The sequence below is a fragment of the Clinocottus analis genome, unplaced genomic scaffold (genome assembly GCF_023055335.1).
Source record: "Clinocottus analis isolate CAN_PGR_092001 unplaced genomic scaffold, fCliAna1.0.p SCAF_5, whole genome shotgun sequence".
NCBI lineage: Eukaryota > Metazoa > Chordata > Actinopteri > Perciformes > Cottidae > Clinocottus > Clinocottus analis.
Window position 1 is genome coordinate 15,725,056 of NW_027176207.1, and position 144,179 is coordinate 15,869,234.

General features: G+C 41.4%; 3 protein-coding genes across 6 annotated transcripts in view; 2 read left to right on the forward strand and 1 right to left on the reverse strand.

Moving 5' to 3' along the window:
• The first annotated feature begins 39,167 nt into the window (after positions 1–39,167).
• On the forward strand, positions 39,168–76,259 carry sh3pxd2b (SH3 and PX domains 2B). 4 transcript variants are annotated; one of them, XM_068599978.1, is made up of 15 exons: positions 39,168–39,571; positions 42,308–42,388; positions 51,681–51,756; positions 57,174–57,250; positions 61,249–61,340; positions 65,367–65,392; positions 65,848–65,883; positions 67,553–67,684; positions 67,960–68,061; positions 71,143–71,226; positions 72,006–72,123; positions 72,287–72,495; positions 72,609–72,655; positions 72,768–72,893; positions 73,001–76,259. In XM_068599978.1, exons 1-15 carry the CDS (start codon positions 39,500–39,502, stop codon positions 74,543–74,545), a joined length of 2,823 nt encoding a protein of 940 aa, XP_068456079.1. In that variant the 5' UTR covers positions 39,168–39,499; the 3' UTR covers positions 74,546–76,259. The 4 variants fall into 4 exon arrangements, with proteins under 4 accessions (XP_068456079.1, XP_068456081.1, XP_068456080.1 ...); XM_068599980.1 differs by lacking the exon at positions 71,143–71,226; XM_068599979.1 differs by lacking the exon at positions 65,848–65,883.
• A 659-nt stretch (positions 76,260–76,918) lies between these two features.
• stk10 (serine/threonine kinase 10) lies at positions 76,919–114,193 on the reverse strand. The gene is made up of 20 exons (XM_068600999.1): positions 113,707–114,193; positions 103,540–103,704; positions 98,175–98,223; positions 97,201–97,350; positions 94,874–94,946; positions 93,231–93,425; positions 92,545–92,626; positions 88,293–88,427; positions 85,816–86,154; positions 85,217–85,732; positions 82,693–82,817; positions 81,877–82,000; positions 81,193–81,372; positions 80,925–81,017; positions 80,588–80,717; positions 79,884–80,008; positions 79,439–79,624; positions 79,227–79,352; positions 78,958–79,071; positions 76,919–78,632 (listed from the first exon to the last, which is right to left on the reverse strand). Exons 1-20 carry the CDS (start codon positions 113,863–113,865, stop codon positions 78,492–78,494), a joined length of 3,207 nt encoding a protein of 1,068 aa, XP_068457100.1. The 5' UTR covers positions 113,866–114,193; the 3' UTR covers positions 76,919–78,491.
• A 5,349-nt stretch (positions 114,194–119,542) lies between these two features.
• Positions 119,543–144,179, forward strand: part of stk32a (serine/threonine kinase 32A) — a 55,826-nt gene continuing 31,189 nt past the window's right edge. The window contains exons 1-5 of the mRNA XM_068601360.1: positions 119,543–119,666; positions 120,769–121,236; positions 126,197–126,252; positions 127,760–127,911; positions 140,159–140,332. Of these exons, the coding sequence (XP_068457461.1) occupies positions 121,185–121,236; positions 126,197–126,252; positions 127,760–127,911; positions 140,159–140,332 (434 nt within the window). The 5' untranslated portion in view covers positions 119,543–119,666; positions 120,769–121,184. The remainder of the gene's footprint in view (positions 119,667–120,768; positions 121,237–126,196; positions 126,253–127,759; positions 127,912–140,158; positions 140,333–144,179) is intronic.

The following is a 144,179-nucleotide window of genomic DNA, read 5'->3' on the forward strand; positions in this document are numbered from 1 at the left end:
TTCATAACCAGCTTCAGTCAAAACTCTGTAAATTACTGATGAACATTCCACTATATATATATATATATAAGGTTTCTCTAAATAAGGTATTTTTTTAAATTAATAAAAAAAGATAAATGTTGAGAGGTTCAGAGGTTTTCACTAAAGCTCTCTTTGTGACTGCATGTTTCTCATTGGTATTCTGTCCAAGTCGAGGTGAGGTTTTCAAGATGCAGACAGCGAACATGAAACAGGATTTATGAGAATTTACCATAATTTGCATCACTTGTTTACTCAACTGCTCTCCGGTTATGTAACCGATTGGAGCTTCAGAGAACAGTGTCAGTGTTTTAGCCGAGGGCAACAAATTAGCAGAGAAAAGAAGTGCCTACACAGTTCGTTGACGTCCTGCATGGATGAGTGTTGTTTTATTACTGCAATTTACTTCACAATAAAGAAAACAATAAACAACACAGCACGCTGGGAAATGTGTGCAGAAAAATCATCAGTGACTGAAAAAATGAATGTCAGACAAGATAACTAATAATACAAGCATTTTACTGAAAACCATGGCATTTGATTCTGTGGCGTTATGGGAAAAATCTGTAAATGACAAAAATCATGCGGATTCTTTATTTTTAAACTGCATGTTGTAGATACTAAGAACATAATAAGTGAAACTTTGACCTCTATGTGGTGATAGAGGTCAAGTCACAGAATCACCAAAGTCATTATCATTCATCTTCTGGGCCCCATGAATATCGTGGCAAACGTTTAAAGGTTTTGAAATGATCATAATTCTACATGAATTCAAGTTGAGCCCGACCGAAACAAAATAAATTAATTGTGGGGCATTCATGCGTAATCAGGCAGATGGGTTTACTTCTCCGTAAGGTTCCTCCTGATGCTTTATGCTTATGTCATGCATGCTGGGAAGTTGCTCACAATAATTAAGCATGAGCTCAGTCGAACATTCACTCAAATCATTTCTTGTATAGGTTGTGAATGTTTCCCCAATGAAAGGAAACACAAACGAGAACTTTTTTCATTTTCTAATGATTCACATCTGAAGATTGTAGATTTTATTATGTTTGTACCAGGACAAGGTTAGTTTTTAAACGTTAAAGTTTGCTCCAAATACAAACAAAAGTTATCTCTTAGCTAAATTAGATTTTGTCTCCATTACATTACATATGTCCTCTCCTTATTAGATCAGGACTTACTTTGAGTAGACCATTATTTCAAATGTGTTGCCCAGTGGTGTCCTGCCTTATAGATCTATGGCTTGTTTGTGTTTTCGTCTGCTGGCTTTGTTTGTTGTACATATTCAATGCACGGAGGTGTCCCTCTGTCTCGTATTTTTCGTGGCTGCTGCAAGCCAAGTTTCCTTAGAAGGAATAATAAAGAAAAGTGAAGTTATGTGATGTGAAATTGTTTGCTCACAGGCAAGTAATGACTTTAGATCCACAATGAAATCCCATCTGAAGATGGATAGCTTTGGAGTGTATATCTGATACTTAAATGAGCTATGATCGTGCACATGTGTTATGCCCAGACGTACGCTAACCGAGATTTTCACTTTGTTCATTTGTATGGACGCAGGGTGAATGAGGAGTGGGAGTCATCAAACGGTTCGACCTTTCCTATTAAATGATAAGAAGCCCATCTGCTGACAGGTCTGCATGCTAAGAGACCCGCCATTGACAAATACAAGACGCATTTCTTTCTTCTGCATTGTTCTCCATCAAAGGGAGCCCAGGGGTGAAGGTTATATGGAAGAATGTCTAATGATGTGTGGACCAAATCAATCTATTCCTCCTCCTCAGTGGCTTTTCTCATCACGATGAATGAAAGGAGCTTTCATTTTCCATCTGTACTCCACATGTGTCGTCTTATTGTGTCACGTGAGGTTTGAAATAAGTAAATATCAGAACAGAGTTTGCAGTGTTATCGTGAACTGGTCGCGCTCTACATTGAAATGCACTGCAATTAAACACAACAGTCGTCTTCAGAGAAAAGATTATGAGTCAGTGAGTGAAAAACCCCGAAAACAGAGAGAGTTGCATCATGTTTTACTACTGGTTCTATGGAGCTGAAGCTTTATGCTCATAACTGGGACGCGGATCAAAAAATCAGTTTTTTTGCGCAACTTCCAAAATGATTCGCGTGAGCGGCCGTCCATTCAAACCCCACTGACTCTGACCTCGGTTACAAATGTCACTGCACAAGCCAGCTGTCCTGTCAACAGTACAGCTCTCGCTGAGCTGACAGGACAGCAGGCGGCTGAACTGTTTTTAACTGGCTGACTAATATATCAAATGTAAAAAAGAAAAATCATGTCGCCTTCATTAAAAGTATACGGAACAGAATTTATTTGTTCCCTACTTTTTTAACTGTAGCTCTACATACTTAATGAAACCTTCTCAAACATACAGACAGTATTTTATCTGTATGATTTGAACATCTGCTTGCGGAGATTATTTCACTAAGTGTGCCAGGAGGGCATGTGTGATAATGATACATGTTCAATATGCTTATCTGGTAGCCAGTCTGGATTTTTACATTTAATTTTAGCAGAAGTGTATCTGTTTCACATCTGTCTGCCGACTGACAGATATTTCAAAACAGTAAAGGAACTCTGTTAGATGCACACGGTCACATGATCAGTAAAAGTGTACCATATTCAGGAATATAGAAAATGTACAGTGAACTGCAGTTTATTAAGCAATATGTATGTTTCTTTAAAAGATCCGTTCACATATTACATTCTATATATTTATATTATTACATATTGACATTACATCCTATATATTTCTGTCCAAGACGTCCCATCAAAAGACCAAAACCAACAGTGACTTGATGTTATAGACAAGTGATGTCTCTGTTATCGACACCTGATGTCATTTAGTCTTCTGTACCATAGAGCTCCAATGTTGTCCAAAATCTATCAGAGGAACATGTAATGAGCAACATTTATACACAAGGTGACATGTTCTGGCATTAACATGAAAAATGGGCACTGTAGTATGACCAGCCTTGAGATCCATTCAAATTGCATTTGGGAACAGGACTAATGGACTCTCTGGCTCTGCAGGCAACTGATGTGATTTGACTTATTGATCTGCTTGAAGACAGACGCTTGGTCAGAGCCCCGGAGCTTCAAACTATCTAGTAGTACATCTTGAGTGTCAACACTTTGTTAGGTTTAGGAAAAGCGCATGGTGACGTTTGCTTGACGGACTAACGACTCACGTGACTAGCTAGCGGCAAACATGACTAGCTGACTAGCGACTCACATAAATCACGTGACTCGCGTGATTCACAATTGATGTGACAAAATGTATAGTTTGGCACAGGACACATAATTAAAAGATCCTTTGACTTGTCCACCACTCACCCTGCCTGCGTTCGCTCTTTAAACTACGCGAGTCGCTCTGAAGGACACCTCCTCGCTTTTAAGGTCAGCAGTTGGTCTGTCGGCCTTAATCAGCTTTCACATTAACATGTTGGCACTGCTGGGGATCGATCGCCTGCCCACACTTTCAGCGTGTTTTCTGGCCTTTGTTCACAAACCAACTATAATTTATTTGGCTTACAAGTGGAGGAGACACATAACAACCCAAGCTAATCAGTTTTTCTAAAGAGGCGGTTGGTAAGGAATCGATCTTTTATTCTGCCGTCCAAGGCTCGTCTACAGGGGAGGCAGTGGACCAGCAAATGCAATGCAGTGCAATGCAAATAGAACCATAGCGGCCGTGCTCTTCTGTAACTCAATTTCCTTGAACACAATCTCAAATAAATATCAACTTAGTGCAGCCTTTCTAGATTCATTTAGCTTGTTTAGCATCCAATCATATATTATCAATGATGATTGTTCTGTTGTGACGGTTCCTCTATGAAGCAGGTCAGTTGTTAAGTAAAAGACAAAGATTGTTTTTTTTTTCTGTATGTGTGTGGAGCCCACCCTCCAGTTTCCCCTCAGGAAAGCATTGAAAACACTGTTGCTGCTGTGGGCATTGCTCGTGCTGTTAGCACCAGTAGCTACTAGCCGCCGCCGGCTCAGGTGTTGTTTAGAGCCGTGTGGAGGAAATAGATAGACTGTGGTCTGAATTCTGCACCTTTAAAGTTATTTTAAAAACATGCAGCTAACTGTGAGATTTCCTTGAGAATTAGTACAAACTGTTCTTCTTTACCTCCACAGATTTCTTGGCTTTAAGTTTGACAATCTCAATGTCTTTGAGTCCCCATATGGATGACTCACCATCTGCTGCGTCTCAGCTTTGTAGCTCGGCCTATGTATATATACACCTGTCAAACCTGCGCAGCGTTTTGACAGGCGGCCAAATTTACTTTCATATGGCTTTATTTCTAGAAAATAGCTTTTAAAGTATTAAATAAATGGGTCATATACAATTGAAGGAGTTCTGCAGTAATGACTATAATGAAGATTGCTAGCTGTATGTTGAGTGTAGACCTTTTCTGGGTGTTTGACGATTCCATACAGCATGCCCTTCTCTCCTGAAGTTACATTCCTAAGGTTAAACTCCACATGATATTCAGGTTTTGATTTTAATGGTTCACATAATTACTGTTCTCTCCTTGTGTTTTGCTGTGGTGTGTGTGTGTGTGTGTGTGTGTGTGTGTCTAAGGGCTAATGCCTGTATATATATATATATATATATATATATATATATATATATATATATCTCAAGGCATTGGCCCTTAGCACCAGAGTCCGAGCAGTGTAGAAGGAAAAGATATATGTATATCTTGTGACAATTGACATTATTTAAATGCACTTCAACAAGAAAGTTGGAATGACATCAGCCCCTCTCCTCCTCTTTAAAAGCAGCAGATAAGCAGAGCGGAAAGTCCAGGTGACTTTCTGGTGAATATAAATCCTGCTAACACAAGACTTTTCAGAGGAAATACAGTTTGAGAGCAGTGGCGGCCAATCAATACAGGGGACACATAATACAAGTGAATGAGTATAAAAACGGGTGCAGAAGACAATAGCCAATAAAACAATGTCAAGAGCTCACACAAGGGAGGATGTCCCCTATTGTATTTCTTGTGCTGTCAATAACTGTAATTTATTGTGGCTGGAGAAGCAGAATATGTCAAAGTCAAGTCCATGTTTTTTTGAGTTATAGGAGGAGGGAATGAATGTTCATGTTATTATTTTTATCCATAAAGTCTCAGAGTTGGGATGGATACCGCAGATAGGCAAAGTAGAGAAATGATTTGAATGTCAACAAGTCCTGTTAGGTGTCAGTTGCACAAATATATGTGACACCCAACTGCTCAAAGAAAGTCATTATTGGGATTGAGTAGCATTTTTTAAATTTTTTTTTACCATTAACATCCATAACATGTGCATTCAAAAGAGGTAGCTTTTCTGAGCGTGTGTCAGGTGGTGTGTGTTTGTTTGTTTGTGTGATTAACATTAACTGGCATGCTAGAAGTGATGACAATATGGGAAGCATGAAAGCATCACTGTTCCCTGTAGAGAACTAATTAGCTAAAAGCCTTGGGAATGCTGAGAGCCATACGTTAGCATGCCAGCATGTAACAGACCAAATGTAGCGATGGGGGCCTTACTTTCCCCCCCCCCACACACACACACACACACACACACACACGCACACACACACACACACACACACACACACACACACACACACAAAGAGTACAGAGCAAACGTCACCAGAACATCCGACCCCCCCTCTCCCACAACAAAAAACGGCCAATGGAAAACAGCTTATTGGGAGCCATATTTATGTTTATTGTCCAGCGTTAACGTTCTTAACTTACATAATGTAACTTGAGATATGTAACATACTTACTTATTTTAACCCAAACTAGGATATTTTCTGAAACCTAACCAAGTAGTTTAGTTTCAGCTTTACTTAAAATCGTGTTTAATATTGTGACCTGTGATTGGTTATCTCCAATGCTCATATATATATATATATATTGCTATTGGAGTAATAGGCAAACAACCTATTATATTGTTTAGGTATGAGGAAAGTGTTTGCAAAAACCTACATCCACCCAGGCACACAAGAGAACATATGCATAAGCCATAAACAAATTGTGTGTCAGGGCAATTGTTTTCAAGTGGTGCTCTTCACATCTCTTTATGTTTTGATGTTTGAGGGGTGCTTAAAGTGTCAAAAGCGCTCAAGAATACAAAGCATTCCGCCCTCCAACGATGCGTTAGAAGAAGTGGATCTGAAAGAAGGAAAAACTTTAATAAAGCTTTACTCTTTGCTTCAATATTTCCTCTTGGAGAAAGTCAAGTCTCTGTTATAGGATTATCTTGTGTGTACTTTGGAGACCAAAAGAAAGTTATTTATTTCAAAAGGACAAAGATAACTGCGGTACAAGTTTTACGTTTTGCCTTTTGGATGTGACACGTGTGGTTTTCTCTGCATGGCTGTGAATAAGCGGTCGTCCATCCAGCATCTAACTTTTGCTGCTTGTGTCACATATTTCCTAAATGGGCTATCAATGTTGCCTTTGATCACATTGGCCCATTAAGCCAAAGAAACCTCTGCCATTCTGTGCTTCAGGCAATCTTTCTAAATAATTAATATCACAGGTGCTCTGTTTTAACAAGCAGCTGCCGCTCTGTGTATAGGATTTTCTCTTAAATCCCCCACAATTAAAAATCACTCCAGAGTTCTGTGGATGAAGACACACGTACAAACCCATTTAAGAAAGAAATCCTGTTCACTAATGGTGGTGTAATTGTTTGACAGGCCATTCGTAGAACCAACCCTGCTCTGTATTCAACGCATGCTCAGTTGATTTGCATTGGGCAGGTAATTAGTCAGGCAGGTGGGAAGTCATTAAGGAACATACGCTCAGTTCCATCCAGAGGATAAACCTGAGCAACCGAGGAGAAGTTGACGTTGTGTGGAAGATGTATACAGATTGTAGTCATAATGTGTGTTAGGCCTATGTATTGTTTATCATCTCATGAAATCAAAAGTTGTTTGCAGTGGGGCCATTCATAGATTCTACAATTGTCCAAACGGTACTTTTTATATAAAATACATCTTATCATTCTCAATCTTTCTTTCGTTGGCTTCTGGGATACCAGCACCTTAAAGTTCTTCTGGTGAACAATCCAGAAACAGTTGTCTAGCTATACATTAGGGGACGCAGCCACATTATCATGTATCCAGAGTCAAATTCAAACTAAATATTCATTCTTTTTTCAGCTCAGTTTTGGTCTCCACCAGGTCTTGAGTCAGACCTGACATTGGGTGTCTGCATTGTAAAAACTGAGACAGAAAATTGAGACAGACCGTTATCTGTCTCTGCAGTGGCTTAATGCTCAGCTATGTTCACCAGCTAGTCGCTAATTTTGTCTGTCTGCAGAACACATTGATTAGTTTTGTAACGCAGCCTCAGACTTGAACACAGTAAACGGCTCTCCCCCCACTAGAACAATGCCCTATGTGTGTGTTGTAGGGCACAGTTCAGGTCTGCAATTATGTCTCCTGAATGAGGCATTCGGGACTTTGTGCTTCCTGAATGCCTCTCAGTGGAGGTATCCAATGACCGGAGGGTAAGACCCACATCACTAGAGAGGGATTACATCCTCTGCCTGGCGAGGGAAACCCTCGGGTAGGAGCTGGAGGATGTCCCTGGGGCCATCTGAGCTTCGCTTAGCGCAACACTGATACTATGAAACTAAAAACAACATCTTTATTCATGCACGCTCAGCCATTCAGGCAGAATACAACTGGGATCTTTGCTGGTCATATGTAACACCTGGTAGTTGTTGGTACCAAATGGAGGATTTAAAAAACAGAATTCTAGCACAGTCCATGTGACTTCATACTCCTCTCTGGGCCAACTCGTGTTTCTGTGACTGTGACCAGCTGGACCAGCACTGAATCCTTCGGAGAACCGCACGTACTGTAGAATCTCCAACCCGCAGCCTTGATCCAGCACTGAATGTGAATCAGTTTACCTCAATGACATTTTCCCCCTGTGTGACGTGCTGCAGGCAGTAAAGGAGATAACACTAACTCACATTGATCCTCCATTTCAGTTCTTTTGTTAGCTGATTTCTGGGGAGAATTGTGACCATGGGCTGTTACAACGCAGAGGCCCAATGTCAGGTCAGACTTAAGGCAAGGCAACAGAATGTATTATGGAGAGGGATTTTGAGTGAAGTTAATCTCAGTTGTTTTGCTGGATTTGAAGGACGCTGAAGGCAAATTGCCTCTGAAGGGATATGAATCAACAATTTACACAGAACATTGCGTGAGCATTGTCAGATAACATTTGATGTCTCTGAATTTTTCTGACATTGCCAACAGTAAATATGATCTTGCTTTTAGAACAGAACAAAATAAAAAGGCATATTTTTAGTAAAACGTGATAGCATTCATACTGACACATAGAGTAAGCCCAAAATATGTATGTGTGGATGGTACAACACTCTCGATTGCTGCTAAAAGAAAGATGTATTTATTTTATAACCACCGCTTGTCGAAATGTCTTTTGGCAGAGGTGCTTTGACACAAACTAAAAAGACAGATGGCTGTTGATTCTTTAAAAATATGGAACTATGTGAGAACACTTTTCTCTCATTTTCTACTTAATTGCAGTACTTCCTCAGGTGCCCAGAGCGATGTGCACAGGTGGGACAATAAGTATCTTAAAAGTTAATGGTCTCTGAAATGACTGATGGACTCAGCCATTATTTAATTCTTGAAGACAGAGGAAAAGACATGGTTAATGGTTTAGGTGACCAACTCCAATTTGTCCCACTTTGACATCTCCCCACAGTTAGTTCTGTATAGTGGTGAAACGGAAGCAGCAGGTAATGTGGATCTTCATTCAGTCTGTACCGATCCAATCAACAAGTCAGCTTTTGATGAACTGAAAACGATAGAACGCCAGTAGTTAGTTTTAATTCTCTCAGATGAATAATTGATTCTGTGTTCTCAATTCCAATTTAATATCTGTTTATTAACAACAGATCAAATCATTATGTGTAATATCAATGAAGTCACTCGTAATTACAAACACACAGAGAATCATCCCATCTCTAAAGAGTGTGTTTTGGGAATTTCAACTCCATTGGTGGTGTTTCTCTCTTCATGCCCTCATTAACCCTGTTTTCAGAAATGAAAAGAATAACTGATAAGCCCACTTTACATAATCTACCCAGCCAGCTGACAAACAATGATAAAGACTAACTGAATAACATATTGGAGCATTAACCAGCTTAATGCACATTTTGAAGTGTTGCATTAGAAAAGATGTATGGGAATGAATAATATGTTGGTTTTTTTCTAATTCTGACGTAGTGAACGTTAAACTCATACGCTGTTTCTGCTGGGCGATTGCTTGTTTCTGGACAACATGAAACATACCCAGAGAGAATGCTTAAATGAAATTAATGGGGCAAACCGACTTGTTTTGTTTCCAAATTTACCACCTCTTCTTCCTCTACTGTTTGCTGGTGGAGCACATGCGTAAATCACAGTTTCCAACCTCTGACAAAACGACACAGTAGCCAAGTTGAATTTGCTTCATACCAGTTGATAGAAACATGCCGAGTTAAAAAACTGTCCTGCAACATTTCAAACATTTGCCTAAAATTTGAATAATTTGAATGGAAACACGAATAGTGAATGCTAACTGCTAACACATTTGCTCCATGAAGTTAATAATGTCAATAGTGTGTTTACTGCCCAAGTGGCCAAAATATGTGTTAATTCAAGTTTGAACGGTTTTCAAACGCTCACACTCGTGGTATACGACTCAAAATTGGGTTGAAGAAAATCTACTAAACTGTGAATTCAGCCTGTGAATTATTCTGTCTGTCTTTTCTGCCTCGGGAATCAAATAGGACACAAGGGATTTAGCAAGAGGAGAATGTAATCTTTCAGAGAACCCTCTCAAACTATATCGCTTGACTCTCTTTGTGGGTCAGATAAGTGGATGGAAACTGTGAATTACATTTTGGCATAACTTGTTTTTCTAGGCAGGACAGTTGAATGTCATGTTGCTCGGAGCAGTGTTTCCACTTCATCCCCGCAGAGCTTTCAGACAAACACTCTGCTGACAAAGCAGGTGAAACTCTGATGCCTCAAAGGGGAATCGGTTTTTCATAACACTCAATAGAATTCATGAATAAAAGCTTGCCAAATCCTCAAACTGGTTTTTGTAATATACTTTTTTTGGTCAATGTCCTTCACACACACTCACAGACAGTACAATGGGAAGCACTGCTGCATTTACTGGACTCTAGTTTGCAGTTGTTATGTGTAAATTAGTTGGAATGGACCACAATGGTGCATTTAAATGTTTATCAGTCTGTGGGATGAGTAAGTGTTTCCAAATGAGCGTGGTATTGTTGGTGAATTTCTTTTAAACATCTATTGTGCTAAAACAAATACCAATTTGGATGTTTTTTGTGAAGATATTCCTTTCGCCAGCTTCAGATTTGGCAATAAACGGTATATATATATACCAATTGTTAATTGCATTACAACTAGTTCAAGTGTAAACCTCATCAGTTCCAGTTGCAGACCAATAGCTCTCTTTAGAACAACCTGCTTAGTAAACCAGGTGCTGAATACACACTAAACATCTCAATGTTCGTAGTACATCTGGCAACAAGTGAGTATTACATGTATAATGAGATCCATGTGGTTACGGTGACATATTTCTACATATTTGATGACTGCTTGCTTTTTGCAATTTCACAGCAACCGTATCCAGAGCAGCAATGGAGGAAAGACTGTCTCTTCCTTTTGGCCTTTTTATGCAACCTCACTGTGCCCTTTCAAATGCACAATGTCATGCTGAGCCGTCGTCTCCAGAAGATCTAAAACAGTATGTCAACATTCGGTTTCGGCAATATATTGTCTCCGTAACGCCATCTCTCATTTATACTCTGTATGTTTCCCGTTGAATCGAATTAATGTCAATTTGGCGATTTATCTGCGTACAAACCCACAGTATATGTTGTAAGATGACTGTCAACCGATGTCACATGTCTTGATCCCGATGCGAGTCAATTAGAATCGCTCAAGAGACTCTCCTCGGGCCTTTGTTAAACCCATTTACTATGTCAGAAGCAGTGCTCAATGCAATGCGTCTCTCAAGATGCATCACGACAGCTTCCTCTGTCTGCTCTGGACAATGTTCCCTGTGATATGAGACTGAAGGAGGTGGAGAGGTGCCAGGTTAAAGGAGCAGCGAGAGAGAGAGAGATGATGTGAGACAACAGATACAGAGAGACAGAGATGGATTTTTTCTCAGTTCTCTATCTGTTAAAAATACATGCGACGCCACCAGTCGATATGTCACACGGGCAATACACTTCGAGGCAGAAAGAAGTCTTGGGCAAAGGGACATTTTTCTTGCCCTTGGGGAGAAGAAGTTTATGGTCTTTGTGTTTGACTGCAATTTCATTTGAGGAAATTGGTGAGATATTGGACTCTCCATCATGCGATCAATCTTACGTTGCTGGTTAAAGCTTTCTGCCTCCCACTTGGGAGATGTAACAAAAATACAGAAGCACACATGCGCTCTTAAGGAACATTCTAATAAAGAAGCAAAAGGAAGAAGAAGCTAAAGTAAATTTGAAATTGATTAAAAATCAAATTAAAACGGCGGATGCTCAAGAAATTCTTCTAATTCCTCTTACTCCAAATTCAGAGTGCACAACAATGGCCTGACCTGTAAAACATGGGATGTCTAGAATAAAAATAAATGTCAAGCAGTCATTTTCTTAATCAGTGTATTGCAGTAGTTCATAGTGGAAGACAATCCAAGCAATATCTTGGATGTCTCTCTCCACTAACGTTGACCCACGGGAGCACAGAGTGCTCTTTACACACAGCTGTAAATGTGGCAAAGCACATTGATGCATCGTTTTACTGTTCGATAATTAATAATTTAGCAACATTACAGTCTTTTTCATCATGTGGCACGCTGCCATTTATTGTATTAAACTGTATCTCTCAAAAATAAATGCTAAAGTCACCCATGAAAAGGTCAAACTGTGATGACATTGTGGAGGATATATGCAGAATTACAGCATACATACATACAATTGTGAAATGGGAACAGATTTGTAATTTAGGGATTATAGGGCGAAGCAGGAAAGAGAGTGAGAAAGAGGTCAAAGAGAGAGAAAGATAAGAAATAAGGGTTGTTAAAGAGAAAAAACTGATGTTGTCGCATGACTGAGCGGAAAAGCGGAGCAGAAAGGTGATAGGAGAAAGATATATTGGGATGAAGGTGCGAGTGACCAAATAAGTGTGTAAACTAAGACACTAAGAAAATAAAGGGAGCCAAATCCCTCGAGCTCCGCGTCCTCAGCAAGTGATGAAAGTCATTTCAATTTTACAGCCATGATGACATGTCCCCAACGTCCACTGTCAAATCGATCAAATTGTGCGCGGGAGCACAAGCTTCTGGTCATGTGCGAATGCAACCCATTTGCGGTTTGCGAGCGTACGGATGGAGTATTGGTGGCTGTGATTCTGCACCGTGAGTGTAAAAACGCGTATGTGTGTTTGCATCCTTCATTTTTTTTTTTTTGTTGGATGACTCATTGTCATCGTTAATACGACACGTACAATGAAGAAGTTCCATCTAAAAATAGAAAAATCCTCACGTCAAAATATTTGACTGATGTTCGAGTCTCACGTCTTTTAAGATTATTGTAATTGCTCATTGCCAACTGTAGCCATGTGTCGCCCTCATGCCTATGGGAAGTTAATCCCTGGTGTTGGATTAGAAAATGAAGGCAGTTGATGAAAGTGAAATGCTTGTCTAATAAAAGCCGGTGACCACCTTTGTCATGTGTCTCTTTGAGTGCCATCTGTGTGTCTATCAGTGTATCCCTTTGAGTGTGTCTGTGAGTGTGTGCATTGAGTTTGTACCCTTCTATCTTTTTTCATCCCCTTTCTAGGACGTGTGAATGGACTTGTCGTGCTCCAGGCAGCCTCCAGTGAGCAGGCTAAGGCGAGGGTTCCCTGTCTCCTTGTGTTTAGCCTATTTTTTTTCGTCTTCGCCTTTGATCTGCTCCACTGTCTGGCGAAAGGGGGTGACATGAGCTGTCACTCTCCTTCCACCACCCCCCCTCTCCTCCCTCCCCATTGCTGCACACACTCCTCCGGAAGAGCTCACAAACACCTCAAGGATCACAGAGTCACAAAGAGGGACGCACACACACACAGCGCAAGGATGCACATTTGGAGCCGCAGACACTCACACGTGATGCAATGCGAGCGGACACGCTTGACAGGGGTGCGTGTGAGGGTGTGTGCAGACACCCGCGCACTTACTAAACACGGCAGGGGACAGAATCAGAAGGTAGGCGGACGTCGAGGTCGCTGACTGACAGGCTGCCTCGCTGACGGCTGGCTCCATCGAGACATTCGTGGGACTCAAACGCAGGCTTGTTTTGACTAGGGAGCGTCTGTGGCGTATCCACTCACTCGGTTCATGATGAATGTGAAGCAGGGTGTTACTGGAAAAGAGCAAGAAGAGAGCTCAGCTGACTTTTCCTGGACACGAGTGACGATCATTACACCAAACGTCTTTCTTTTCTTTTTTTTTTTGAAAAACCCACACTGTCAGGTCGAAGCATGTCCAAAAAATGATGTTTCACCCTCCAGCATGTCCTCTCTTGTACCCTTCCTGCCTTGCACAGGCCAAATCCAAAAGGGAGGAAACAACTGGACTCACCTTGATATGGCAGCTGTTAATGACGCCATCGTCAAATGGGGTGAAATGTCTGAGGTTCATAAGTCTACATTCATCTCTATTAAGTTGTAACGTCTCCTCCTGAGTCTTTTGTTTGTCTTTTGTAGTCTTTTGCCTTCTGTTTATCTCAATGCACTTCATTTTGCCTTTCAATTTTTCTCATGATTTAAATTTTAAAAAATCTGCCGTTCAACATATCAATCAAAACGTTTGAATTCAGGGTTTTAGTGTGAGCATTGAGCAATTACCAATATGTTTTATTAATCAATAAATCAATTTCACTTTTCAAAATGATGAGAATTTCTTTGCCAATTTCCCTTTCAAACTGTATTGGCCCTTCATATCTGTACCTATTTGATCAGAAAACATCTGCTCATTATACTTACATGGTGCAGAAACTGACATGGACATCAGCCCCACCAGAAGGAGGATGCAGTCACCATAATGTTCCATCAGTATTCTGCTTACAACTCTAATGACACAAATGCGTTATATCATAGGCATCGAACGTGCCGTAACCCCGTTACGTCGTCGAAACGAAGAAAAAGAGCGATTAGGAGTCCTTTGGGTCTTTGTGTTCAGCCTCAACCCACTCACACACTACACTTAATTGAGCTGATGCTTTTATCCAAAGAGACTTACAATGAGTGCATTCAACCATGAGCACAAAGTCAGAACAGCAAGAATCAAGAAAGTATCATTTCTTCAAGAAAGCAAAAGTACAAAGTGCTATAAGTAAGTGCCATTTAAGTGCTACTCAAGTGCTGCTTTCTTTATTCAAGGTATAGTTGGAAAAGATGAGTTTTTAGTTTGCGGCGGAAGATGTCGACACTTTCTGCTGTTCTGATGTCAATGGGGAGCTCATTCAATGCGGAGCTCATTCTACCATTGATTTGCTCGTGGTGACGGCGCTGCGAGCCGATCAGCGGAAGCCGAGCGGAGTGAACGAGCCAGGGTGTAAGGTTTTAACATGTCCTGGATGTAGATTGGACAAAGTCATGCTATGTAGAGGTCTCCATGAAGCTGAACCGCACTCCACACCTAACCGCCTGCCTCACTTTAGACCTCCTCATTACAGTACATTACATCACATGTCATTTAGCTGTTGCTTTTATCCAAAGCGACTTACAATAAGTGAAATTCAACCGTAAGTACGAAGTAGGAACAACAAGAATCAAGACAGAACAATTTCTCAAATAAAGTCAAACTGCTAAGTGCTATCAGTAGGAGCCATCGAAGTGCTGCCTAAGTGCTTCCGTCATTTCCTTTATTTAAAAGGTATAGTCGAAAAAGGTGAGTTTTTAGTTTGCGGCAGAAGATGTAAACTGCTGTCCTGATGTCGGTGGGGAGCTCATTCCACCATCGAGGAGCCAGCACTGCAAACAATCGTGATTTTGTACATACCGCGTATGTACACAGCGCTCAGGCTCAGATGAAAGAGTGACAGAGAGAGGGGCAAACAGCTGTGATTTAGCCTTTCGGAAGCCATGTCATGTTAAATCGTTACATTTTATTTTCATGAATGGAGAAAAACTGCCGACTACAGTTTATTGACCACCAAACTCCGTCACTGCAGAGTGATTCTGTATGCACAACAAACCACAAGTTACAGTGTTCTTTGTTGGTCGTGGTGCTTTTTCATGTGATCCAAAATGCACACAGCTGTTAAATAGTACTAAAACCTTAAAAAAAGAGTCACATTTTAACCCTAAAATGATATTGTGTAAAGATCTTTAACCACACAATGCAATTCATACAAGGACACACCCACTCACCGCTCTGCTGTCAGTTACATCAACATTCAAGCATAAAAATACATTGTTTCTGTGGGACCAGGACAAACCTCCCAATAACAAACACACATGAAGATTAAATTATCAAAAGAGCATTAAAAATTAAACGCACACTGACGAGAAACACAGTACATGATGTTCAGATGTTTAGAGAGCTGCAGTCAAACCGCCCTGTTGCCTGGGAGCTTATTTAGATACTGTTGACTCTCACCCTAAAGCGCTAAGCCATCCTCCTCACCCTGAAGTAAAACTAACAAACACACAAGAAAGAAAAGGAAGAAATGATCCTTTATTAATCCCCTTGGGGAAATCATTCTGTGCATTAAACCCATCCTAAGTAATAAAGGAGCAATTTACTGACTTTCCCTGAAGGAAACTGATGCAAATGCATGCAGACAAAAAGCCAGTAGTTTGTGAATGTGGCCCCTGGAGTACAGCAATAGAACCAGCATCAAGACTGAGCTATAATGATAAGAACTATAATGAGGGGATGGGCTGTGGGGACCGTAGTGTCCAGCTTGTGAATCCCAAACAGCTCTTTTTGGCGAGAGATATTTGGTCACATCAATTCCTCCAATGAGAACATGCTTCCTGTTCTGCTGGTTGTTTAAAGCTCTGAAATATGGACTTAGAGAACTCTTTAAGTGTGTCATATAGAGGCCGTTCCACATTTAGAAAACATGTCTTGAGCTGCAATTCACGAACTGGCCAATACTCAACCTAGTATTGAAAAACTTGTCTGTGCATGGCTTCATAACTGTATAGGTGGAACAGACGCGTTGTTGAAGTAGGTAAATATTTGAACATTCAGACATCCAGACTCACGTGTTGCTTCCTGTCAGACAGGAAGTCTGTGATCTGAAGTCCACAAACAGGATCCTGGCATAGCTTCCTGGGGAGTCCAGATGCTGGAGGATGAAATGGAGGGCCGTGTTAACAGCGTCATCTACAGAGCTGTTGGCTCTGTAGCTGAACTGCAGGAGGTCCATGAGGGAGTCAGTGAGGGTTTTCAGGTGGGACAGGACGAGCCATTCAAAGGACTTCATGACCACAGAGGTCAGGGCGACGGGCCTGTAGTCATTGAGTCCTGTGATCCTAGTTTTTTTGAGGAACAGGGATGATGGTGGAAGTCTTGAAGCAGGCTGTTACGTGACATGTCTCCAGGGAGGTGTTGAAGACGTCTGTAAACACCGGAGACAGCTGATGAGCACAATGTTTCAGGGTGGAAGGGGAGGCAGAGGCCGGGCCGGCTGCTTGGCGCGATGCAACACAACCATGCGTTTTATTTATAGCATTATTTGGTTATTCATCGATTTTGACACAAAACTAAAGCTTGAACAGCTATTGTGCCGGGAGCTGGGAGCAAGTCTCCAACTGTGTGTGTATTGACTGTTCCCTGAGCTACTTTGTGTAGAATAAACATGCAGATCCTGATACCTGGTGTGAATGCTGTTCTCCCGTTTTAGAGCGACCATCTTGCAGCTGTTACAAAGACAGGTTATGGGTCACACTCATACTCATGAATAATGCTGTTGTCAGCAATTGCATTGCACCAACACGTTTACCAATTTCATGTTTGCTTTGGCAATATCCCACTAAATCATTTTCCATAAGATAATTGCACTCACTGTGTGCATTTAGTGCACGGCACCATATATGACCACTTTTATTTGGCGACAAGGATTTACGGTCAATAATTCCCATCTTGCTTCTCTGAATGGTGAGGTCACTGAATAAAAAAGCCTCATGAAGTTGTTTCGGCTGTTGTGAGTAATCCAGGTGAAACGGGACAATTTGCATATATCTAACCTTTGATGTAGCAAATCCTTTGAGAGGCTGTAGCAAGTAGACTAAAGGGCCTCTTACAACAAGTCTCCTTTTCACCTCTTTCACCTCCATCATCTCTCTGCTGCTTCCGGGAATACATATGAGGTGTTCACCTATCAAGCGTGTGCAACCGGGTGCTGAGTTTACTACAAACTGTACAAGTTTACTCAGAGCAGGCTTTTCTCCATTTCCAATTTTCTAAAATTATTTAAACATGAAGATGGAAAATAAAGCATTACAGTGACAATATAAAAGAAATCCCTCTATGCAATATCCAGATTGTATGAATTGTACTTTGCAAAGTGTACCAGCCGCACTGTAAAGCTTTTGTTCCATACAGGCTTACGGACCCCGAGGAATATCGAGCCCAGAGGGCTCCACAGAGCCGGAGAGCAGCCAAAACTAAACATAGACGCAGAACTGCAGCATATAGTTTCACCACTTGGGACGAAACCTAAAAGCTACAACCTCTATTTATGAAACTGCTTCCTCTCAGTAGCTCGCTCACCTTATGCAACGGCTTCTCACAGAAACCCACGACCTCTTATCAGCGCATTATGTGGTGTCATTGAAGTTGCACTTGACTAAAGTATTTCACATATAATCTAAAGTGTAGTAGGAGTAGTTGGTTCTCATTCTACGTCAGGAGTCAGAGGAGCAGGCAACAAAAAAAGGAATGTTACATTTCTACTATCTTGAAGTAGGTCACGTACACAGTGCTGCATTTGTCAAAAGTGACAGCTCTATTAATCATGGAAGGGGCAGTGTCGATGCCCAATAGCTTCGCTCTGCAGGTGGGTTGTCCCTCCGGATGCCAGAGCTCCAACCTTGGTGTTCTCGCCATGTTCCTTCTCTTCTAATCCCTCAGTGCTTTGCTGCCCTTAGATGGCTCTCCTTCCATGCCCTCCTTGTACATCCGACTCAAACCGCTTTCCTTTTCCAACTCCAACACCCTCTTTCCCTGCCCATGGAATATTTCTCTCTATTCCACCAAATTGGGAAAAGTCAGTCCTGCACGGACTTCAAGTCAAAAGTTGAAAAGCCGTGTCTCTTGCCTCTCTCAAAGTCCGAGACATCTCAGGTCTGTCTGACTCTTTCCTCTTATCAGTGTGTCTCTCTTCCTTGTCCCCCTCTCTGCCATTACAGTCTTCTTCCACCCGATTTCTCCTCCTCTTTTCCCCAGACAGTAGCTCATTGTTCCACTCACACACCCCCGTCTCCTCATTCCATCTCCTCCTTTCTGTGTAGAGAGTTGTTAGTACACCCTGTAGGGAGAAGGATGTTGAAGGGAAATGCCTGTGTAACTGTCCGTTCCATTGGTTGTCTGTACATACTAATGTATGCATGAACATGGTGAAATGCTAAGAAAGGTATCACGACGTTTTGGTACTTCTGTGTTTCTTAGTCCTTCATGCCCTTCAACTGGCATGCATTATATTTGCAATTTAGAATGATAACAGTACATATTGGTTCACACAACAGAATATCACAAAAATCACACGGGACTGCAAAGATAAAGTACCGTCAGACAGATTTATACCATCCCATTATCGTTTACATCCATTCCATCCGTTTGGTCTTTTCACAGTTTTGTGGAGGGACTGATTGGGTTGACGAGCACCTATCCCAATTTTGGTTAAGTTTGTTTCCTGTTTTATTTGGAAGCTCCCGGCCTCTTGTGTACTTGCCCCTGATTGAATCCTTATTTGTGGAATCAGTGCACCCCCCCCCGGCGTATTTAACCTCTGTGTTCTCTGTGTCGGTTCGTCTGCTACGTTCCTGTTAATCTCCCTTCTTCTGTTTTACCTGGTCCAGTGTTGTGTCGTTTTGCTTGTTGAATTTTCAATTACTCATTTTTGGACTCCCCTGCTTCGGCAGTTTTGCTTTGGATTTTTGTTAATTAATATCACTGTCTATCATCCTTCTGTTCCCCTTGTCTCCCTGCATTTGGGTCCTTTCCCCACCGTTTTACCCCGCCTTGCTTTGACCAAAAGAAGAGAAATGTGACTCCCAGTAACTCCAAAGTTATTTCACATACAGTATCTGACATATTTCTGGTATACTCTTTGATAAGCCTACAATCTAGACTCATCCCCCTTAAAGCTAGAGGGTATGTGAACCCTAGAGCTTCACTTTGAGGTCAAGACTTCTGGATGATGGGTTGGGTTTAGATTTAGCCGGTGATGGTCATGGAATGCCAACAAGACATAGGTTACAAAATGCATGTCTTGCTTTCTATTTCTACATGTACTTTAGTGCTAGAGAGAATTCTGAAGAGTTTAGGGATCTTTTGACAGAGCTGTGCAGAGTAACACAAGTAAAGAAACAAGTAGTATCACTACTTTTGCTGTTGAGTAAGACATACATGAGTAATTGATAACATTATACAAGTAAGTTACCCAACTGACAATGGCTCTATTAAGACAAGCAGCACATGGCGACCATGAAGATCATCAATGTATTCTGTGGCACTTTGGTTAACCGTGTGTGTGTGTGTGTGTGTGTGTGACAGGTGTGCTCATCACCGCTGCTGATAGTGTTACATATTTCAGTCAGATCCCACGGTCATACATCTGGGTGCATTTGAGACCCTAGATAAGGAGGGATTTATGAAGGCAGCCCTCTGCTAAGTCAAGGTGAACACCAGTGATATGATGCTTCTGCGTGTTGCAGACTGTGTGTGTGTGTGTGTGTGTATGTGTGTGTGGGGCAAAGTCTACAAATGTATGATAGAATTTGACCGTGATGTGCATGCACCATACCCATGCATGTCTGAATGAGCGTGTTTCTGCGTGTGTGCTCACCACTGATGTAGTCGTCTCAACTGTGGAGGATTTGATGTCTTATGGTGCTTGAAATCCATTTTTTCGATACCTCAATATCTTTTCCTTTTCTTCATTCATGCTTTTTCCCCCAACTAACTTAATCCTTGTCACGGCCACATGGCCAGAAGCCTATCCCGAAAAGCATTAGGCAGGTTGCAGGAAGATGGACGAGGGACAGGGACACACTAGTGTCTCTTTGCTTTTCACCCAATATGAATGCAATAAGTCTTATAATTGAATCTATATATCATTTAATGTTAGCATATTTTATCTTAAACCTGATATCAATGTGTCTGTTTATATTTTAATATGGGGAAAAATGATTTAGGTTAAATGAGCACTAAGAAGTCATAGTGCTAGTATCCAGAGGCATTTAACAATTCATTTACTATGTCTTCAAAATTGAACGGATCTCTTAATCTTGTTGTGAAAGCTGTAATGTAACCTCTTGTTTGTGCAGCAAGAAGGCTAAAATCATGTGCTTCAGAACTAAAGCTGGTGGGGAGGATTGGAAAAGGCCTTAAACGTTTGCTTGTGTGCCACAACTGGAGTGAGCTGCGTGTCCCTGAAAAGCCCTTTTTAATTGTTAGCACCATCTATTTGCTCGCTGAGGTAACATTAATGAAGCGTTGATGTTCCATCTGGCATTTCTTATTAGGAGATGGAGGGATCATTAGACAGTGTATTACTGCTAACTTTTTTTTTTCTTCCTTTTTAATGAGTCTGTTGCCAACTTCCATTCATTTGCCTTCAAACAAGCTCCACCTTCTCTCAGCATTCACTACAATCATGGAGGGATTATTGTGACCAGGTCACGACCGGGAGTGGTGGAGCAATGACTCGGGAGCAGAGGAGACGACAGGAGGCGCAGTAAGGCAAAATCAAAAAGCTAATTTACTAATTCAAAGGAAAAGGAAAAGACTAGCACAGGAAAGAAACACAAGAAAACTACAGCTCGAAGGCGCCGCAAACTCACGGGTATACAAAGGACAAAATCTCACAACTGACCAGGGAAAGACACTGATGAAATACACAGGGGAACTCAGGTAACGAGGCACAGGTGGAAACAATGAGGGCGGGGCTTCACAATCAAAGAGGAAGGCACATGAGGAGGGAGGAGTCTGAAACATGAAGGGAATACACAACCAGGAAACATTGGGAAGACACACACAGAATACAAAGGGTGTTGCAAACCGGATCATTTACCAACTTTGTAAAGCCATAATATGTCCATGTTGCACTAACAGCAAGTCACAATGCCCTCAGTAGGGCTCCAAAATCTAAATGACGGCAGGTTTAAAGACAAGGGCGCTTTGCCTGCACGGGCACTTTCCCAGTTCAGTCGTCCGTGCGTACAGCAATTCAAACTTTGATGCGTTTGAACTTTGATAGCTTGTGTTTGCGTGGAGAGGTGGTATTTGAAGTGATTGAGTAGAGTTGTAATGCATTTTAATAGGTCATGTAGGTTTTGAGAGCAGTTCAATCAATGCTCAAGGTAACCGTAGTCCTCGGAGTCGGGGTGACTTTATTTTTTCGGAAAGTTGGATCGGTAACAGCAAAAAAGTAAGTTTCGGAGAACGAGATAGGAGGCATAGCTGCAGAGGAGAGCGGTGTTGGGTGATGTGTGTCACTCCCTATTGGAAGTCTCTCTCACCACGGCACCCCGTCCGCTGGCACACTCCTAAGTGAAGAGGATCACGCTGCTGCACAACACACAGCGACTCCTGCCCCTTCGCATTTTGTTATTTCATCACAGAGTTTTCTTTTTGGACTTTTCTTTCAGGTCTCTGATCCCCCTTGTCTTCCCTGTCACATACTGTTCTTCTCTGTCTCTTTGAACTTTTGTCCCCTCAGAAAGAACTCTAAAGCCTTTATCTACTTCATCGTACACTCAATCATCACAAACACAGATACATTAAAAAAAAGGGTCTTTTTGAGGGCGATAGCAAACGTGTAACTCAATTGTTCTACTACACTTTTGGTACGTCTTCCAAATGCACAAGAGGTGGCTGTAAGTTGGGTTGTTCTCATGAAGTAAGCCACATGATGTGTACATTAAGCAAAAACTGCTTGCACAGTTCATAAATCATTATCAACCTTTTTTCATTTTTTTCGTAGAAACTCTCAGGCCTTGTGATAATGTGAGCACTGGACTGACAGATCATTTTGTCTTCTGTCACTGCACTTTGTAATTATGTTTGATTATACTTCGGGTCAGTCAAGTGACACCCGCAGAAAGTAAGTCCACCAAATAATAATTCCTTCAAATATGTTGTATTCATTGTTATTCATGTTTGCTACAATATCTAAGACAGCAGTTGACTGTATGCTAATTTTATTATTTATTTATCAGAAAAACTAAATTATATCCAAAACAGATTGCAAAGTGATTGGTTGAAATACAGAAATATGAGACGGTAGCACTCCATGAGAACAATATTGTCCCTTAAGTGTCCCCATGAGTAGAGACCGTGTCTGGCTGCAGGTCTTTAATTAACAGCACTTCCTGTGTCTCTCCACGTCTGTGACATTGACATCGAGGCGGTGTTTACAGTATATTTGTGTATCCCATAACGGATTGTTTCCATCACACTGTACTATGCTGGAAAACCTTCAAAACACAGGTGGTTTTTGTGACAAAAGACCATTTTCCTACATGTGGATAAGAAAAGAACATTGCCACTATGGGAATACAGCATAATTGGAATACATTCTCTCTCTCACACACACACACACACACACACACACACACACACACACACACACACAGCTTCTTCACCAAGTCGGCTAAATAGGAGAAAAAAAGGCACCCCTGTGCAATCTTTATATTAGTTATGTGACTGAGGTGACACTAATGACTCCTGTTAACAATGTCCATACTTCCAGCTCCTATTGACTTTAGGCCCATTAGAACACATTGTACCTCTCTCTATTCCTAGCTCTGCAGTTATTTTAACATTGTTTTCTTTCTAGGAAACAGCGTCTACACAGACACAGAAATGTACGTATCACCACAGATACAAATCACCACATACACAAAATGACATGACCGCATAGAATCACCTCCACACATCTTTCACATTCCATTTGTTCTTTTAGATTGTTGTACTTGTTTGATTTGCCGCAAATGTAAACATATTTTCCCGAGTTTATGTAGACACAATGTAGACACACGCTCTCTTGGCCTTTATGAACATGTTTCATAATTACTGGAAAATGCCAATACCAAGTGAGAATTTCCTTGCAGCAGTTTCCCGCTACACAAAACTCAGGAGTTAGCGATTGTTTTGACTGCTATAAATCTTGTAAAGTACATTGCAGTATTTTGTTCTCCTACCTGTCGATGGCCCTGCAATGGTAAAGTGCATCATATCGATCAGTCAATACATATATCACAACCTCTCTGAAACTGTATTTTGAAACGAGAAGCTGCATATCCCCTGATTCATTGTTGTCTCAGTTGTTTTTTAGCAAAGCGTCGATGATTTTTAGTGACATTTAAGTTATTGAATAATCTTTACTTTTATGCAACAAGATAAAAGCCGCCTGAAATCTTTAAACTATATGTGCTCGGCTAAAATCTTGTATTTTGAAAGTCAAGATTTGTTAAAGACACCAGATCAATACTGAATCTATGTGACCCTGTAGGTTTGCTGCATGTCCATCACTCCATTGCAAAGTTTGTTTGGTTTTCTTGAGCAATTTTGGCAAAAGGGCATGTTTTGAGTCATTTGCTGCTCGCAAAGACTGAATCCATAGAGGCGGAGAACTCTGTGGAGTGAGTTCTATCAAGCAATCACATGGTTTTATAAAAAGATTCACCAGGAGAGCTGCTAAGATTTCATCCACCAGCAGACTTCTCTAGCTCAGCGCGGAGTTTGCTATTCATGAAGCCGCCATCTTAGAGTGAAATGGTTTCATCTGCTGGCATTTCACAGAAAAACTGTGTGGGAGCAGTAAAGGTCAGATAGATAACTGAAACCAAAACCAATCCCTTTAACAAACAAGTATATAGTTAAAATCGCCCCCCACTCATGTCTGACCTTAACCTTAAATGTTGGCTTAGGTTTATTTGCTGAGTTATTTATTGACCCTACTTTACATCTTCAAGAAATATTGACGAATTACACTGGATAAGCATTTTTAAATAGGCGTAAACTGCAGCGCGTCATGTTATTGCCAAATAAAAATCACTTGTGAAGAATTTTACCTTGCAAAACGATGGATCCATCCCAACGCAACTGATTGACGTCAGCCGCCCGTGTCATTCTCGTCATATTCAGTCTTGCAGTTGAACTCAAATTAAATTAGTTCACTTTATCTAATCAAGCAACCCTGAAAGTACCACTCTTCTCAATGACCCGCACAGCTAATCATCACTAATAGCCATTGCCACTGCCATCCAGTTAACTTCCCTCTAACCAGCTGCTTCCAGCACAAAAACGCCAACAACCTCAAACAGAAGCCTTCCCCTACCAGCTCCAGCCAAACCTGAAAAACAAGACAAACACATCCTCTAAAATACTCAGTGTTTTTCACAAATAATGGAAATATATTATTCATTGCTGTACATTATCTTCAAGTCAACCACATGAAATCTTATGTGTGTGGGTGTGTACACGTGTGTATGTCAACACCTATTAAAGATTTATATCCTTAATAAATCATTCTGCTTTAACTGGCCCACCTGTCATTGTGCAGACAGCAGTAGAACAAGAGGTAATAGACACTGTAATGACACAATGAGATGGTGTGTGCAGATTATTAGCAAGCAAACGCAGTGACACAATTATTAGCAAGCAAAGCAAAATATGTTTCTCTCTACTTGCCTTCTCTCTCACACAAAATTTTTCCTTCTTATCTCTTTCTACCAATCTCTGTCTGTGCTTCTATCCAGTTAGATACTCTTTGAATGATCACATTTCCTGACATGAGAGTGCTACGTAATTAACCTACGAGATTCTTGCCGGTGCAGCGTGCCTCCTGTCTGCCTCGGTGGCTTCCTCGGGTGGTTTATTACTGCCATCTTCTGGCCAAAAAAAAAATAATCCTGAGTATCCCAAGTGAGAGAAAACGTGACAGAGGAAGCTGGTGACATTTTCACTCCAAGGTATTCATTTGACGAATGCTGCCTCCCGCCCAGTCAAGTCGTAGACAGGTGATCATGCAACATGTCTCTCTCTGTCTTCAGAAGGGTGATTAAGACCTGAAAAGGACATTCTGAACTTTCAACAAGTTGAAGCCTGGGGTTGTATAAATGATACAACATGGTTCCTTTCCTATTATCAACAAATCCAATGAAAACACCAAAACCAACATTGATTCAATTATGCTAAAGTTGCCTGTAGACAAGGCCTACTTATCTATATTATGTCTAGTCATCTAGCTAAATTAGCAAACTGTTAATGTTATTATTAGATCACCAGAGCAAGCGAGCATCCACTTGTGAATGCCTCATAAAGTAAAACACCTGCAAACGTCCCGTCCTTAGGTTACAGCTCAGTTGCTGCTCCACCCTCAGCACCAGCGTGTTTTTTTTTGTTATCTTCACTTCTTCCATTTCACTTATGTGGCAGCCGGAAGGAAAACTTCTCATGTTGCATGTCAGGATTATAAACAAACAGAAAAGCCTCAGTGGGTAGGTAGACCAAAGTGAAACGGGGCTCTTTTAGGGAGGTGGGCAGGTTTGTATCATTATAGCACAGACTTTACAAATGCTATTCATCTGCAGCTGCCTGTGGAGTCACATCAGTCATTATTTGGAAGTCCCCGCAATTCGTTGAGGCTCCAAGACAGTGTCAAGCCTTGATTATCCATGAAATGCAAAAATCTCGGCGACTTCTTTCTTCGGCTGTTCTTACTTCACCGAAACATGACAGATATGCCCGTTTTTTTTCTCCACGCCTCTGTATTCAGCAGAGTAATATCCCAGCAGGGGATCAAATTATAATTCAGTTAAACAATAATCCTCGCTGTGAAAAGGTTTATTTTGTGTCTTTGTAGATCCCACTTTTATTCTCTTCTTGGTTGACAGGTGTATTAGTATCAATTTCTCTCTCATTATGTGTGTGGTAGGTTCTTACGAAGGCTAATTATACATTGAAGCCGCATCGAAGGAGTTTTTACTCGGAAGCGTGATGTAAAAACACAGTAATTATAGATAATGTGGGTGTAATTAGGTACTTCTTAATGAACAGACTTTAAATGAGAGGTTGCTTGGATGTGAGCAGGAGTTTGAGAGACTTTCTGAACTTACTCCTAATGTATTGTCCCGACTTACGGAGGTCTGTTTCTTCTATATGAGCGCACAACAACAATCTTTGATGTGAAAATGGGTTGGCGTCTGTGTGGTTCACTCATCAATGCACCCCCACACTGCGGGCTGATCGATCCAACGCCTGCTTTAGTCTGCGCTTCGCCACATTTAACGCTTGGGATGAGCTTCGTGACCACCGGAAAAAAAACCTCGGTCTCGTTTCACCTTCTGCAGATAAATCCATGGCATTATTCTGCACCCTCGTGGGATTTTGCGGTCCATGTACTTGCAAGGTTGAGTTTGAATCCTGGGCTCGTAAATGCTCGGCGAAAGGAGTGAACCTAAATCAAACTCTTTCTTCTAAGAAAGCAGCAGAATGAGAAAGGCCCTTCTCTCCCTTCCTTTGCCCCCTAGCTGGGATCAGATACGAGTGAGGGTGACAAGGCGGACTGCAATGGGGTTTTTTTCAGAAGTGGCTTTGCTCTCTTAATTCATTTTATTCCCCTGCTCCACCTCATCTACCGCTTCCTATACTTCTGCCTTCTTCCTCATCAAAGAGAAAGGATGTGATTTAACCACCCTCTCCGCTGTGTTTGATATTCTCGCTCTCTCCTACGCACTGATCCATCAGTCATGAAACCGTGCTTTGATCCGTACCCGATCGTCCGTGACGTGCATGCGTGACATTTATTGTCTTGGCCTCTCACATTCACCGATGTCCACTGCGGCAGTTCAAAGGCTTTTGGTCCTTCGAGAATTTAAGCTCTCCTTCGCTCTCTCCAATGAAGCAGCATTACTTTGTCATATTTTCTTCCCTTCACCTCTGTATTTCTTGTCTCGTGGGCTCTGTTAATCCTCTCAGATCGGAGGTTATCGAGCAACATGAAGGAAATGTTACAGGTGAAAGTGTCAAATGAAGCCAGTTGTTTGAACACAAAAATACACAGCAGCTACCTTTTTTTGCAAAAAAAACACAAAAAAACTGTTCCAAATGCCAACTTTGATTACAGAAAAACAACATTATTAGAAGATAATAGATGAAGAAAAATAGATATGTCTGAGTTTTCAAATCAAATAACTTCCTCCCTTTGTACTTTTCATCCTGTCTTTGTACGTGCGCATAATGCTAAGTGTGGTGGATCTCAAGCTGTGTAAAATCCGTAGGCTAATATCAGACTCGGGGCTCTCTTTCATTTGACGCTAGCACGAGGCCGCTGGGCCTTGAGCTTCCAGTCACATTCTTCTGTGTTGTCTTCCTGCTTGTTGCTCAGGTCGGCTTTCAACTTGTACTGGAGGTTCACAAGAGAGATGAAGGACATGGATTGACATTTGTATATCTTAAAGGATATGCTCTGCTTAAATGTTGTTGTTTTGCTCCCCGCAGACCGAGATGGATAGAGACGTGTGACCAGACTTCAGTCCATCCACTAACGCCCTTTGAAAGCTCTCCTTTGGCAGACATGGAAATGCTTTTAGCCCAACAAATTATTCAGACTTTGGTGCCCCCTGTCTGCTGCCACCAGCGTCGCAGAGTTCATGCCCTGCCCTGTGGCGCTCTGTTTGCCTGCTCAGGCTGGCTAAACACCTGCTCCCCAAACCCCACGAATATGTTTACAAATCGACGGAGCCAAGTGGGTGTGACCGGGCTGAGAAAGCCGATCCGCTGAGGAGTTCCGATCCATCGACGGACCACGGCGTCTTTTTTTTTTCTTCTCCACGGGCCTGTTTTTGTGAGCTGTTCCTTTTTCACCTGAGCAGCAGGATGACTCGCTTTTCAAAACGAAAAAAAAAAAAAGAAAAGAAATGGAAGAGTAAAAGTCTGGCTCGTATCCAGAAACCGCTCAGCTTGGAGAGGGATGAAATATCGCTGCGTTGTTTCGATATTCCGTCTGCCAACAGTTCTCAGTTGCAGTGCCTTCAACCTTCGCAGTGGACAGCCTCGCCGCGTGCTTTTTTCCCTCACAGATGACAGGAGGCCTGAATGTCATTTGATGCAAGCCCGGCACTTTGCTGAGGGGAACAGGAGGAAGAGAGAGAGAGAAAGAGCGAGGGGGAATTAGAATGTATTTCAGGTCTGAGACAAGTGGTGCATTGCTGCAACTCGTATCGAGGCGAAGGAGGGAGTTTAAGGGGGTGGCGGTGTGTGTATGTAGGGTTGGGAGGGAGGGAGGGAAGGAGAGGGGAGGGGGAGGTTGCAGCAAACTGTTGCTAGGAGACACTTGTGGCATCTCGACACCCTCTCTCTCTCTTTGAAATGCCAGAACTAACTGACAGAGAATCCGCCGGAGTGAAATGTCAGTCCTATCCTCCGAGGAGTTTGAAGAATGTGGCGAATGTGGCGCGCGTTTCTATTTAAGTATGTTTATCAAACGGTACTCAAGGAGTCAACACAAGCCTTTCTTTTCTCTGCCGGAGCGCAGCGCGTTTAGGATGCAGGGAGGCTCGCTGGAGCTACTGCTTCTGTCTGTCTTCATCTTTGTTTTCTCATTCTGCCCTTTTTTTTCTCTCTCTCAATATCTCCCCCCATCCTTCCGTCACTAACTCGCTCACTCTCCTTTTGAGCACTATTATTCCAGCCTTCATTATTCTCCCCCTGTTCTTTGTCTTTTATTGGTCTTCCTCGCTCCCTAATTCCACCGCTCCTTTTGCAGATTCCAAGCCACATGGTCCATCGGCGTAATCCTTTGCCCAGATATTTGATTATCAAAAGCTGTCTGGCGGCAAAAGGCTGAAGTCTCCGCCGGCCACTACTGAGCCCGTTCCCCTGCATTGTAATTCAGAGAGAGTAACCAGGCTTTGAATTAGAATAAAAGCATTTCCATTCTACGGTGACCTCATCCGCACCACAATGCATCAGTAAAGTGAGATGCACTTGAACATACTGATGACAAGAAATTGGAATAAGCAAACAGAAATCAATCAGCTTCTTTATTGTTGTCCCTGGCTACATGTGTATTCCTAATTTCACACTTGAAAACATGCAGCTTCTCTAGAACAAGGACACATTGAGACAGGCTCTCACGTAGTTACACCAAACATACAGCAAGCGGGAGGATTGCCTTCACACAGTTTCCCAAAAGCTTTGAACGGGATTAGCATCCGCGTAACCTTGAAGGAATCTGATTTGCCGTCTTCGGATTTCACCCCGTACGTCCTGCACAAAGCAGGCTCTTTATACCCTCTCCACCCACATGCTTTACTGCATTCCTCCATACCTACTTTGCACTCCTCCACTGGGAGGAGGGGGTGTGGGTGGGGGGGGGGAATTAATACCATTGATTGACTTCCATCGCATTGTGCGAGGCCTTAAAGCTAATTATCTCATAATAGATGCCAGGCTCATGCATGGAGAATAATGACTTTTTGGTCTTGTTAAGGGGGAGAAGAGTTGACAGCGTGAGGGCACACAGCGGTGAGGCTTGACACAACAGTCCAGTGCCTGACGCCCGCACTGCACATACTAATGGGTTTATATGGAAGGGTGCCACGAAAGGAGGCCCAGTCCTCGCCGCATGTCTACTGTGCAGTTGCTGCATCCTAAATGGGAAGTCGAAACATTTCTGAAAGACTCATTCTCTATTTTTGGGCTGGCACAAAGAATTGAGGATATAATTATTCATCGCAGCTTCGCAGCAGTTGACATTGCAGTCAACTGCTTGACAAGCATATGAACATAATCCAGGCAGTAATTACATTTCCCACCAGCAACATGTCCCACGTATTTGATGGAAATCAAATAAGTACGACGTAAACATCATTTCTGGGAGACAAGGCTGCTTGAAAAACTGTAATAAAATATCCCGGGGTTTACAATATAATAAATTGTATACTTCCCTTATGATATCATAAACATCACATTATTGCATTACTTAGTGATTAGAAAATGAATGTAAATTTTAAAAAAAATGTAAATGAAGATATGTATGATATGCTGAAAGAATAACAGTCAATACAGTCCATTATGTTTGATGTTTTAGAAAGACATATTCCATAATGGCCCTATAAAGCTGTGATAGTGCCTGATCATTAATGTTGTAAAAAAAAAAGTAATTTAAATGAAACGTGTCCATGCTGTTGTGCAGTCGGTCATAATGTATCTCACATGGATATTTGTTCAAGCCTTACTTCCAGCGGCTTTTTGTCAGAGGCCAATAACTAACTCTGTGTAAATTTTAGTATAGCAACAGAAAGTCAATAAAGTGAGCCTTTTCAAGCAAGTAAATGGGTGCGTTTCTGAAAGGCCAATATCAATATTGACGGTGGGGGAACATCCCGTGGTCCAGGGACTGCAGCTTCCGCAGAAGGCTGGTTCTGCAACAGTCCCTGCTTTGTGTTTCTACTCACTGCGCCGGCTGCCACACTACGACGTCTCTGTAGGTCTCGTACTTGTCGTTTAATTTACTCTCAACAGAAAATCTGAGAGGTATTCCGTCAGAAATGTGTAATTGATCTGCTTGAGACAGATTTGAGACGGAGTAGAATGAGTTAGTGTGCTAGACTACGTCAGATTTTAATCTCGGGGGTGAAATGTGCACGTATAACTAATCCCAATATGCATATTAGGCTGCTGTTTTATATGGAAATGACATCTATATGACACTTCGATGCACAGTTGGAATAAGTCAGAAGTAAATTACCTACAATATGCAACATTTTTAACATCATAAGATATACGGTATGCCCGGAGTATTTATGGAAATGAGGTGCATTAACACAAACACAGAGGCAAACGCACAAGGACAGACTTGCATGTTCACACACAGCAATTTGCCGTTCCAGTGTTTACTAATAAGATTCATATTACAGAAACAATAAATGCTGTATAAATATCTGCCTGCCCCTGGAGATCATCACGAACCGAGCCCTATTAGGAGACTAAACTCCTGCAGACATGAACCTTGGGCGCTTCTCGGGCCTATCGCTGAAGTGTTGGCGCAAGTGTAGAAATTTAAGGCATGATTGAATGCCTAATGCAACATTTTATAATTGCATCCCACATGCAAAGCTAAGGGCACGCTTTCACTCTGAAGATATGTTGAACGACTTGAAAATAAGACGACCAACTTGTTGCATATGTATACAAATGATTTTTGCCGCACGATGGACACGACTCGGACTCTGCAGTTCCATGAGAGGAACCCGAAACATCTGTATGCCAAGTGGAATTAATGGACACACGCAAGCCAATCAGAAGTGATAATTATGTATGTTTCTGTTGACGTTATTCTCTTCAGAATAACTCTTGATACTCTCTGACTGGAAATCCTCTTGTTTCTACTAACTCTAGTTGTGTGTCTCTGCAATAACCCAGTCAAAGTCAGCATATCAATGGAATCAAAGTAAAAGTATGAAACAATGCAGCTGCCGCAGTCAGACGGTTATTTTCCACTGCCTGTCTTCTTTTGTGTCTTTTGTATACTGTATATGTACCAGAAAACTGAAACAATGCTCACCCACTCCTTTTTTTTTTTTGGAAGTTGTTCAACTTTTTCAAAGCACAACGTAGAAGTTGGAGCTCTGACAGACACTTTAAAGAAAATGTGAAAAGATAATTATGACACTTGGTGAATTTTGCTCAATTTAAGATGTGCATGCAATACAAATGCAAAACCAATGTGTCTCCGACATGCCACAGCCAACACAATGGTTAAGTATTTGCCATAACAGTGATGTGCGTTACCCGGCAAACATACTAACTACACACCCAATATCGAGAAATACAAACGTCAGATGTGGTTTTGGCATCATTATGGAAACAAGACACCAAGACAGGCAGGCTTAGAGTTTTTTTTCACGAGACAGAGAAAGAAGTTTCTACCCCTTTTGTTAGAAAAAAATTGTTTCAATGTGCCTCACAAAGCCTTCACAACCAAACAGCCGAGCAACCATTCAGCCAAACCCTGCCAAACAATCAGAACATCAAACTCAACCAACTCAAAGAGGGATGAAACATACAGCACACAGCACTCATTGTCACAACAATCTAGCAACGCACTACCAACCATCTAGATAACTCCACTAAAAACCTATTCCAAGATCATTTTTTCACACTTATATCTTTGTCACAAAATGTTCTCCTTTTCTAATTTTAGTCCACGCGCTGCGGAAAATTGCTTTTCTATGCCACAGCCAGATATCCTGGCCGACTTCTCTCCCAGTCATTCAGGCCTTCTAGTGATAAGCGACCTTCTTTCAATCACGGAGCCCGGCATGTGTTCGTGTGCCAGGGCAGCGTGATTGAAATATTTTTTGTGCCTCTGAGGTTAATAGAGTTAATGAAGATCAAAGACCCGTGTCTGGGCTGGATAATTAGTATTCTGTCCTTTTGGAAACTCATAGGAATAAGTGAACTATGCCTCTGTCTGTCTATTTGGACACGTAACAGTTCTCAACAAGTGGGCCATGGCGGTGAGCCAAGGGACAATGTTAAAATGAAAGAAAACGCTCTGAATAACCAGCTCTGACAAAGGTAGTTCATAGAAATAATCTGTCAAGTCATTAAAGATTTTCCACAAACATCCATTCAAGTCTAGAATATTTGTTTAAGCTTTCTTCATTGTATTACAGCCTTGCATGGCATTGTAAAATTATCCTCAGAAATGTATCAGATTTGCTTCAGCATGAGGTTTTTAATAGTAATTTAGTTATCTGTCATTTTTATTATATGAATTTCTTAGGATTTCTTATTGAGCACAAAAGTGAATCCATTTAACTCCAAGCAAATAAAACTATTAAGTGTAGATTGATAATTTGAGTACAGACGGTAGCGTCATCTCAGTATCCCTTTGATATTTAGCTCAGATTATTTGTGATAAATGTTTGGCATACTCATTTTTTTTAATAGAGCAATATCTCATTCGTGCGATATTTGATGGATAATGCTAAAAACCTCAAAATTAAGGTAATCCCAAATATCAATCTCACAAAAATGTGAGTAATGTAATCCCTAATCCCGGAAGGTCGTTTTCATGCTAAATTATCATCTTTAATCCTCATTAACTCTCACCTCGTCTCTCCTCAAGATGTCCTGTTTAGTCGTGCTTCAGCGCATGAAGTGAAGAAAGGCGGAGACAAGAACGCCGACAGTAGCGTCAAAGTGAAGAGAAATTCATCAGCTGCAAATGATGGGAGACCTAAGGCGGTGGCTCCGAGGAGGAAGGTTAAGAAGACACGAAGTATGAGAGTTTCCACAAGACTAGGAAGTGACACCAGCTGCAACAGACTGGGAGGAGGCCTCTGCCAGCCGTAACCGATGCATCTGCCGAGGCCGATATCGAAAAGACTATTGTTCAGGGGCCAAAATGCGACAATGTTGTGTGCCAGGTATCGTGACACGGCCGCACATGAACGCAAACATATACCAGCACGTACATGAATATAGTACCAAGGCGAGAAGTCTGGGTAAGAAAGGGGCTGCTTCTTTCACAGACACACACTGCTGTTTCTCTTTTTGCCCATTGGGAATTAAAAGGTCTCCAGGAAAATGTGTTATTGTGGGTGTGAGTATCCGTTTCTGGCCCACCATGTTATAAGAGACACCAATAAATCACATTTGAATAGTGTCTTTCTGCTGTAATTGGCCTTATTTCAACATGAATAGAATGTGAGGTGACTCAGCAGATGTTGCTTTTTATATTTCCTCACGCAATTTGTAAGCTTCGCATTTTGGAAGGAAATGCAGCAACCTATAAATGTGGAGTATTTTGGTAAGAATTGTATTGGACCGACATATTGCTTCTTTTTAGGTGCCTGGGGTGTCCTGTGTGCGAGTCACCACAACAACAGAGCGAGGGTGTGTGATGTGCACGGCTTTCAACTCCGTCAGGTGATTCTTCCCGACCTGAGTGTGAAGCTGCAACACGAGATGAGATCATAATGCAGCATTTCTTGTGCCACATATTCTCTCGAACTGTTCACGATGTGGTTTCTGACATCAACCTGGTTAAGTGGTTGACAACAGCTCCACATTAGAGAAAATGATTAAGTTTAATAACTTTAGTAAGGAGTGTTGTCATCGCCCTCACAACCAAATCTGTGTCTATATTAAGGCACAAGCCAGACTAAAGTTATATAGATGATGAGTCTAGCTCGCTATGTGCTTAGCAGACTGTTTCTGACATGTGCTAACTACATCCATAGAATTTCTGTCTGTGAAATAGGACTAATTGAAAACAGGCCTTTCACAATATCTGTGTAATTCCAATCTTTTCTCTCGCTCCTCTTGCAGAGATAATGGCCGACATAAAGCAGTGAACCTGGGGTGTGATGACTATCGTACCATCAATGTTCCGTTCTCAGGCTTTCTGGCGGGTCCAGTGAGTCGGAAAAGAACCTGCTGGGACTCAGTATAATGGGGTCAGATTTCTCAACGATGGTAAGGAGGACGAGATGTCAACGCAGTACTTGAAAGTCCGTGCAGCGAGGGAAAGACACGTCTGGAGATTATTAATTACCATTTTGAATTCTAATAAAAGCATGAGAAAGAGCCTGGGACTCACAAAGGTAATTCCGTGTCATCCCGTGGGCAACAAGAATATATGTACCAAACTTCATGGCAATCCATCCAATAGCTGTTGACTTATTTCGGTCGGGATCAAATTGACCAACCAACCAACCGACTGACTGAAGTTGCCATCCTTCGTGCCACGTAGCGAGCATGGCTAAAAATCGCCGGGCAGATCAGCTCGGTTCTCTGGAAACTACATCCTGAATGTATAGGGATATGTGCTCCAACAGAAACGCTAACGAAAAAGCAGAGTTCACTGTGCCCTTGGGTTGTTTACCAGCACATTCCTGTAATATAAAGTATGGGGCCATGGCCAGGGTAAAAGGGGTGTTAGGTTATCATGGCGGAGGCGTTCGTGGGGATGAAAAGACGGAGAGATTTAAAGGGATTAGTCAAGGTGGTGAAGAGGGGGGCTGAGACTCCATTGAACTCTTGGTTGCCTTTAACACCAGGACCCAGCTGCATGTGAAACCCCATCAAAGGCTGTTTATGAGTAATGACCCCTCACTAAGGCGACGTGTAAAGCAGTGGATCAGCGGGTGTGTGGCTGGAGCCTGGCAGAATACATGCTTTTGCAATGTACAGTATATGTGTAACCGCACGTGCGAGAGAGTGTGTGTATTTCCGGAGCGTCCTGAGCTGATGAGGCACCGTGATGAGTAAACATCATTAGTCCTCATCCTGCCCCTACCCCTGATTGAACTGCATTATCAGAACACATGTACTGTCAGCTTCTTTCATCTCAGGGTAAAACACAGACATGATTAGACATCACAGAGACGCATTACCTCGCCATGATACCCACATTAATGCTGAGACGGTGATCATTAGGAGCGTGTAGCTCTTAATGATGCTGTTGTGTTGCAGACTAGCCTACTTTTAGGGTGTTTGCTTCGAAGTTGGCAGCTTGCTTGTTTTTGTCTGGAGAATGCTGAGAGACCTGAGTCTACATTGATCCATTTATAATGATAAAAGAGCAATTAAAATCTAGCTATATCCACATTTTCTATTTCTTGGGTGGCCTAACAACATTTCCATTGACATATGTGTAGTATACATTTGTACAAATTGAATAACAGGAATTCATAGGGGAGACAACCCAGGGGAACAGCATAGAACAAATGACTAATAGATGTTGCTATATGGCATATGTCCAATTAATTGCTTTCAGTGCATTAAGACAATTGGTTTTACATTAAATGTTTTATGAAAATAAAGTTGATATATGTAATAAAACAAGTAAGTAATAGATATCCTCTTTTCAACTTTCCCAACTGATGACTTATATTAAGACCAATATCTCCAGAAATGAAATTATTATCATAGATTTGAATTATTGATCAGGATTTTTTTTCAGATTTCACACCTCTACTCCCCTGTGTGGTAGAAACAGCTTCCTATCAAAATGTTCTTTCAAGTCATTGCTCACAAATGTACCCCTTGAAGGTGAAGTAACAAGAATACCTGACCTGAGTTTTAAATAGTCCAAAATATTCTCCGTTGTGTCAGTGAGCTGAATTGAGGCTCCTTTGGCATTAGCACCATCTCATTGTATTCCAAAAGTGTCATTGATATCTTAAAATGTATTTTTAAAAATGTTTAAACAAATTCCTTTCTTGTGTCTATATTATCCAGAGCAATGTTTGAAGATCTTCAACGTCTGTCCTTACCCTTACATGGGTGCTCAGGGAGCAGTCTCGGACTCTGTTGCCACTGCAGGAACGCTTCCTTTGATTGTCACACTTCATGACACCTATGTCTTCTTTTGAAAACCCTTAACATTTGACCCTGTGACCCCTGCAGTTATAATCCTGAAGATAATTATGAGGATTTATGTTGGTTCTAACTCTTCTGTGGCCTGAGAATGAGCATGTATTAATCAAACAGTTGTCACACTTACATACTCTTAAAACAATGGCATATGATTCAACCGTCCCAATTCTTCATGCTTTATAGAATACATCCCAACAAATCCATGATCTGTCTAATGACACTATTTCATAAGCAATGTCTAACATTATGTGAACTACATTATGTTTTCTCTTAATAACAGCAATTTCACTATATCATTCTTTGATGCCCTATTGTGATTTTTTTCTTGACATTGATTGGGTTATTGGTATCATTCCAGTGAATTACATGTTTATTCTTATAAACTTCATTTGTTTCCATTTTTGGGGTGACCGTGGCGCAGTGTGGAGCAGGGCTCGTCCTTCAATCAGAGGATTTGTGGTCCGATCCCCCGCTAGCCAGCGTGGAGCGTGTCCTTGAGCAAGACAGTTAACCCTAAAATTGCACCCGTAGCTGCGACTACAGTGTATGAAAGTCAGACAGTTCTGATGTGGCACGTTGCATGGTAGCTCCTCTCATCACTGTGTAAATGATTCTTATGTAAAGCGTTTGAGTATTAAGAAAAGCGCAATATAAAAAAATCAAACCATCCCTAATGGACTCGTATAACCCCTTTGACAATATTTCGTCGTGACCCATTAGAATTATGCAATTAGGTCAAACGTTTATTTCTGTGTTTCTTTTTTCAATACCCCAGTAGGAAGTAAAATGTCGGATTTAAATTGGGAATCAAATAATTTCATGACTGGTGGTCTGTAAAAAAAAATCAAAATCTGAGTCCTAATATTTCCCCAGAAATATAGCCATCATTATTAATCAGCTGTAGTTTTACAGCAAGATTTGTGTTTTGGCAAGTTGGGGAGAACTGCCACAAATACAATATACATGTAATGAGTACCACGCACCACAAGATGGAGCTGTTTTGTAACAAAACTGTGAAATCTCAAACTTGTTCATCAGCTCTTTTTTTCTCTTTTTTTTCTCTGTATATTATTATAAGAGTATCATCTTCGCAATTTTATTTGTACCACAGTTGAATTTAAAACTTTGAATTGCAACACAACTACAATATACATTGGGAGGAAACAATGACAACTTTCCACTGACGAAACACTTTACTGAAACAAAATGTGCACATTTCCAGTTTAACCCATCCCAGCTTTAATCATCTCATGACTGACAGAGAAATATTAACCACATAAACACATGGTAATGTCATGTGTTGCAATCTCAGTGTGTCAAGCTCAATAGTTCCTCTATTACCGATCAGCAAATGGTGGATTTAGGTTGAAAAACAGATCATGTTGCAATCCATATGCACAAAGCAAAGCAACTATAAGTACACACGTCAGCAAATTATAAAATAAGCCACAATTACAGTTTTGACCAATTATCATAAAACTTTTAGACGTTTTCATATTGCGCAAATTGGCTACAACAGACAGCACAATAGATCAAGACACTGGCCTTGTTGTATTAGGCTGACTAACTGATACGTGTCAGCCTATGCAAGGTGGTAGCCTACTGCAGTTGCCAGGGAAAGAAATGCTTGATAAGCTCAATTACTCTAAATAAATAACAATTATTTAAAAAATATCTAGTCTATGCCCATAATGCCAGCCATAACACCTTAAACTCCACAGGTTGTGGAGAGTGTGACATCACTATTAGCAAATGAGGAGAGAAGACAATTGTGAAGTTTTAAAGGTTAAGTTAAAAGTAGCAAAAGACACGTTCCTTTGCTTTCACCATGCAATCCTGTCTGCCACAAGGGACCAACGAAGGCCTGATTCATGGCACAAATGAAGTGGGGCAACCATTGCCCAACCAAATGATACCAACACACAGGTTAGAACCGGAGCTGGCATAGTCCACCAATCTAATAACATGATGGTGTTATTGAACATTTGGGGGAAATTATATACATAGTTGATTAGTTAATATCCAGTTGAACACATTTGGTTTCCATAAAGTTCATCAGACTATGGTTTGGGTTTAAAGTAGGTTAAGTGTCACGTGACCAAAACAAGACGCCGTGCTCTTAAAGAATGCAACAGATGTCATATATATGTATAGCTAGAGGACACTGAAATAAAAGTGAAAATGACTTAAGAATGAACTATAGTATCTTACCTGAAGATGCTGCGTTTGTCTCATACATTTCGCTTCGGTATAACATTAATTTCACTCTTTAAATCGGTGTATTTTGTGTATTATACATTGCTACATGTGGTTTCAAATGCCCAGCCTTAGCCACGTTGATACAGCTTTAAGTGCACGGATCGAACAGGCTGAGTGATCCCGCAGCCCCGCGGTCTGCTGTGACGCTGGAGGGCTGGTCCGCGGAGCATACTGAAGCGTCCCAGTAGCTCCAATGGGAGTGGGCGAGCTGGGATAGGCTGGGAGTTTGGTTGGAGCCGTCAGCGGGACGGGACGAGGCACCAGAAGGTGGAGGGTGAACGGAGAACCGACTGTTAACTTCTTGGCTTTCCGAGCGGCGCAACGCGGGACGGGACCTTTTACTTGTGGTCGGCGTTTGCGGAAAATAGCATTTGTTGCGTTCAGGGGCAACGGACAAAGAAGCGTCGCCGTGCAAACTTTCTTAACCGGGTTTTTTTTTGTTCGCTCGTAAGAAATCACGACGGGGATTCAGTTTTTTTGCCTTCTTTTTGTCTGTGTTTAACGGAGGCGTAAAGAAGAGGACGTCATGCCACGGCGCACCGTGCAAGAAGTATTAGTGCAAGATGTCCAGAAGCGGAGAAATCCGAACAAACACTACGTAAGACGAATTTTATGATTGTAACGTCGCTTTGACTGCTTAAAAAGTGAGCAACAGATCGAGTTTATTTTGCAACCATTCTCCCTTTCCTGTCGGGGAAAGTAAAAACAAAGAGAGTATCAAATTACAGTAAGCCACACCAAGCGGACTGTTAGGTTATTGAGAGCAATCCTGATTGTGTATTAAATAATGATCTTACTGTGGAGTCAGACTGGAGACAGTTGTGTTGCCTGTTTTGTCACTTATTTGTTTGGGTCTGAAATTTAACCACAAACTTTTATCTTGATACTCAGAAGGATTTCGGTCAGTATTGTTGTTTTTGGATAACGCCAGAGCCCCCAATTGGATGTGGCTCATATGACTTTTGACCCTGTCTGGGTCTGCATACGTTTCAATGTAGTATCCTGTGCATATATGTGAATACAGGTATTGTACTTATTGGACCGGAGTCTGTATTTTTGTTAGTGCCTGCTGCCCCTTGTGTGCCATCAGTAAACATTTTAATAAGCAAATCAGTCCAGTCCACAAAACACCAGGACTAATCCCCCAGTTCAAATTGAGCATTTCAGCTTTGTCATGCCTCTGGGCTCTCCAATTTACTGAGAAAAAACATACACTACAGGCACTGGTAACCAGGAAGTAGAGCTTCTAAGGTCATCACAGTGAACACAAGGCAAAGTTTGAGCAAGGGAAGGGCCTAGACATAACAAACCATATGCCATGTGGTATTTATAGATGTATCATTTCAGTTTTATAGCACATTCTGCCGTCTTTTGTGTGCCTGCGCCTGTTTTTATTAAGGCACTTTAATAACTAATGTCTATGTGTTCAGCCAAATGTATTGATGTTATTTACACAGAAAATGTTTTGTTCTGTTGCGATAGGTTGATGGAGATGTTTAAAAAGGGAGAATATCCCAATGTAAAGAGATAATGCTATGAGGGGCAGGAGAAAGGTAGAGGGAGAGAGGAAGAAACATAATTAATGTGTGGTCATCTTTCCTGTTTAAACAATTATTCCCCACTGGTACTGCAAAGTTGTGTGGGAGACCAGTATGTCAAGAAGACAAAGATCCATTGCTCTCTTTTCGGCAATTCTCAAACAGTGGAGCTTTCATCATTCTGGGGGATGGATGTGGGCGAATTTGACAGCGAAAAGTGCACACAGTTTGTTTTAAAGTAACACATATGTCATCATGTAAACCAGAGGGCCAGCAGTGAGAGCCACTGCCAAGGCCTTAGCAGGTGTCCGTGTTAGTTCTGTGTGCATGATGGGTGTTTGGTTCTCATTCATAAAGGTGTGAAAATTATGCCTGGGTTGAAGGACTAACAGACCATATACTGCTGTGAGTGTTAGTGGTCAAGGACACAGAGTTCTCGGGGTCCTGTGTCTTCTCCACCTGTCTGTTTTGCTCTCTGGTGCAGCCCATGTTGTGTTGTGCCTCTGGTACTCTCTCTCTACACAAGCAGGCCGGACACCCAAAATCTTCCAGAACCCCGGAGGAGCAGTTAATTGAACAGAAAGCAGCTTATGGCTCTTCTGCTCATCGGAGTCGAACCTATCAAGTAGAAAGGAAAGAACACCTGAAAAATCCCATTCCTGAGAGACTTACAGATATGAGAGCCTTTATGTTGCCAGAATTATTGTTTCAAGGAGGAGCTTTTATCGCCAAAGTTATAGCTCTCTGTTGTTTTCCTCAGAGCTAAGGCCTCAGCCTCATTTGGGATTGTAGGTGTTGTGCTTTCAGATTAGAGAGTTTATTTGTCTCAATTATTTTTATAGACTGGAGCATGGAAAAACCAAACCTTTTAGCGTAATGGTTCTCCACCTTAATGTTGAGAATGAAGAAAATAGATGTTGGCTGGAGACAATACCACTTGGTCATGGTATTGTGTGGATGGTCCTTCGTTGGTTCAAGTTTACACACACTGACACATAACTCTTTTCGTTTGATGAAGACGGCCTCTCCGCTGGTCTATATAGCTCATGTAGTTGGTCCATCCATGGCCGTATCTGACTTTACTGCCCCAAAAAGAGGGAGCGAGGCCAGAGAAGGTCTGGGAGCGGGGCCAACAGCATTCAGCCAGACACATTGAGCCACCAGGGAGTTTCCAATCACCTCCCTCTGCTTTTTCTTTCGAGAACAAAATAAAGAACGGTGTCTGTTTGCTTGTAGACTGCAATGATTAGGCTTGATGCTTTTGGTTCGATGCTTCATGCTGTTTTACTGTTGTTAAGAAGTGGCTGATGGAATTTGCAGTGTGCTGTATTCTAAAAGCGTTGGGACGGGCAGCAGACATTTTGAATGTGATGTGATTTCATATTGAAGTCTACCCATCAAATGCATGTATTGACGCTTGCATTGCTGCTTTAGCTGCTCAGGTCTTTATTGTAATAGATGCCACAACAACTGTTGATTAGATGGCATTTTAAGATGTACTGCATCTATGCAGGATAATTACTTCCTCTTCAGCAAGAAGTGACGCAAACAAACTGGGAAATGAACTAATCGGATATCCCCGTTGTGGTCATGTGAACGGATGATGACCGTGGCTGAAGTGACCTTACAAGCGGGCCGTCTGCCTATCCTCCCGCTACCCTCTAGGAGTCACAGCTCTGCCTTTTTACTGGCACCATGAGTCAGGAGTGAAGCCTCTGGGGAATTGATTCGTCAAGTGGTTGACTGTAAGGTCTTTGTTAGTTTAAACCCATTTGTCTTTTCTTTGTTTTTTCCAGGTTTACATCATCAAAGTGTCCTGGAGCGATGGCAGTACCGAACTCATTTACAGACGCTACAGCAAGTTCTTTGACCTCCAGGTGAGTTTGTGTTTGCATGGGTGATCGTGTGTATAGGTATGTGATGGTATGAGTGTGACGAGTTCTAACCTTTCCCCCAGTGGAGACTAGCATGGACCAGGAAGTGAATGGAAGCCTTCTCTCCATTTAACACCGTCCCCCTGTAGACGTAATGCTTGAGTTCTCACTGCTCCACCCAGATGACACTGGTAATTAAATTGTGCACGAGGAGTCGGAAAATGTCCCGATGAAGTTAATAGAGGACAGTGATGAATGCGACGACCACACTGATGACCACAGACATGGCTGAATCCTTCTGGAACGTCACGCTGGCAGTGTGTGTTGCACAAGGAGGGAATCTCATTAGTATCTCAGTTTCCCTTCCTCTTAGGAAGGTAATGGATCTGAGGCCATGGCCACATTTGAGCTTAGAGAGCAGAAACTCCAGGAAACCCAGAAAGGCAACCGCCATTAATGAGCACGCAGTCAATTTAGGCGACGCATACTGTCAATCCTAATTGGATTAAATTCCTTTTAATTGATTCAAATGACCAAAGCATGAGCAATGAAATCCAGAATTATAATGTTGCACCGTGTTTTCTTTCTGGGGCTTTGAGTGCAATATCAACAAGAAGAATATCAAGTATTTCAATAGTAATAACATTAGTTTTACGTCAGGCTTCAAAAGCTCTCAACAGTCTTACTTATAAATGAAATCAAAGCACACTTATGATTGTTTTTTAAATGTTGCACCTTTCTGTTGTTGAGGCCATGCCAAAGTAAAAGTAAAAATATATGTGTAGCTATGAACACTAGCCTGTGTTGTGTATTCAACAAATGTTGCCTTAAACCAACTATTGCTCTTTACTTTTTTAATATGGTATTAAGTCACCAATGCCCTGCCCAAGCTGACTCACACAAGCACAGACCCATAACTCTTTTTTTAAATTATTATTTGTGCTAATAGAGACCTTAGTAAATAAAGTTGCTTTCTCCTAAAAGAGACAATGAAGTCTGTTTGGTTGGTTGTGTAACGGACCAGTGTCGCTCCATGATCCGTACAGATCCCCCCTCATAGTTCCCATGCATGTGAACTGCGGCTAAATCACAGTTTAAGGTTAACCATCACAGTGTGAAATAAAGTTTTACTGGCGATTGTTACCAGCCTGTAAAACTTCAAATATTTGGAAAAATACTTGAGGATCAAAGGTCAAGTTGTATAGTTTAACCTTTCTAAACAGCAAATCAATTAAATGAAATACAAGAAAAGACAACTACACAAAAAAGGGCCAGACGAGACAGCGACAGGGTCGAGCCACTTTATTTACTAAAGTGAATTTAAGTAGTTTTGACTCTTTACATGACACCTTGGGTGCTGTTGATAAGATGACCTTCCGCGTTGACCTCTGTAGTTACGGGTATGTGAAAAGAATGACCCGACAGGGATGAACGAATTTGACTGGAATTCAGGCTGCGTGGATGCTTGACCATCTGTCATTGGCTTCCATGTAAATTCTCAATTACATATATAGATTTCAAAGTATTTTTTATGTTTCAAAGATCACGACACATTTGGATTTAAGCTTGGGAAAGACTCATCAGTGTGGTGATTCAATAAATTCGGTTTGATCATCCGGCGTCAGCCCTGCTTTACCTTTTGATGATTTTGGCTCAAGAAGAAGGCATTTTTAGACCTTGTTAATGTGACTAAGAGAGGAGGAAATATGGAAACCTTCAAACGATTAGAAATCGTTTGAAGAAATTAACTTTAAGTGAGTTTTTAAAACCAGAAATCTTCGCAGCGTGTGTTTGTGAATAAATCCCTGACTGTACTTTTTAGCATTTACGTGCTCGGAAGCACAAACTCTCTCCTGTGGCCTCTTTTAAAACATCCACCCAGATTGTAAAACAGAGTTGCTGGTTACATTGCCAAAGACTCACAGTGCCGGATCAATGGCATTGAACCAGATGAGCATATGTGAGATATTTTCAGCAGGGGCATTCCCCGCTAGTGTTCGCCCTGCCATGCCATGCAGCTGCTTCCTGCTGTGCTGACAGCTTGTGGGTGGGCTCGCACTGGTGAGGCAGATACAGATAAACCCAGCTGGAGAGATTAAAAGCCAATTGCTTATCTGCCGTTAGATTTGGCATTGATATATGATAAGCCTCCTTAAGGCTGTCCGAGCATTATTTGTACAATTTATTCAAACGTGTTCTGATCTTTTTGAGGAGCTATTTATCCATTTGGACTTGTTCCACTGGTGACTGTGATGAGGAATGAGGCAGGGGTTTGATATCATCCCAGGTGCCTGGCCAGGATACTGACAGAGGGATGTCATGCAACGCCTCTTGTTACCATTTCTTTATTTCATGTCATTTTCCTTTTTGCTTTTTTTTCCTGTTTGCTGTTATTCTCTCTGATGCTTTTGTCTTTTTAAATTCAGGAGTGCTTTATGTGAATGGAGATTAGACGATATTGTAAAAAAGACACACAGTGGTCACTGGTCATACCAAAAGCCTCAGGGCTAGACAGGAAGTGTTATTCACCACATCCTGTCAGCACAGCTGCACCAAGCTGCTGATGCCATAGTTCAAGCAAGGAAACGTGGGCTTTTTGTGGAACACTGACCACAGGCTGTTTATTCACTCAGTGACTTCAATAGGATTTCTACAATTGTGAAGGAAATGTGTATTATTCTAGACCTGCTTTGTTGTTCCACTCCATATATCCATATTGCACCATCAGATGGCACATCAGTTACTCTTCAATACATCTGGACTAAGTTGTGTATCGACGGTACACACAAACATGTGCGTCATTCGTTTATAATCATTTGCATTCCTTTTTAAAATAAGTTGTCTTGCAATCACTCACCTGGTATTGATGGTAAAAGGAGGTGACAACCAAAAACAGTACAGAATTAACTTCAGCACATCAAACACTGACTTTCTTTGGAAAAAGCAGATCATTTATGTTCAAACAATTGCATGACGCATGTCTGACATCAGCCACTTCCTGGGAATACTTTCCAACATTCAGACACTCTTCTTACCCAAGATATTTCTGCTCTTTGCTATTTTACTTATCCATTTCTACATCCTGGTGCATAGTGAGACAGGATCACAAACCTATTGGGCAAATAGCATTTTAAATATAAAACAAAAAGAAAGTCATCCTTTATTAATCCCCTTGGGGAAATTCTTCTCTGCATTAAATCCATCTTTGATTAAGGAGCAGTGTGCTGCCCCGTGGGGCGTAACCAGGGGTTAAGTGTCGTACTCAGGGACACTTTGACGTGTGAACTACGGGGTGACTGGGGATCGATCCGGCTACCTTGTAATAACGGGACGACCACTCATCCATGAACTACACCTCCTCCCCTTCCGCCCCAACTTGTGCTTTTCTCCATCCAGTGCGTTAACTTGTGAGCACAAATAGACTGATCTCTTGCTATCGAAGGATGGAAAGTGCAGAGTCGTTTTGCCACGGGGTCATCCATTTGATTTCCATGTCACTAAGAATAGTTTCCATGCTGCACACGTGTTCACTCGACTTCACAAGCGTAGTCTTCCAGCATGTCTTGGCATACAGGATACACTTTTACTTTAAAGCTGTCGGGAAAAAAAATGCAATACATCACGACTTGCTTATCCTGAGCTGCACAGCTGTCACATAATTTCCATCCACACTCATCAAGTACCTAGACTTTTTGAAGGGGAATTGCGAGGCAGTATTTATTGTTGAGAGCAATGGGGTTGCCTGTTGTGCACATTCCACCAAGCAGTAACAATGTACTCATTTCCTTCGTCTACACAGTCATTTTCAGTCATTTTAAGAATATAATGTGCATCCTTAAGCAGTGCAAATTGTTCCTGGAACGATAATTCACAACATGTGTTTTTACTCAGGGAATGCTGAAAGATAGGTCCACACTTTACTGAAGTCCTGTCACAGTGTTTGTGTTAGGAATCTAGATGACGTGGACTGAATGTCGTGAAAGACAAACAACAAGTCTTAAAACGGTTAGATAATATTAAGTTTGGTCAGTTTTAGATGAAGATTAACTCTTGTTTTGTCTTAACTTGCTTATCCACGTGTGTTTGATTATGACCGCTGTGGACGGAGGTGGTTAGCACAATTTGCTGTCATCAAGCAACCCTGATTTTATTTGGCAAACACGACGTGCAATAGTCTATAAAATGTCTGGTCTCAAGTGAAATTAATCTTGTTTTAGGAAAATGGCGTATTGTTGTTTGCTGCGAGAGACGAAGGCCTGCCGTCTCTCTGGCAGCAAACAACCCACTCGCTAATCCCGTCACACATACGTACATGACGCCACATTCAGTTGCAAGAAACCAAGCGGAGACTGATTGGTCTTCCGTCTGCCGGCGCTAAAAAGTAGCATGAGGACTGATAATGGGAAGTCGCGCTTCACATTTTGTGACAGGCTGGTGACCTGTCCGGTGTGTTCACCGCCGCTTGTCGTGGGCGTGCTGGGATAGGCTCCAGACCCGCTGACCAAGAATAGAAGTTTGCAAAGTGTAATTGATGGATGGATGGATGGAAAATGTGCCCTAATAGCGTTCGGCGCTCCAAAAATGATGTGATATGTGTCGAGAGAGACCAGCAGTCCACCAGACTGTACATGATGGAAGCCAGGCTTTGCAATGTGACATGGGAGCACACCACAATAAAATAGTTACTCTTGGATGGGTACTCAATTTAGTCGAATGTGCACTGAAACCGGGGTTAGAGGAGAGCGTTTAGGAAGCACAAGTTACATAGGAACCAACCTTGCTGTCACTCCATTACACACATACACACACACACACACACACACACACACACACACACACACACACACTTTTTTATTCATATTGCCTACCCCTATTAAGTGATCAGAGAGTTCAAATTGAGGCTCCAAGGTCAAGTTTTTTGTTTAAGCCTTGTGAAAAAAAAGCAAGACTAGACAAAAGGGTGAAGCCACTTAATTTACTGAAGTGAATGTGAATAGCACTGAGCCTCTATATGACACCTTGGGTGCTGTTGATAAGATGACCTTCTGCGTTGACCTCTATGCTGGTGGATATGTAAAAAGAACGACCATACAGGGACTAACTAAACGTACAATTACGTAGACCATATCTAGTCTGAACATAGGCACCAATCTCGTCCATGAGTCCCTACAGATTGGCCTTGGTCTTTATAAGCAGAAAGTATTCATCAAACCGGCCTTTTAGTATTAAAACAGGATGCCACGGATAATTTATTTATTCTCGCTACTTAAAAGGTTTACCAACAGCTCCGCCTGCGTTACAGTATGGCTGCCTGTGAAGGGTTAAACATGACCTCAAGCATGAATGTACAGTGGAATAAGTAACACAAATTTGGATTACAGCGATAGGCATGTTGCAAAGAGAGCAGCTCTTATTCTCTGGAATTTTGAACTCTCATTCAAGAAGGTCTTGTCTTCTGATGTTTTCAATGTTATGCCTTTATGTGAAGGCGGTCGATATATGGTTACAAGCGGATATGGACGAGACAAATTATAGCCCCATAATAGATTGTGTCAGCCTCTGCATCAGTGTGCAGTACAGTTGCATCAGTGTGCAGTACAGTTGCATCAGTGTGCAGTACAGTTGCATCAGTGTACAGTACAGTTGCATCAGTGTGCAGTACAGTTGCATCAGTGTACAGTACAGTTGCATATTACTAGACTAATAATGTGACATGTTGACCATGGAAATGTTTATTAACTGCAGTCTATCAATGACAGAATTGTGTAAACTGACATGTCACAATTAGGGTATGATGTGTCGTAAATTGATATTTAACAGTTTATGCTCCCTCCTGTCACTCCATTGCCCTGGCAGATGAAAGCTTAACTGCATGTTGTCTTTGTATTGTGGGAAATACAGATAGCTTCCAAGCATTGTTTGAAATTATAGCAATATCTCCTTATGTGTCCATGTGCGGTGGTAATGTCAACTCGATTCATTGTGAAAAAGGTTTATTGTATTTCAATGGTTTGAAGCTGAACTTGAATATTCTGACACAATGTACGGAGAAATAGTACACATCCAGAACTGATGATGTCGTAGACTGAAATTATATTTTTTATAAGCTATTATACTATGTATTTCTATGATAGTACTAATTTACGCAATTCCTTCCAACTGAGATGAACAGCAGGATGTCATTTACAATAACACACTTTATGTGGCGCTTCACAGTGTCCCCCCTTTGGCCCGTCATCATCCTGCCTGTAAAGCACGAATATTTGATGTCGGGCGCATGATGTAACTAGTATTTTGAAGACACATCTTTACGCTCTCCAGATGCCTTTTCTTGTTGGAGTTGCTCTGATTACAGAGTCAGATACAAGGTCTGGAGTAGACACAGAGGCTGGGTGTGTCGTACTCTGCACTCCCAGTCAGTCAGACACACGGGAACAATTACAGTGTGTGGGGGTATCGGCTCCTCTGGGTTTGTCTCTCTGCTCATGCTGCGTCTCTTAAGTTGGTACTGAGTCATTGATGAAGCGTCCCACTGATCTGAGCCATGGAGGTTGTTGATTCCTGAGTTTAGTGCTTTGTTTTGTGTCTTTTCTGCTGTATCTTAAGAAACAACAAGACTATAACGTGGACTGACTCATTAAAGAGGGTTCATTGCTCACGATACTACCCCCATCCCTTTTTTTTATTGCTCTTTGTTCAACAGTAGGAAATTAACTGAGCTTTAGCAGTCGGAGCCAAAGACGTCATTTTAGTGCAACCGTATCTGAAATGAAATCTGGGAGTATTAAACATGCCCCTGTCATTTATTTTTCTTATGAAACAAATCCAAGACTAAGTTGTGATTAATAATACCCTCGGTTGGTTTTGAGTTTCTCAAGTTTTCTGAGATGCAATAATACCAAAGCCTGTGTCTGTCAGGTATACAATCTGAAAATGTTATTGTATTATTTGCTTTGTAGTTACTCATGTCTTCATTGACTCATCACAGTGGACTACTTGGTATTATTATTTGGCCGAGGCCTTATACGTTACAAAGGTCAGTTAAGGTAGAAGAGGAATTTCAGTTTACACATCAGTAAAGAATTAGATTTAGGATTCCAAAGCCGGTGTCTATTTCTTGGCATGCTTGAAGATTTGGGACTTGTATAGTTCAACAGAGCGTCTTGAATATCAGATTAAAATGAGATCGTTGAACTACTTTGTCGATGGAACAAAGCTGTTGCGCTACATGTTCAAATTGATAGAAATGGAGAAGCATGAGCAAAAGTTAGTGAAATAATAATAAAGTGGGGAAGAGAAAACAAAGATCTGTAGACATTCATTCACCTCTAAAATAAGTCTGTTTCAGTTTTACCATCTAATTGTCTGGCCGTCTTGGTCATGATCACAGTGGCAAGAGGGCAAGCTGTCATACAGCTATTCCACATTGTTCCTTCAACATAGAGCAGCATCAAGCCTTATCTAGTGAAGGGATTTGAGGCTGTTTAATCTTCATGCCACTTATTATGTTATGGCGCAATACCACCTGATTGGCACCTGACCAGACTGAAACCGTCCGTAGAAAGTAATAGAAAATACTTTTTGGCTCGTATCGATGCCTTTCCCATAACCTCCCCATCATTGCATATTACACCTCCCACTGTGTCTGTAAGTGTTCACTAAATGAAACCTATTGTTTCTTTCAATTTTACCTCAGGACCTTTCATAATAGCTTTACTCATTCATGTTGCAAGACAGCATGCTCCAGAAACCATGTGATGACACAAGGAAACCTACTGTAAGCTAACATGTAATGGCAGTACCAGGGCAAAATTGTATCACAGAAGTCCCAGTGGCTCATCCGGTAGCCAGTGATGTGATTACCCACATGTCTAAAATTAGATTCAAGAGTAGGTGAAGAGGAGGCTGATGACGAGTGATTAGATATTTTGAGTCTGTTGCGGTTCATGTTGACAGCAGACAGGATGCTTCTCATTGTGGTAGGTGGGAACATAAGCAAATACCAAAAGTACCTTACCTACCACATCTAACCTTCACATTCTTGCTCCAATATTGAAGCCCAAAGTACAAATTATGGATAAACTCTGTATACATTTACTGTGAGATCGGACATTTTAGCCACTGAGGCAAAACATACTGAAGCCCCAACTCTAGAACATTCTTCTTGGTTATTGCATGTTGTGTTGCATATTCTAGAAATGAGTCTCTCATACCAATCAGGAAAGTGGGGGAATCACCGTTGGCTTTAAATTCTAAAGAGACAATTTATTTTTACCCTTAGATGTCTCTTAGATCTACCGCCTCGATAGATGTCATTTTATCAGGATGACATTGAAAAGAGCGAAGTCAGAAATACCGTTAATCTCATAATGTGATAGTCCTGTCACAGTAGCCTTCACATGGGCCAGCTCTAACTGCAACTGGAGACCTGCTTAATCCTTAACAGTGTTGCTTTTCTTAGTTTGGAGCATAAGATCATACAAGCTTTAGTTCATACAAGCTTGACCAACTTCAGCTGGGGAAGTCTACAGATTGGGACTGCCACTCATCCATCTGTCGCTAATAATAACAACATTGACACAAGAGACTTCTGTGTCTTCACATTTGACTCGGTAATCCCAGCTAATATTTGAACTCAGGTGCAATAACTTAAAAGTGAGAAGATGAGACCCTGGTACTGAAACCAAACCAAACACTAACAGGAAACTATACGCCAAAAAGTCCCTCCAGCGGGTGTTGGGGTTGGACCAAAAAACTTGCAGATCCTTTTAGGCCTATTGATTGACACTGCTAACTAAAAATGCTGATGAAATACACTTGCCATTAATTTAATAAAGGTAATGCCCTTTCATATCTAACACTCTATAAGTGTTCAAGTAGAAATAAAGGATTCTCTCTGGAAGACCAAGTGAGTTTTAACGAGATGGAAAATAATGATCAAGAGAAGTGGCGATCAGCAGATTTAAGGAACCACTGCTCTCTGGCCTTGACAGTTATAGAAACAGAAATGTTCCACTATGTCAGTGGTGCCTTGCTGCTAACAGCCCCTTTGCTGCAACAACATATGAAGCAGAGGGGAAAAACCATACCATCTGCTCAGGACATTCCTAATCATTGGCAGACCTTCCTTTATTGGCCGAATTCCTTGTAGGAACTGCTGATTTGTAAAAATGTGAACCCTTCCTCTCCGGCCTCCGCTGTCATGTGGCGTGTAATGGAGAGGGCATGTTTATGTACGCGTGTGAGTATAAATGCTTTTTGTGCTAATAAGTCTAAATTAATTGTGGTGTTTCAGATGGAATTGCTGGACAAGTTCCCGGTGGAAGGAGGCCAGAAAGACCCAAAGCGCAGGATCATTCCTTTCCTACCAGGTAAGAGTTAAAGACACACACACACACACACACACACACACACACACACACACACACACACACACACACACACAACACTGTGGCTTGTTTAGAGTAAACAGAGGAAGAACTATTTTTATATTTTTCTTGAAATTTTTCTTGAAATATCAAACATTTACCAATTATGAAGTTTGAGGGTTTGCTGATTTCTCCTATTCATAATAATACCTTTTTGATTTTTGGACTGTTGGTTGGAAAAACCTTAAGATTAATCAACTTATCTCGAAAACTTACAATGGATTTAATTGTTTGTGGCAGACCTACTTATGATGAAATGTTGCCAAAGCATATAACTAAACACAAAGACCGACGAACTCCTGGATTTCCCACTCGCTGTAATGTTGTGTCTTTACCTCATTCTTTACTTCTCCATCACACATATTTGCACGCACAGGCTTAAAATGTGGACAACAATGACTCACTCACAGGCTGTGAATGAACTGAGAGAAGCAAAATATGTTTCACAAAAAAAAGAAAAACTGACGCAATGATCATTGGCCTTAAATGAACTTTCTGAACAAAGACATTTAAGAAATGATAATATTATCGCTGCTCTTTAAACCCGATTTAAGCATGTAGCCCATAGACATACTGGACAATTATACAGGGTATTGTTGAAAGTTTTGTGTAAAACCCTAAATATCTAAGAATACTCTACCTGTGATCATAAAACTAAATGGTTCCAATCATCTTGTTTAAAACAATGATTTCTTCTTTTTAAGTTTCCATTTCTCTCTGACAAGTACAAGTGGCAATGATGTTTGTTTGGAATAAGGGCTTTGGGTGTGCATGACTAACTTTTGAAATAGTTGGAGATTAAGATCCTGCTGAACGTAATCCTTTCTGAGAGTTTAGAAAAGAGCCTCACCCAAAGACCCCGCCCACATCTCCCCTACCAGGCGAGTGGGGGATAGGGTTTTCTTTTTGTGGAAAACAGGTCTGGAACTCATTGAGAGAATGTATACACACACACACACACACACACACACACACACACACACACGCACACACGCACACACACATACACACAGTTTGATGGACTCTGAGTAGGAGGAGGGAAGAAAGATAGAAAAACACTGCTGTTTATTCTATCCCCTGCAATCTCCTTCTATGTCAGATAAAGCACACTGGCCATGGATACTGTAAGACACTCCACACTTTCTACTTCCTGCTTGTAAGTTTACACCCTGAAATTCTAGATATTCTCTTTAATATATCTGTTGGTCGAGGCTTTCACTTCCCCGGATTTCTTTGAGAAGAAATTAGCATTAAAGTGCCCCAGAGGAAGGAACCAAACTGCTCTTGCGGAACAGCTAAGACACAACAGACATGGTACCATCGAGGAATGCTACTTTGAAAAGCTTTGCTTTTGTCACACAATCGTACTTGAAACATTATTCAATGCCTGCATAGATTGAGATTCATCTCGCGTCCCAGATCAGGTCATACGCTACTCTGAGCTCAATTCCGAGCTAACGTTTGCCTGATTTTCAGAATAGTTTTACTGGCAGTCAAGAAAACTCTTCACTTACAAAGTAAAAAGTCTGTCCAGTTGGCTGAGACCAACCTAACAAGGCACGGAAGTGGTTTTCCCTTCATGGTTTGGGTTGTTCAAGGCCCCGAGTTGTTTTTACTTCTTTGGTATCTCCACATCAGCAAAGTGGCGCGACTGCATGTGTGGATAGTGCAGAATGTCTGCTGCCTTTTTTATGCCAGGTGGACACATCAAAAGCTGAACTGCTTCATTTGTATTCTTTACTGTTGAAACTACATGATTATTAAAAAAAAAACACACAAAGACGCGTATCAGGATGACATTTATAGCAGTTTCAGGGCTGATATTGTATCCTTAACATCTCAGTACTGAAACTATTTAAACTCATAACTTGTACTTTTTCATAATCCAAAGGCCATTTTTCATCTGACAATCTCTCATGGCGCTGAATTCCTTTTGATAGGTTCATACATGACATTTAGATAAATGTGATGTTCCCCCTCGAGCTCTGAGCGCCAGCCGGTCGGCCTTTGAAAAAGAACTAATACCAATTATCTCAAGTTGGGATTGTTAAACTATGAGTCAAAACCAAAGATGGAATGTGGGTCTGTGTTTTTTTCTTTTTTCTTTTTTGGGCCCTTGAATCATATGAAGGTTGTATGTTTTCATGAACTCTGATCGCACGGGTAGACTATGGATTTGTTATTTGGTTTGACTTTTTTTTCTCCTCCCTTTTCCCTCCCTGAACGATAGATCTACAGTACATACTTGTTCAGCCACTGTGTTTGGCCGGGGCTCTCTCTGCCCGCCACAGTAGGAGGCACAAGTATGGTGGGCAGGTCAAATATGTTTCTGTGGGTCTGAATAACAACATTCTGGACTCGGTCATCTATGAAAGGCAGAAAACAACCCAACAGTTACATTGACCTTGTTGCGTATGCCTCATTTATTCCACGTTCCTCTCTTGTCTGGAGGGGAGAGCAATCATTGCTCTTGCCTACTTGGATGTGGCGTACCAGTAGCAGGCTTGTGGAGCTGTGTCTGCCCTTAGACAGCAAGTTGCCTGAGAACACAGTAATTAAATCACACAGACACGGCTCATTCTTAAAAGCTCCACACATGCCTGGCTGCAGTTTTATGTAGAGCCCTTTGGAGCAAGTGAAGTCTTATTACAAGTGTTGAGTTAAGCTTTTAAGACAATCGCGAGTCGGTTAAGTTTTGAGTCTCACGACTTGTCCCCGGGTTGACTTGAGGCTTGCGTGTAAATAACTTGGCTCGTCGACTCCAAGTTGAGTCTTTTTTTAAAAAGCAAGTTTCAAGTCATCTCACTGGTAAATGTAGGTCTCCTGTTTGTGATAGCAAGTATTTCCAAAAGTAAAGTCCTTTCGATGCAGAGATCTAATAATTAGATATCAATAGGTTTTACATGTTTTTTATTTGATGTTTTCTTAATTTTTCCTATTTTTGTACAAGGTCAACCTTATTGTACTTACTCCCTTAAATCTCAACCCAAGAAAGTCAAGCAAGCAAGTAAGCAAGCAGGAAGTAAGCAGTCAAGTCCAAAACAAAATAAGTTCTAGCTTAAGTCTGACTAGAGTCCATGTTTTAAGTCTACAGCTTGATGTTAAAGTGTTATGTAATGGTCTTAGCTACTAATATCCTTCCGAATAGCCAAAAGGTGAATAAACCAGAGGAATTCATGTGTGGTGATTCCAGTGACTAAAAAAGTGAGCGCTGAGAAGAGCTTTGCTGGATGCAAAGTATGGTACAAAGACCCCGTCTGTGTTCCCATGTCGATCTGTCTCTTCTCTCCACTCCCTCACTCTCCTCAAGAAACTTGGTTGATCCCCGTGGTCACTGCTGGCTATAAGATTTGCCATAAAGTCTACCCTGCCTCAGCCATGGCGGCTCCAAGACAGCCGTACTCCTTCCCTCCCTCCTTCCAGCCCAAACAAGCCCTTTTTTTTTTTCTCGTCTGAAACCCACGAGCTGCCCTGCATACAGAGTGGGCAGTGTTGAGTCAGTGCTTCTCTCCTGACCCCTGAGAGCTTTGGAAAACAGTCAAGAAAGCTTTCTGTTTGAGGCAAGAAGAGGAAGAAAGAGACTGAGAGAGAGCGAGGAGGGGAAGTACTGTAGGCAACTTTCAAATCGCTTTAGTTTTCGTGAGCTGTCCAGACAGTGTGTCCTTTCGGCTGCAAACACTTGCCAACACCTTAAAGATTTGGATTGTCATCTCTCATTCTTAATCTAGTAAATCTCCTTTTTAATAGTCTCCCTCACGTAGTGCCATACCGTTCTCTTGCACAAATGTCATGAGAAATGAGGCTGGTCATGTCTTGTAGGCCATCTTGTCAAGAACGGCGTCCTGAGGTAACTTCTGTTGTGATTTGGCGCTAAATCGTAATAATAAAGAGTAAGAAATAAAATCTTCTCCCGCCATGCTCGTGGCTCTGTGGAGGCTGTAATGCTCCAGGTACACATTGAAAAGTGGATAAACGTTGAGCTCCAATGTTTTTGGTCCTTAGTGTGAATGTTAATGTGTAAATATTGGCCAGGTGTTGGTTCTTTCGTAATTTATATCAAATATGTTCAACACGTTGTGAGCAGTCCATCCAATAATTGTCGACATTTCCCTCTGAACCAAAAATTTGGACCCGCTGATGGGACGAGATAAAAAGGCGACATAAGTCAGTAGAATTCAATCTCTGGTGACTATGAGTGTTTGTGAAAAATCCACTCAATTACAGTTCAGTTATATACTGTGAAAATAAGTTTCCTAATCATAAGAGCGAAGAACAGGAACTGAAGAGTTGGGGTCTTGTTGGTTGTGGTTCTTGTATAATCTGTGTAAGATCTGGTGACTTTTGAAGAAGTCGCCACACATTCAACCACGCGGTCTCTACCTCTCTACAGATTCTGTCTTATTTCTTTATTTTCCCTTCATGTATCTTTTTTTTCTTCTTCACGTTTTGTCTCAAGTGTTAATTCACATGAGACACATGGGCATAAATAGCATCTATGAGACACTGTGATGACCCCAAACAGTCTCTATGTGCCTGTATGTTTTCATGGGTCAAGAAAGCACAATCAGCAGCAGCGATCTCTGAGATACATTCATGTTTCAGCAAGTCTGCTTTACACATTCACTAAACAAATCCCATAACCCTTTGATGGAGGTGATACAGTAACTTCTCAAAACGCGTCCTTTTTTTTGTGCTCAGGATCTTGTTACGAGCTTGACTTCCTGTCTGGTTTATATGTTTGCATTAGAGCCGTCTCAGTGAATTTATCGGGTAACTTCAGCATCTAAAACAAGGAGAAAATAGATGCTGGCTCTCAAATGCCCTGAGAGTCGTTAAGTTTTCGCCCTGTTTTAAGAGGCCTATTTGTAGCCATTTCTTGTTATTGTTATGGCGACCCAGCTTGTCTGAGCCTGTGGTTATTTGGGCCTGGAGATAAATGCAGGGGAATAGCATTTAAGCTGTCATGGACACATAATTTGCTTTCCCAAAATCATTTATTCATGACTTGAAAAGGCCAGCCATTCACCTGGCTCTTTACCCACCTCATTGTGCTGTCACTGTTATTGATGACACGACTGTATTGTGTCTGCATGCTAATTTAATAACTTTGTGTTGTAGCTGCCACCGCGTCCTCATTGTCCCTCGGTGGATTCTGAACTTCAGCATTATCCAAAATCAAAAAATTGTATCTTTTAATATTGTGTGTATGCGTATAACGAACACATACGTGCTAATTCTGAAGAATAATCATTTGAATGTGATATATTAATGTTGCTGTATAACACTGATAGCAACAGTGATATCAGATTATTAGGTTTCTTTTTTAAAGTCCTAAATGTGTTTGTTCTACTTTGTTACAGGGAAGATCCTGTTCAGGAGGAGCCATATCCGAGATGTGGCTATGAAAAGGCTGAGGCCCATCAACGAGTACTGCAGGGTGAGCTTATTGACCGCGTGACCTGGAAATCTCTTACGGTCATATGTGAGGTAGTTCATGAAAACTACACTCACCACTGACATTCACATCTTCAGCACAAAGTACTAAAATCAAAGTAGAGAGCACAGTGGCCTCGGCAAAACAAGTATCCCACCCACGTTGTGTCAACTTAGTCCTGTACAGGGAAAATGGAAAATACTCCTTTCATGCGCTCTGTGTGTATACGAGCAGGCCAGCCACAGTTTCTTTCAGCACATTCAACAGTACACGGAGCGACCCATCTGATTTCAGTAGAGCTTATTCTTGGGTGAATACGTGGCTTCAAATTGCAGACACAAAAGTCACAAGTCACAAACTCGTAGCTCAGATTTTCCAATCCAAATACCTGCTCATATTGATTAAAGTGAGGCGCATAGCCACACCACAGGATTTGCATCACAACTAGCTTCATGGAATGCCATTGTTCCAAGAACAGGTGTATGCATAATGCCACTGTCCTTGCTTTGAAAATGGTGGCGTGTGCCATGCTAAACTCCCTGGAGCGAGCCTTTGTGACAGCAGGCATCCACCCTGCTGAGGTGTGGAAAAAGCTCCCCAGATGCTCTGGACCAGATTCTGACCATCCCTGCTAAAGAGACAAATTAAAGAAGAACTTCTCCTCTGGTGTACGTGCAAGAAGCTATTTCTGTGCAACGAAATGCAAATAAAATGTCTTTCTACTTCTCAAATGTACAGTATAGCCCCATGATCAATCAGGCTGCTATTTGTACATGTACCTGTATGCAATTAAGTTGCTCTCAGTGGCAGAAGAAAGGCATTATAAGTACGAAGGTGTGTCATAATTCACTAGTGGTGTTTGTCTTCACATTTAAAATGCTGCAGCTCTTTCCAACCAGTTAAAATGGAGACTATGTAAAACCTGCATTATCCAGCCCATTACGCGGCGTTTTACCGAAGAGATTAATCACTTAGTCTCAAGAGGGAAAAAAATGCAACTGAACATTCTCCGGCTCCACTGTAGCAGAACTGCAACCATGAAAGTGCCAATAGTAAACAACTAATTGCACCAATTTGACAGAAAGTCAACCACAGCAACCTAAACGAATACGCTGTGATTGACGTTCAGCTCCCGAGCAACCAGGCAAAGTTGCTCGTATTCAAAAATACCTGTGAGAATGGGCTGTTGTGTCTCATGGTGGTGGTGACTATCATCAGAGAGGCTGGCTGAAGGCAAGCAGCTTACTGGTGCTGAGCTTGCACCATTAAGAACACCCACAGCCTAAAACTTTGTTTCTTCAGCAAACTTACCTTAGGGCCTCTAGACCAGACACACATCCGAGAGAGGACATTTGAAGATATTTTTACAAGTTAGTTCTGACTTAGTCCTTACTCGTACCCTATTGTCAACTGTCGTGTGTAACCATCACTGTACAAATAAACTTCTGACATGGTGCAGAGTTGTCACTTTGGAATAAAAACAATTCGGAAGGTTCAGAGTGAAGACAACAACTGTATGTGTAATCAACAATTTTGAGGGCTGGAGGGGCTGTACAGCTCTACACAAAGTGTCGTCTGGGGTTAGAGGAATGTACAGCTGGTGTAGGCAACATCTTTAAACAATTATGTGAAAAATAGAGTTTGGGGGAGGAATGGCTATTTTCTTTGTTTCTATGGGTGTGGATGTTAATGGGAGAAGTGAAGAAAACTTTAAAGCAGTGGTGTGGCTGTAGTCAGATGTTTTTCTGGAAATGTCTGCAAAGTTCAAAAGATTTCATTTCCATGTAAAGTCAAATATTCTTTGCTTGACATCCAAGTTTTGTCAAAATGGTTAAGTTTTTAGGGCCTAGTGATGTTGATACAAATGCAAAATGCTGTAACAAATCTGAACGTTATTATACGCACATTAAATTTTCATCCACCCCCATATGCACCACGGTTGACGAGGTGAAACTTCATGTTTTTCTTGGGGAAGAGCTGAGTCAGCCCTTCTGTTGTACAGCTGAGGCTTTAACCTGAGTCATATGGAATTTCCCTGGTTGTAAAGTCTTATGTTTTTATTCAAGTCAGGAAACGTAGTCGAAGAGAAGAAAGAAGGAAAGGAAAAAATGAGCTGGAGTCAGGGATTGTGCGCACAAACAAAGCGCAAGACTGCTGAGCTCGGATGACTGGAAAGGTCACAAAGTTTGATGAACTGCATCAAAAAGTGTTTAAGTCATAAAGCAATTTCCACTCATTTCAACTTTTTTTTTTTATTTTTTTTAAGAAACTGCTCCAAACTGTATAATTTGTTTCACATGCAGTCCTTTTCATTTCTTAAATCATAAACCCCCTTTGTTGGTGATGTAAATCGAGATTTATGTCTCTACATGTGAAAAGTCAATGTGCACAAATACAGTCACAATGTACTGTACCATATCAGAGTGCAAAAGTAGAACCCTCATTTCCATTACCTATTTTTCCTTGGAGAAAACACACACACACACACACACACACACACACACAGACACACACAATTACCTTAATGCTGCCTGCTGTAAAGAACACCCATAAAGTCCATTTGCTGTAATGTAACCCGAGCCTCCCTCCCGTCTCCTCCCTGGGGAGAATTGTAATGAGTGGACGACCACAGGCTAACACGAGGAGGGGAATAAATCCAAGGAGAGGATCGCCGGTTCAGGATGCACTTTGACCTTCGGCACAGTGCAGCGTTGCGTGCTGCGCGACTCTTAAATCAGCTACTTGGCTTCAGAGTCTCAATATACAACATATGGACGAAGCTACTGTGAGGGAGATGTAGCAATATTGGTACGTACCATAAATCAACTAAGATGTGAGCACACTCCCTATGACTTCGTGGCTAATGGAGAACACTAGTTATACATGGTCCGTGGCTTTGGGTGTGTGGTCGTGAGTATGACGAGGCAAATGTGGCACGTGGGGCAAGGGCACCTTGGTTGCTTCTTTGGCTTCCATTTCATATCCGTCAGCCCCGACGCTATATCAGTGCGTGTCTGAGAGAACGAGAGCTAGACAAAGACTGCTCTCTTAAAGGACAGAGCTGAAACACTCAGGAGTATTAAAATCAGAGGTGCAGGCCAGAAGAGGAAGCTTGATGGATAGCATTGAGCTGTGCCTGCCAGCAAAACAGAGAAGGTGTGGCCTAGCTTCCTGCTGGAAGAGAGAGAGAGAGAGAGAGTCACCATGGGGTTGTTGGCGGCACTTATTCTGTCTTCTTCTGGTTTAAGGCATCAAGCTGTGGAGGTGATTATCTGTTTCACTGCTGCCCTTTAGTGGTTTGGTTGAAAGGGTCGGAGAAGCAGATAAAACACAGACTCGGGAGAGAACAAAAGAAGAAATGGCCGGAAACAGAGATGCTGCGATACCATGACTAGACGTGCGTGCAAGAGAGAGACAGAGAGAGAGAGAGAGAGAGAGAGAGATCTCGCCAATAAAGAGAACACCGAATGTGGCTGTTTGTCTTTCATTTCCAGCCTTGCTGCCAGGGCTCATCTGTCTTGCTGCTCCTCGTGATCCTCCACAGAGGCATACATGTAAGATGAGGGAGGAAGGCGCTTAAGACGGATCAATGAACTGAGAACCGGAGAAGTCCAAGCTTGTGCGATTGGAAAAACAGTTTTACTTCAACTGCATGCAGCTAGACAATGGCGACTTTTTTTTTTTGTCAAATGCATGCATCTTACCTTATTTGATCACACAACAAACACGACATATTTGAAGTACACAGCGATTTGCTTGGCAGCGCGGGTCGGCCTGCATATCGCTCTCTGCGGCTGCGTTGAGCATTACACAGTTTATATATTTGTTCATCTTAGCGCCCGCAAAAGCAACACAATCCATTTGTCGATTTGCCCCCTGTGTGTTGTTATTGCTTGCTCTGTGACTTTATTGAGGCCAGACACCCAATGAACACTTTATAGACACAACCTCCGGTCATGGATGTGATAACCTAAGTTTCCCGCTATCTTTTGTCCCTGCAGGCCCTCATTCAGCTGCCAGTCTACATCTCCCAGTGCGAGGAAGTCCGAGTGTTCTTTGAGACCAGACCTGAGGACATCAACCCACCCAAAGAGTAAGTACACACACGCATAGACACAGGCTCACAGACAATGGGAAACACCCATCATTGTTCCACTGACTGATGTCATGTCATGTCACGTCCTGCCAACATTACCCCCAGCCTGCCGGTAATGAGCATTCATTACACCCTCTAATGGATATGATTTCATACTGTTGCACGTCTTCCCGATGGGCTATTCAAGCAGAAACACACTTAATGGGTCCCGTTTGAAGTGCTGAGTTAGCATGTAAGCATGTCCCTGCAGCTCAGTTCAGCTCCCAGCCTCCAGACGAGCTGAGGCTGCACAGTTGAAGGCTGAAGACATGTAAACCTGCTCCGTCGACTCCTGTAAATCTCACTCAACACATTAGCGTCATATCCAGCGCTGACAGTTACTATGTGGCAAAACGAAGACACCAGCGAGCAATAAATGCCCGGGTCCTACACACGCACGCACACACACACACACACACACACAAACAGTCGCGCGGTGACACGCACATAACTTCACATGCGAGCCACCGTTATAGATGTGTTGTTAGTAAGGTAACCAGCACCTTCAGGGCAGTGGAGGTGACGGGTGGCTGGTTTCATTAACAGCATAATGTTGGGCTCACATTTTAACACAGGAGGGAGTTTTTTGTTTTGTTTTACACCAACATGTGTCAGCCGAGTCATTAGCCATTCGTCCGTCATCACGTACCGATGTGCGTTGAGTTGAGGCGAAGTTGCCTCTGTCGGCAGGAAATTGAGTCGATACATCCTGTGATAAATGGCGGGAGCGCATGTAGGGCGAGCAGCAAGGGAGCATGTGAAGAGAATGGGGTTTTCAATTTGTTCGAGGCGGTTGCAAAATCTGTGTCATGGAAGTGAGAGACGAACAATCTGTTTCACAAGCGTAATACTAGAATACTATAATACCATACTGCAATGATAATGTGTACGTAACATTACTGTGCACCAATACTCTGTTACTACAGGAGAATTGAAAGTACCACTTGAAAGCATGTTGTACTACTACTACTGCTATGAGCAAATAGTTTTTTAAAGTATTTTTTGAGGTGCTGTCGCATCAATTATCCACTTAATCTTGCATTGTGAAACAACAGTAAACAAATACTACATTCAAAAGTCTAGCCACTTCAATAGGACCGCTGCCATTTTCAAATTAACACTTTTTTTTATGAGAAGGCATCGATAACCTCCATACCCAAAAAAACACACACTCACTCTTTAGTTTTTGTGCTGACTTTCAGCAACCACAGTCGTGGAGGTGTGAGTGGTCCCCCACAGTCACCTTGACATTTAGTTAAATTGCAAAATGTAAATTTATTTATGGATTCATTATTAATGCTGCAGCTCCTGGTGCATTTGACAGAAATGCCACTGTGTAGAGTTTTTTTCTTTTTCTTTTTAAGTGTCACAACTTTCAAAATGTATTGTTTTTTGTGGTGAGTTTTTTTTGTCTGTATAAAAGGGAAACAATCCCTGTGGAAATTGATACCGTACGTGTTTATCTCAGCTCTTCGTTCGCTGTGCACCGAGCTGGCGTCTTAGTCGTCTGCTTTTTATTTTTTTATTTGACCTTTTATTTAACCAGGTAAAATCTGTTGGGAACCAATTCTCATATGACAATGACGACCTGGCCAAGAGGCAGCAGCACAGTCCACAAGAGCCACAAACAGCACAGATACAAGACATTGAGACAAACACATGAACATAATAATAAAATAAAAATAAAAAAGAGGCTGACAACAACAACATAGATAATTTATTTAAAAGCAGTGCAATATTCTCATTCATATTCTTGATAATTAGCTAACGTCTATCAGGAGTGGACTTACACTGAGTGAGCAGCTGGGGGTTCTCGCTCAAGGACAATTAACAGGACTCGTTGCTGTTATGGGGATTGAATATGAGACGGGGGTTCTTGCACCCGCCTGCCATATTGTCATCTGTAATGTGGATGGATGTCATGTCACTTTGGAAGGGTGTGGTCTGTTGCAGTCAGGCGGTCTCAGATCTCTGTATTGACGTGTGAGGATGACATCATATGTGAGATGTTTCTCTGATCCCAACATGTTTACTAGTGTGAAAAACTACAACCCTGTAACTTCCTTTTTTTCTTATTTACATTGTTTTACTTTATGGATTGTGCTACTATTACTTCAGTAAAGTATTTGACTTATTCCTCCACCGCTGGTCTTATAAAACAGTGCAAAGACAATGTTATGTGCACATCCGGTCAGTATGCACCGCCAAGAAGAACTCTCTAGCTATGTGCTGGTTGTCTGATTTAAATCAGAGGAGGTTGTGAAGGACACTTGCCTCCTTTGTAAGCATGTGTTGGGAGAGGTAGGAAAGAGGGGGAGCATTTGCTCGAGGCGTATGAATATAGGAAAGACCTTGGTTTGTCTTTATTGAAATTGGATTACTGCTTTCTGCCAGTGCGGCCTGTTGTTTGGCTGACTGACAGCATGGCTGGTGTATAGACACAGCAGCCACTGTGAGAGAAGATTTATCATGGCCTATAAATCTACTGCACTGAGAGGAGCATCTTAGACTTTCTCCCGGAGAGCGGCTAACCAAGAGGAGAGGAAAAGGAAAGAGGACTGGAAGAGGAGTACTTCAATGTAAAGAGGAGAGGGGAGGAGAACCGGATTAGATGTGTGAGAAGGGGAAAGAGTCTGTTGAAGAGAGGAAATGTTGTAACAAGGATGGTGCAAGGAGAGGGAAAGTAGAAGAGATCATAGGGGAAAAAAATGTAATTAGCCGGCGGATGGAAAAAATGCAGAGGAGAGCATAATATAATACAAGGACAGAAGGAGATGAGGCAAGGAGGAGTAAGAGAAGAAGGAAGACGTTCTTTATTTGTTCTCCCATCACGTGGAGCATATGAAGCAACCCGTTTGTCTGTAGTGTTCCCATGAAAGTTGAAATTTTAGTGTATTTTTTTATAACCAGCCTCAGAGTAATGTATGAGTGTGAGATTTGATTTGATACTCTAAACAAGTTACAATAAAATAATCCTATTAGGCCCAGGATCCAGATCAGTGACCCTGGTTTCACCTCTGTTCCGAACCAGATCATTGGTACTGATGTTGTTGGTCCGACCAGGGATTTCTTTTTATAGTACATTAATGGGCACGCTTATGGGTATAGATTTATTGAGACCTAAGCCTCTGCAATTAACAGCTCTGCCGATCGAACAATGCTTTTTGTGGCTCAGAGCATTCATGTTGATGCAGGGAAAAGGAACAGGCCGGACAAGGAAGATGAAGGAGGGAGTTAAGTAGACCTGTAAGATGTGAGATGGAAAAGGGAAGGTGATGGAAGGCCACTAAGTAACATTAGTAGAGTAATATTTAGATAACAAAGAGTAAGCATTGGCCATCATTGACTTTTGGTACATTGTATCCGCTCCTTGACTGCGGCTGTGGAGTGATGGCTTATTTATCTGGCTAGTGTCCAAACCAGACACAGCAGATTATTGAATTTAACACCAGACTCAAGTTCAGAGATCAGCTATAGAGGCGTGGCATTCACATGGGCCTGCACGGGAGAGAGAGAGAGGCAGAGAGACAGATCCTTTTTGCATGTGTCTGTGGCATATTTATAGCTCTAACTGGGAACAATAATGTTGTAAATCATAGTTAAATCTTTGCTGGAGTAGTACGTGTAGGTGTTGTTCCGTGGCACCAAAACACGAATCAAACAATTTAAAATCGGATCAAATTAAATCCATTTAAACTTCATAACTGAAAGCATGAGCAACAGATATGTTACTAACAGTAGTATAATAAAGTAAAGGGAATAATACAACAGCCAAACGGTTTGGAACACAAGGATAAATATTTCATTTCTTTACACAAGACCATCCCTACAAAGTATGAAACACTGTAAAGTAATAGGAGAGATTCTATGAAAGTTGTAAGACGTCTCATAATGATATTCATTGTATGTCAGGAATATCTCTTTAGCTCTACAAACTCATTAGATGTTTCCTGGTGTAACGTGATGATTTTCTCTCTTCAACAGAGAACCCATTGGAAAGAAGAAAGCAGGTAAGACGCTGCTTCATTTGTGTATTTGAAATGAAAATGTGTTTGGCTGTTGTGTGTTATTTTGTCTTTGAAAAGAAAAGGGTAGATGTGAAATGGAATCGGGTACTTTGTAGTTTCACTGAGTCTATGAGACTCAAATTTCCATGACCTCTTTCCATTACAAATACAAGCTTCCTACAAGTCATCTGTAGTAATGAATATGACATTGTCTCCATCTAGTGGTCACCGAGTTTTGCACAGGTAAAAAAAAATAAAAATCAATTGATTCCACCAGTCCAAATGTTCTTGTATAATATCAAAGACACATTCTGTCTCTACTTGCATGACTTGAAGGTTTTCCCGGACAATTATAGGAACCATGTTTGCCATCGTTTCACTGTTCCTTTTTATATTCCCTCTCTCTTTTTACTCTCTCCATTCATCGAATATTCTTAAGTTGTTTTCCTTTTCATTAGGGGTTGTGGAGCGAGCGACTACTTTCCTAAAGCGAGGTAGTGAACCTGTGGTCGTGCTTTGTGTGTGTTACCCAGTGGGTTGCTATAGACCTGATCCTCCCCCTGGTCCTCACCTGGCCTGGGCAGGTGGGATGGCTCTGAGGACTTGGGGCTTGCATTGATTCAGTAAAGGGACCACATTATATTGGCGATGATCTTCATCATCTTCCTGATTGGCTCATTTCTTGGTTGTATTTAAGTATGTTTAGTTGGGACGCAGAAGAAAAGACCATTTTAGATGTGTGCCTGCATGAGATGGATTTGAAGTAATGCAGTTCAGCTTCAGGCAAAGTCAGGAGATCGAGGTCATGTAAATACTTCTTCAGTTCAGAGCCCTAGAGGTAAAAGCATTGCCACTAGTTGAGTTAGATGCAAATAGTTTAAACTCAAAAACCTTTTGTGTGTTAGGAAATTCCTATTATTATTATTATTATTATTATTATTATAGAATGATTTAAAATTTAACCTGAGTCGCCACAAAACCAGCCAAGCTAAACCAGCCAAGCTAAACCAGCCAAGCTAAACCAGCCTAGCTAAACCAGCCTAGCTAAACTAGCCCAGCTAAACTAGTCTAGCTAAACTAGTCTAGCTAAACTAGCCCAGCTAAACTAATCCAGCTAAACTAACCTAGCTAAACTAGCCCAGCTACACTAGCCCAGCTACACTAGCCCAGCTACACTAGCCTAGCTAAACTTGCATAGCGATTTGTTGTTGGCATGAATTGTACATCATATCTGGGATGTATTTTTCCATCCAATTTTGTTAATTTAAATGCCCAAAGTATTTAGCTTAAGTTCTTTGCTTAAGATTAAACTCAACCTGATAATAGTGTTGATTCCAGTTCTAAAGATATGTTGTGGTATTTAGAGTTGTTTTATGAACCATACACTTAGAATATGACATCTCTACTTTTCTGATTGGAACCGCTTTCTGTCTGCGTCTGTTTGTAAAGTACACAGAGCAAGAGAAATGAGCCACAGTGATACATGTGTGTTACTGGTTGCATTGTGAGCCCTCACATAGATGTTAACACTTAACATGGATTCCTCAGTGCTAACATTGGTGGCGGGTTCTAGCCGTGCTGGTTTGTTTCTGTGTGGAAGTCACAGCCGTGATGATGATTGACGTAACCCTCGCCACTAAATCCATACCTTTCCACTCCCATTCTCTAAATCTCCTATTATTCCTCTCTCACTTTCCCTCACGCCCACTCTGCAATCACATGCGCTCCCTCCTCTTTCATGTCAGGGTGAATCTCCATACTCTAGATACGCCTCTCACTTCAACATTTTATTCAGAAGATTTAGGTAATTAAGGGCATTTTGGCTGTATTGTAAAGGTCATGATTAAATTGGCTTTTCACTAAAGTTCCTTTTTAAATGAGTATAAAATGTGACATTTAAAAGGTCGTATTTGCTTCAGTGAGATCCAAACCATTTTAAAGCTCAATATCTCAAAGCAGATGCAATGTTAGGATTCCATGTTCATGGGCATTAATGTAACAATCTCATTTACACAAGTTACCAAAAATCCTCACTGAGAAGCTGGTGAAAATGAGTAGAGGCTTTTTACATTATTGAGATTTCATCTTCAGCCTGCCTAACAATGGCGCAGATAGGACAAAAGAGCTAAATGAGCTTGTGTTCTGATTCGTTCCCCATCGTAGGAGATTCCACCTCAGCAGACCCTCTCCTCCTCGACCAGTATGTGGCAGTGACCGACTACGAGAAGCAAGAGAGCTCCGAGGTCAGCCTACATGTGGGTCAGGTGGTGGAGGTCATTGAGAAAAATGAATCTGGTAAGTTGGATACAGCATGTACTCTTTCATTTGTTTCATTTGTAAATTGACTGGCGTTCAATTTATTTCATCATCGAGTTTTGCTTCTTCTTCTGCAAGGTTTAATGGCCCCAGACTGGAGAACTAGAGCCACCATGTGTGTTTATCTCAATGTGCCTAACTCCTCATATTTGCACAAAAGTATTGGATCGAATCGTGAATTATTTTTCATTTTGTTTTCTTTTGCTGAGTTCCTACAAAGTGGATTGTAACAGAAACGTTCTTCTCATTTTTAGGGTGGTGGTTTGTCAGCGCAGAAGATGCCCAGGGCTGGGTCCCTGCCACCTGCCTGGAGGCTCAGGATGACCCCGATGACTTTAGTCTTCCAGGGGAAGAAGGTACAAAGATTTTTCCACCTCGGGGCTTTTCAAATTGTAAAATGTCAGGAGGCAATATAGCATTTACTCTCAAACCCACTACTGTATGTGAATGTTACCATTTGAATAAGGAGAGTTGGTAGAGGTTAAAATGTACTTTTATGTATTTTTTTTTTGTGCTATTGCCTTTTCATAAACTTCTTAAGTGCTACACACTTCATGTGTAATTTGGCCTGTGGAGCACATACCAGACATATAGGATACATAAAAGAATTAGAAGTTGTCAAACTTTGATGATGTGCAGATCGAGGGATCAAATGTGAAAATTGCTTTTCTTTTCTGGTGAATTGCTCTTTGATGATGGAGAGACACTGCCGCTGTCTGGACAACAGGTGTGGGCGTTTCAGTGTGCATTATATTCATGGAGCGTATACAAGAAGCAAACTGGAATGTGGACTAAGGTTTAGAAACCTCAACTTTGGATATTTGGCCGTCAACCTTTAGTTTCGTTGAAACCAGAAGTGACAGGAGAGGGTGGAGCTCATTGCAACTGAACGCTGATCAAGATTATTTCAGTCGAGACAAACGTAGCAATTAACTTTCATGAACTGAAAATCACACCGTGAAAGGGTAAAAGTTCTATGACAAAAACATGTACAACTCAGAGACCATGACAACGCCGTGGTAGTGACCTGTCAATCACAAGGAAGCCCCGCCCTAAAGCAGACCCTACTTCATTGTCTATTTTACTCTAAATGGGACCATAAATTACAAACTGAGCATGCTGTGTTGAAGAAGACTGGAAACTAGCAATTGAGACCTTAAACTCATGAGTACAATCACTTAAAAACAGCATTCCAAACTAGAAAATTTCGCAAGAAATTTTGAAAGTGTGGCTACTACTGCCGTAAGACCTCGCAATATATAGCTTTTGTTTCTGACGCCCGTCTCTCCTCCAAAGCACTTGAGTTGGTTTGTGTGTTAAACTGATTGGCTGATATGAAGCACCTGTGTGCTGCCGTCGTCATGGTGACCAAGTGAGCGCCAGCAGACTGATTAGAGGCAGACTGGACTGTGGACTTAAGGAAATAAACTACTGAACGTCCTGAACACACACAAACGTATATGAAATATCATATGACCTTATTAATGATCACAGTGTTGACAACTACACAATATAAAACACACGTAAACGTCTTTGCGTGTGTATGTATGTGTGTCTGTGTATGTTTGTCTGTGTGTGTGAGACAAACAGACAGAGAGACAGAAGTCATCTGTGTTGTGTGTGTGTGTGTGTATGTGTTTGTTTGTTTGTGTGTGTGTATGTGTTTGTTTGTTTGTGTGTGTGTATGTGTGTATGTGTGTCTGTGTGTGTGTGAGACAAACAGACAGAGAGACAGAAGTCATCTGTGTTGTGTGTGCGTGTGTAAGTGTCTGTGTGTCTGTTAAACTGCCCTAACGAGAACACCTGTGGGTCGCTAGAGCAAAGGTTGCCATGGTGATGACTTCAAAGGGACTTCCTTACGCTGAGCTTAATAGACCTAAATACTGTGGAACTCCTTTCAAACTATTAAAAAAAAATGGTACTTTAAAAGCCACTATTGCTTCGATATCGCATATTGAGCGTTAGGAAGACTTGATGAACAGATACTGTGACTGGCGAGTCTGTACGATAAAACATGTGTCTGTACGGGCGATTTACAAATCAGGTACGAGCTTCAGGGGAGACGTGGCTTTGGAGGGAGATTTAACATGGCGGCGGATGGACTTGCTCTCACATTCAGTCCGATTTCAAGACGTCTGAGTCTGTTGGATTCCTATCGACCACAGTTTATGACAGAAGACAAGATTTCCAACGTTTCTATCCAACAATGGTGTATGAAGAGTGAACATTGTGGGAGTAAAGACAAAATACGTTTTATTTTTTTAGCAGTTTCTGTCGCTTCTTCTCACTCTGTTAATTGGTGCGCCACCCTCTACGAACATTTCGTGAAATTTTTTTGACAGTTTTTGACGTTTTTTGCATTTTTCGGGAAAACGGCCGGGCGAATCTCTTAGAAAAGTCATACCTCACGATTCCCGCGCAAACCGCACGTTTCGATGTATTTTTTACGCATGTGCTGGCAACGCTCTGGGAGGAGTAGTGGTTTGACTATAAGAAGAATAATAATAATAAGCCCGCAGGAGAACATGAAGTGTGCTTGCAGCATGGGGTCTATGACCCCATGCGGCTGAAGCCACACTTAATGAGGTTGAATACCTCAATCATAGAGCACCAATTAACATCATACACGCGTAGTATGTAAGAAATGCATTAAAAAGTGAAACTTTTAAATAACTGGCATAAATACAAGTGAGATTCCATGAAATTTAGAGCTTAAAAGAATGACACTGTAATGACAGTGCAGCACATGGTAGCAGCCCTACTGAGCAAAGGCGGGTAGCCAGCCGATATCAAAATGACAAACCATATCTCACATCAGGGCCAGCCTCAGAATTATATGGTTTGAAAGTGGACGTTGAGCTGGCTTGCCCGTCTTCGTTGAGGAGGTCGATCCCTGATCCCTGAAATTAGAGAGTCACTCACATTTGACATCCAATTCCTCTGGCATGAAGCAAATTAATTAGCAATCGTGCAAGTACAGACTAAAATATGGTCAAGGTGTCCCTATACTAGGCAGCATGTCTTCCAGTAATGAGAGATTTAATTACATAGTCCCAAGACAATGAAGGAGGCCAACATCCTCCCACGGATGCTAATTAACCGTGAACCATGTGGTCCTACTATTTAAAGAATAAGTAAATAAATAAATGAAGCTCCATTCTGTGGCATGTTCCCGCAGTATCACAAATGAAAGTTTGAAATTGGGATGCGGATCCAAATAGTCCATCTAGCAAGGGTGGAACCTGTATCACTATGATAAAAAAAATAAGAAACATAAATATAACAGAACACGTCCAAGAATCTAAAGGGGTTATTTGTCGGCAAATTTCGAATAGGCCGACCAATACTGCTTTTAATTTAGGATTAAAAAGCATCCTCCAGATGGAATATGTAATGTTCACTTCCTATTTTCCTCACTTACTGTGCTGGGATGTCAGTGCCTCGGAGATTCTGGTCACTGCCAAGGCACTTGGGTCGTCGAAGAACTTTAGGGGATCTATTCAGCACAGGCTTTGGGCAAGGTGGAGTGCATGCCTTTCTTCTCCCTCTTTTCTCAATATGTGTGTGTGTGTGTGTGTGTTTTTGTGCATGTACACACACAACTGTATGCACGTTTGTTTTTTCATGTGTATGTATGACATGTGTGTTGCATGAGAGATCCCAGCATGTAAAGTAAATCCTTGCACGGTGAACTAATGTCTGATCCAAATAAATAAAATAAATTACAAATGATGTAGCATTTTGATTAACCGGCATTAAACACTTGATAGATCCGTATTAGTACATGGAATTCCTATAATATGTAATAATGGTAAAGCTAATAACAAAAGAAGAAATGACATTTTCTAGCACAGTAGCAAGTTTGTCCTGTTTGTGGTCAACATGTTTGTTTGTGTGTCGCACATGTTTGTGTCTCACACCTTCTCACTCCACAAGACGCTGCTCGAACCTGCCTCGTTGAAATCCGTCCGCTAATAGGAGGCCGATGCACTTCTGAATCAATGAGAGTATGCCATCCTAATAAGGAGAACGTTATCAGGGAGAAAGGAATTTTAACCTTTTTTTTAAAAGTTTACAGACATTTGCACTGCATACCGTGAAAACAAGTTTAAACTATTTCACAAACACAACACCACGCTTCATAAATGTACAGTTTGAAACACTACAAGCGCTTGTCATCCAAGTGTGCCACTGTGTGCTTTTGTCTCCCATGCCGTTACTCTACAGCCACATTCATTTGTACCACCCTGTACAACCCTGTATTCTTTTATCTGACAATATGTTCTTTATTTGACTCCAGAAGAGAAGTATTCCGTGATTTACCCCTACTCGGCCAGAGACGAGGATGAGATAGACCTTGAGAGAGGCATGGTTGTAGAGGTGATTCAGAAGAACCTGGAGGGCTGGTGGAAGATCAGGTAAAACAAATCACTTTACTCTGGAAAAGTGAATATCAAAAACATCCGATCTTAGATACTCATGAGCAAAATACTTAACTGACAGATTTTATAGCACAGAAGGAGACTTTGCAGGTAGCGTTCTCGCCTGAACCCAGTGATTGTACATCTCTCCTTCACTCAGGTACCAAGGCCGTGAGGGTTGGGCCCCAGCCTCCTACCTGAAGAAGACGGACATCCAGGGCCAGAAGCAGTCAGCAGGCGCTGCTGCTCATGCCAGTACCAACGATCTCGATGGGTTCTCCAAACAGAACCAGCAAAACAATGCAGCCAAAGAGAACCGAGACAACAGCCAAAAAGAAAACAGACTTTCGTTTTTTTCCGACAACAAAAGTAAGAAGTGAATTTCAAAATACAATAAACTTATGAAGTCTTTTGCTCTTTACATAATTTGTTGAGTTGTACAGTAAAATGATTGATTTATTTATTGTCTTATCCCTCCACAGAAGTGGGAGCAAGACACAGACCTCCTCCACGCAGAGATCTTACCATTGTAAATTCCATTTTTTAATCTCTCTTTGACATGGTGCGGATTTCTGTTGCGTTTAAGAATTGCTCCATCTTTTTAACCGCTATGTGTCCCGTTCCCGTTCTCATTCTCACAGCCACGAGGGACAAACCTACCAAAGCCGCCGATTCCTCCTCAAGTTGAGGAAGAGTTCTACACCATAGCAGACTTCCAGACCACCATCCCCGATGGTATTAGCTTCCAAGCTGGAGTCAAAGTGGAGGTGGGTCAGGCACTTCCTGAAGTTGTATTCAAATTCAAAATTTCCTTTTTCATGAATTCTATAGTTGTAACATTTGTTTAAATTACAACTTTTTTTTAACCTACCAGGTGATTGAGAAGAATAATGGTGGTTGGTGGTACATCCAAATAGATGACAAAGAGGGCTGGGCCCCTGCCACCTTTATTGACAAGTACAAGAAGACCAGTAATGCCCTTCGACCGAATTTCCTTGCCCCTCTGCCCAATGAGATGGAGAAGCTGAGACTGGAAGATGGTGGACCTTCAAATGTTTCAGGGACAGATGACAGTTGGTCAAAACCTTTACCGGATGAGCCAAACACAGCCCTTGAGTCCTGTATCCGGCCTAAGCTGAGAGATTGGAAGTCCAGTGCCAACAAGGTGCCCCCTACTATCCCCGGACCTCTGCCTGCAGCTCCAACAGCACCTCCAGTCGAGGAGAAACCAGCTCTTCCACCTCGAAGGGAGTCCATTAATAAGAGCTTTGAATTTGAGGTATCTGAGAAACCAAGGGCTGATCATTCCAAACCTTTACCTCCAAAACCCCCGGCTCCTGGGGTCATCATGCCGCTGGTTGCACCCAAAGCAGCCCCATTCAAACAGGACAAACCCCCAGAGACCAAGAAAGAAGATAAGAGCAAAGTTCTTCACCTTCGGAATGAGATGGGTCTTGAATGTGGCCACAAGATCTCTGCCAAAGAGGTGAAGAAGTTCAATCTGAAACCCGTACCTAAGCAGCCACCAAAACCCAAACCGGAAGCTCAGGAGGAGAAACCGGAGGCAGCTGGCCCAGCAGTGTTTATGAAACCAAAGCCAATGATCCGACCTAAACCGGTCCCGGCTGCCAAGCCAGATCCTCCGGCAGAGAACAAACTAGACATCACCAACCTGAGAAGCAAGCTGAGGCCGCCAAAACCTGCGGATCCAAGCTCCTCGTCAGCTGAAGTGAACCATCAGAATGACGCATCAGCGGCAGTAAATAGTTCCCACCCCAGTGCACCCTCAAGCTCTCCCCCCACCCATATCCCTACACTCAACAATGGTAAGCACTTTGACGAGCCAAAAGTCCCCCCAAAACACATGAATGGTCATAGCCACGAGAGCTCACCACCCTCTGCAAAGCCAGCAGTGCCTCCCCACAAAGAGCCACCACAGAGACCCCCCACCATGGGTCCAAGGAGACCTCCTCCTCCAAAGAAGACCGACCCATCCAGCCCAACAGAGTTGAAACCTCCACCTGCTCTCAAAGATATCCTGGACATTTCCAGGGGCCCACCAACCCAACTCAGCAGACCCCCTCCCCCGAAACCCAAAGGGTTTGTTCAGGCACCTGCAAACAAAGAGAAGGAAGAGCCCAAAATGAATAAAGTGCCAGTTCCCCCCAAGCCTCAGTTGAAGAGCGAGAAGCCCAGCCCGCCCAGGGACAAGCTTCCACCCTTGCTCATGGAGCACAGTAAGGATGATCTGTATTTAGCTGTAGCGGACTTTGAAGGGGATGACCAAACGTCTAGCTTCAAAGTGGGCACGGTGTTTGAGGTGAAGGAAAAAAACAGCAGTGGCTGGTGGTTCTGTAAGAATATAGGACAAGAAGTTGAGAGCTGGATTCCCTCAAATTACCTGAGCAAGAAACCTTAGTGTGGATGTGCTCTTCAAAGTGTCGCCATATGAAAAAAACGAAACAAAAGATTGAAATAAACAAAATATCACTACTTTGTAGCTAATTAGCATTTTTTTTTAATTTAAAGGTACCTTTTTTTTTTTAAAGTGACATACTTTTGTTCTGTTGCATTTTGATAAGAATATTCTACCTAAACCAGCAATAACACAAGACCTTGTTGGGTATTGTGATGTTTACGTTTATTTTTTAATGTTGACTTTAGATTTTTAAAAACTAAACAAAGTGCTTTCCTTTCGTTGCCATATGCTAGTCGCGGCTTGTCAGTCTTGCCATAACTTAAGCTAGTCGCTAGAACAGCCACAAGTGTATCTCCGGCCATGCCTTCTACGGTGCCTCTATATTATATGCAAAGTGCTAATGTGCTTAATATACTGTATGCAACTGTAGGTATATAGTCCTTGTTGGAGTCATCTCCATATCACAGGAGAGAACATAGATGTTCAAATCTAGCAGTGGACAAAGACTGCACATGAACTCACAGGGGGGGTTCAATGACTACATATGAGCTTTCAAGTGCTATTAGCAATTACTGTCCGTGCCAAGTAAAAGAGTTGTTTGTTATACGAGAGACATGCATATGAGTTTTTCTGCTATTGTAATGCGTTTCTTCATTGACTGCATAATTCCTGTTGTGCACTTTTTCCGTCATTTCATTAGAGATCATTCGAAGGTTTGCACATGCTGAAGGAAGGGGGAGACTGCCACAGTGCTTTGTATTTCTTAGTAATAGATTTTATTCGCCATATTTTTTTTCATACTCACTGTAACAATTATCCAAAAGATGAGGCTGGAACATTCAAACTGACTGGTTAAAAAAAAAAAAATCTCTCTGTCAAAGTATTTCAACATTATGTTATCACACACCCGAGAAATAATAAGCGTGAAATGTGACTTGCGGAGCAAATCCGCATATCGGTACCAGATGTCTGACCTAAGAAATTGATGATCTCCGGTGATTTGTGCAATGACGTACAGTCTTGTATGTGTGTCTGTTCTAAACCGAAGTTTGGTGCTCAAATAACAGCAAAGTATGACCATTGTTTAAAAAAAAAAAAAAAAAAATGTTTTACATTGTTTGACTGGTCTCAAGCATGGTGATTTTTTTATTGTACAGAAATGAGAAGCATATCGTAGCTGTTGTCACTTTTTCTTTGATGGTCCATCTGTCAGGTCTTTTACACTGTACTGATGAGGGGGTTGGAGGAAGAAAGAGCAATAATTTGGTTGGTTGGTTAATAGGACTTGCAAATTGGAGGTAATGCAGAGATTGGGTTGTTTTTGTTTCTTTTTCTGACAAGAGATTAAAAAAGTCACTTAAATGATTTGTTAGGTTCACTAAATGAAAAAGCAACATTGGAAAACAATGCTCCAAACAATCAGACAAGGCTACAAGCTGTAAGACTGCTTCTAGTTGCTATAATGTTATTCAACCTTCCATCCATGTTTCATACTAAAAAAGATGGCATGGTACAGACTAAAAAGAAGAAGAACATGTAGTGAGGATTATTTCATGAGGACAAAAGGCAGGAAGGTTCAGTACAGTGTAAGGCAAATGTATGGGTTAATGGTGTCATTTCAGTATTGTAATCTTATTTACTTTTTTACTCTATATTTTTCATTGCATTGAAGCTCCTTTTCCTTAAGTCAATAAAAGTTTCTGATTTTTCAGTACACCTGTTGTACTGTGTCTGATTTCAAATATCTGCAGAAAATTGTGCTACTGCTGGGATGTATTTTATATTTTGAAAACTGCTACAGAATTCAGTCTTGTTGCACCGATCAAAGGGCTTTGTTTTACAGCAAGTGGGTCCTTTATGTTTTCACCTTCACATCCTTGTTTGATTTCACACTTGTCCACTTGCTTGACAGTTTAGGGGATACGTGAATAGAAAGGAGAGACTCCTCAGGAGAGGAACAACTGCTGGCTGGTGAGCATAAATGTAAAGGAAAAATAATCAGCTTTACAAAAAGAAGCATTAAATACTGTAGATGGGTCATTTAATGAAAAAGGCCTTAACTTTTTGTTTATGAGTTCAACATGGATGCCTTAACTTGTGTTTCTATGACATTGTGAAATTATATTTTTACCATTACTAGACTTTAATACATAGTACTATATAACACTTCACCATACATGTTTCCATTGCATACTAAGTTATATACTATGACATTTCTATGGCATACTATTTTAAGACCAGGTACACTTAGCGGCATTTATGACAATTATTTCTATGACTTATGGCGGTCGACTTTCACTTTCAGAATGTCAGTGCTGATTGTGTTACTGTCAATACTATTAAAGAGCCTGCACACCAATTAAAAAATCTGCCTTTATTGAGTAATTTACAACAGTGGTTCCTTCTGTTACAGCTTCATTCACACTCACAACCCCTCCACACAAACTGTATCCTGTAAACTGAGGCAGACAGGAAGGCATACATGGAGCCATTAAACATGGCAAAGAAGAGAATTTTTACAACAAATTTAAATACTTTTGAGATAGCGTATGAGAGGGAGAAAGATAAAGCTGTACCCGATTATTGACCTGGTTCAATGGAAATCTGCAGGCCAAACAAGACAACAAGCCGCAAAGTTTAGGTTTAAAATGTAACATCAAAAGCCATCTTATTGTAGGCTGAATTGTTGCACTCCCATAAAAAGATAGGAAAAATCTGATTATGTTCAAATCATATGTAGTATAAAGATTTAATAATTTCTTCGCAATGCTGTTTCTTTCAAAAGGTTAAATCTATTTTTGGAGTTACATATATTATTCCCCCTCTCAGTGCAAAGGAAGATGAAGTTTAAGAAAAATAAACCTCTTTCAGCTCAGCAAAGACATACATGTAATATTGCACTTTGGTTAGCAGGCAGCGCATTTACTGCACACGGTAAAACAATTACACACTTAGCACATTTCTTTAAATTCCCTATTCAACATCCTTTAAAGAACAACAGTATTGGTTTGGCTTCATCGGCTCCCATCCAGTGTGACTGAATTTACAGTAAAATGACAACAGAAAACAATTATCATAATAGCAACAATGTGAATAGCAATGAGTCTCTCCTCATCTGTCAAAAAGTCATTCCCAAGTAAAGTAAAAAATTGTGATCTGGATTTAGCCCCATCCCCCATTTCAAAAAATACAAAAAAAATAAGCACAGTTTTCATACCCGGGGTGTTAAAAAAAACAAGAATATATCTAACTTAGCATTTACAGTGATACATCTGGATATGGTTGTTCTTTGTGAGTGAAAATAAATAAAAGCAGACATTAGCTGCTACATAACTTATGGACCAAACGGGCCAATGAGCCAAGGCATAGAGACAGTGGGAAAGATAAGAAAATGGTCAGTGACTATCAAATTTTGAGTTTGTTTTGGGTTATATTATTTGGAAGACGGCACTGATAATTAAACAAAAAGTGCTTATTTACTGGCTCACCAGTTCTCATACGAACAAACATAAATTATCCCCAACAAAATAGTATTTTTTCTTCAATACATATTAAGACTAATCATTATTTTTGGTATCTTCAGCTCAACGCCACCGTATCATTTTACCTTCACGGTGGGCAACAGGAAGCGAACCTGAACATAAAAAGGAAATTAAAAACACTATGGGAGCAGATGTAATGTAATCGAGCACATGAGGAGTTTTAAATCCATCAAATACTACAACAATAAACACATTTGAAAAACCAACAACAAAAGAAAAACCTTAGAACGTTAGTAAAAACAAATATCCACTAAAACATTAAAGGAACCCAACGGAGGGACAGGTACGCTGCCATCACAGGCAAAGCAAATTAAAATGGAGGCAGCAGACTATTGTACGGCCTGCGGGGGTACAAGCGAAGGCCTGGTGGGAGGAAACATTGTGCAAAGTTCCGGAGGATGTTTTTATGTCGTGGACGAGTCTTGGTAGGGCACAAACTTAGAGAGTTTGTTGGGAGAACTTGGACTTCGACAATCGGAACTCTGACTCATCCGAAAGAAAGCCGTCTGCTCCTTTTTCTTCAGGTTCAGCTCCTCCTCAAGGGCCTGGGGGTTGGAGTAGAAGGGCGGAAACCAGAATATATATGAGATTAACTGACCAGGTTTACATGGAAACCTTTTTTACATTTGTAAATGCTGTGCAGGTGGAATATTCATATTCTATCACAGGGTAAAACATTAGAGTGTGACCCTTAGGTATGCCATCCATATTGAATTTGGGTGACTAGGTAGACTAAATATAGTAAAGTTATGGGTTGTTTTTTTGGAAAACTGATATATAATGCAAAGAAATTGACAATAAGGGACACATTTGAATTTGTGAACCATGCAGATAACACATTTTAATGACATTATGACAAGAGATTAGTACCATCTTTCTGGGTTTCAGCTGATCCCTCCAGTCCTTCAGCAGCTGGTTGTGTTGTTCATCCAAGTTCTTGAGTCTCAGAGTCTCATTCTCAACCAACAGGTGACACTTTTCATTCTGAAGCACAAAACAAGCTCTCGTTAACAATTGCAGGAAATGATTGTACTCATTTAGCTAAACGCATTCTAGAGACTGGGCAAACGCTGATGGGAGCTGTGAAACAAACCAAAAGATCTAGTGGTAAAGATGAGAAAGCGTTGCCCCTCACTCACCTGTAGCTGCTGCAGCTCTCTGATATTGCTGTCGCACTGGCCGATCATCTCTCTCATCTGGTTCTCGTGCTTCTGCTGCTGATGAAGCCTCTCCGCCTTCTGCCGTTTCTCCTCCTGCAGAGAAAACTAAGACACAAAAAGGGAGTGAGTCACCAAATAATTCACTTATCGTTCAAACATGGAGGGAGAAAAAAAACCCTCGCTCGTCCTACCTGTTTGATTTTCTCCCTGTCCAAGTTGCTGCCCGATGAGTTGATGCGGAGGCTTTTCTTGAACATGGCCATGCGGGTCTTCGCCTCGCCGCGCTGGATCTTCGGCAGCCGGTTCTTCTCCTGCTGCTGTCGACCTTTCAGGAGCTCAATCATTCTCTGATTGTAGCACTGCATCTGTTCTTGTTCCTGTCGTCACACAGACGATAGAACACATTGAAGGCTACATAGAACAGACATTTCATGTGTAATATACTTTGACACTGCTTGTGTAAAAAAAACAAAAAACAACACACATTTTAAAAAAGATGAAAGCTCTGAATAAAGTAAGCTGAATACTGAATATAAAAAGCCAAATGAATTCCTGATTCAAGGATATATTTTGCTTTTATATGCCATCCAACATTAAATGGGTGTAAACAAAACTCAATAAGAGTTATAAATGTACCTTCTCGTGTTTTTTGAGAAGCTGATGCCTCTGGAGGAAGTACTGTTCTTTCAACTGCTGCTTCATCAGCTGGTGTCTCTCGTAAAGGTTCTTCTCCTCCATTTCCCACATGAAAGATTCACGGTCTAATCGAAGTGGACACAAGAAATGACCAAGAGTTAGTGAAAGGCAACATCTGGAGTTCATAAATGTTTGCCGTTATCATGAAAACAAAAACTTAGAAATAGATCTATCAAACTAAAAGAAAACAACTTAAAAAGACTTTGAAGTGCTCCACAAATCATGAGAAAATGAAATTAGAATTTACAGATTTTTTGTAAATAAAACAAGAATTCTGCAATTTAAATAATTAATATAGTATTTGAAAAGGATTTTCATGGAATGCACGTTCGATTGATATTTTCAAAACAATAACATAATCTGGAAAATTGTCCAACAACCAAATATGTTACTATCCCATAATTTATTCAATCACCGACTTCTCATATCAGCCACCTCGCTCTCTCAGCTAAAAGTATGAAGTATGCATGAGGAACACACATCCTCACCACACACTTCTCCTTTATAAACATAGTTATGTGTGGGAAAAATGCATATGCATAGTTTTTGTACATATAGTTTATAAATATAACGCCAGTTGTGGGTTAAGATGGATAAGAGGTCATTTTGATTTAAGTGAGCCCAGTGCCTAACATCTACTGTACCTCTGATTAGCTCCTGTTTCTTGTTCAGGCATCCCCTCTCCATTTCTGCAATCTCTTTCTTGTTGTTAGAGATGATTTTCCTCAACGTTTTGTCCAGGACTTTCTTCTGAGCGGCCAAGAATGCATCCTCCTAGAGAGTAGAGGAAGACATGGATGGAGAAAATGACTGAGGGGATGGCGGAAAAAAAGTGTGTAGTCAGGTATTTACTCCCCAAATTTAATTGGAATTTAGTGTGTGATAAATTAATTTTCTCAGTAGTTAAAACTTTTCAAAACCAGTCGAGTAAAGTTTGCATACAAATACAGTTGGTTCAAATGGCTGTTGACCTTAACTTACATCTTTTATCTTCTTTTCTTGGAAGGAAGTCAACAGCTGTTTCAGGGAATCTTTACGCTGATTCCTGGGCAGTTTATCAACCGATTGTTTGACCTAAATACGTAAAAAAAAAGACATGTCAGCAAAGTCCGACCAGATGTAAACACAGGTACACAAGGAACCAAAAAAAGTATGTAAAAATGGACAAAAACATTATTTATGCTTGAAGACTGAAAGCTTTATTGAACCCGTTTTCATTCCCTTCCCCACCAACTTGTCTTCAATGTACCTCCTTTTTCTTTTGTCTCATCTGATCCTGAAACCTGTGGTGGTCGCGCTCCTGTTCTGCTTTGATACGTTTGGTCTCGTCCTTGAGTTTAACGTGGTGGTCACTCTCCATTTTCTCAATAGTCTGCTTCTGGTGCTTCTCCAGGTTCTCCAGCTCCACATCGTAGTGCTTCTTCTTGGTCTGGAGAGGAAACAAGCTCAATGTTAGCGTCGGTGAAAATAAAAACAGCCTTACCGCATTTTGTAATCACATGATTACTTATTTTTATTACAGTATATTATGTTTTTTTTTAAACATTATTTGTGACAGAGCATGCAATGACATTTTATGAGATTTTTTTCATGGCATACTATAATTTGAATTTGTAGGACATTTAAATTGCATATACAATTTTATGACATACTATTTCATTACTTTTTTCGGCAAACTATAATATTACTTTTAATTGCTTTTTCACAATATCGAAAATCGTTATAGCATACTATCCTATACATTATATACTATGACATGTTATAGCATACATTTTGTGACAAATCTTTGATAAAATAAATATATACATTGATATATAGACCCTGAAAATATATGTGTATGTGTAACTTTAAAATCCCGGAAAGAAGAAATGCATCACAAGCCTGCTGTGCTCCTTCCAGCCTTTCTATAAACAGAAAATGAACTGTGACTCACGTTCAGCTCCTGGTCAAAACGTCTCTGCATTTGTTCTCTCTGCGTCTCCAGTTTGGCATTCAGACCCGCCTGAGCACGCTGCTCCTCCTTCTGCAGCAAACGGAGCTCACGCAGTTCTTGACGTCTTAACACACACAAACACATAGACTCTTACTTTAACACGTATACAACTTTAATTTATGGGTTTAACAACTTCTCAGACAATAGTAGGCAGTTAATAATAGTTAACACTGGTACTTTTAATTGTTTTTTGAAGGGCTAATGTCAGAAAAGTTTGTTTTTTTCTGTCAGCCACCGAAGGGGCATGTCAGTCTCCTTGAGTGGGAGCTGTGGTCAAACATGCAATGCCATGTTCCTACCACTAGATGGCATGAGTTGTGCACTTTGAGCTCCTGATGCCTTCAAAGGGCAGTGCAATGTGTTCAAGACTCATGTAACTCTACAAATTGTTCATTAAAAATAAACAATAAAAAAATCCAGTAAAGGTTGCAACAATTATACATCTGTATCTTCCCACAGATCTAAAAGTAACTTCAGATGCATTGTATTTTCCTTTCCATCCATAGACTTTATAGAAACGAGACCAGCAACAAAATGAGTATTTTTCCATCACAATTTGGGTATTTTTAAACTAAAATTTTAAAGGGCTAAAGCCCAAGAGGATTCCTAAAATATGCGTAGTACAAAGCAACATCCAGAAGGGCAGATATCACTGAAAAAGACTTTGCTGTGAGCGGAGGAGTAAACAGACCACTGAGCTCATTGGTGTCATTCACAGAGAATGCAAAACAGAAACTGATTATGTGATTCACATACCTCAGGAATCTCATCTCCTCATCTTTCTTCTCATCATCCTTGATGATCTTGGAGGTGGTCACGCTCACCTCCACGCCGTCAATAACAAACTTCCTGGTTCGCTTCAGAGTCTTACTTGAGAAGTCCTGAGAGGCAGACAGACGGGATCAAAAGGTCAAACAAAAAGGACGACATTACACTAAATCAGACCTTAAGTACAAGGCAAATATTTGTTTGCGCTGAGAAACATGCATCATTACATATGAGCTTGAGTGTGCACTGAAACTCATTATTGTCGTAGTTTAGATTTTTTTTTAAACGTGCCGGGGGTCAAAGCGTTATTCCTACATTCAGATCTTATTTAGAATGTTCAAACTTAAGCCCAGACATTCACATGAAGCAATTCATCATATGTCCAGCATCTCATCCCGGGAGCCACAAAAAGCTTTTTTCCACATATGCAGTAGTAACCCCACCGAGACCCGTTAACAGCTTTGATGTTTAAAAGTACCCCTTTAAATATGTGCTTTTGTGACTCCCAATGTAGCCTTTTATGTCGCAGAAGGAAAGGCAGCTGTGTGCGTTAGCGTGCTGACAAAACACTGATGTTCCTGTTGATCTGGTTCTCCTGCAACAAGCAGTGAGATGCTCCCTCTGTCACTGTAAAGAGGAGTGCCATGCAGGAAGTAAACATGACACAATGTGGCTTGGCTTCTTCAGCCCTTCACGACAATGCTGGCTGAAGGTCTACTTCGTCTAAAGTTAATTTGGTGGCTTTTCAAATCAACCGTTTAAACAATGTTCCTCGTTACTAGAACAGGCACATTTTGGAGACTTAAAACAAACAAATCAATCCATTTGGGATATTAGCCTTTGCTTTGGTAACAAAGTAAAAGGTTCAAATAAGAAACTCAAGTATAAGTTAGAGCCAGCTATCACAGGCTAATCCAGCACTGTCTTGATACATAAGACTTTAAATGTTTAATATGAGTGTTAGAGTGTGAAACACTTTATAGTTGAATAGAAGACCATTGTTAAGACTAACAAAGCACACGTGTCCCCTATCTATCTTTAAATCAGCCTCTTTGGGCAATATTTAAAAGACTGATATGGCCGGGTTTACTCCGCAAACATCGGGTAGCTCAAACCCTGGTGGTTGTCATTTCCTGGTTTATGAATAGTTGTCTTAAGAAGAGGAGGAGGAGGAAACTGAACCAAAATGCGGCAATTCATTTGGTTTGTGCATACCGTTGTCCACTCTGACAAAGCTTCCAAATTAACCATCTACAGCTGAGCAAATAGACGACACATGAGGTCGTTGTCATGAATGACAGCTACCGGATGCTACTTCTGCACTGTTGCATCCCTTTCTCCATAACTGACACTTTTACAATAGCAATACATCTATGTCGTTGCATGTTTAACTGTGTTATTATGTACACACCGATACTACAATCAGAGCACATACGGGTCATTGTGTAGCTCAGCTTTGGTTGCGATAAAGGCTGTAATGTTATTCACTAAAACACACGCATCTCTTGCGCACACCAAGGAATTCATGAGCACGTCGCGCACACACTGATGCTCTCACAGAAACACATGTGCCCTCCTGTCCAAAAAGCAAAAAAGTAGGAAAATCTGTTCACTTTCCAAACAAGCTGCTGCCAAATAATCTCTTCTGGAAAAACTTAACGTGCCACAACCGGACACGACTCCACGCGCAGTCAATAGGATTTCAATTGCAGTCGCTCCATAAGCCTCCAGAAGCAGCAGAGTGACAATGAGCTGCATAGAAACTGCCATTCACCCTGGTGAATACTGGACTGTGCCCACACAAAGGGCACTGTTGGTCCCGATGAATGCAAAATGTGGCATATTTTGCTTCAAACAGTCTGGGTGATAAATGATGAAATGGTCTCTCTCTTTCCATCTTTCTAAACTCACTGGGTCGTGACGAGTACCAATTTTGTGATCATTATGTCTATGGATTGCGAAAGTTCCCTTTTTTTATTGGTTTGTGTCAAATATGCATTGTCATGATGTGTTTACAATGACAATTGACATTTTGGAGATTTGGTTTTCACCCTTCACAGTTATTTTAATAAATTAAAAATTCAATAATTCAGCCCAGACTCGACACATAAATCAATATGCAGCATGAACTGTAACCAATCAAAACATAAATAGGCATCTAAGAGCTAGTATCTTTCTGCACAGCCTCCCTAAATGCAATGGGTAGTGCACGCCTGATGGAAGACAGGCGGTCCTCTGTCTCAGATGGTTAACACCCACACACCCTAAACACAACACAATGCAGTTTCAGTTCCTCTGTGGGTGCAGAGAATTTTTTTTTTCCAAGGAGGGGTTTCCCTGCAGAGGCAGGGAGCTGGCTCTTTTACACTTTAAAAGTTGGCTATTTCTCCTCAAAGACGTGTTTTCTGTCGACACATTTGAACGAATAAAGGTTTATTCATCTTGACATTTAACTAAGGAGACCAAAGGAATATTCACGCAGGACAGAACAGGTTGACTCGAATTGACTCACCCTCGCTGACATTGACATGGACTCCTTGTTGATCGACATGTCCATGCTCTCCGATACCATGCTGCCCGAATAAGAGTACCGTTTTTTAATAATCCCTCCAGCGATATAAGGCGAGGCACCTTCTGCATTTCCTCCCTTTGATTTCCGCATTGGTTGGGCTACCGTTGGGCTACCGTTTGACTCAGAACGATGCCTCGGCACTGGGGTCGGAGCAGAGGAGGGCGCCGGAGTGGCTGTAGTGGAGGCAGTGGGACTTGGGTCGGGAGTCTGGTCGGGAGTCGGGTCCGGAGTCGGGTCCGGAGTCTGGTCGGGAGTCGGGTCCGGAGTCGGGTCCGGAGTCGGGTCCGGAGTCGGAAAGCCTCCGTTGGCCACAGCTTTGCTCTCCTCCTCGGGCACCTGGATTGTGGGTAGCTCTGGGTCTGTTGAGTCTATGATGATGTCAACATGTTCCTCAGATGCATTCGGCTGGAGAGAGAGAGCTGGTGGCTGTTCAGTCTCGGGGGTCTCCACAGCAACCTTGAAATTCATTTTAGTATTATTATTGAATACACCACAGTCAATACATTTGTATTTTCTGAATCTAAAACTTGTAAGAGCACCTTTTCCTCCGATGTGGGGGTACTCTTCCCATCCTCAATTCCCGAATCGGAGTTGGAGGTCTTGGTTGAGGCCTCACTCTCAGACTCAAGAATGACTTCATCAGGCAGTTTGTCATCCAACTCTTCTGAAACCTTCGGAGGGAGGTTCAGCCGTGGAAGGGGAACAGGGACTACCAAGACGGGGCCTGGCTGCTCCTCCGTTGGTGGATCTACCTCAGGCTCCTTCTTAGGGAGAGGTATTAGAGTGGTTGGGGAGGTCGTGGTGGGGCTTGGTGTGCCCAAAGACTGGTCTCCTTCCAAACTGGTCTGACTGGTCTGGCATGGTTCCTTTCCTGGAGACTTAAGGAATGAGAAGAGAAAGGAGAAGAGAATTGTTATTATGCAATCATGCGACAAAATGTTTGATCTTCTAAGTCATTCTTGTGTCAAATCAAATATTTAGGTCCAACTGAAATCGTACTTAGTCATCCTTTATTGTCATAAGAAATACAAACATGTTTTAAATGAAAAGGATAAAAAAAAGTTTCTTATTTCCTGGGAACTTCAGCTGCTGGCTCAACATCGAACATGCTTATCGTTACTGTTCTACGCAAGTTTAATATAGGCTTCCATCCACATAAATAATCCCTCTCAAAATTGAACATAGGCCAGCAGCTACATACTGTAGCAGACCATTTCATTTGGACGTTAACATTTTGAATGTTAATGGGAAAAGTATTTTCCCCTCCCGCCTCCTGGGAAGTAACCTGAACCTTTGCTTTTGTAGGAATGCCATCTTTCCTGTTTGGACTGATTCTTATCGCACTAAAGCTAAGATGGCTATCTAACCTATAATATGTACACACATAATCAGAGGTGTGCCTGTGTAAACCATGTCTGAAAACCAAGTGTTTTTAAAGCAGTGGATAATCCAATTGAATAACCAATTGAATAAAACATCACATATTAGAAGCAGCCTTCAGACAAGTACAACAGTCTATAAGCCATCGATGAAGATCAAAAAGAACAATCTTAAACTATCAAAGAATACATGAATAATAAAATGATTGACTAATACGCCATAAAACCTCAGCAACCAGAAGGGAAAAGAACAGTAATTCTACAGTAATTATTTTAATTCTCGGAAATAGCCAATTTTCACAATTTTGAATCTAATTACAGGAGGCTCCAGGCATGCCTTAGAGTTGAACATATGGGACCTCTATGGTCTGTCATTGTAAACACCATTGAACACAAGCCATTTCAGAATGATGTGCACAGCGATCAAACGGAGCGATCCCACTTCTCAAAAATACCTCTCTGCTGTCTTCCGCCCAGAGGGAAACAATACCATCAGACATCTTTATGGTTGGATTGAGCCTTTCTTATGTCTCAGCAAACATTGCTGTCTGGCCGTGTACGATATATAGGAAGAGATAAGCGGACAGATAAGCGTTTGGCTGAGTTATATTTTGGTCAAATGAACACAGGCCATTTTTTTTATTCATAATTTTCAGACCGAGAGGGCCCAGTAGTAATTAAACATAAAGTAGTAAACATTGTTTTGCTTGACCTCAAAAACAGTTTGACCAGCAAAGTTTAAAAAGAGCAGTCATTTTCTATTTTCTTGAACTGTACTGTCGCAGCACTGGTGCCAAGTTACTCACCTAAATAAATGTGGATGTCATCACACTAACTGTTGACATTAGGGAGGGAGGAATAATTGGGCAAACATTAACTTTTGTGGAGAGAAAAACATCCACAGACTCATTTGTCTGGTAACCGCTTCCTGTTAGAATGAGTATTTTTAGGGTCTTCTATCGCTGTGTGTCCCTGTGGTAAAGCAAACTGTCTTTTTTTTCTTTTTAACAAAGTACAGCAACAGAACAATGTGGAACCTTAGAAAATTCCCTCCATCAGGGCTTGTGACGTGACAGTGTTTCTATAGAGGGGCGAGGACGAAAGGCAGCACCTATTTTTAAACGCGGGTGTGGGTGAATGCCAGGTTTCTGTTCCGTTGTTTGTGCTGGGGGCCTGAGGTAAACTGCACTCTTACACGACTGTGTGTCACGACTGTGTCACTTTCTAGTCTTATGCCTTCTGTGGATTTATGGATGACTTCAGTCGTTTGGCAGGAAGGCCATGTTTACCACAAAATGCTGTTCAAAGTAGTCAACAAGCAAATACTTCCAAAGCAGGGGAAGTGTCTGGTTATATACAACATATGCATTTTGTGTATGGTTGCATGTGCAGGTAAATGTATAACTTTGCGTGATTAGGTGCATGAGTTTCAGCGACGCTGACGCGTCTGATTTTTTTTTTTGTAAACTCAAATCACACAAGTTACTGTCCCACTATTGACCCTGTAAATGTGGATCACGTGCACTCTTATAACCCGACCTCTGGACCGCCCAGTCTCCTTTTGGAAACAAACAATGATGAAGAAGAAAGTGACTTGGACAGAAAAGAAGAAAACAGAAAAAGTCTAGGTTTGGTACCACAGTGAGCTCCATGGCGTCGTCCTCCTCTCCTTCCTCCCTATTGTCCTCTATTTCCTCCATGACTTCAGCCTTGGCCTCGGCCACCAGCTCCCGCAGCGGACGGTTGGTCGTCACCGATTTCACAAAAGGGTGCTGTGGATATGGGACAGAGGTGAGATGGTTCAGTAATTATCAGTTAAATTCCACAGTGCCCCCTTTCATTTCATTTTATGCATCGAGTGCTGAGCATAAATCGGCTTTTAAAACGCCTCAACAAGAGGAAAAAAGTAAAAGGCCGGATGTGAATAAAAGATAAACACTAACAACCATAAAACATTTTTAGCTGAGGGCTAAATAAACACATTTTCGTTGCATCTGAATATCATTAGACCATGAGACTATTGCTCAAGGGATGCTGCCAGTACTAATCTGTTAATAACAAAGTAGCAATTTGATAAGGAAAATATGAAGGTAGGCTCCAGAAATAAATCAAATTCTGCTGAAACAGTTAGATGCATAAACTTGCTCATGGGGCTGCGAGACACAACCGGCATAAGAAGCAAGGCTATAGGAGACTTTCACTGCAGGGGAAACTATATCTGCCACCTGCCGGTTCCTGAACTGCCACAACAATAGTGGTTCTACAATACAACTCTCTCTTTAAAAGGCACACTGATGAAGCACTGCTACAGCCAACATCATCCTTCAACGCAGGCCATCTTTACTTCTCCAGCTGCTAAAGAGAAATTGTGTGTTTTGCCAGAGTGCCAATGGGGCACTAATAAGCTGAGTGCAAGGAGAATAAAATACTAAATTAAAAGTTGAGTGGGCCCGCAGATCAATTATTCACATGCTTTGCACTACCGTGTAATTTAATTTGAACAGCTGACAAAGGGAAAAGGCGACTGGTGGTGCTGGACCATGAAGTGTGCATAAGTCGGGGTGCGTTCGCTCATTTATTGAGCAAAGTTGTTTTTCTGCAGGGGCTTGTCCTCGAGGACTGCATTAGGCTTTAGCTTGTAACTTCTCTAATGACTTACAACTGCCTGCTATTTTATGATGAGTCAGGTCAAACCAATTATTACACTGCAGTGGGAATATTAATGTGTGTATAAGAGTACATACGCACACAACCAGATTTTGATAGCAAATATTCAAATGAAATGTAAGTTTCGTCCTTGTAAAAAAAAAGAAAGCATATAATTGGATTTTAAAGATGTATAAATAATTCCCACCCTGCCTTTCTTATTTGATATGGAAGAATAATTTTATGATCGAGTATCAAAAACAAGCTTTGCAACTGATGTAGAGGGGAGCCACATCGGTTTATTCAAGACAGTTGAATAGAATCAAACTCCAACAACCAGCCCACCACTTCAAGAGTACACATCAACATGCTGCGAGATCAGCCATCGGTTAACTCTTAAAGTCATACAACCATTTGCAGCTGCACTGAACGCTTCAATAACACTCAGAAGATGTTGAGTTTGTGATGCTTAGATGAGTGTTGGGGTGTGTGAGTGAGTGTGAGGGTAAACATAATTAAATAAGGTCTAAATAAATAAAGCACAGGCCGTCTATTTGAGCGCTGCCTCAAGTATTTCAACAGTACAATGGTGTCTTTAAGGACTTTCTTAGGCTAGAGGTTAAGACTCTTCAAAGTTGAAACAGACTCAAGGACCAACATTAGATGAGAAAAAGCTTATTGGAAAGATGCAGTTTGAGAAAAAAAACTGTTGAGCGAGAAGCCATTTAACAACAGACATCGTGATGCTGGTCACTGGACATTTATGAGTAACACTCATCTATTTATCATTATATATAAAAAACAAGAGAACAGTAAATTATTTCCCGGATTATTAAAGTTAAAAAAAGAAAAGTCCAGTATCCACTGATCAAAGCCTACACTGTTTAGTAAAACAAATGACTTTCCCCTCAGGTACCATTAGAAAACCCACAGTAGTTTGAGATTTCAGCCTCCAACCGTTTATAGTAACAAGTGAACTCAGACCTCCCATGCTCAAGCTAAACACAGCTTCCTTAAGACATACCAAAAAGATGGCAAACGGTGTGATATTTATGCCCTGTGAAATATAGCTTTGTTTTCTTTACTGACATTATGGATTAAGATGTGGCTCAGTGGAGCCTGTGTTCTCTCTTTTAGGTTTCACATTGCTTTTGGACCCACAGAGGCCTGTGATTTTGGGTCTTACATGCTCGGCTAGGCGTGAAAAGGTTAAATGTGAACAATATGGCCCATTAGGGGACCAGAGAAAGGGGCTGCATGAAGGCAGAATTACCTGTGAGTGTTTGTGCAGTTAAACGTCTGTTTTTGTGAGGATACATTTTACTTTTGGACCCTGAGTGAGCACATTTTGGGGAAAGTTAGGGCATGCTGGTTCATAAAGGGTGGTAAGAAGTTAAGACTCGCTTTTAGGGTTATAATTAGGTTATGTTTGGGGCAAGATCTGATTAGACAAGTAGTCATTTAAATCTCTCTGAATAAAACTGACTTGACTTTTATTTGCCCAGATTTTGAAATATCAGTGAAAAAAAATCCCCTGCTCCTCATAATGCACAAACCTCACAAAAAGGAGTTATAAAGGTATATCTTCTATGATTTTTAAGCATGGGAGATGATGATATCTTTTGAAACTATAAATCACTTAAAATACATGCAAGATGTCTATTCAGGCTAGACTTGAGATGACATCAAGAAGAAGGAGTACAAATTGAATGGGAATCAAATCGGCGGGCCGACCTACGATAACCAACTTCCTGTTGTTTTTAACAGTCAGTCAACCTGTCCCTTTCACCTCACATCCTCCAACACTCTCCTGCACCCCCCCTGGAGAAGTGTGTCAGATACTCCCGCCATACAGGCATGCGGTAATCAGAAAAGCATCCAATATGATACATGAATGGAAATTACTCTGAAAAAAACACTGTAGAAAATCCTGGCCATGAGAAACTACGTGGGAGGAGAAGCTATAATCAGTGTAATGAATACAAGTCATCCAGATGGCCTCCCGCCAGCGACGCAGCCACAGAGACTAATACTATGTCATGTTGTATACATTTTTTTAACAAGCACACATGCAGGACATGCAAATCTGTTTCAAACGGATACCATCATAGAAACCCGTGATGACAAAGACTTTATACATTTTCTTCTTTTACTTCCTCTCTTCTCAGCTGTGCACATCTTAGAGTTTAACACCTACACTCCTTTAATATGATCCATTCTAATCCTCATGTTCACTTCCTGCACTACATCTGTTTTTCATATCCATACACTCAGACAAATAACAAAGTCTGACCTAACACTTGTCACATAGACTGATGGTTACTTCCAGTGAATGGAATTGAATGCCATCATAGCAAAACCATCTACAGTAAATACTATTTGACAGCCGTTGGGTGCAGCAGGCATGATAAACATCTAAAACCTCCAGCACGGCACCAAAAAACTGACCACACCCGTCTCTTCCCCCCCCCCAACCCACACCCACACCCACTGGAGAGCAAATGCAAAATTCCCAGTGGGCCCGGGTCTAGGATTTTCATCTCTGCCTCTCTCTAATTTGCCAGAGGTGGCGAGCTCAGTGTACTCCAGACATACTACTGGCTGAGGTTGGGAATGTAAATAGCTGGCATTCCCTCAGCTGTGGGACATAGACAGGAAACTGTGGCTCTGAATTTTAATAGACACTCTGCTCGTGCTTTAATCCACACCCTGTTCACTTTTTCGCAAATTTTTCTTGCTCCGGACTTGGAAAAACCTTTTGTCAGAATTCATCCTCAGATATTATGCTTTACCGTCATCAGCCTTTCATTAAAGATATCCAAGCATTCCTAATTCTTTGGCACAATAACCTCCATTGTCCTTCAGATGAAGATGTTTTAACCAGTGTTCTTCAAAAGTAATTAATAATTATGGTCCTGAATGTTAACTTCCCGTTCTTCAGCATTTTTTTTTAAGCTTTGTTCTTTCGCTTGACTTTTTATACCATCCTTCTCCTTCTCTCCTCCTTCTGTCCTCACTCTTGTACACCACCTTCCATACCCCTCCCACTCGCATGCCAGTGCCCTCCACGGCTCATTCCCCTGGCATAGATCACTCCATTCAGGTCTTAATATAGAAGATTAAAAAGGCCCTGTATATGTGTGTGTCAGTGCAAGATAAGGACCGTGCAAGGACAATGGTCCATCATATATCAAAGTGCAGCATTTGTGCTGGGTTATGAGTGCAAATTGCATCAGGGCCTACCTCTGCGAGTTGTGCTACAGTCGGACGAGTCTCTGGGTTTTTGTCCAAAGCTTTCTTCAGGAAATCTTTAAACTCCTGTGACCTTTGAGTGAATATAAGACAAACATATTAATCAAAAACAAGAAGTATGAAGGAGGCACAGGAAAAGGGATGAAGAAATATCTACAACATAACAAAACATTTTAACAAAAGTTATTGCAGACATGTGATGTTGGTACATGTGGGTCATTTTAGTGCACAGCTGTGCTTTGTAAAAGAAAGCATTCAAGAGAAATGATGAGTAGGCTCCCCATCCCTTTCAGCAACTGATTTTTGCAGCACTAAATTTGCTGCTTTCGAACATTCAGACTACTTTGGCACTCGCTTAAATCCAGAGTAGTTGCGATAGTTGTGGAAATGGCTAAATGGGCTGCAGGCAGGGAGGGGGAGGACAATGTGATAGAGTGTCTAAAGTACAGGACACAGAATGTGCAAAAATGTGTGAGTAGGATGAAAAAGATGCTGTAAAATCTAGAAAAAAAATAAAAGCCCTGGTCCACGTGTTATAATCTATGCCTATATCTTTATTTTACTCAAATTTCCTGGTTAAAATATTCCCATTTACTCTTCACAATTTGCATGTATTATATGATGCACTTACTGACAAATGTACAGCTAGTTCAGATTTATTTTCAATGGATGCTTACCATTTTTGCGGCTGCTCCAGGGTGGGAGGCTCTGACTTGGCGATCTTCAACAGCACCCTCATGGGGTTGAGCTCATGGTGCGGGGGCTCAATCTGGGCGAGCTCAATCAGAGTGATTCCTAGAGACCAGACATCAGCCTTGTAGTCGTATGGAGCATCCTTCATGGTCTCACACATTACCACCTCTGGGGCCATCCTGAGATAGAGACGTTTAATATTATTATTATACTAAACATTGGAATAATTTACATTGTGTAGGACACTGAAACCTTAATTTAACTTGAAGGCTAACAAGTAAAATTATTAACACATTTGTCTTTAAAACATGCCTAATAGGAATAATCCAGCTATAGAGGCAAGTTTTCTCCACGAGTATGTGCCATTTAGTATATAATTAACTTGTGTGTGTTAATGTTTGTATGCATACAATATACAGTATGTAACATGTCTGGGTGAAATGTGTTTACAAGAGGGTATTAAAAAGTGAAGCAGACATATTTGTTCTGAGGAAAATGGGCAAACATCAATATGCCATGATATCAAATAAACGTGGGATTACTGAACTTTAGAGGGAGGTCATAGGTCTTACATACAAGCAGAAACTGCAACGCATCAAGTGCTAGAACTAATAAGTAACTTGTTAAGGTTTTAACTATCATGTTGTAAAAATCTGTTTTGGCCTAATCAAAACAGCAAGTCATGTAAAATAACAGTCCCAACATGATCCAATAATTTCATAATATAAAGATACAACTTCGCTATTTACAATATTTTTATCTGAGCGACAGCGAGTGACCAACAGCTGACTACGTCGGGGGGGATAAGGAGTGGTCCGCCTCTCTCTTCTCTCTCTTATTCACCATTTCGCAGGCGTCAACATCGAGCACACTTCTCCGATCAGCGCGTGTTTGCTGACCAGCTGCAGAATTGCTCTCTAACCCCCGATCTCTTTAATGTTCTCAAGTACAAAGAAACAAATATGCGCTTTTGTTGACTTTACTAAATCAGGGCATTCAAGGGAAAAAGTATCAACAACAAATCTGTCACAAGGCTATGTTCAGGGTTGTACTAAATTATGCCATGTGTGTATTCTTGATAGATGATAATCTGTTTGAGTCAATGTTTAACTGTCTTTATAACTGGGAAAAGAGTGGAACAAGGTCCGCTGCGGTGATTTCAAAGGGAATCTTTCCAATTTGTTCAGGTATAGAGGAGAGAGAAAAACAACATGAAAGCGCTGAGGTGTTGGGTTGAATAGAGTGCTGCAGGAGTACGTCCTAAAAACTGGAAATACGTCAGCATTGGTACGTCAACACAAGCTTAAGAGATTTAAGCAGCCACAACCAGTTTATTTAATGCAAAAATCTTGCACCCTCCAAAAATACGTCATCCCCGCAGCGTTCTGTGTGTGTATATTCAATGTCATACTCTTGGCAGGAAATGTGTTCCCAAAAAGCCATAGACCTCTGCTCATATAGTCAGAGATGTTGCTGTATGGGAAATATATTAGCACATTGCATTTGGAGGATGTTGGATGTGATGAAATGTGATGAAATATCTGAATGAAAAGAACAAAACAGAAGTTTTAATCCATGCATGGCCTTTTTTCCTACGTGGTGCTGTGTAGAGTCATGTTTTACTCACCAGTACGGCGTTCCAATGAAAGAATCTCTTCTTTGTAAGGTTTTGGTGTTTTTCGCGGATACGCCAAAATCAGCTGAAAGAGAAGAGAGACCAGTAAAAAACAAAACAAGATGAGGCGAGATAGTTGAAAGAAGTTCACCGGAACCATTTAAGAGGCCCTCAAAGTAAAACATTATTTTTCTCCCTTTGTAGTTGACAAATGGTTTGTAGATTGTAAAACTGTCATGACATTGAGACACAAAGCCAGAATCACTAAATTTATAGCAAACGAGCTGCCCCCATTTCCTGACAAGACCTTGAGATTAGAGGGGTGTTGTTTTCACTTTGGCTGAACAGGTTTTTTTCTCTGCCAGTACGAATATTACGTGTGGCACGTCCAGGGTTGAGCACTTGGCAGAGGCCTTTCCTCACAAGGAAGCCGGCTGCTGCTTCAATTACAAACTGGCATGTTCTATTACGGGGACTTAAGTGACTGTCTTGGTTTCTGAAGACTACAATTCAAATATCTTTTGGCTTTCCAGTCAAATATATCATTTTAGACTGTCTTTGGATGGAGGAAACATTCTTTCCCTAAAGGTTTAGTCTGCAACAAATAACACTACTGTGGTTATTGCACATTGAAAAAAAAGAATGAGTTCAAACATTAATATCCTGAAGGACGGTCACATATTTAGAAAGCATCATACCAATAAGGGTTGGTCTTATAAACCCGGAAGTCAAATACTCTTCAGTACATTCTGTCAGAAGCAGCTGTAAAACCGGCTGTATCACTGGGTCTGAACTACACCATGTTCACTCGATTAATCACGAAGGGTGTGTCTCTCTAGAAGGATTATTGTGATTATACACAACTATTTCTACCATACACACCTAAAGGCTCCCATAAAGCACCATTCAGTCAAGAAATAAATGAATGCAAAGTAACAGGCTTTTCAGTGGAAAACCTCAACAAACAAGACATCATTTCAGTGATTTGATTTTAATCATTTTAAATTAAAAAAATATTGATTATATTTCAAATCATGAGTATTTTTTTTTAAGTTGCCTGTTTACTGATCTGACTTTGTTATTGATCATTGCACTGATAAAGCAGCATGAACAGTTACAACACGCTGGAAGAACATAGTGTTTAATGCCTTGTATAATAGGTTTAGATGCATTGGCCTCAGGGGCTGATTATTGCAAACTTGTTTGAATTATCTTGATAGGTTTGGGGACTATAAAAGAGTCAGTGCCATAACTTAATGAGTTTAAACAGGCAACTCCCAGTGATTATGTCCTAGGAAGGAATGTAAGACAGTGGAAATAGACTTCAACAAGAGATACAGGTTTAACTCACAGAGCAGACTGGCCATTTTACATTTGTCATTTTAAATTTAAGAGAAAATGCATGAAGACCATAGACCAATGAACCACTTGGTATCAAAATAAACACAAAAAAGCTACCAGTTTTGTAATTAAATCAGGTAATAGTGACTGTACACTGATTATTAGATCATAACCGAGTGCAAAATCACAATGTCAAAGAAAGTAGAACATCATGCAGTCAAAAGAGACTCAAATATTTATGTATTTAGTTAAAAGTCGTTTGTCAGAGTCTCCTTATGTTAGGCCGCCATTTAGACACAATTCTCCCTTTCCTGGAAACTACTCCAATTCAAAAAAAATATGGCCAATGCGTTAGATCCACAACTTCAGCTGTGCAATGCAAAGAATGTGGAGAACACTTCAAAGGGCCTATAAATTAAAATATGCTCCTTAGAATGCAGTTTTCCCTCAAAATGCCCACTTGAGATCCTCCTTTAGCTCTGCAGGAAGGGTACAGGGCCTCTAACTCTGTCTCTTTCTCTCTGTGGGATGTGTGTGCGTGTGTGTGTGGGTGTGTGCGTTCGTGCACGTGTGCGTGCTCAGCCCATATACCTCAGCCACATGCATGTAAGCCAAAGAAATAACAGAAGTTCCAGAGAAAACCTATAATGTGCAACGGGAACATGTGGTTTATCTAAGAATTAGCTCCACTCATCATTTTGACAGTGAAATGGTTTCTTGGTAAATGATGGGATGTTGGAGACAGATTACGCTGACCCTCACAAGTTTGGATGTCATATGTTTAAAGAATTTATTGTTGATTACTCTTTGAACGCACTGCATTGCATTTTTGTGACTTTGCACACCTGTGTACATGTATAAACTTGGATAACTGGCACTTTGTAACACCAAGATGCCTGCACAATAAATAATGGCCAATGCTTTCAAGGAATGCTGAAGTTAAATGTCAACAGTGTACAAGCACCTACAACTAGCAGTATAAGTATCTAGACCCTCACCCAGTTTGATGTCCCCATCCAGCATGAGGAGGATGTTACCAGCCTTCAGGTCTCTGTGGATGATCTTCATTCTGTGGAGGTAATCCAGAGCTTCCAGCATCTCGCGGCAGACCACCTTAATCTGCGGTTCCGTCAGCCCACGATCCAACTCTGATAAGGGCAGGAGAGGCAGAGTCAGGAGATGGAGGGGTTAAATATGTTAGCACAGAGAGAGAGAGAGAGAGAGAGAGAGAGAGAGAGAGAGAGAGAGAGAGAGAGAGAGAGAGAGAGAGAGAGAGAGAGAATGCAAAAGAGAGTTGAGAAAACTTGCTGAGAGGGTTCAAAACCCATTTTGCACACCTCGCAGATTCCCCATTCATTCATTAAGTCTTGAGGGCTGTTGTAGTGTGTGAACTCCACCAAGAGTAAACAGAAACAGGTAAACCTGTAATGATATCACTGAAGTCTCTCAGATAGTGTTGCAGGAGGGGTAATCCCAGATCAGAGAAGCTTTCATACATCCAAGCTCGTCCTGCCCTGCAGACTTTATTCTCCTGTGTCTGTGTTTGCTTAGCTGCAGTGGGGGTACAGACAGTTATGAGGATGTGGATCACCCAGTGAAAACAGACATGGGGTTTTCCCACAGCGGAGGACTTCAATATGTTTGACTGCTTTCTAGGTTGCCCAATGCCAGACTGGGGAAGAACAGACTCGATCATTTTCGGAACGGCCTTTTTTATTAATGCTGATTCTTTACATTTTCCCCTGAAAATAAACATGCCGTGACGCTTCTTACTGGATCTTTAAAACAATTGTGTGGATTGGCAGCACATCATTGACCTTTTATCATGTCTCTCCACTTCCTTAAAGTCACTGCTGAAGGGACGGGCGTGGTCCCGGCACCGCCGCAGGTGTGGAACTCGACTCTCGTGACAGGGAGGAAGATGGAGTGCTTATGAAACACATAAAGAAAGAGCAAAAAGAGAGAGGCCTACCGAGCATTATGGCATCCACAGCGCCTCCGGGGCAGAACTCGATCATGATCTGAGGAATGAAGAGGAGGGAGAGATGAAACTTGACCCAGCTTTATGAATATACAGTACAAACATACAATTGAGAGCTGTTAACTTGGCTTCATGTGCATGTTAACAGGTAGAACAGATCACCAGCAGCACGAATATCAAATAAGCATCTTTTAATATTCCAATACATCTCAATCCATCCCTTTCACTGTTGAGAAAATTCAAAATGTTTTTAAATACTTTAAATACATTATTTGAGAGAGTTTGTGCCTTGAAACATTCAGCCATAAAAGTTTGGCACATTTGAGAGTAATTATGGAAAACCTTAAATAAAGTTTGGCAGTTTAAGGAGCTCAAGTTCATTTATACCGTAAGCATTACACTCTGCCAACGATGATGAGTGCAAACGTTAAACACAAATTGAAAGTGCAACTTCCCCGGTCTATGACTAGTACGAGTTCCTACTATTTTTTTGTTTTTCCCTACATTAGTCAAACACTCTTTGGCATCTGTGCTGAAAGTACAACAATACAAACACTTTGCAAAGTGGACAGCTGGATTGAGACTTAAAGTGTGCGATGAACTGTCGGCACACATTTAAATATCAGTTCTGCAAGTGAAGTAAAAACACACAGAAAGAAAGAAAGATATAAAATATTCTGAGAACACACTCCCTAAATGGTGTCTTGTTGGCAAACAGCAACTTTCAACAATTTCATTTCCTCTCCTTACATAGTCAGCCTCTCTCTGACACGCACACGCCTGTTAGGAAAACCTCTACAAGTTCCATTCTAGAAAAGTGTGACCAAAGAAAATAAAAGCGCCACAGGATTTCATAACTACCCTGTGTAGAGCAGTTGATCTTGATCTTTAGATTCTAAAAAGAAAATCAATTATCTGTGGTGTTTACAGCAAACCTGCTACCTTACGTCATTCCTATTGAACCATCAGAGTCTTGCTTGCTGTGACAATACTGTCAACCTGGTACTGCACAGGGTGCGGAGATTCATGACAAAGAATTATAAAGTACATAGATCTAGATGACATGGCATGCAGCTCTCCAGGTGAAACAATGTTCTTTTGTGAAGTTTGGATTAAAAAAAAACATTAGTGTTACGCTTTGTCACCGGTGATTAAGTACGTTTAATTTCATCCACATCTCTTTAAATGACAGACAGCAGAGAGAGGCTTGTGTTTTACTCGCTCTCCATCACAGCTCCCACCTTTTAAATCTCCTTACTGTATCACAAGGGTCCACCCTCAGTGCTTGGCAAAAAGATATGACTCACATTCTATTACATTTTTAAAGATATGTTATTTATGTTTTATTATCTGCCACAAAAACCATCATCAGTCAGTAGTTCATATAGTTGCCCGTTACTTCACAGTAACAAGATCTGTTTAAATTACCTGGTGTAATTTACCTTGCACTTTGGATTTGTGCAAAAATAGTCAATTTCATTCTTTAAGTTGAAATATAGATTATGAAAACATGTTTAACTATTTCTTCCTGCAGTACTGTTTAAGTACTGATAGAAACAATATAGTTTTAAAGTGCTCCCCAGTGTGAGGTATATTTCATAACAAACCATTTTCATATTCCTGCTCACCGCTCATTTCTAAATCCCCTCTATTTAAAAAAACACCCACTAGGTTAAATGAGTAGTAGCACACTGTACTACCAAACCTAAACAGCTGTAAATTACACTGCTGTGTCTGAAGCAACTGGCTTGTGTTTCTGCAGCCAGAATCTGTCCTTGCCTGAAACAATTCTGGATGACGTGTTGTGCTGCAGGGAAGAATGTGCCCCGACTGGTCAAGCTACATGCAAAACATACCTACTATGGGCTGAACACGCATGCAAGCACACAAGCACAAGCTTTGACTGTCTCACACAAAAACACAGGGCCAGACACCCCCCTCCCAAAAAAATGTGACAAACTGAACCAAATTAGACACAGTCTGCAAAACACAATTGGCTTTAAATTAAACGGAGCAGGCCCTGCTGACTTTGCAGTGTCCACACAATTCACAGCTCTGTACTTCCACAGTGATTTCCCACCTCATTTTGTCAGAAGACGAAAGGATGTAAAATGCCATTTCGAAGCAATGACCTGCTTGGAAACGGCAGTATCGTTCAAGAAGAAAATATGAGCATATAAAATCTGAATCACACAGACACAGTCGACCTTTGTCACTTGAAGAAGATGACAAATGCTTTAGCGATCTGTTTATATGAGGCGGTGCCAAAAAAAAAAAAAAAAAAGGAGGCACATGTTGACTTCTATCAATATGCTTTCCAGTGTCATCAAAAGATCTCCTAGCAACCAGAGCCAGTGACATCATGTTGACCTCACTGTATGCAAATATTGACAAAAAGGTATAACAAAAAGATTTTGTGTCTAAAAAGCACCAAGCAACATTACTGGTTTAATCATTTTAACTTTACACTTTCTAACATGTTCACAGTGCATTTGATGAGTTAAACCACAATAATCCAACGTCCGTCTAAAACAGTGTAGCACACATTTACTGTGATACTACAAAACACTTTTAGACATTTCTGCTGGATTGCTACCCAAAATGACAAACAGAAATGTCTAATTTACTTTTAGTGATAGCCTATAGCTACAAGTCTCTCAGATTTCTTTTTTCCACCTCAATACAATTGAGGCCGGTTGAAGTCGTTTATGGTGCTCCTTAAAGCATGGAAAACATACATTTAAAAAGTTGATGGGTAAAATCTAAATCTATACTACCATTACTCCTGACAATGCTATTACACACATTTTCCATAGAAATAGACCCTGTTAATTCCATTAGAATTTGGGTGGCAGCATAAATCACAGTGAGGATTATCTCAAAAGAAAAACAGACACCATTGAGACAATGTGTTGTTTTGTCACTTGGGTAAACCGACCCTTAAATCAAGCAGGCTTAACTGTGTTTTTAAAGGATGTGTGTAAGTTCACTTCTGTGTTTATAGACTCTTTTTTTCATCCGTTTAACTACTCTCCCTTTTCCTTTTCTCCGTTCATTCTGCTCTGGTGTGCCGATGTCAGCAGTCTTGTCCCCATGTTAAAGGCCTTCTTTTTCTCACGCTGTGGGCCGGGCTGCCTCTGAACGGGAACAAGCAGCACTTCTCTCATCGTCTCTTTCTTTCTTCCTCTATCCCTCTTTTTCTCAGTAGAAAGCAGAATGGGGTGGGTCAGTACTGGAATGCATCATCTTACCCCTGTCCGGTCCACCCAACCTGCGGTTGCTGAGGCCTGACCCGCCAACCACCGGGCTAATAGTTGAGATCCTGAGGCCAGCACACAAACTCAGAGCAATGAAGTGCTGCGCTTGTTCACTTTGTCATGTTTTATATAATTGTGTCCAATTTGGCTTGGAGTCTCTCTACTAACCCAGAAAAGTTGGTTGCTCTTACAGGCTGAATGAGAGATTATATAGAGATTGAGAGTATGTCAGATGAGATTCAACTTTATTGTCATTGCACGTAGTACAAGTACTGTGACAACGAAATGTAGATTGCATCTCTCCGGAGTGCAAAAGAGAAGCAGTTGAGGTGCAGATCTAAAGGAAAAAGGAGACAGTAGTGTCCCGAGCACAGTGGGGAAGGGAGATGGTAGAAGGTGATGGTAGAAGCTGACACGCTGAAGCCACAGAGAGGAAGCATGCTGTTTTAATGCCGCAGGAAGGGATGTTTGTACATTTGACTTATCAGCACAAACAAGCCCACAGGCCAGCTTTGACTGATGGAGGACATTCACCTTCCAAACTCAGTTCTGCTCTGGTTGTGTGGTATAGCTGTGTGTGTCATCAGAGACAGGTCAGATGGGTTGTCAGGTTTCGGGAATGTGACATTTGTGTTGTAATTTTGAGCATTCCTGGAGTCCGCAATGTTCGTCATGTTTTGCTAGTTATTATAATCCAAGATTTTCATCAAATCTAAGCCTGTTTTTGATACGATTTATTTCCAGTATTTATTTTTTCTTCGCAAAAGCCATTCAATGTGTTTGCTTCTAGTAATTATCTCGCAATATAGTAGCTATCTTTGGTAGTTGCAGTGTGATCAAGCAAAATTGCTACTGCTTTTATTGTAAATTAAAGTCAGGAAACCATTCATGGTTTGTTATTCTATGTGCATGGGATGAAATCAGATCATTTATCATTGACTCTATCCAAACAATGAAAGTTTGTTTGGCTGAGCAGTAAACAGAAACACAAGTGGCTCTTCTGTTGTATTTCTGACAAAGTAGGTGCTCAAGGAATGTTCACTGTAGTAGTGAACTGAACCTGCTGTTACCATTGAAACCATATGGTGTCAAATCCAGTACATATAGCAACTTTAACAATGTACTTGTACAATGTTTACTATTGTTTAATAACTAAATAAGGGAGACTGGGGGAAAAAAACGGTTACATCTAGACTGTATATATTTAAAAAAAAAATATATATATATACACACAAGTAAAGGGGGAAAAAAACACAGCTATCTTTAGTCTCAACGCTGCCTTATAATTCCTCAGATATTCAAGGTCGTGCCCCAGCATGAGGTCACCATTATTTTTCTTGGCTAGATAGACTGGGAGATTACAGAGGGAGTTGACCTGACCCAGTGAGCGAGTGCAGAGGGGGGAAATAACTCGAGAGCAGAAGACACAATTTAAATTGATCTTCATTCTTGCTGTAACATCAGGGTGAGGATCGGGTCATTTCTGACACATTATGTCACCCTGGAGGCGGGGGCGGGGGCGGATGACAAACCTCATTTGAGCAATCCTCTTTTCTTATCTTAACTATTCACCAGAGCTTTCATATGTAGGATAAATACACTCTGGATGAGATTCTGTTGCAATAAAACAACAAGGCAGTCACAGATGATGCAAACGAGCCTGCCAACATACATGGTTAAGAGGTTTGTTTTTCCACTTCCCTGCTGATCGTTAAAGTTTGTGTGTTGTGGCTCTGCGTGAAAAGACTGCAAAGAAAAACTTGGTGGTCGGACACAGAAACTCATCAACACAGTGGCAAGATGCATCTTGTAAGGAGGGTGGACAGTCTAATATAACAGCAGCCTTCACCACAGTCTTCCCACGTGGCAGCAAACTGTCTGTTCAAGTACTATTTATCTTGAAATCAGTCCGTCAAGTTAGTTTTTACCTCTTTGTTGAAATTCAAGGGCTAAAATGTGAAAGCAGTGATATGTGCTTTTTTAACTTGCATAATATGGTCCAGTTCAGGAAAGGTGGATCAGAAAGAAGAGGGTAGAAGTCTGTGTTTTCTTTTTACGCTTGAAGCTAGTTGTCTTCACCAGATTCCTGTGACACTCACCCATAGTTTGTTGTCATGGTAAAATGCATCAAGCAGCTTGACAATGTAGCGGTGGTCACATTTAGCCAGGATGTCAATCTCAACGATGTAGTCCTCTAGCTCCTCCTCACATTTTGTCTCGATCACTTTGGCTGCAGCCAGAGCCCCCGTCTCCTTGTTCCTGGCCTGAAGAGACGGAGAGACAGAACAACAGTCAACTCTACATGCCCGACTCAGGTGAAAAAGGTGGAAAATATCAAAATGACAATATCAATCTGTAAAGTAAAATAGTTAATTAAGCTATGAAAGAAAACTTGCATCACTCTGCCAGGCAGACTCTCCCGGCCCAGTTCAAGCCAAAGAAGAGAAACGCAGGACAGCAATTAAGATGTTGACTTTCTAACATTTAGAGGCAAAACCGGAAAGGAAACTCCACACCCTCCCTGAGCAACTGGGGTAAAAAGAGGAACCACAAAAGTGTGACAGTGTGGCTAAATTAAGACACACACATATCGGCATTGAATTCCAAGTCATTCTTAGTAGTAAAAGTGCACGTACACATGAGTAGATAGTAGAAAGTGAGGCACAAGGCGGCAAGCACACAATGTCCATCCATGCGTAAGAGAGAGAAAGTTGTGAAAGTAGACCGATTGTGTGGGTAAATGAGACATTAATATGCACCTATAGATGTAACCACACACTCAGTGCCACAATTGTAAGAGCAACACCGGGGGACACGCAAAAAGAGAGCATAAAGTTGAAAACGCAGGCAGTGACCCATGCTGCACCGTGATTGTCAGGAGCCTCCAACATTGTCAGATCATTTGGAGTGACTCAAAAAAAGGTTCATGCAACAGGTTGCCAGCGATCAGGTGGACGTTAGTGTGAGGGCATGTGAAAAGTGGTGCGGTAAAGAGAATAGAGGTCTTGACACAGACATGTCACGGACGTGCACGTGTCCACCCGGTGACCTGGAGAAGCACAACATACTAAATGGCCCGCTGGGGGTCTGATGCCTCCCCGTTTTTACAAGGGCTGTGGGAAAAAACATCTGAATAAACAGGACAGGCTCGCAGCAACACACACACACACACACACACACACACACACACACACACACACACACACACACACACACACACACACACACACACACACACACACACACACACACACACACACACACACACCTCAACTCATTCCTGTTTGCCGTGACTATGTGCGTTTGTCAAACAGAGCTCCAGAGGATCTGAACTTCCCCCACACAGTGTGAGTCAACAGGACGTCGTCTCCTCCTGCCATCCAATCATCAGTCATACAGTTAACAAGCCTCGACAGTAAACACGGAGACACCGGACACTTTCACTCCTCTGCCAACGTCTCAGCTCTCTGCTATTGGTTAGTGTACCAACGCCGTCAGCCTTGACAAACTCACTGCCCGGGGGTCTGACTTCCAGCAGAAGTTGCCACAGACCTACTGGTACTGCATGTGTACCAACTGTATGCTTGTTTTGAGTTCTCTGCCAAACACTGACAAAGTTTACTGGAACAAGACGAGCTATATTAAAAGCTGCCATGTTATCGGTCCCAGAACTGGCTCTACCGTCTGTCCATCTCCACACCAAACCAAGCAGGCATCCTCATGACTTCTTCCTCTCTCGACTCTTCTTGTGTGTCAGATTTACAGACCCATGGAATGATGGCTGACTTACTGTATGGCTGAACAAGTTGGAGTATTGTAATGTTGTATCTGGGGGCGTTTTGTAGTGAAACACTGGACTCACAGAAAACGCATGAATCAAGACGTCAAAAGAGGTCCGCGTGTGTGCCTTTGTACAGATCCAATCAACTTTTTGTCATGCTTAGCATTAGTGCACAGATATATAAATGTATTCTGAACCTCTTTTTTTTTTTTAAAGCCAGCCTCCTGGCCCCCCCCCCCCCCTTCCCCTCACACACACACACACACACACACACACACACACACACACACACACACACACACACACACACACACACACACACACACACACACACACACACACACACACACACACACACACCTTTACATCTCAGTGGGATCACAGCTGAGGAATGTGCCTCTGGCCTTCAGATGGTTGGGGGCGTGGACAAAGAGGGTACACTGAGAGAACTGAGCCCGGTGCATATTTTGTGGTGCCTTTCATTTTTTTTGCGTGGCACAGGGAATGCATTACGTCAAGAGTCCTCAAGTGTAGTATGCAAACATGCATGTTTGTTTATGTGAGCATCTTACCACGTATACACACTGCATAGAGGACATTACACTGAAACGCCTCATTGTGCCCCATATGGGACCTCCTGACTTCCTACAAGCAAGCGTGACATCAATACACAAGTGTGTGTATACAGATGTGCGAAGTTCACTATGTACACTCAAGAGAAATAATTGCAGGCAAGGCATCTAAACAACCTTGAAAAGATTAGCGTCAGATCTCCAGACGCAATTCTTCAGGTCAGATTAGTCACAGTTAAATTCTTCAAACTTTTTGCGATTGTACTTATTTCAGAGCCTGGACAAAGCACTCCTCCCTTTTCAGTGATAAAGCATCTTCCAGATATTTAACATTTGTTTCTGGACAACCAAAAAGGCTACAAGAACACAAGCAGTAATTGGAAAGGGTACTGAATGTTTGCATCTTTTTGTAAAAACTCAGACGCAAAAGGTTTCCACTTTAACGACTGTTATTGTTACACAACTCATCAGAATAAAAACTGAAATTATGCTTTTCCAAAGACACAAACGTCTCTGCAAAGTTGCACGTGGTGTCATAAGTAAAGGTCAAGGAGCAAGCGTGCACAGTTACACCTTCAAAAAGGCAACGCCGCGTTGATTGGTCAGATAGTGGCATATGAAAACAGAAAAGGCAAAGTCAACATCCGATAAGTTGTTCATAAAAGTATCACTAAAAGGTCTTGTTTGCAAACACGCAGCATAATTCCATCTTTGGAGGGAGGACGAACCGCTGATGTCACCAAGTTATACAGATTGAGAAGATTATTGTTACATAATAACAAGCACAGCAGTGAGGAAGTAGGCAAACAGTCCGCTGCTGTATCCATCCCAAGAGGGAACTATGCGCCGCTGCTCCTAATCCACTGACTCTTCACTCTCTCCAACTCTCCTCCAAAAAGGACAACAACAGTCTCTGGCTTTGTTTGGGGTCTGGTTTCCATGGAGATCAGAGGGGCTCGTTTCTGCTCCGTCTCGCTCGCTCGCTGCTTGGCCATTTGCCTGTTCATTAGCGACTTGGCTTTCGTGTGGGTTAAGTGCAAAAGGATTACTTAGAAAAGGACCCAACCTGGCAGACAAACAGACAGTAACAGTCAAGTTCTTCAACAAATTACAAATTGTAACTTTCAAGCATCTGCTATATACCTGATATTTGTACCAACAATTACAATTTGGAGCATCAGTTGCCCTTTTTTTTAATCTCTCACATTCAACATTTCCATCCTGTTTTTTAATCCTCTTTCTGAGGCATATGTACGGCACACTTCTCTAACACTATTCATCATCTGCCACGCTGCACATCCTTTTGTCTGCCTCACCAAATATGTCCGTCATCCCTGCCTCTATATTAGCCCTCATCTGTCACATGTATTTATCCATCTGTTTCCAGTAACAGTCTGAAGGCCACAATCCATGACCGAGAAGCTCACCCGCTGCTGCTCAACAAGAGCTTTAGAAAAAGCAGATGTTACTGACCCATGTGTGAGCATACAAACAGACTGTACGTACTGGCAGACTGAGCAAACACACACACACGCATGAAAGCGTTGTGCGTGTCATTTAGCATTCAGCACACATAGCCTTTTCAATTTGAATCAAGCTGGGAATAATAATGTTCAATACTGTGTCTGTGTTGACCGAGACATTAATGATTACTGTGGGTGTGTTGGCTTATACGCACAGCGCCGAATCCCACTCAGAACAGAACTGCAGCCTGCAGTGAGTTACAACTTCAAGCCTCAAAACAAAATATATATACATATTGTTTATTTTCAAACATCTAGACTGCAGGCTGAAAACAATAAGGCACAGTTAATCATATAGGGAATGGACTGGATAACCGCTTGAAACTAGTAACTCTCCCTGGGGTCAGTCACCTCCAGGTTGAATGAACATACCACAAGCTGACGTGCATTTTCAGCACACACACACACACACACACACACACACACACACACACACACACACACACACACACACACACACACACACACACACACACACACACACACACACACACACACTTCGGGAGAATGTGTGTATATTAGACCTTTGCCCCGTCATAAACCTGTAACCCGGCCTTCCTCTGGAGGCTCGCCCCTTGTGTCTGCGAACAGGAATGTGGTTCTCAGCTCCTACATCATGACAGCAGCTTATAAAAACCTCACCTCTGACAGCAGACGCCTGTGGAGGTGATGATCTTTTGTTTTGATGAACAAGGTGCACAAACGAAGCACATTTGACCTGCTACGGATTGGTTTACAGCAAAAGTTGAATCTGCAAAGTGTTTTTTTTGGGGAGGTTCTACAACAACTGTGTCAGAGAGGATATAGTAAGAACATAGTGAGAAAGTAATTAAACATCTAAATCATTCTTAGTTTAAGTAATTCACTGAAAGACCACTTGTTTGTTTAGTTTGCTGATAATGACTCCTGCATACAGTAAGTTTATCAATCTGGATTCATTCACATCTTTGGTGCGCATGGTTTTGGAGATATTAGCTGTAAAGATAAATGTCTGATTTCTCTTACATAGAATAGGACTATGTAGCACTTGGCCAAAGAAAAAAGACAGCAACATCTTTTTCCAGAGACCATGACTCAGATACTCAACATCAGCCATTTCATGTCATAACTCTGGTCAACATTTAAAATGTTGATATAACTTAAGAATTTGTATCAAAATGTAAAAGTTTCTTTCAAGGCTAACAGACAAGACCTGCCCTCAAGTTTTTGATAGTTTCTAAAATACTAATGTTACAGTGTAAAATGTATCATGTGCTATACCGGTTGGGAGAAAAAGAAAAACGTTTCATATGCAATCATGCACACCGGTGGCAGCAAAGTATGCATTCTTGCATGTGGTTGCCTAGCCAAACATGAATATCACAATATGTATATGGCAACGTGGTGCTTTCTCCTAAATGACTGAAAAGACTGTTTTAGTTGAAATATAGTAGAAATGTCAACTTCATACAATATCTCATCTTGTGGCTAACCCTTGCCTAAAAACGAGACAAAGCAATCAAAGTAATGCACAAGACTGTGGCTTCTATCTTTCTCCTTCTCTCACACAACCCGCTGACTGTGAGTTTATGCACGGGCGTCAAGCACATAACCTAACATAACCAAGCAAAGTTCAAACTTAACACCCCAAGACAGAGCACTGACTCTTGACAGGATGTGAAAGTTTTAGATCAACATTGCAAAACGTCCCATGTTCAAACGCTTGAAGAGACGGTACAAAACAGGTCAGTGAGGCAGGAAATCCTGATGATGCCTCAAACAACCCACAATCACACAGCTTTCATCCAGGAGTCTAAAAACAATGACAATATGTACAAATCAGAAATTCAAAAGCATAAATCTCATGATAATTGAGATCCACTTTCTGACTACAGTGTTCAGTAAGTACTAAATACAAGTCTAACTATCTAGAACTGATCTGAAATAACTTCAAGTGAGTAGCAGTTACAACGTGCTGCAATGTGAAATTCAAACAGAGAGGAAATTAAAATGGGACAGTGGAACAAAAATGTCAAGACAAAAAAAAAGAAAATTCTACAAGGATCCAGCGGCAAGTGTTTTTTTCTGCTTCTTCCATGTCAGACTTCTTCACACAGAAAAGGCTTTCTGCGAGTGCCAGTTACAAAGTCGCCACGAGGACTCCCAGCTTGCTGCGCCCACGCCCACTCGACAGAGTTCCTATCAGTCGCTGTGGACCCATCTGGTCCCTGAGATAAGACCCTGAGATTAGGCCCCAAGTCCGACGATGGCCTCACTAAAGGCACTCCTACATACGTCTCTGTGGCACCATTTTCTAAATTCAGACGTGGCAAAAGAAAACCACAGAGGATGTCGCAACCTGCGCCTCCTCCCCCACAGTGATGACACCCAGTAGATTTCCTTTCACTTGTCTGAGAAAGATGATCATGTATGAAGTGGTTCCTCCACAGACGTTCACTCGTTCCACCATCTGACAAATACAAGTCAGCCCAAGGCCCAAGAAAAGACCCATTATTCAAACCTTGTGTGTGGGAATTAGATTTGGTTTTAATGACAGGTTCCAAAATACTTCTATGGATTACTTCCACCCTGTGTACAATGGATCCAGGGACAGTTATGTTCTGGCCTTGGCTAAAGGACAATCAGACTCATTAGACCCACTCCAACAAGGGACAAACGATAATGCTATTAAAAAGAGAAACACACTGTGCCCTGAATCCATTGGTGCAGTGGCTTGGCCATCTAAACTATCAGCTTGTCCTTTGGAAACATTGTATCAAGAAAGGGTTTCTTTTCCCTTGACAACACCATGCCATTTGCAGGTCAAACTCTTAACTCCAATAACACAAAAACCAAATGATGCCATGGGTTTTTCCATGTTGTGATTGTGTACATAAGCCACATTGATGTTCATTATGCTCAAGAGTAATGCAATACTTGGCTAAGTAAACAGAGAAGTCCTCTCCAGCAGTGCAAGTTTACATCACACACCAGCAGGGATAAGATGCACTATAGTTTTCACCCAACAATGGAAATTTGACAGAGCGTAACATTACAACCTGCTCGTGTCTATGGAAACATCTTGCCAGCAGCAGCAGGGCAATGGGCTCAGTGGCACATGGCCCATTAATTAGTGAGGGGAACCATACAACTCCTCCGTTTCATGCTTCAGTTGCAGCCACACACCTTCACACATTCGCTTTCCAACAATGGTGAGTATGCGCAGACTGATAAGAGCGTCGAAAAACAAAGAAAATATCCTATGAGACATCGGGACGACAGGAAGTGAGTCATTCTCTTACTATGACATGAGGTATGAGGGACCTGATGACAATGAAGAAGCTAGAGAAAGGCAAAGTCTGGGATGTACAACAATGTGCAACTTGTCGAGGCAGTACTGTCTGTCAAGGACTTTAACCAAAAAGGGCATAAGAAATGAGAAATGCAACTCAATGAAACTGCAATTTTGAATCTCAAAGTAGCACTAATTGCACTTAAGGTCAAGTTCCAGCTGCCTTTAGCAAGGTCAAATAGTTGTTGTCAGATCATTCATAACACAAGTGCTAAATATTCTCATTAAACCATGTCAAAGGGGGAAGCGACATTTCTGAAATGTACCAACTGGACTGAAGCAATCATCAGGCAGTCAACAAGTACCTAAAACTGAAAACAGTGCACTGTGAAGACGAGTTAAACAAGTCTTTCTGTGCCGTCGGACACCGTCACAGTAAAACTGCAACTGCGTGACAAAGAGAACTTGACAATGATAACAACAGCTTGCTTGTGTTTCCTTCTATAAGGTTCTTACACCATGGCGTCACATTTAAAAAAAAAACAACTCTGCATTTGTTTTGTTTATTTTGTCACATTATGTATTAAGATGTTTCATTAAAAACATTTGCGGCGAGGGTGATGTTCTTTTATGCACGTTAAAATCTTTATTTCACTTTTCCCAGCAAATTAGCTTCGTAGAGTTTCAGGATGCACCGTGCAATAAGCTAATGGTTCTTTTTTTTTTTTTTTAGGCATGTGAGCCTTTAAAGAAAACAACTAAATGTCCAGCAGTTAAACTAAAGACCAATTTCAAATTTATAGGAATAACTCTTAGATGTGAGAAGAAATTTAAAAAAAATATATTTAGATATATTCAATAAATGAATGGCAAAGATCCGATTCATTTAAAGAAAGTATTGTTATTCCTGAATCCTGTCGCATTCAACATGCAGCGGAATATCAACAGGAGGAAAGCACAGTGGCTCCTACAGGATAGACTCTGGAAATAAAGGACAACGCATTTGATAATCGAGGGATGGATTGCAATCCTGCGACAATAAAACATGCGTACACTCTCGGCTGGATTCATCCTTAACACTCCCCATACGCAACTAAGTGAGTTGTTATTCTCCCAATAGGGAGATCAACCTTTAGAGAGTCAGTTAGACAGGAGCACTCTGTCTCAACCAACGCTGTGTAGTTAAAGAGGTCTGTACTGAAATAAAGAGGCTGTCTGAGTGGAGGGGTTGATGAAGAGACAATCCTTATTGCTCTTCTGCTGTCTGTAACAGATCCAACAGTTTTGCATTTGTCACATGCCCCCAACCATCTGATGAGCAGCTGATTTCATTTGTGACGGAGATACCGACTCCCTCCGCCATCTTCACGCCTGCTTTATCGCAGTCTTTAACAACGGAAAAACATGTGTGATTCACCACTTGAGACCGTTTCGCTCCCACAGACGAGCCGGTTAGTCTGATGTTCGAGAGCTGGGACAGGAAGTTGTCCCCTCCTCCCTCCACCCCCTGACGCAGTCCCACAGTTTCCTCTCTTGGCCATCATCTGCTCCCACTCTGCCCGCCTCCCCTCCATCTGACAGCTGCAGGTGTGGTGCTGTCCTCCTCCAACCCACTCAAGGAGAGGAAACAGAAGCCAAGACAGAGGCTCGACATTTGTACAAGAAAGGGAAACTATAGTGGGGACATGGAACATGTCAGAAAGCTTGCCAGTTATTCAAGTGGAATCATGTTCAACGCGACAATAAGCCACAAATCACCCGTGACTTAGTTTGAACGGTGTATCCCTCTACACTGTAAAATGCAAAGCTTTGTCAAGCTTAAAATCACGTTGTGTCCAGTCAGTCCCTTAGCTTCCTAGAAGCTAATAAGTGAAAACAAGTTTTCACGTATTTTCTCTTCATCGTCAACAGACTCTCCATAGTACTCCTCACATGCTCGCTCTGCTCAAAAGATTCATTATAGAAGAGATTATATAATATGCAGACTTGTGGCTATAAGCAATATTTAACTATTTTCTTTTCAATTCAGAGCAAACAAGTCACCAGTCCACTGAGACTCTACTGCCAATGCATGTGCTCCTGTTTCATTTACCTACTGCAGCATGTTGTAAGCAAAAATACTGAAATAAGGTGGAGTCCTCTACGACCTTTTCTGTTCATGCAGACTTCTGGTAAGGCATCACTTCTTCCACTGAAGCCCCAGCTGTGTCAAAGACACTCACTGTGCTCCTTTGGCCAGTGCAGACACAGAGTGCCTGTGCCATGCTCCGCAGAGGGGACTGACCACGCTAACAGATCCAGATTAAATAATGTCTCCGAGCCAAAAGTGCTGCTGCTGGGCGAGGACTGGACAGAACTAATGAAGGGCGCTTTCACTGTCACCGCGGCTGCTTCAGGCTGGATTCACAGCAAGGGTTGCGTAGTGGGATGGTTTTTATGAACCTTCTCTACTGCAGACGTCTCGCCCAAATAATCACAAGAAATGTCTCTTTTACTAAGACCGTGATTGTTTTGAAAAGAGAGGAAAAATAGTTCCTTCGACAAACAACTCCAAAGCCAAAAAAGGGATTAAAACAGAAGATGTAGTGGATCACAGCAGGAGGATGTGAACCATCCTTGACTGACATTCACGATTAATTGTCTGAACAACATTTCATCCAGAAGAAAGCTGTTCTGTGACACTCAAAGAGCAAAGGGACGACCTGAGTGTGTTTCACTGTGGAACTTTGGACCACATAATTATGAGTCATCATATTATTCATAATCATGCTGGGAGGGCAAAGCATCCATAGGAAGTTGTTTACGCATCTACAATGTGACATAAATGCTAAGAAAGAGGGGAACACATGGTGGCGTGTTCCTAGTGTGACGTGTGTAACTTTAATAGGCTATTTTAAAATTCATAATATTTCACAGACAACCCAACAATCTTTCTTGAAGAACATGAGTGACTTTGGAAAGAGATTATTCAAACACGTCAGTATTCGAAATGTTTTCTGTCATAACAGAGAGTTTACAGGTGAGCAACTTATCGATGACGTTTGAGATGAACTACAAACGGGGTTCATCGGTCCACGGGTAAAGACGCAACGGCCTCGTGTCTTTGACATCGCACTCACCTTGTAGACTTTTCCAAACGCGCCGTCGCCCAGCTCGCCAAGAATTTCCCATAGATCGTTCGGGTTGATGTCCCGATGGACGTGCTCATACTGCTTGACTTTCTTTTTGATGTCAAGAGCAGGCAGCCGAAGTATCCTGCTGAATCTCGCGAATGCCATTATTTACAATGCAAGAACATAAAAAAAATGATTTTTTTTTTCAGTATTAAAAGGCTCTACAGCGAGAGCATTACGCTCGTGCCCGTAAAAAAAAAAGTGTACCAGTATTCACTGTCCTCGTTTAAGAGTAATAAATGAAAACTTAGCAAGTTTGAAAGACGTTACTCTACTCCGTCCCTGACTACCAGGTGCGTTGAAGGCTCCGCGGTCATAATCCCATTCACAGAGCTGCTGGACGCGCGGTGACCACCTGCCGCTGGAAAACACGATGGAGTAACCGCCCAGACTGACAGCCCGCCCGGAGCCACTTGTTGCTTTCTCGCCGTGCGAAAACGCCCCGCCGTCGACACTCAACAACCCCTCCCACTGCCGTCATGGAAATGTAGTTTCTTTCAAGGAACAAGCGGTCGTCACCAGCGCCCCGGTGAGGCAAGAGGACTTCATTTCCGGGTTAGCGCTGCGCGTGTCAACTCGAAACAGCTGTGCCATCCACAACGCTGCCGCCACACTGTAAGTGCCATTGCTGTGGTTACGACCGAAGTTTGCTGCTGTTTTACATCAAACTGCATCACTGTAATTGCTATAGTTTTGCTCAGTGTGTCACAACAAGTAAGGGACTCAGACTTTGGGTGATACATCGTTAAAGGTTCCGTGTTCTGAAAGTCTTAAACGCCATTATCAGTAGTTTCGTAATCATCACGTATTTGCACTGTTGAAACTTCATGCTGGCTCAATTAACTTTGAGCTTCTTCACCTGTGCAAGCAGTAACGTAGCGCCCTCTTGTGGCGTATTTAGCTTAGTGGACTTGGACCGGAGAGAGAGAGAGAGAGAGAGAGAGAGAGAGAGAGAGAGAGAGAGAGAGAGAGAGAGAGAGAGAGAGAGAGAGAGAGAGAGAGAGAGAGAGAGAGAGAGAGAGAGAGAGAGAGAGAGAGAGAGAGAGAGAGAGAGAGAGAGAGAGAGAGAGAGAGAGAGAGGATCATGATCACACAGATTTTATTAAATTACGTGAAGTTATGACACATTTCCATGAAACTGGAAAATATAGGAGTCCTTTTGTAAAAAAAAAAGAAAGTCAGACGTAAAAGCCAATAACACGCTTTTGTCCTATATTTTATTTTAGCCCTACCCATCTTGTAAAATGACTGACAAAAAGCATTTTAATACATTTTATTACATGAATTTTTGCCTCACAAAATATATGATAATTAGAGGAAAGATATGGTCAGAAACCAGATGATTCAAATACATGTTTCAGTCAAACAAGCCATATATTTAAATGTTCAATCAATGCACATGTTTGAAGAATGCACACAGAAGGACTGCACTGCTGTCAGAGGAATATTGTCATCTCAGGATCCACGATGTTAGCGCTGCAGTGAAGCACGGCCATAGATTGTGAACAGCAAGTCCTATAAAAAGAAAGATAGCATTTTTAGGTACAACATGTGTGATACAATCCAATCTTCAACAAGGATTCATATTTCCTATGTCGTAAGGAGATGCATTTCACAATTCTTTTAAAATTTGGATTGATGGACAAATAGAAATCATCCATATGACATACTCACACATTGTACTTACAAACTATAATGGACTTTTATTATTATGTAATTGAAGCTTACTGAAATGGCTGATGTGAAAGGGAATTAGCTCGAGACATAGTGTGGCCTGATTGCACAGACAGGTTATGTCAGGCGGTTTTGGAAAATCATCCGCAGACTTCACAATTCAAGAGAAAAGGCTCAAACATCCACAGAGAACTGAATGTGTTTTATAATCTGCATCATAAACCCTGTTTAATCCTATAAAATGACCCGCTGTGGGAGCCATTAACTGGCTTGAATGCATCATCAGTTTTCCCTTTTCGGTTTAATGTTGGGCCGCAGGGGCTCAGACTTTGGCTCTGTGGATGCACGTGACTAAAATGTATGCATTAATGGACTTTTTTTTTTTTTTTACATTTATCTTAATGAATCTTAGTGAACACACTAATCATTGTATTGATTGAATCAATGTACTTCCCAGTTTCTAGTTAAATGTAAGTAAAGTGGACTAAAACAAGACTACGGTGAACAAAGTTGTAACAATTCAAGAGCAAAGGATTTAAAGATGGTGAGATGCAAATTTCCCATTGGGGATTAATAAAGTACATAACTATCTATCTAATATGTATACGTTCAAATCAGTGCAACTGCATGATGTTTTACAAAAGATGACGGTGCCTTTAGTTTACTCCAATAGCCCCAGTCCCAAGGTCCCAACTCTACATTTAGCACCAATGGATTCAAATTGTTGCATGAATTTTGTATGCGTCTTAAGTTGCAGCACATTTAAATGAAATATGCTATGTACCTAAAACTCCAGACAGCCCTGAGGCTAAAAAGGAAAAAATATAGAACTAGAAAGGCATTAATAACCTTTACCCCATACACTTTTTTAATAATGAAGCATTTCCGCATTGGGGATGAGGGCGGTGTTGAAACCTTGGCTATAATACTGATTATGAAGGTGATTTATGCTACAAATTATAATCCCATTAGACCCCTTGTTGCATTAACACTGGCTGCTGTCACATTATGTTACTTATTTTGTATCCACTAGATGGGGCTAATTTCACAGATTTTAACTCCTTCCATCTTCTTGAGCTCTCCAGTCAAGTGTCCTCCAGCTTTGCGTTAAATATAATAGTTTTCTTAATCTGATATAACCAAGATTTGTCTATGACTGATTCTCTTTCTTTCAACTCACTTTTTATTTGGTTTTCAACAACATAAGATGCATTAAAAATATATCAAAGTGATTCTTCAGAAAAGAAATGACGTCAAAGCTTCAAAATCAACCCCATCACCAAACTGCAAAATCCTTTGCTTTTTTTTTCCTTTTATTGTGATGTTCTTTGCAGATTTTAATTCTTTGCATCCTAATCTTTCTAAAAAGGTGTCTCATATGTGGGATGTTGGCAAGGGCCTGAACCATACTTTTTTTTTTAAATGTGTATGTATTTAAATGAATATATTTTGTGCCAGCTAAAATGGATGGACATTATTATTTACTCTTTCTTTCTTTTCCACACAAAAGAGCATGTTTATTTATTTATTTTGTATTATTTATTTTTTTTGAATAATAGATCTCTAGTTTAACAAAAAAAGCATCTAAAAAAATAAACCCATGAAACTAAGATAAACATACAGATACATTTACATGATCCACATGGTGGTTTAACTGTGTTTAACTGGTGAAAAAGTAGGGATTTGTCAATAAAAAATGATTTTAAATATGAATAAAGAAGCTATGAACTTGTTCTTTGGTCTTTGTTTCCTCATCAGTCTACACTACGGGTCCCTAACAGGCGGACCGCCATTTTTTTCAGTTGTATCTTGGAACACATGATATTTAGGTACAGAACTAATAAACATCAAAAAAGAGAAAACAAAAGGAAATGAGGTTAATACTAATGAATAGACTGCATACATAAATAATGAAATACAAATAATCCAAATATAATAAATTGTTTAAATAGGTTGAACAACTAATAATGGTCCACTTCTAAGTGAGTGAGTGTGTGCGTGTGTGTGTGTGTGTGTGTGTGTGAAGGGAGAGAGGGCCGAGTAACATATGGTAATAATAACCCTCATTGTAATAAAAATCCTGCGCCAGGACCCAATCGTTTAGTCAAGAAAGGCTTCTGGAGCCTTAATGAATATGTGATGGATGTCCCATCTCTTTTTTTGGCATAAAAATACACTCACTTCTAAAACTAGGACAACATTAGGTCCGCTGCAGAGCTTTGCTCCGGTTCTATGACACTCTAAAAGAGGAGAACAGCTCCTGATGCTACCAAACGGCTCATAACAAATTGGCCTGCTTGCGAGTGGCGCTCGTCACCTCTGTGTTGAGAGTTGGAGGTCTGTCCCCTACCGCTGTATGAAGATGGATGGCCCACACTGAGCGTGTCACGGCATGACCGAGAGGCTCAAAGAGGAAGAAAAAGTGCAGTGTGCTGCAAGCATGTCTCCGCTCCCAGAGTCCCACCACACAGCCATTCTCCTCTTGACCTTGGCCTGCTCGTTTAACAGGGGACAGAAGTGACAGTCCTTATCGGGGATGGATGTGTTATACAATTAATGGCCACAGAAGTTAATGTACGATGAGAGATGCAGCCGAGACATATTCTGGTTTTATGTACCGCGTATAAAACATAAAGCTGTCACACATAACGTCAGCACACTTCTTTTTGAGATTTCTCTGGGACAACTAATCTGGCTTTCACACATTCAGATATCTAATGCTATACCTTTTGGGACGTCCAGTACGAGCACAATACTCTTTTAGAGTTTGAGTAATGTGCCTTGCTCAGCAGGACCACAACAGTAGAAGTATAGCTGTTGTGGAGAGTGAGGACAGCAGGTCATTCACTTAGTTTCCTCAAAAAAAAATCTACTTTTTGCTTATATTTTATATGAAAAAGTATCATCATGTATGGGAGGACCCTTATATTTCACATTACAAAAAAAGTCAGTATGTATTTTTTAATGACAACTTTATAGAAATGCAATGTTATATATTCTCATTTATATATATATATATATATATATATATATATATATATATATATATATATATATATATATATATATACTATATACTATATACTATATACTATATAGTCTCTATATATGCTTACTCTATCCCTAAATATTTAAGGAATATTACCTTGATGCCCAGTAACATAACAAAAAATAAAAAAGCAGTCATAAATCACAATATAGTCACTATAGACTCACTATGGAAGACGAGAGAGACATTACCGCATAATTACTATTTCCACATAACTTTAATATGAGACAGCAGGCCCAGCTGGTGTATAATGACACTGCCCCTCTGCAGTCCCGTTGTCGGACAGGCTGCCCTGCTGAAGTGCCTTTAAGCAAAGTGGCAAAGCAGTGTCTGCTCTAGGGGGCGCTGTACTCCAGCTGATCAGGACCCCTGACTCATGGTAACGTGAAGAATTCCCTGCAGATGTAAATAAAGCAGAGTACTGAGAGGCTATGCGAATTTGAGAGTGATGCATCCTGATACTGTGTGTTTGTGTTGCACATATTGTTCATACTTGTTCATACATGTCTTAATGTGAGACCATGAGCCAGAAGAAAAGCACTCCAGCGGACTCTCAACTGACTTTACTGTGCACTTGTGGCTATGACATCGCAGTTTATCCGTGTTTTTTCTTGGACATATATTCCAGATAGTTAGTTAGACATATAGTTTCTTTCTGAAAAGGTACAAGGGGTTGCAACTTTTTTTTTCTTCTTTTAAATTTTTTTTTATTTTTTATAAATGAGTGAATGCTAACGACTGGTGAGCCCCGGCTCCACAGCGACAGCGGATCAGCCATATGGCACGTGCCTCTCCAGACGCACGGTGGTGACCAGCGCATTACACTGGCGTCGATGTGGAGGTCAGTCTCTCACCAGTGCAACGCGCCGAGCAGTCTCTCCCCCCTTCCTCCTCCTCCTCACCCCTCCTCTTCTAAACCCCCGTCCTTTGTCTTTTGTCCTCTGTCCTCCTGAAAGCAAGGGGATTTCGCATTGCTCTGCGTCGGCGCATCCTCGCAAGTCACGTCTCGCTGTGTGGTTCCGTTTTTTTGGGGGGGGGGGTTTTGGGTTTCGGGTGGCAGGTGTCCCGGTGCGTCGTACAAGTGATGCTTTGAGCTGCACTGTTGCTCCCCTGTCGCCTGGCGTCTCTGCAGCAAACCGGGCTGGAAATGGTCCCATGCCCGACTCACCGGAGGCGTTCAGAGGTAGGTGCCCACAGCTGTCCTGCATGGATGCAGAGGATGGAGGGGGGTACTTTCTATTCAGCGCATGTTTGATCAGATAAGGGGCTCCGAGCACAATGTCCTCTGCGGGGAGCTCAGCACTGCGGCTCCCCGCACTATCTTTCCGTCTTCTCATAAATAGGTTGACCTCACACATGCTCATCGGACAGTGTGAGAATGACATTCACGAAAGGGGGTTCGCCCCTAGCGGATTAAATGTTGCCACATGACTTGAACTTTGTATGTTGAACCCTAAAATGCATCTCAGCTGCTCAGTTGAGTCCCTCATTCTCCTGTTAGATATTATGGGATGCGCTGTCACTGAGTTCTAAAGTATTAAGCAAACCTCATAGTAAAGCTGTGATATGAATATTGCATTATCATCGCAGACTAAAAGCTTAAAATAGACTTGCTTTCTGACAGTCCAACTGGAATATAACATTGTAAGATGCAGACCTGATTTATTTAATATTTCTCTGGATTCTGTGAGTTCATATTTAGGCTTACATGTTTCATCAGGCACTTTCTGTTTGACTTGTTTTTTGTCTACTATCGGGACAAAGCGTAGTAACACGTGAAATGTCACGTCCTGAAGAGGGCAGCCTGAGGGATTCCATTTACTGTACACAATGCCAGCAAACTATAAATCAAAAGACTCCCATTTTGTGCTCTTAATGGGAAAAGCGATCATACCATTCATCACACATGCACTGCAGACGCTGCTCCACTGGGATGAGTTTCTGATTAAAATGTAAAAATTTAATAATTGATAAATGACAGATGAAGGAAGGAGGAAAGGAAGGTGGAAGGAGACCTGCATAATGTAAAAATAATCATATAATATAATAAGTAATGCCCCCGCCCCTGTTCGTTAATCAAGTTGATTACTAATCAAGACCTTAACATTCATGTTCCTGCTAAAGTGCTACAATTATGGATATGAGTGTCAGAGCCATGTTTTTTTTTTCCAGTCTTTCCATTCACCATTAGATGCCTAGCCATTTATATCTCATACTTGTTCCTCCCTCCCTGTCCCTCCTCTCATCCTGCTGGTGGTGTCATGTTTTCCTGCCTCCCCTCACAGGTTGGACTCTCAGTCAACAGAGGGTCGCTGCCACAAACCCACAAGCCACCCACCTCCTGCCTGGGGAGACTCGTACGTCTGCCTGTATTCATCTAACCGGCATGAAGACCGACGGGGAACTTACACCGTAGAACTGCCTCTGAGTGTGTGTGAGTGTGTGTGTGTGTGTCAAGGTGGAGAGTGGAGAAGGAAGACAGGACCCGTTCAAGTCAGCAAAACCGTGCCAGCTGCTGCGTATGTGTGCGTCAGGGAGAAGCAGTCCAGCACGTGAGCGTGTGCGCGCGTGTGTGTACGCGCGTGTGTGAGAGGGGGCTAGTGTCGACCAGGCTATGAGTGCGTCTCAGACGGAGAGGCCGTTCCATGCTGAGTTGAGCTAAGGGAGCAGACCAGGAGGAGAATCCGTAAGAGGAGCAGTCATGGGGCTCGGACAGTCCAGCAAGGCTCCGGTCACCGAGGACACAGACGAGGGTGAGTTCTGAAGCATCTCACGTTCTCGTGTGACTTTTCTTCTTTTTCTTTCTCTACTGGTGTGACCTGGACGATAAACGGGGGCATTGCGGGTGAAACAGCATGTCAAGTTGTTGTTAGCAGGTTTCACCACCGTAGACTGTCTTATCTGCAGCCGCATCAATGATATTGGCGAAGAAACTGAAGTGCACGTTCAGTGAATGGTGGTGACTGATGGGATGCTGATCAGGGCTGCCACCAGTCGTCCTCAGCAAAGAGAAACGAGGGAATACCCTTTGATATGGCCACAGCATTGTATATTTACACAAACAAACATAGATTACAGGGCATAGACTAGAATAACAATGTGTGAAGATATCCATGGGACTCCCCTAGACATGTTTCTCTGATGTTGGTGAAGTATTCATATGTATGATTATCGAAAATAGATTGAATCTTGCCAGGTTTATTCTCGTTCTCTTTTCTTTCACCGTCAAGGTCAGCGTCAAACAGTTATAACTTTGATGGCAAAGCTTTGTTTGAATTTATTTCCCTTTTTCTGTGCGACTTGAGTAGATAATACAATGTGGATATATCGATCTGAGGCATATCTCTGAAATTAATTCCACTCTGGCAGCACCCCAAGGACTTTAAATAAGTCAGTGTTACATGAGTCAGTGATTTAGTCAGAAGTGAGGTGGCTTTCCTTGGTGTTCCCTTACTGTAAATTGTGTGTTGCATAGTGTTTCCCAGATGACCTGATACATTTGTTTCTTTTTATTAAGTTGTAAATATAAATACCATTTGATAGGTTTATATTCCATAAGTTATCCTTTGAGTTTCCAGTTTTTATTTGTCCGCTGAAATACCTTTTCCATTACTGTGGGACTAACCCCCAAAATGTTTTCGCTCCACCTGATGAAATCCATATCTCTGGCTTTCTCTTTGACACTGGAGGCAAACCTCCATCGAAGAGGAAACCATTATTCACGGTTAACCTCGCCGCTTAGTCATCTCGCGTGCTGTTCTGGAAATGTCACTCATAACGGAGTGTCTCCGAACTCTCGAGTTAATGCAACAGTGCACCATACTCCTCGCTCCTCGCTCACAAAACAGCGTGGCAATGATAAACACAGAGGCACATTGTTATGAATTAGAAGAAGGCCGGCTCACTGGAAACAAAGCGATTCCCTCACTCGTGAACGACACGAGCAGCGTTCTCCTTTTGACGTTGGCGGGGCGCTGCGTGTTAAGCACACGTCATGCAAAAAGCAAAAAAAAGATGCAAATTCAGTTTTCACTTCTCACTTCAGAAAATCAAAAGTGGCTTCAAGGTAATACTGGCCACAGAAGTGGCATTTGTTTTGTTAATTTAATGACATTTAATATATATATATATATATATATATATATATATATATATATATATATATATATATATATATATATATATATATATATATAATTGTTCATAAATTCTGAGGTAAGCTAAGTGCAATTTGCATCCAAAGTGAATATAACTGGTGGTGAAGTTGTAAAGAACAGTTGACACAAATGGTTGAGCCCTTTAAACCCTTATTTTCAGTGAGCAAGTTTGCAAAAAAAGTGTCTCTATCACATATTTTACACACAATAGATTTATATATGAACAGATTTAGAGAGATTGTGGTGCACATTATCATTTAATGCTGCTCTTGAGGAATATTGTAATCTGCTGTGGCAAGAAAAACTCATTTTGTAGAGTTATAGATCTGTTTATTGTGTAGTTTGCATTGCAAACGCATGTTTAAAAAAGGGAATTTACCCAGGAGTAAAGCCCCAAAATAAAAAGCAGTCCAGAGAAGACAATATATTACTGTATCTAAATTTATTAAAAGGAAATTACAGAATGTACGATTATTTATTACATTTATCAGAACAAATGCACAGACTGCTTTCCTTGCTGGAGTCAGTGCAGAGACAGATGCATGTTTTGCCGTTCAACCCATATGAGTTGATTTACAGAAAGGCGCATGCATGAAGGTGAACTCTGTCAAGACATGTTTATCTCCTCTGAGAATGATATGTGCACCACATTGGCTCCCTAATGTGCGACAGACATTTTCCACCCTGTGCAACCAGGACACTCTGGTTAATGGACAGACCCTGTTTACTGCTGATCATGCTTTATTCACATCACAGTGGCGCATGGACCCATGGGTTCTGTTTCAGTTGTCAGAGCAACAGCGTGAGCGCTGATGTTCCCACGTCGGTGGGTCCGTAAGTGGCTTCTGTGTGAGGGAGGGGGAGACGGAGAGAGACGGAGCGCCCGCGGTGAGACGGCGGACTTTGAAAATGTCCGAGAAACACTTAAACGACAGGAAAATGGCCCAAACTAAACTACAGTCACATATTGTATACTGTGTTTATGTGACTTGACCAAACACGTGATTTATTTGCCCCTCGTTTACATATTTTTCAGTTTCTGTACAATGAAATTGACATGAAAGTTTGAAAATTGAAAATGAAAGTGACACAATCAAAACCCTTTTTACCATTGTAAAGTTGTGTGACACAACAACAACACATTCTCCAATACTCACTACAGTGCCCAGCTGTTATTATTATAAAAGCATTCTTTTTTTTCAGATTGATGTCTTGATTGACCGTGCTGCTGGCTGGCAGGCTAGCAAAGTTGAAAAGTATTGAGAAACTGTCAGTAAGAAAAATAAAGAAAAATACAAGCCTCATACTTAAAATGAAGTGGTCGCAAGGAGAGTCAGAGGAAGCAGAAAGTTGTCTTCTTGACTTTATTGCTACAGTAACCTCAACCAGGCTGCTTCTGTAATTTTCCAAAAGAACAACCTTTCTGGTCCACATGAAAACCCGCAGCTGGCATTTGCAGGTTTATGCACTCGGCAGACCGTTTCCGGGTCTCTACAACACACCGGCTTAAGCTCAAACTACAAGTCTCATGCCTGAGCAGACGTGACATTTGCTAATGTTCGCAAGGGCCCGTGTGGACATTCCTGCAGAGGTTCACGTAGAGAACACAATGTTCAAAGCAACCTGTGAGTCCGTTTGAGAGTATACGAGAGCGTTTAGTGTCGACCGAGGGCAAAAACTGAGAACTTTCTTCAAATTTTGTCGCCGTTGTTGCGCGGACATACTCAGAGACACAATACGTTTGTCGGACAGGGAAAGACGGGCACAGACAGTGAGACGCGAGGCTCAGACTGAACAAGCGTGATTATTTCAAACGAAACTGATCACCATGTGTCAGTCAAATTCAAATGGACGAGTTCTTCAGTGAGATCGTTTCCTTAATTAGTTTAAGCCATGGGAAGGCTGTCAATGTGTCAATCCCACTCGTGCAGATTTCAATCATACACGGTCAGTTACTCATGTGTCCCTCATTTAATACAGCACATTTAACCATTCAGAGTCCTGCTGGTAAAATATGACCTTCCCCATCTCCATCTCCATCACCAGCTCTCTCTCTCTCTCTCTCTCTCTCTCTCTCTCTCTCTCTCTCTCTCTCTCTCTCTCTCTCTCTCTCTGGGATCACAGAGATCTGCCCTCTCATCCATGACCACAGCTGTCTCTCAGAAAAACCCATCAGAGTAGAACCTCTGACTAACTCAGCAGAAAAATCTGGAGTGTGTGTCTGTATGTATGCTTGGCATACATCATTTGTAATTCTATGCACGCATGTGCGTGTGTGTGTGTGTGTGTGTGTGTGATTGTGTGTTATGAAGCGGGCCTCAGTTGGTCATTTTCAGAGTTGGTTGTGCAAACACTCCAACACAGATAGTGTGAGAGGAGGAAGTGCCAGTGATACGTGACTAACAGAGCATAACATTAACTGTCACATCCAATAGATCTAGTGACTGCAGGCAGAGTGCGTGTGTGTGTGTGTCTGTGTGTGTGCGTGTGTGTGTTTTGCAAGAGAAGCAGGTAATGTTTATGGCCATTAAATCTGTGTGTATCTTTTTGTGAATGCATTGTGAAAAAATAGGTGCATTTATGGGTTCGTGTGTGTGTGTCTGTGTGTGTGTGTGGTCAGATAAGTGGGAACCAGCTGTTCCATCCTCGGGGAAACGACAGGGAGGGAAGACCGTCTGTCCTGGTTGTCATGGTAGCAAGGAACAAACAGCCCCATCCGGTTCCAATATAGCGATAATTGTTGCTGATAGACGGAGGACAGTGAGATAGGGAGTGCTCTGGTTTAGATTGTGTGTGTCTGTGAGCATGGTCAATAAGTTTGCAGGGGAGAGAACGATACAAAGACTGAGAGGATATCGAAACAAAAATAATAAAAAAATAATCAGACCTTAAAATTGCTCTTTTGTTCAGTGGGAAAACATGCAACGATCATAAAAGACTTCTTTGTGGCAAAGCTTATTTTAATACTCTGCTATGATGTCAGTGACCTGCAGTTTCCCTGGATACCTCCATTGGCTTCAGCCTGACAACCTCAAATTAAACCTGTAACCTGTAACCGTACTGACTTAACATTCATCTTTTTCTATTAATAGGAAATGTACTTTCTATTTTACGTCATTTTAAAGGGTTACAGTAGCCATTTGAGCCAACATATACGGATTATGTATTTGAGTCGGATCTCTATAAACACAAACATATCGTAAAAAAAGAAGTTATTGGTAATTGAAATAAACCATTATCAAGTCTCAGAATTATTTATAAAATGTATTTTATCTCTTATTTGAGAAAAATATCTGTGACTGAAACAACAACACCTGGGCAACAAAGTGTTGGTCCTGCTGTCCTCCTGCTGTCCTCCCTTCTGGAGGGATGTCTTCCATCACTTTAATGTAATCAATTTTGTTTACCACTATCTAGTTTAATTGTATTAACTTGTTTTCAAAGTGCGGGATAAATGGCGTTGTAATTTAAACAGGAGCATTACAGATTTCTGGTCCAAATTATTTGTTTGTTTTTAACAAAAATTGACAACGATTTCTACTCTTCTCTCTCGCAGTGAATTTCGACCACTTCCAGATCCTGAGAGCAATCGGAAAAGGAAGCTTCGGCAAAGTAAGTCTGTGTTTGCAAAAGTGTACCATTGTTACTCAGAAGTTGGAATCAGCTTCATGATTCATATGTTAATCAATATCAAAAAGCTGAAACTGACTCAGAATGCTTTGCAAAACATACAGATACCGCATACACATTGTAACGCTACACTACAAGCACTGACACTCAAATGAACACATAACAATGGCCAACATTAGCGTTGCTGAGGAAAAGTCAAGCATTCCCGCATGAAAAAATGACCCCTACAATTCATTGGCTATTCAATGCTGCACATTAGACGCATCAATATATCACGTCCCTTCTCCATCAGTCCAATACTGTCATAGTTTGGCCTTCAGGTTTAGTTTCCTTAAGATCAACCAACAGCATGACAGCGATCCTGTTTCCTCCTGTTGTTAAGACACGTAGTGCAGAGTAATCCACAACAGCACTCGCGGCACATGTGAGCACGTATAGCGACGCACAGGCGCATGCACATGTACACACTGATCCCAGACCCTCAAGGCATCTATACTCCCAGCGACAGATAAGCAGACTAATCACAGTAGATGGCAAGCTGTTCAATAGGAGGAGTGATGCGATCAGGGTTTGGCTGATTAACCGTGCCAGCTGGTCCACAGATCACTTTCTTAGATAGCTGTAATCACTGACTTATTGACGCTTGTAACTACAAATAAATATGGACTATTACTCCTCGGCATATTGGAAATAGTGCTCGTTCTCGGAGACATTGTCAAAAGGGGGTGGTCACGTACAGTTTGATTTATACGTATTTATACCTATATTTGATTTATTTGTATTCGTGTCATGACAGCTGCCCAGATTGCACTCAGTGTTACATTCTGCGTTTTGCAGAGTCCCGCTATTTATTCCCACTGATACATAAACACACGGAGTGCTGTTTGAAAGCCTATTTATGCATTTTGGGAATATACGACCCCGGCAATTCTAATGAATGCCAAGATGACGTTTCCCATCTCGAAGATGGGAACTATGCGGGTGTGAAAAGTTTAAGAGAGGATTACATTTCTGATCACAGAGATTAAAGAAGAAATGTCCTTCCAGCCTTGTCGGGTGGTTATTGCAATATAGCACTTCATGCTTCACAGGCGATAACGCTTGAGACAAACATGAAGGAATGATGGGAAACACGCTACTGTGAATCAAACAGAATGCCAGCATTTGATCAATAAAATCTGTTGAAGCATCTTTAAATGTATGCTGATTAGCAACCGTTTACCAACGATCACGTCCGGATAAAACAGGAAGGAATAATGCATGTTGTTTCTTTTTCATTAGATAGTATTGCAGAATGGCGACGTTAATATGTTACCGCCTTGTCACTAGGGACGACATTTTGCAGGAAGCAAATTATGAGTCACCTTCAACGGCCTTGAAAGTACTGAAGCAGAAGCTTGAGACGCGCAAGCAGAGCAACAATGAAGTATTTAGAGCATGTTGACCACTGCAGTGAGAGGAATCTACCATTATGTAATCCTCTCATCAGGTCTGCATTGTGCAGAAGAAGGACACAAAGAAGATGTACGCCATGAAGTACATGAACAAGCTGAAGTGCGTGGAGCGGAACGAAGTGAGGAATGTCTTGAAAGAGCTGCAGATAATGCAGAACCTTGAGCATCCGTTCCTGGTCAACTTCTGGTAAGCCGCTGTGCCGCATAAGTGTCTGAATGTGTGGCTCCACACAGTTTATGTTTGTGCATTACTTCGGTCTATGAGGTTTCCTGTGAAAGGCAAAACACCCTGGATCACCTCTTTTCAAGTGTTTAGGTACTTACTTTAGCTGCCCTTTCAATTCAAACTGACTTCAGACAGCCTTAAGTTTAGCACTGAGTGGCTTTGATAGAAACCTCCATTCCTTAATATGTATACAAATAGCTGCTGTGTAAAAATGTTAAGCACACTATGAATGATTTACACTTCCACACATCGTCCCCACAAAGGCGTGTGTTTAACACTGTGATAACCATCAGCCAAAGCAGGTTTTTTGAAGGATTTTTCCAGTGCGCTAGTGTCACCCATTTGATTTTTATGGTGATTGTATCCCGTCTATAAAATCAATGAATGCACGGACCCACAGGGAGACCGGCGGCCATTAAAGACAGCTCTGGATTGTGTTTGCGGATGCATTGGGAAAGGTGTTGCCGGCTGAAGAACACTTTTAAGCCTCCGTCCGCTTCATCTCATTCCTTGAAGTTGCTAAAAGGAAAATGTGGTTTGCTCACTGATCCAAATTCAACTTTTATGGGCTCAACTCTCCTCTCCAGGCAGCTTCTCGTTTGCCTCACCACATTTGGGGGTCGAGGAAGTCTTTGCATCAACACCGTATATCTCAAATCAAACTGCGAGTGCTAATCTAAGATGACTCATCAGGTACTTTCAGCAACTCATTCATCATTATTTGAAAGCCCAAGCTTATTGAGCAGCAGGAGTCGTACTTTTGAGATGCCTGATAAGTATGGCTTGTTAAGTTTCTGTCTGAAAGGCGTCATTAATTCTTGATAAGCACTCCAAGTCTGCAACGTTTGAGAGGAAGCCACCGTGGTTTTCTTTCTGCTCGGCAGAAAGGCAGAGAGGAGGGGATGTCTGTGCAAGGAGGATGAATAACAGCATGTGGTCCAGTTCTTTAAAATGTAATATTTATTGATGTATCAGTGTTATTTATCATTTCTCTTTGTTGATTTGTAGATTTGCTTCTTGCTCTTTTGGGATTACGCAGCTCTCTTAAAAAAAAACCCTCTGGAAACGTGAACAATTAAATAAGATAGTGAAAGAGTGACTTGTGGCACCAATGGTCTCCAAGTAGCTTTTCTCAATCCTTTGTCCACTGTCCCACTTTCCTATCCTCTCTTTCCAACATCCCCGGTCTCTGATTTTTAATTCCCAATCTTTTTGAAACTCCAATACACTGGCAAAAATCAGTAGCTGTCTTTTAATTACAAATTTGAGGGGAACAAAACAAAACTCCTTCCACTGTGGGAATGAATGAGAAGACACTAAAAAAAACACTGTCAAAAGAGGAGAGGAAAGAAAAGGACAGCAAGGTGCAGGGAAAGGGAGAAAGAGAGGGAAAAACTACAGAGGAGGTGAACGGAGGATAGAGAGATGTGTAGTGTACAGACTCATCAGACAAACAATGCCAGTGCTAGCTTTCTTGCCTGATTGCATGCTGTGTTGGACAAAAAAAACTGTTGGAAGTTAATGCATTTGGCAGCGTAAATCCCCATGGGTGGGGGCGATTTCCTCCAGAGATGTGCTTGGGTCAGCGCTATGCCCACTCTCCCTCTCTCAGTCTCTCTTTCCATCTCTCTCTCTCTCTCTCTCTGTGTTGAGTTGGCGTAAGTTATGATTGTCCTGAGGTAAGCGCTCAAGGTCAGAGACGGGAGGGGAGATTACCGCAGGCACATGAGCTGCATGAGACAGCTTCAGCACATGCGGGAAACCTGCGTTTGTTTTTCCGTCCCCTGACCTGTCCTCTCGTCGTCCTCCCTCTGTCCTCTCTCCTCTCTCCTTCCTCCTTTTCTCTTCCTCTGCTGCTATTTTCTTCCTTCGCCACCTGCTTGTCTTCCTTTCCTCCCCTCTCGCTGTCACTGCACTTGCTCCTGCGTGACCTCATGCGGCTGCTGATTGTGACTTCCGAGTGACGAGCGCACTTGGAAGTCAAGAGCAAAACAGACGTATTGTGTATGGACTTCTAAATAAGTTATGTTTTCCCTCCATGCAAACCGTGGAATTTCCGATTTAGAAGAATCTCCTCTGGCATCAAGCGTATGGTACGGTCAGTGTATTGATGTGCCAGCACTGGCAGGCCAGCCTGTTTTGCCTGTGCTGCACTAAGTCCCACTGTGTAAGTGGAGCTCTTACTGGCACCGCAATGCCAGATATATGCTCGCACTATATCAGACACAGAGAGGGAGAGGTGGCAGCCAGCATCCGACGCTGCTGTATTCAGCTTTAGGTCGTGCTGCCTCTTTGACTGTGGATTTTGCGGTAGATTTGTTTGCTGGTGAAGGAAAGAAAGCGCTTCATGGAGCTACCTGCTTGCTGTTTGGTGTGGTGAATGTGTTAATCGCGGGCTGTGTAATGTGTGTCGTGAGAGTGGCATGTGTGTCTTTTAAGCAGAAGGCAAACAGCACGCAGAGCAGTATCACTGCAAACTACGTCCGTCGCTAAATTGCTGGCATATTGAAACGGCATCTGGTAAAAGTACAATTTTATGCATTGTCATAGTGTTAACAAATATATGAACTTGTTACTTCAGGAATTTGCTTGTTGAGCTGGATTTAATGCTCAACCACACAGCCAAACAGATGGGATGTACACAAACTCGAAGACACCCAAAAAGATTGGCTGGGATTAAGTAAATTGCATAACTATGAAGATCTTCAATATATTTATGCTCTCGTGCACAAACATGACCACAGAATAATAGTGATCTCTGACAACTTTTTCAAGTGTGTGCCAATCTCCCTTACTGGGGAAGAACTGAGTGATTGTTATATAAAACTGTAAATCATAGCTTGTTTAATGAAAAAAAAAAGCCCAAAACTGCTGTATTTGGATGTATTGAACACTATAAGTAATAGTTGTGCAAATGTGCTCCAATGCAAATGTTGGAGACCTCGCCTGAATCTTTCTTGTACTAAACCCTCTCTAACTTGGTTCTGCTTCACCTTATCAAAGTCAACCTTTGCAGAGTGAATGTTCACATATGGTGCTATGATAGTTGGACCTTACAGCTGCATTATTTCAAAGAAATAGTCATCCTGAAAATGCTTTTTTTCTAGACGGACCTGAAACCTTTTCATTATTGCTGTGTGTCATCTTCATTTGCTCTTAACCAGCAACGTATAGACTGACATTTACACATCGAACGAAATCTCACATGTGTAGCCTTTTATTATAACACATTATTTAAATAGCCCTAGTGGTCGCAGATATACACCCTTTTTAGGTTTATGCAATTTTTGAGCAGAGACCTAAAAAAAGGTTGGTTTTCAAAAGGTTAAGAATTCACAACTCAACCTGTTCTTAACACAGTCCGTGATGCACTTCAATACTGACATCCTGCACGTCTAATCTCTGTGACAAATGCTGTCATGATGTAACACGTTTTTGTGAAAAAAATAAAAAAGCCAATGTGTAACTGTCAAAAGAAACGAAAAAATATATACGTACATTCACACATTGTAGCGTAAAAGCTTCACTTGCTCCAGGGATTCCCTCTTCTTCACTCACTTGTTATGCAATCTCACTAATGCATTTTATTTCTATGCAGAGCAAGACATCTTTCAGTGTTATTCCCCATTTATGTGCATTTTTTCCTTAGAAAACCCAACAGAAGTGACATAATGTCTCACAAAGGCAATGGTTTCTTTAAGAAACTAAAGAATTCCTCCAGGCGTCCTGACATAAAAGCTCTTGTACACCAGAAAAGCTGTATGGGTTCTATTCTGGTTCTATACATTTAAAATGAAGGCTGTAAGGTAAGAAAAGATTAATCCAGACTTTATTATTACAAGTAAGCAATTTTAACATCTGCTTGTACCTATGGTACAAACTGCATTCGAATGTATTTATATAATATGCACATCACATGACTTTTACTTTTAGCCTCACACTAGAAAGCAGCACGTCAGCATGTCAAGTATCACCTGATGTCAAGGTGACCGGGTATCATGGAAGATCATAAGCAGGAGTGGTGAGGATAAAAAGACATCCTGATTCAGTACTGTCACTGTGCCTAAATGTTACCTTATGAGAAGTAAAAAAAAAGTAAAAGTAAATATTTTAAAATATGCTCACTTAACTATAACTGGAGTTATATTTTAAATGTGAGATCGTTCATTTCCCGTGCTTTCTGTTAGAGATGTGTGTATGTCTTTTTTTGCAAGCGTTAGGGTTAGTCCATGCGTATGTGTGTGTGTTCTCTGCGAGCGTTAGACACAGACTGATGGGAGCTGTCAGTCAATGAAGGTGTTGGGAGATGTGATGGGAGGAAGGTCGGAGGGCTGTCGACATCGATCCAACATTTCACAGTCTGAGCGGTCGGCTGTGTCCGTTTCAGCAAGGGGCTTTGGTCAGACTGTGTGTGTATGTGCATATAGATTGTGTGTGCGCACACACATATATATGTATATATATATAGTATGTAAGGTGAATCACGGTAATTGCAATAGCTAGTGTTAAACAACATAGTCTTGATTAGTCATTTTATTACTGAGATTTATTGATGTGTTTTTTCTGCTGTCGGCATTTAATCAATGTAAGTACTAAAAAAAAACAACTCTCCAGGTTAGATAAAGCAGATTTACTATTTAACTTATCAATTTATCAATATTTTTCTCAATAATTATGTATTATTTCATCCAACAGCAATCTATACGCAATTAATCAGAATGCTAATCTTCATGAACCACGTGGCTATGACTCCAATCTCTAGCGCATAAGCACTGAAAAAGTGAGGGTTTTTTTTACATGTCCTTTGATATATTTAATGAATGATATGAATGAGGGCTTTCTCAGATAAGGAATTCATAAGGGAATATTGCCAATAATGCCATTACTTTTAAAAAAGCTGATTGTATGAGTCTCTCTGTCACTGTCTTTCTTGATTTAAGGACCCTGAGCTGTAATTTGCGTGTCTGAAGAAACTGAATTTATTACAATTCATTACATTTGTATAACTGTGATTTGCAACAGTTGTAGTATTACTTTAATTAACCGTGTGGCCTTACTTGTCAAAAATGCAACCTTTTGAAAGAGGGAAACGGTGCCAATAGCGTCTATATGCCCTTGTGGTTTCTGGAGACTGCCATTACTGACGTGGCCTGGGGTGCCTGTGTCTCTTAAAGCTCCATGCAGGACGCTCACCCATCAGACCGGCTGCCTGGAGGCCTCCAACAGGTCACATTGAAAGGCATGTGTGGCGGAGCAGATACACACAGTGAAAGAAAGACAAAATGAGACGAGATGGAGGGAAATAGTGGGACAAGAGAGACAGAGGAAGGACCAGAGTGAACAAGCCAGCGATGGGAATAGGGAGACAAGATGTCAGCGAGGCTAATGCAGGGCCTGCACCATTTCAACACAATGTACAAGTGCGAATCTGCAGCCTGACTGCTGTTCTTTACCCTCCACCCAAAATGCTGGTTGAGGCATCGGCTGCTAATGAGGCTTGATAAGTTGTTCTGTCGCTGTCTGTCTTTACCCGCTGCAGCTGCAAAATACAAATGGAGACAGTCAACAATGTACTGTTGTCTATTTATTTCCATAATCTTTAATCTTTCGCTTGTTATTATGTTGTTGAGATTAGTCATTAGTTACAATATTGGAAAATAGGCTGTTATTGTGTTTTATTCTTTTGACAAAATGAAGTCAATGATATGATGCTTCCTGGTGAGGCTGTGCAGGTACTATTGATTTATTTGTCATCTATTTTTCTTTTAAGATTTTGGCAATAAAACCAATGTTCAATTCAATTTCAACACCAGCAGCAGCAGTAGCGTCAGTTATCTGTGTGTCTACACAAGATGCATTCAGGCGCAGTATTGAGTGTAGGTAAATGGCAGAGCTTTACCATGAAACAGGCTCTTTTGAATCACATTAGTCACTCAGAGCACGTATATGTTGTCATATTAACGCTAACTTGGGTAACTTCTGTGACAAACAACTTAATCAGAACTACGTCTAATAAATTTGGACAGCAGTGGCAGCAGGCCAGTGGAGACTTCATTCATATTCAAACACCTTCTAAATACTGTGTCACTATGAGAGGGTGGAGTGGGGGAAGAGGGAAGGAAGAGAGAAAGAGAGAGAGAAAGCGAGAGAGAGAGTTGTTTCCAGACGAAATGGGGCTTTTATTGTCATCGGAGACCAATTTACACTCTACTTAGAGTGAAGATATTGCTGAAATAACATAGCATAACAAGCTGAATTAGCACCGGGGTCAGTCAGTCCCCAGGATGATGTTGATTTGCTGCTATAATATCTAATATGCAGTATGTACAAAGCACAAGAAAGGATTAATACGTGCAATAACGTTCACTTCTGCAGATCAGTCAAGTGGTGAAGAAGCAACACAAATTATTTGGAGTTGTTCAGCAGCTTGCCCACTGCCCTCTAAGATGTCATCTGTGTGTGTGTGTGTGTGTGTGTGTGTGTGTGTGTGTGTGTGTGTGTGTGTGTGTGTGTGTGTGTGTGTGTGTGTGTGTGTGTACATTGTGGGTACTTTTTAAGAACAAGTTTAATTTAAAAGTATCTTACTCAAATAGTTGGGTGGCGATATGAGAATACCTTGATCAACGTATCCTCATACAACAATGTAGCGTATGATGTAATGTATGATATCTTCCAAACTGTTTTTTTCGGGCCAGCTGCACGGGCCGCTCGTTACAAGCATGCGGTCTTGTTAGTCTAGTTAGGTTGAGAAAAATGTCAGTGATTGGGTTAAAATACATGTGGAGGTGCAGTTACTGACCAACGCACGCAACACGATGAATAAATCAACGTCGACTGTTTCTCATGGGGAACAAACACACATCTTGTGCGAAAGACAGGTGTTTGTTGGACCCACACGCAGCCCCTTCTCCCCTCCTGGCGAGGGGTTTTGCGTTTTTTATACTTCCTAGTTCACGATTACGTGGATAACATAAAATATATAGTTACAGCGCATAATTTTCATATGTATCGCTCTGAATGCTGGCTGAGAACAGCCTGACTGGGTACACATGCATGCATGCATGCATCTGTGTGTGTGTGTGTGTGTGTGTGTGTGTACACACATTACAGTAATCAAGATTGTGCAGTACGTGCCTTACTGTGTGTATCAGCACACCAGCCTGGCGACACTCTGTGTGCCGGCTTTGTTTTTGAGCCACGTGTGAGGCATTGCGGTGAGTCAGTCGGTCTTGTTTGCTCTAAAGACAGAGCAACTTCTCCCCCGACAATGACAGCTGAGCCCTTTCGGTTTTTACCACCTCGCCTTTCTAATGGAAAGACTTGTGGGACAGAAAACACAAAAACCTCAGCCAAGCATGAGAGCTGGTTTTCTACTCGATTACACCGGTTTCACGGAGGACTTAAGTGTGCTATCGATCGACTTGATTTATTTGCGGTCCCTCCTTGATCCTTCTTGACCCGACCAATCGCCCAGTACGTATGACGAGGTCATATCATACATTGCATTTTCAGATTAATAACTATTTTGACCTTTTCTGTCAGTGAGTATTCCACTGAACAGTTGATGAAAAACTGTTTTATTTCAGAAGCGAAAACTGGTCCGTGCAGAGCAACAAGGAGCATTTGTTGCAAGATAATATGATCAAAAAGGAGTTTGTTTGAAGAGGATTTACACCCCAGAAAGATTAATTTTCAATACATTAAATTGAAAGGAATTAAATGTAAAGATTTGGCATCATGTGTTTTTTAATCCCAGATTCTGAATACTTTAATATCCATCATCTTTTTTCGTCATTTAAGCAGATGATACAATTGTAAGGTAATACTTATTGATGGGGATATGCAGGTTAAACATAATGACACAATACAACTAACTTAAAATAAGTAATTCATGATAAATGTGGAAGAAGATTAAGATCAGTTGAAGATTTGAGTCAGAAAAGGAATTTACAAAAATTGTCTCATAATATTATACACTGTAGCAGTTATATAAATTAACTTTACCTGGAAGAAGCTGCTGTTTTTCTATCTAGAAAAAGAGCAGTAAAGTCTTGTATCCCCTAAATGGCAGCAGCTTCTTGGAGTCTTTACCACTTTAACTACCTCTGCTGGGTGAGAGGTATTTACACTGCGAGTGTGTGTGTGTGTGTGTGTGTGTGTGTGTGTGTGTGTGTGTGTGTGTGTGTGTGTGTGTGTGTGTGTGTGTGTGTGTGTGTGTGTGTGTGTGACAAAGAAACACAGCCCTGGAGAGAGAGGCAGAATGAGCAGCAAAGGCAATTAATCAAATGATTAATCGACAGAGTAAAAGAGTCCATCCAGCAAACACCCACAGCTGTCAAGAGGAACTACTGAGAAGCTCATCTTGGTTTACAGTTTTGAGCCCGACTTGTTTTGAGCTTCAAATTCATTAATATTTCACATTTCAACATATAGCTTTGCATAAAAAAATAATATGTTGTACATCATTTTGCATGCTTCATTTCACACTTTTATTTGTATTTTTTTATACCCATGTTTTTCCCCCCTTTTTATTATTCTCTCTCTAATCTCCTGTCCAGTAAAAGTTATTTCCATCCTAAAATGAAGGCTTCAAATGAATAGCAAGTGTCCTGGACGTCTTAGGGGAATTCCAGCATTACACAGAGGCAAAGTGTAATGGTAATTGGAAAGCAATGCGCTGACCATCTCTGAGCTGTGCTGGCCCAAGAACTACAAACACTGCATCAAGTGAAGCTCTGCTTTGATATTTATGAGAATTTGATGTTAAGATGCCTGCTTGTTCTGTGCCTCCACTGTGTGCCAGACTCAAGTGTCATTTTTGCACACACACGCACACACACACACACAGACACACATGTACAAGTCTTTATGGAATCTCGATGGATGTGTATTCTTCCTAGAATAAGTTGCTTTTAAGAAATGTTGGCCCCTTACTTAAAAGGCTCTAGCAGTCTTTTTTGATGATTGATAGGATTTTAACATTTCACATATAGAACAGCAACTTTATATGAGTTTTGCGCTCTTAAACTAGATCTAGATTTAGTCTAGATCAGAAAATCAGATTTGGCTCTCCTTCCTATGTCACATGCGTGCTAGGTAGAATATGCCGTCCACCCAAATCTCACCCCAGACTTGGGAACATCCTTTGCAAAGGATCATATTTTCTCTTGCAATCCAATCAATCAGACTGACTAGACAGAGAGAGAGGAGGTGGGGGGGAGAGAGAGAGGTATGAACCTGAACATGTCCATAGTATGTCTCCTTTAAAATAACTGTAAATATATGGAAAACCGAAATGTCCAAAAAGGTGATTAAAAAAAAGTAAGCTATGCGTTTCCCTATAGTGTCTCTCTGTATAGTACAATATCTGAGCACAACAGAATATATAACTTATTCTTATTTAACTATCTTTACTGTTAATACACTCAAGACACCATTTAAATTCATCCCATTATGCCGTCTCACACACACACATACACATATAAACTTTGCCAAAAAACTTTGGAGAACCTTGGTGTCCAAAGGCGTGGCTAAATCATTTCTGCTTGTCTGAGTGATTGATAGCATCGCAGCTGGTCCCATCCATTCAGCTGTACTGTATTATACACTTTAAGTGGGGAGGGCTGGCCTCTCCTCATTTCTCTTTCTTCCCCCCAAAACGAATATTCATCCGTGGAGAACAGTCTGTTGACTGTGCATCTGTGTGTTCAAGATGTTGTGTTTAATCAAACATCATATTATTGAATGCATGTTTGAACAGAAACTGAGGTGAGAAGAAAACATCGTCTACGTGTGTGCATCTCTTCCTGCACCTCTTTGTGACTTTGCCATCATATGTGTGTGTGTATCTTCGGGACGAGTATCCACAGATAGTCTTTCCACACTCGGAGGCCATTGGCAATCAGACGTGAAGTGGTCTCAGCATTATCTGAGCTGGAGCAGACAGTTTTGAGTCAGCTCAATCAATCCCCATCCACCCTGTGCAGAAAAGCACCACCTCCAGTTTATTGGAGAAGGGCCCCGAGGAGGGGAGTTCACCAACGTGGCAAAAAACTACACCCGGTCATTGAACACTGAGTTTAAGCCAAGATGATGGTCCTTACAGAGAAGTGTCTGCCAGAAGAAACCCCAGTGGACATCGGTGGGGGGGATGCAACCGCTCAAAAGTGAAATTGTCACCTATTTATTGCAGATCAGGTGCTTGGTGACTTGGGGAGGGCGGCAGTGTAGTATTTAGCAGTAAATCTGAGCTCGCAGATGTAGGAAGCTGTGTCTCTTTAGGCGAGCCGGGGAAAATGTTGTCTGCTGCAATTTAAAAATATCTTTCTTTTCTTTTTTTTTGTGCATGAATTAATTTCTTGTGGGAAACTAATTAGCGCAACGTTTAGAGAGGAGAGGGGGGAAAAAAAAACAACTGTGGTCCCGGTGAGACACTCAGCATGTAAAAAAAATCAATGATGATTTGTGCAACAGCTTCTCAAATGGCAATGCAGTGGGCCGCATGCTGATGAAGGCTTGCTGTGCATGACAGTACTTGATGGATGGATTATAGATAGGTGACCACAAGTAGCATTACCAAGCAGAACATCCACCCTCAAAGATTGTGACTGGTTGAGGCATATGAGAGCAAATTCTACGCACTAAAACTAAGTTGTCTAAGCAGACAGTTTATTCTTGCCTGCCAAAATATTTAAACTACACACTGATTTAAAGAATATGTAATATATGTAATGCCCACTTTAATGAAACAGCAACATGTTAACCCTGAATAGAGGTCGAGGCGGGGGAAGGGAGCCATCTGAGTGGACAATGTTGCTGAGAGGATGCAGAATAAATGAGCTATAAGATTGTCATACTGCCAATGTTGCTGGAATGGAAGATGTACAAATCCTCAATAACACATCACTGTAACAAAAAAAAAGCCAGGATAATCTGTTTGCTGATCACTAATGTAATCACAAGAGATTATGTTCTTTTTCTCTGTGTTAACTATTCCCATTTGATTTTTGCTGTAGAAAGCAGACAGCAACAAAAACAGGATGCAACTTGGATGATGATTGTGTCCTCAATGTATTTTTAAGTGTGCAGATAATCTGTTTTATTCTAGTGTACACAGCTCTTTGGTAAGCAATGTAAAATATTTTAGTTTACACTTGTGTCTGTCTTGATTTCATCTTTTTTTTTCTTCTGGGAAATCCATTTTGAATCAAATATGAATGTCAGGTACACTATATCACATCCAAAAACCCTACTTTAAAAGATTTAAATGTGCCTCAACACACCTGAGCACTGACAATAACAACATAAAACGTAACGACTAAAAACTGTTATAGCGACACAAAACAGGAAATCTTAGCCTGGTAGCCTTGACGACAGGAGAAAGAGCGTTTCCCCCACATGATTTTGCTACCGTGTAGGTCCTCCTGCCATGAGTAACATGTGATGAGTGCTTTTCTGCTGCTTGTTGTACCGTTAGTCACACAGAGCAGAGCAGCATCTACCCTCAGAGACACCGGGTGGCTCCTGAGGCTGAATTGTGGACACATGGGGTTGAAACAGCGATGGGTGAATGTGTTGAACCGTTAGTTCTTGTCAAATCAGGATCGTACACACGGTCTCATAAAGGTTGATTTGCCTGAGGAGCACACGGCTTCCATGAATTACATTTGCCCTTGACATGTTCTTTTCTTGCTGATGGGTAATAAGTGTTACATCTTCAGCATTGCAGCAATGCAAATAGTCAGAAGACTCAGTTAGACTTTCTTCTTCTTCCAGCATGAGTCCCCCCCCCTCACACTCCCCTTACCCAAAAATATAACGTGTTTTGTCTTATGATCATCTTTTGGGAACCCTTCTTATACATTGTTTTATGGTATTATGTGCCACCATCTTCCGCCTCTTAGAACTACCACCTTATTCCCCCTCTCCTCTCCTGTAACTTCCACATCTCCATATTTACCTTCCCTTCAAACCTCCCTCTCTGCTGCTCTGTTTTCTAATTTCTGGGACCAGCTGTCACCACTCTTCTTTTCACCCCCAGTTCTGATTGCATGTCTCACTCTTCCTTCTAACCTCCCCGGTAAGCATCGACCCACTTAAATCTTTTTTTTTTTTTTTTTTTCAAAATCTCCTTCGTCTCCAACCCCATGTCTATGTCACTAGCCGGCCTTGTCACTCTTCACTCCTGACCGCCTGCCTTCCTCTGCAGGTATTCCTTCCAGGATGAGGAGGACATGTTTATGGTGGTGGACTTGCTCCTGGGAGGAGACCTGCGCTATCACCTCCAGCAGAACGTCCACTTCTCAGAGAGCACCGTCAAGCTCTACGTCTGTGAACTGGCCCTGGCGCTGGGATACCTCCGTACGAAGCGGATCATACACAGGTGAGAAGTTGTCTCTTGATTGCTTTGATCTGAATCCTTTTTTTTTTGGAGTTTGGTTAACACTCGTCGATCTATGCAAACAACAGGAGACTGGTTGCCACGTTATTTATCCTCCGGCTACAGTATGTGTCCTCCTTCTGTCTCTTTCCCTTGTTTTTCACCACCAAGTTTGAGTATTGTCTACCCCGGTGTTCTTTTCTCCTTGGCTGTCCACTCCTATATTATATTCTAATATGACTGCTCCACCACTGTGCAGAAAGGTCAAGCTGTCTTGGCATGGAGGTCACACCTGACACAACAGTTTACCCTGAGCTGAAGACTATGGCCGTCATAAAATGCACCACTTCTGTCCCTACTGCTGCGTCACAGCCTAAATTAATTTGTAAAATGCAGGTTAAGAGCTTTTTAGGCAGAGATACCTGCTGCTATTGCAGAGACACCGACTCACATGGCCAAGAAAGACATGGCGACAGCCCAATATTGTTATTATAAGTTGTTGAAGTGATTCAAAGAGCTTGGGATATCCTATTACAGCCAATAATGCTGCCAAAATATGTCCCTCTTTCCCATACTGCTATCAGGTAACAAATACAATTTGTTACCTGTAATTTCTTCTTTAGTGGATTTACTTTAGGTTGATTCCTCGTACCCAACCTTTGATCAACAGGCTTACTTTTATGCATCAACATTCATGAGGTGCTCTGCAGTGACCATTTATGGGTAATTGTGGGAGGGAACTGGGTGTTGCGTGCAGGCAATTCCTGGTTGTTCAGGGATTTATATGAGAAATTGTGCACTGGCAGGCATGGGCAATGTTTTATAAATCAGGATATTATTTGGCTTCCAAATATTTCCTTAGTTGTACATCAACAAACATTTAGTATGGATTATAGGCAGAGTTTTAGAATGAGAAAAAAAAGCACAACATGATAACTTTTTGCTTTATAATGACTCTTACAGTATTTTAAAAGTATACATTTACAGCATGGGTAACCTGAGTAGCGCATGAATAGTTATTTGTTCCAATATCTGAGGCAATGTAAAGAGAGTATTCCCTTCTTTGCTTTGACTTCCTTCTCCACTGTGGTGACTGAGCATCCAGGTAAACAGAAAGACAGGCCTTCTCCAAAGATGACTAATCGGAAACTTACCTCCAACAAGGAACGCCAGATAACAAATGGGAGCAATTAACGTAAAGCAGACCACTTGCTCTTGTCCCTGCTTTTACAACAGAAAAAAAAGAACGAGCGAGAGAAAGAAATGGGACAAATTTATTTATTTGCATATTCACTGGGTCCATTGAGGGATATGAATATTTAAATGATGTTTTCTATTTTAGTGCTGAAGAGGACAGACTTGATGCGCAGGTGTTGGGGGCGTTTGTTTAGATGGAATCAACATCTTTTCAATCTGCATTCATTAGCTTCAAATAGGAAGAGGAGCTGAAAGTAACTCTCAGCTCATCTCCGTGGAAATTGAATATATCATTTCCTCCCTCAGATGTGGACGTGTTGACTTTGGTGTGGCGATTGAATGCACTCAAAGCCTTCCGAATGTGTTTGCGTGTATGTGTATTCACCTGCGTACATGTGTGTAAATGCAGGATGTGCATGTTCTTCTTACGTTGGTTTTTGATGATTTTGATGAGAATCAGGGGAGGAACGACGATAACATGGCAACATGAAGATATGGTAATTTTGTTATTGCAAGTCCGATCATGACTATGCCAGAATCTGCTTGTTGTAATAGCAGTGCTTTGGTTTAATGTGATGCTAGATGTCCATTAGTTCAGCTACACTTTAATCACAAAACAAATCACACAAAGATTGCAAATCTAATTAAAAATAAAGTGTAACTTTATAAAGTGTTTCGCACTTAAATTTGAAGTCTCAGTTTTTAACTCAGTCTTGCACGGTACATGTGCTCATACATTTCTAAACAATTATATTTACCTCACTGTTCATTTACATTTACCACCAGTTGTCAACTTTACTCTCAGTTTCTCCTCTCTTTCGACCCCCAATCGCATTTATTAAGAAGACATCATGAATCAAACGTAGACTTTTTTTTTGGAAACTTCTCACGAACAAATTTAGAAAACCACGTAAGAGGAATTCAAGATGTTTTATTGTCATATACACAGATAACAGCTGGTTACTCAGTACAATGAAACAGTTATTTTGCTCAGTCCTCCTTCCACACAGAATTACAAGAAAATTCACTTATTAGTTTCACAGATTGTTTTCTCTGAGGAAGGTATTGGTGAATGAGGACCGCTGGTTCTAAAGGTTGTGTTAGTGCCAAGTGCAAACATGTTGTTTTATATTGTTTAAAACAAACTTCAATGTAATAGAAGTGTCATCAAAGCAGGCTGCAATTTGCAGGACGTAAAGGAGAAGAAAGTATACATCATGGCATCGTCAGCATACAAACGAACACGGCAGCACTCAGTTGGAAAATATACATATTATGTGCAAAGTTAAAAGCAGGGAGCTTAATATTGATCCTAATGGGATACTCGTATTAACTATTTGGGGAAAAGGAGTTTATGGATCCCCTGTGGGTTCTAGGCAGTATCTCAGTAATCTTTGACAAACACATTTGAATTATTGATTTGAATACAAGTTCTTAATTTAGAAACTGCTAAGTTTAAATATGTTTGGTGGTTATGGATCGAGGACGGAGTCCTGTTCCTGAAAGCTGCAGTGTCAACAGCAGACATCTCTGTGTTTAATATTGCCAATTATTTTTCAATAATGAGCTCTTGAACTGTATGCCACTTTGTATGGCAAATGAACAATCTCAAGGGAGCGCGCACGGAGCAGCAACGACTTTAATAACAGCAGATCACCTCGTCTCGATAGAGCCAGGATGGAAAATCAAGACAGCAGCGTCATCATGGGACATGAGGAGCCCCAGAACAGGAAGAATGATGCGCGGTCGAAGTTAAATTAATTACAATGCGCTATTAAGTGGGAATTGATTTTACGTGAAGCCTTCAAAGTAGGGAGTAATTTAGAAGTGTTCTACTACTCGTCCTTAAATAAAATGCTATTATCAACCACTGGAAATAGTGGCCAAAACTAAGAAACGTTGTAAATGTAAGATTTTAAACTACAACTCCATCACATTACACTCCGCTACATGTTAGGTGTTAAACTACAGTCCTTTTCCGTGTCATCTGGTTTATCTTATTTGTGTTGTAGTTACTGTGTTTTTAACCCTGAGCTCTCTGAGGAGTTTGAATTATTGACAACAGAATGAGTCTCAATTAGACGACATCTTCAGAGAGTTTAGTCTGTCCAAACAAGTGGAAAGCTAAATGGCAAGTGTGTGACAGGGGAAGGAATTTGTGTGTGTGTGTGTGTGTGTGTGTGTGTGTGTGTGTGTGTGTGTGTGTGTGTGTGTGTCTAGTCACCTCACCACAGCTTTTCTGACATCAACAACAATTATCTGAGGCTGAATCCTCCGGTGTATTTTGTTGCTTCCTGGAGTCCTCATAATGGAAAGACCTGCATGTTGACAGCCAGCAGACGCTTTTAACAAGTCAATATTCCTCTCACTGTTTCATTTAGGGAACACACTGTCCACTAAAGTAGTTAAGGGACTAATCGTTCCTATTAAACTGACAGAGATGGATATGGATCCTGCAGACAGACCTCAGTCTACAGGACGTGAATCTCACAGTGAAACATGTACACTTGTTTGAATAATGTTTTTAAGGATAGGACCTCAAGAAACTGCTATTACACTCGTATGCTTTTGCAAAGTGTGTGTTTTTTTATGAGTTGTTTCATATAGAATACAGGATATTTGCCTGTGCCGAGCATTTTATATTTGTTGTTTG

What these genes read in the sequence shown, in the direction of transcription:
- sh3pxd2b (XM_068599978.1), top strand. Translation starts at nt 39,500, where the DNA reads ATGCCACGGCGCACCGTGCAAGAAGTATTAGTGCAAGATGTCCAGAAG. An exon ending in CCATCAACGAGTACTGCAGG is followed by an intron (nt 57,251 to 61,248) that starts GTGAGCTTATTG and finishes TTGTCCCTGCAG; the next exon opens with GCCCTCATTCAGCTGCCAGT. An exon ending in TAGTCTTCCAGGGGAAGAAG is followed by an intron (nt 68,062 to 71,142) that starts GTACAAAGATTT and finishes CTGGGATGTCAG; the next exon opens with TGCCTCGGAGATTCTGGTCA.
- stk10 (XM_068600999.1), bottom strand. Translation starts at nt 113,865, where the DNA reads ATGGCATTCGCGAGATTCAGCAGGATACTTCGGCTGCCTGCTCTTGAC. An exon ending in CTGTAGCACAACTCGCAGAG is followed by an intron (nt 88,428 to 92,544) that starts GTAGGCCCTGAT and finishes CCATATCCACAG; the next exon opens with CACCCTTTTGTGAAATCGGT. An exon ending in CCATGTCAATGTCAGCGAGG is followed by an intron (nt 82,818 to 85,216) that starts GTGAGTCAATTC and finishes TCTGCCTCTCAG; the next exon opens with GACTTCTCAAGTAAGACTCT.